At 37.8% G+C, this 128,125-nt stretch overlaps 2 protein-coding genes across 4 annotated transcripts; both read left to right on the forward strand.

The window, feature by feature from the left end:
- Positions 1–16,324: 16,324 nt before the first annotated feature.
- Positions 16,325–87,282, forward strand: RC3H1 (ring finger and CCCH-type domains 1). 3 transcript variants are annotated; one of them, XM_040263942.1, is made up of 20 exons: positions 16,325–16,592; positions 49,765–50,134; positions 52,452–52,572; positions 52,942–53,181; positions 53,619–53,794; positions 54,855–55,055; positions 59,317–59,449; positions 64,098–64,216; positions 65,522–65,634; positions 68,941–69,222; positions 69,566–69,780; positions 71,341–71,711; positions 72,267–72,434; positions 76,732–76,884; positions 78,900–79,113; positions 79,569–79,659; positions 79,787–79,919; positions 81,663–81,839; positions 83,131–83,246; positions 84,445–87,282. In XM_040263942.1, exons 2-20 carry the CDS (start codon positions 49,904–49,906, stop codon positions 84,593–84,595), a joined length of 3,405 nt encoding a protein of 1,134 aa, XP_040119876.1. In that variant the 5' UTR covers positions 16,325–16,592; positions 49,765–49,903; the 3' UTR covers positions 84,596–87,282. The 3 variants fall into 3 exon arrangements, with proteins under 3 accessions (XP_040119876.1, XP_040119875.1, XP_040119877.1); XM_040263941.1 differs by lacking the exon at positions 16,325–16,592 and having other exon boundaries at positions 47,579–50,134; XM_040263943.1 differs by lacking the exon at positions 16,325–16,592 and having other exon boundaries at positions 47,579–50,134; positions 81,690–81,839.
- A 16,029-nt stretch (positions 87,283–103,311) lies between these two features.
- Positions 103,312–118,248, forward strand: SERPINC1 (serpin family C member 1). The gene is made up of 7 exons (XM_040263964.1): positions 103,312–103,435; positions 105,356–105,725; positions 106,358–106,573; positions 107,482–107,619; positions 109,691–110,081; positions 111,016–111,080; positions 113,693–118,248. Exons 1-7 carry the CDS (start codon positions 103,395–103,397, stop codon positions 113,867–113,869), a joined length of 1,398 nt encoding a protein of 465 aa, XP_040119898.1. The 5' UTR covers positions 103,312–103,394; the 3' UTR covers positions 113,870–118,248.
- Positions 118,249–128,125: the final 9,877 nt, after the last annotated feature.

Consider the following 128,125-nt stretch of genomic DNA (forward strand, 5'->3'; position numbering starts at 1 on the left):
TTATATATTCTTTTAAAATATAGAAGCCACGGGCCCCAGGCAGCCACCCTCAAGGCCTCCAGTGTCAGTCTACTTTTGGTTCAAGTTTTAACAAAAATATAACTCTAGTTCCATGGTTAATTGCACTTTGTAATTTAGAGGAGCATTCTTCAATATAAATGTCCAACAACCCAGAGCAGCTTAAACTATGGGGTTTAAGCATTCTTTGACATTGCCTTTCTTTGGGATTGGAATAAAAACTGAACTTCTCCAGTCCTGTGGCCACTATGAAACTATGAGCCATGCAACGTAGGGCCACCAAAGGTGGAGGGGTTATGGTGGAGAGTTCTGACAAAATGTGGTCCACTGGAGAAGAGAATGGCACAGTACTTCAGTATTCTTGCCTTGAGAACCCCATGAACAGTATGAAAAGGCAAAAAGATAGGACACTGAAAGATGAACTCCCCAGGTCACTAAGTGCCGAATATGCTACTGGAGATCAGTGGAGAAATAACTCCAAAAAGAATGAAGAGATGGAGCCAAAGCCAAAACAACACCCAGTTGTGGATGTGACTGGTGATAAAGTTCAATGCAATATTCAAGAGCAATATTGAATAGGAACCTGGAATGTTAGGTCCATGAATCAAGGCAAATTAGAAGTGGTCAAACAGGATATGGCAAGAGTGAACATCGACATTTTAGGAATCATTGAACTAAAATGGTATGACTTAAATCAAATCCCTTACATTTATACAGTGGAAGTGAGAAATAGATTCAAGAGATTAGATCTGATAGAGTGCCTGAAGAAGGAAATGGCAACCCATTCCAGTGGACAACCTATGGACAGAGGTTCGTGACATTGTACAGAAGGTAGGGATCAAGACCATCCACAAGAAAAAGAAATGCAAAAAGGCAAAATGGTTGTCTGAGGAGGTCTTACAAATAGCTGTGAAAAGAAGAGAATCGAAACATGAAGGAGAAAAGCAAAGATACACCCATTTGAATGCAGAGTTCCAAAAAATAGCAAGGAGAGATAAGAAAGCCTTCCTCAGTGATCAATGCAAAGAAATAGAGGAAAACAATACAATGGGAAAGACTAGAGATCTCTTCAAGGACATTAGAGATACCAAGGGAACATTTCATACAAAGATGGGCACAATAAAGGACAGAAATGGTATGGACCAAACAGAAGCAGAAGATAATTAAGAAGAGGTGGCAAGAATACACAGAACTATACAAAAAAGATCTTCATGACCCAGATAATCAAATGTCCTGGATTGCGAAGTCAAGTGGACCTTAGGAAACATCACTACAAACAAAGCTAGTGGAGGTGATGGAATTCCAGTTGAGCTATTTCAAATCCTAAAAGATGATGCTGTGAAAGTGCAGCACTCAATTTACTGAGGTGAGAAATTCTAAAAGTGCAGGTTTGGACAAAGAAGAAGATAAATGTAAGTCTATTTTGAAATGCTGAATTTGAGATGTCTACCAGACATCTAAGTGAGATGTCAGGTAAGAAATATATAGATCAGAGGCTCAGCAGATAGATCTAGGATAATGATACAAGGATGAGGGCACCATCAGTTGGTACTTAAGTCATAGGAGTAGGTAAGATTAGACAGGAAGACAGAACAGAATAAAGAAAACAGGGGAGCCTAAAACTAAGGTTTGAAGAACATAATTTCCTCATCAATGCTTTATGATGAAAAACTTTAAACATAAAGAGTTACACTGTAAGCATCCATATACCCACCACCAAGAATCTATAACTGGCTTTTCACTATATTTGCTTTTTCCCATTTCTATTTATTTGTCTAGTCTTCTATCCATCTATCAAGGTATCTTATTTTTGATGCATTTCAAAGTAAGCTGCCGATATTAGTACATTTCACCCCTAAAAGCATGCACATCAACCAGAGTTCAATATTTATCTATGGACTTTTTAAATTGAAATTTATGTATAATGAAAATGTTAGTGGAAAAAAGCTAGTGGAGGTGATGGAATTCCAGTTGAGCTATTTCAAATCCTGAAAGATGATGTTGTGAAAGTGCAGCACTCAATATGCCAGCACATTTGGAAAACTCAGCAGTGGCCACAGGACTGGAAAAGGTCAGTTTTCATTCCAATCCCAAAGAAAGGCAATGCCAAAGAATGCTCAAACTGCCACACAATTGCACTCATCTCACACACTAGTAAAATAATGCTCAAAATTCTCCAAGCCAGGCTTCAGCAATACGTTAACCGTGAACTTCCAGCTGTTCAAGCTGGTTTTAGAAAAGGCAGAGGAACCAGAGATCAAATTGCCAACATCCGCTGGATCATGGAAAAAGGAAGAGTTCCAGAAAAACATCTATTTCTGATTTATTGACTATGCCAAAGCCTTTGACTGTGTGGATCACAAGAAACTGTGGACAATTCTGAAAGAGATGGGAATATCAGACCACCTGACCTGCCTCTTGAGAAACCTGTATGCAGGTCAGGAAGCAACAGTTAGAACTAGACATGGAACAACAGACTGGTTCCAAATAGGAAAAGGAGTACGTCAAGGCTGTATATTGTCACCCTGCATATTTATCTTATATGCAGAGTACATCATGAGAAATGCTGGGCTGGAAGAAACACAAGCTGGAATCAAGATTGCTAGGAGAAATATCAATAACCTCAGATATGCAGATGACACCACCCTTATGGCAGAAAGTGAAGAGGAACTAAAAAGCCTCTTGATGAAAGTGAAAGAGGAGAGCAAAAAAGTTGGCTTAAAGGACAACATTCAGAAAACAAAGATCTTGGCATCTGGTCCCATCACTTCATGGCAAATAGGTGGGGAAACAGTGGAAACAGTGTCAGACTTTATTTTTTTGGGCTCCAAAATCACTGCAGATGGTGACTGGAGACATGGAATTAAAAGACGCTTACTCCTTGGAAGGAAAGTTATGACCAACCTACATAGTATATTCAAAAGCAGAAACATTACTTTGCCAACAAAGGTCTATCTAGTCAAGGCTATGGTTTTCCCAGTGGTCATGTATGGATGTGAGAGTTGGACTGTGAAGAAAGCTGAGCACCGAAGAATTGATGCTTTTGAACTGTGGTGTTGGAGAAGACTCTTGAGAGTCCCTTGGACTGCAAGGATATCCAACCAGTCCATTCTGAAGGAGATCAGCCCTGGGATTTCTTTGGAAGGAATGATGCTAAAGCTGAAGCTCCAATACTTTGGCCATCTCATGCGAAGGGGTGACTCATTGGAAAAGACTCTGATGCTGGGAGGGATTGGGGGCAGGAGGAGAAGGGGACGAAAGAGGATGAGAAGGCTGGATGGCATCACCTACTCGATGGACATGAGTCTGAGTGAACTCCACGAGTTGGTGATGGACAGGGAGGCCTGGCGTGCTGGGATTCATGGGGTCAGAAAGAATCGTACACAACTGAGCGACTGAACTGAATGACTGAAAATTCTGTTTCTCATGTGAGGTCATCATAAGTGAAGCTGCTACGAACATTTATGTATAAATCTTTGTAGACAAATGTTTTCATTTCTCTTTGAGTAAATATCTAGAAGTGGAATTGCTGATAAGGTCAAAAAGTTGATATATGGCTTGTTTTGTTTGGGGTTTATGTGTGAGTCTGTGACAGAATATTTTACACGTTAGCATCATAGCAAGACAATCCATCCCAGGCATCATCCTGATCTGAACCCCCACCCACAATGTTTACACAAATACTCTTCCATGATCATTTGTGTTAAATATATATAAATATAGAAAACCAATTCTGCATATCAATCTCATCTGAGAAGCAAAATGATGTTTATAGGCATATATAAGAAAGTGAAAATGAAGTCGCTCAGTTGTGTCTGACTCTTTGCCACCCCATGGACGTTGGCCCACCAGGCTGCTCCATCTATGGAGTTTTCCAGGCAAGAGTACTGGGATGGGTTGCCATTTCCTTCTCCAAGGATAGGCATATATAACAGGTTATCAAATATTTGCTGTGATTCCTTGTGATAAGGTCGATGCAAATTAATTTTGTTCTGTGACTTTTATATCATCAGTTGAGAACATGTGATGCTCGGTTCGATGTTGCAGAAACAAGGTTACAAATCTCTGCATAAAAGAACCACAAATGAACACTTCAATTATGAGAGTGGAAATACCTTTGCACAAAATTTTGAAAATAATTCTTTTTCCATGTAATTTTTGCAAAGAAGGTTTTGCCCCAGATGAAATGCTTGATTAGAAAGAATGCCTGTTAGCAAAAGGAATTTGAGAAAAAATAAAAAGCACTTTGCATTTGTCATAATTTTTAGCTAAGAGAAATATTTACATGGAGACTTTTCCCTCAAGAAATCTGTGCAATATTAGTTTTTAATGTAGACACCAAACATTCTTGGCAGAATAAGGAAAACAATCACATCAAAAGCTTAAGAGGACTGCTTATTATTTGAGTATAATCAATGAACTGAGTAACAGAAGGAAACATATAATTTAGGATATCTCCACTTCAGTTTAAGTGAAATGGATGCAGATGTTAAGTTTTGAGATTGTTGTGACTAGGATCATGAAATCAGGGCCCAAAGAAAGAAAAAACATGGTTAATCCCTTAAAGTGAGTAAATGTCAATCATATGAAAAATGGGAAAACGGTTTATTTCTGTGGACCCTTGATTGCTGTACCCTTTCCCTTGTATGTTAAACTATTTTGGTGGTTAACATCAGCAGAGAAGGAATTTTCTGGAAGAACCCTGAGTGGCTTATACCTTTAATAGTAAGGTAGGGAACTGAAGGAAGCTAGATGGCCTGGTAAGGGTACTGTTGACCTGACCAATGGAGGCTGGACCCCATCTCAGGATTGTTGCCACTGTTACATCGGACTCTGGGTATCACAGGTGTGAGCTGGATGAATTCTACTTACTTCTGTGTAACTCAGTTTAGACTCAAAGTTCCAAGTAACAGCATCCAGCCTACCAAGTTTAGATCACTTTCTCTCACTCTAGGATGCTGTGCAGTAGAGGGGGAGAAGGTGGCAGGTAGAGGACAGAAGGCAAATATCTGGATTTTCTGCCTGTAGTGGGAAGAAAGATTCTGCCACCCACAAACATTCCCAATTGGAAAATTCCCTAATAGTATAAGAAGGGAAGGGTAAGATGATAAGCGGTCAAAAAATTATAACTATCCATTAGATATATCTATCTTTCAGGGGTATGAGGCAATATAAGAGAATCTTGCTCTGCCCAACAGCTACTATACATCATTTCTGCAGCTGTAGGCAGTAGGTTAGGGGCTTCCCAGGCAGCTCAGTGGTAAAAAAGAATCTGCCTGCCAGTGCAGGAGGTGTGGGAGGTGTGGGTTCTGTTCCTGGGTTGGGAAGATCCCCTGGAGGACGAAACAGTAACCCACTCCAGTATTCCTGCCTGGAGAACCCCATGAACAGAGGAGCCTGGTGGGCCCTAATCCATAGGGTCTCAAAGAGTCGGACACAACTGAGCACGTATGAGGTGGTAGTTTACTAAATCACCAATTATTGATATAAACATACCCATATATATATGTACACACAAGCACACAAATTGATCCACTGAAGTTTTTTCTTTTTTTCCTAAGTTTACTGTTCCTATTGAGAAAAGGAAACTTCTTTTTTCCCCAGGTCAAACAAAGGTACGGTCACAAGTGTCATTAAACAACAGCTATATCATAGCACCTAACCTCAAAGAATAAATTTGAAAATAATATATTTTGATGAAATGACATTGTGAGAAGGCAATTCAGCCATGTAGAGTCATGAAGTTCTGTTTAAGGGACTCCTTTTAAAAGATGCTCCCTTATACAGCTTACTGATGAGAAGGAGGTTCTAATCAGGGGCATTGTTCTCCTCTTCACGTTGGTTCCTGAATGACCCCTTGTGCTCCTCTGATTTTTTCTGATATTTACAAATCAAAAGTATTAGGAAAATCTGCCCATCTCTGAACTCAGTTTCCCATTTAGTCTTGTAGAGTCATCTGTTTATATGACAATTACTCATACAGGATTATTTGCAAATATTATGTCTGCGCTGTTGTTCTGGTTTACTAATTCCTTGAAAAGGCAGGATCTCTGTCTAATTGTGTTAAACACCAAATATTGGTCATTACATGTAAGGAAGATTTTTAAAGCTGCTGTTGTGCATTGTAGTAATAAATAGCTTGCCTGGCTACAGCAAATAAAATCTCTCTTCAGGGAAGACAGGTATGACAAACAACAGTGTGGGGGCCAAATCCAACCCACCAGCATCCCTTTATGTCTGCTTTTATAAACAAAGTTGTACTGGAATCCAGTCATGTTCATTAGTTTACACATTGTCTAGAGCTGCTCGCATGCTATAATAACAGAGTTGAGTAGTTGTGGCAGAGACCAGTTAGCCTATAAAGCCTAAAATATTTACTATCTGGCCACTTACCAAAAAATTTTGCTGACCATTGTTCTATGTCAGTGGCTATCTCAGATCACAGGATGGGATCTTCTGTAAAATCCCCAAAAAGAAAAACTTCCTGGTCCCACACCAATACCCCAGATGGAAATCTCTGGAGAGCTGGAGATACACAGTTTTTAAAAGTTCACACAAAATTGAGAATCACCAGTCTAATATAATACACAGTACCTAGTAATTTTGGCTTCCTGGATGGCTCAGTGGTAAAGAATCCGCCTGCCAGTGCAGGAGGCCAGGAGACATGGGTTCAGTCCTTGGGTCGGAAAGATTCCCTGGAGAAGGAAATGACAACCCACTCCAGTATTCTTGCCTGGAAAATCCCATGGACAGAGGAGCCTGGCAGGCTACAGTCCACGGTGTCACAAAGAGTCAGACACGGCTAAGGGACTGAACACACACAAGCACAGTATAATTTTAATAATTTTCATTCACTGAGTGTCTCCTACTAATAGATGTCAGGCATTGCACTAGATGCTCAACATGTATTTCCTCATTTACCTACATAAAAACCATCTTAGATACATTTTAATTTAATATATTTAATACATTTAATACATTTAATCCTTATTTTATAGCAAAGGAAATACAGTATTCTAAGGTTAACTTGTACAACACAGCCAGTAAGTAATGGGACAAGGGTTTGCACTAGGTCTTTCTACCTCTCCAAGACTGACAACAGAAGAAAAATATACAGGTGGAAAGAGATACTGATTCTTATTCCCTGAGATGTGCATTTTCTCTGGGGGAGCTGTAGTATTTCCTGTTACTAATGCTACATGGACCTCCATAAGAATGGTTGGCCTAAGTATGACTTATTTAACTTATCTGCAGAGTACATCGTGAGAAACGCTGGGCTGGAAGAAGCACAAGCTGGAATCAAGATTGCTAGGAGGAATATCAATAACCTCGGATATGCAGATGATACCACCCTTATGCCAGAAAATGAAGAGGAACTAAAAAGCCTCTTGATGAAAGTGAAAGAGGAGAGTGAAAAAGTTGGCTTAAAGCTCAACATTCAGAAAATGAAGATCATGGCATCTGGTCCCATCACTTCATGGGAAATAGATGGGGAAACAGTGGAAACAGTGTCAAACTTTATTGTTTTGGGCTCCAAAATCACTGCAGATACTGATTGCAGCCATGAAATTAAAAGACGCTTACTCCTTGGAAGGAAAGTTATGACCAACCTAGATAACATATTCAAAAGCAGAGACATTACTTTGCCAACAAAGGTCCATCTAGTCAAGGCTATGGTTTTTCCAGTGGTCATGTATAGATGTGAGAGTTGGACTGTGAAGAAAGCTGAGCGCCAAAGAATTGATGCTTTTGAACTGTGGTGTTGGAGAAGACTCTTGAGAGTCCCTTGGACTGCAAGTCCCTTGGACTGCAGGGAGATCCAACCAGTCCATTCTAAAGGAGATCAGCCCTGGGTGTTCTTTGGAAGGAATGATGCTAAAGCTGCAACTCCAGTACTTTGGCCACCTCATGCAAAGAGTTGACTCATTAGAAAAGACTCTGATGCTGGGAGAGATTGGGGGCAGGAGGAGAAGGGGACGACAGAGGATGAGATGGCTGGATGGCATCACCTACTCAATGGATGTGAGTCTGAGTGAACTCCGGGAGTTGGTGATGGACAGGGAGGCCTGCTGCTGCTGCTAAGTCACTTCAGTCGTGTCCAACTCTGTGTGACCCCATAGACGGCAGCTTACCAGGATCCCCCGTATCTGGGATTTTCCAGGCAAGAACACTGGAGTGGGTTGCCATTTCCTTCTCCAATGCATGAAAGTGAAAATTTAAAGTGAAGTTGCTCAGTCGTCTGACTCGTAGCGACCCCATGGACTGCAGCCCACCAGGCTCCTCTGTCCATGGGACCTTGCAGGCAAGGGTACTGGAGGGAAGCCTAGCGTGCTGCAATTCATGGGGTCACGAAGAGTCGGACATGACTGAGCAACTGAACTGAACTGAACTGAAGTATGATTTAGGCCTAGGAATAACTGCTGAACTCTCCCGTTAAAAGAAGGTAGCATGCCTGAGAAAACACTGGAACATTCAAATAAGATGTTATTCAAATCTAGAGAATAGCAAAAGGGAAATAAACTTATGGAGTAACATAAGGGTGAAAACCAATCTTCAATGAGGAGTATGCCACAGGGACATCTGGTTCATGACCTGTCTCCCATTGGTAGAGCTCAACTTTAATCCCTAACCTTTTAGAACATCATAAAGAACTCTAAAGACTCACCTAAGTCCAGATCTTAGAAATTAAGGCATGGAGCAAAAGGAAGTTTCCTCTCCATCTTGCTTACAGCACAACTTTCAAATGCTGGTTTCCTGAATGATTTACATATCAATGTCAGACTTTTTCTTAACTGGTTACTTATAACAAGGTAAATCTAATAATGCCTAAGAAATATTGAACATACACCTTTTGCTAGATGATATAATTTGGTTACAGAATGTATTTAACCTCAATATATCAAAGGAACTAAAGAGCCTCTTGATGAAGGTGAAAAAGGAGAATGAAAAGCTGGCTTAAAACTCAGCATTCAAAAAGCTAAGATCACGGCATCTAGTCCCATCAGTTCACGGCAAATAGATGTGGAGAAATGGAAAACAGTGACTGGCTTTATTTTCATAGGTTTCAAAATCACTGCGGATGGTGACTCCAGCCATAAAATTAAAAGACACTTGCTCATTGGAAGAAAAGCTATGACAAACCCAGATGGCATATTAAAAAGCAGAGACATTACTTTGCCAACAAAGGCCCATCTAGTCAAAGCGATGGTTTTTCCAGTAGTTAAGTACGGATGTGAGAGTTGGACCATAAAGAAGGCTGAGCACTGAAGAACTGATGTTTTTCAACTGTGGTACTGGAGAAGACTCTTGAGAGTCCCTTGGACAGCAAGGAGTTCAAACCAATCAATCCTAAAGGAAATCAACCCTGAATATTCATTGGAATGACTGATGCTGAAGCTCCAATACTTTGGCCAACTGATGGGAAGAACGGACTCACTGGAAAAGACCGTGATGCTGGGAAAGATTGAGGCCAGGAGGAGAAGGGGTCAAGGGAGTATGAGATGGTTGGATGGCATTACTGACTCAATGGACATGAGTTTGGAGCAAACTCCAGGAGATAGTGAAGGAGAGGGAATCCTGGCATCTTGCACTCCAGGGGTCACGGAGTTGACTGAGGGACTGAACAACAGCAACGATATCTATAATTACTTATTTAGGCAGAGCTCTAAATGTTGTCCACATCATTAGCTTGATAAAAATGTTTAATCCAGGCATACTAATCTTGGGTCTATTCAATTTCAAGTATCTGTCTTCTCCTAACTCTCATTGTGCTGTGACTTAGATAATTTTGATAATTTAGTTTTTATAATTCTAGTATCCTATTTACTGTTGCTAATTTATGCCTCCCAAAGCATTGATATTTTATAGTGCAAGGAGTAATTAGAAAAAGAAAAGTAGCTTCAGATTTCACTGGGTAGATTTAAAATTGTACTTTCACTAGGGTGCCTTTTACTCATAAGTATGATACTCTAAAAATGAGCACTTATTGTTATGGGCTGAACTGTGTCTATCCACCCCTCTTTCTCCCACCAAAGTCACATGTTACAGCCCTAACTTCGAGTACCTCAGAACATGACTGAATTTGGAGATAGGGCCTTTGGAGAGATAATTAAGGTAAAATAAAGTTATAGGGGTAGGCCTTAATCTAACATACCTAGTGGCCCTATAAGAGGAGATAGTACACAGATAGATATGATGGTGAAGACCATGTGAAGACAGAGGGAGAAGATGGCTTGTCTACCAGCCAAAGAGTGAGGCCTTAGAAAAAACCAAGCCTGCCTACACCTTGATTTTGGACTTCTAGCCTCCAGAATTTTGAGAAAATATCTGTTGTTTAAGCTATCCAATCTGCGGTTATTTGTTACCACAGCCCTAGCAAACTAACACAATAATGAAAACCAACAACATTCCAGTGAGTTTTGCCCAATTTAAAAGTAGAGCTACTTTCTCCTATGACACTGTTTAAAGTATTATAGAACCTTGAATGCACCTCTCTGCCTCAAGTTGTCTGATGTCTCTTTCATAAAGGGGTGCTGTTTACTATCACCCTGGAATAGGTCTCAGGAGATCAGTTGATGTTCAGATATTCTTAATTCATAGGTGGTAGGCCAGTTCAAAAGCAATTACAGGCAGCACTCAGCAACATCATTTTATTTAGCTCTTTTGGAATCAAGTCTATAGGAATCTAGTTCCAGAAATCCCAGAACTAACTTGGCTACATCTTCCATGATCATTTTGGACTGTTACCCTGGATCTAAGGCAACCCTTAGGTTTAGTTTGCAGTTACTACCTCAGGCCTCTTTTGAGATTGGAGTGTAAAGATTAAAGGCAGGTCATAAATTATTGATTTCCTATTTCCTTGGGACATCTTCCTCTATTTTTTACCCCCACAGATTTATCTTAATGAACACTGGTAAAGAAGTGTAGATTGGGGGAAAAGGTAGACTATGGGGAATCTATTTACAAGGAGAGGAGGGTGAGAAAGAGAGGACTAACTTGGTCCTCCCATAGTTAATTTATCTAAAGCAATTCAGAAAATCCAAATGACTCAGCTCCAGTACCCTCTATTTTGTGCATGTGTTCATTTGTGAGGCTGTCATTTCCTCTGTGTACATAAATAATTTACACTGGAGAGGTCTCAGGGCCTAGCTGTACTTTCAGTTCAGTTCAGTCACCCAGTCATGTCTGACTCTTTGAGACCACATGGACTACAGCATGCCAGGCTTCCCTGTCCATCACCAACTCCTGCAGCTTACTCAAACTCATGTCCATCATGTCGGTGATGCCATCCAACCACCTCACCCTCTGTTGTCCCCTTCTCCTCCTGCCTTCAATCTTTCCCCAAATCAGGGTCTTTTCCAACAAGTTGGTTCTTCCCATCAGGTGGCCAAAGGAGTGAAGATTCAGCTTGAGCATCAGTCCTTCCAATGAATATTCAGGACTGATATTCTTTAGGATGGACTGATTGGATCTCCTTGCAGTCCAAGGGACTCTCAAGAGTCTTCTCCAACACCACAGTTCAAAACCATCACTTCTTCGGCGCTCAGCTTTCTTTATGGTCCAAATCTCACATCCATACATGACCACTGGAAAAGCCATAGCTTTGACTAGATGGAACTTTGTTCACAAAGTAATGTCTCTGCTTTTGAATATGCTATCTAGGTTGGTCATAGCTTTTCTTCCAAGGAGTAAGCATCTTTTAATTTCATGGCTGCAATCACCATCTGCAGTGACTTTGGAGCCCCCCAAAATAAAGTCTGTCACTGTTTCCATTGTTTCTCCATCGATTTGCCATGAAATGATGGGACCAGATGCCATGATCTTCGTTTTCTGAATATTGAGTTTTAAGCCAGCTTTTTCACTCTCCTCTTTCACTTTCATCAAGAGGCTCTTTAGTTCTTCTTTGCTTTCTGCCATGAGGGTGGTGTCATTTGCATATCTGAGGTTATTGATATTTCTCCTAGCAATCTTGATTCCAGCTTGTGCTTCATCCAGCCCAGCATGTTGCATGATGTACTCTGCATGTAAGTTAAATAAGCAGGATGACAATATGCAGCCTTGAGGTACTCCTTTCCCGATTTGGAACCAGTCTGTTGTTCCATGTCCAGTTCTAACTGTTGCTTCTTGACCTGCATACAGATGTCTAAGGAGGCAGGTCAGGTGGTCTGGTATTTGTATCTCTTTCATAATTTTCCACAGTTTGCTGTGACCCACATAGTCAAAGGCTTTAGTATAGTCTATAGCAGAAGTAGATGTTTCTCTGGAACTCTCTTACTTTTTCAATGCCCCAGCAGATGCTGGCAATTTGATCTCTGGTTCCTCTGCCTTTTCTAAATCCAGCTTGAACATCTGGAAGTTCACGGTTCATGTACTTTTGAAGCCTGGCTTGGAGAATTTTGAGCATTACTTTACTAGCGTGCGATGTATGGTGAAGTCTCTCAGTCGTGTCCGACTCTTTGCGATCCCATGGACTGTAACCTACCAGGCTCCTCTGTCCATGGGATTTTCCAGGCAATAGTAATGGAGTGGATTGCCACTTCCTTCTCCAGGGAATCTTCCCGACCCAGGGATCGAACCCAGGTCTCCCACATTGTAGACAGACGCTTTACCGTCTGAGCCACCAGGGAAGTCCAAAAGTGAAAGTGTTTGTCAGTGGGACTCTTTCTACCTCAAGGACTGTAGCCCACTGGGCTCCTCTGTCCATGGGATTCTCCAGGTGAGGATACTGAAGTGGATTGTCATTCCCTTCTCCAGGGGATCTTCCTGATCCAGGGATCGAACCCAGGTCTCTTGCACTGCAGGCAGATTCTTTACTGCCTGAGCCACCAGGGAAGCTGATAAGTTCAATTGTGCAGTGGTTTAAGCATTCTTTGGCATTGCCTTTCTTTGGGATTGGAATGAAAACTGACTTTCCCAGTCCTGTGGCCACTGCTGAGTTTTCCAAATTTGCTGGCATATTCAGTGCAGCACTTTGACAGGATCATCTTTTAGGCTTTGAAATAACTCACCTGAAATTCCATCACCTCCACTAGCTTTGTTTGTAGTGATCCTTCCTAAGACCCACTTGATGTCTCTTGTGGAGGTATGAGTCAGCTGTGGCCTGCAGCAGGGGCTCTGGGTGCAGCAGACCCAAAAGAGATGTCCTTTTCATTATAGGGGACTGGAATACAAAAGTAGGAAGTCAAATGATACCTGGAGTAACAGGCAGATTTGGCTTTGGAGTACAAAATGAAGCAGGTCAAAGGCTAACAGAGTTTTGCCAGGAGAATGCACTGGTCACAGCAAACACCCTCTTCCAACAACACAAGAGAAGACTACACATGGACATCACCAGGTGGTCAATACCGAAATCAGCTGTACTTTAATAGATCTAATTCAAACTCCATTCTCATATCCTCCAATCAGCCATCTATTGAAAGCTGATTGTACTTATATGCCTCTATGTATAGATCTAATGCACAGTATTGACATCTGTCAAAAGGTAGGGTCTATGACATTAGAATGACGATTCCCACTAGTTTTTCCTTTTAACTTTCATAGAACTCTATATTTTTATGCAAGAATCATCTATTTTATACTCTAGCTGTGGACAAGTACTTCTCATTGTATTCTTCCCACTAGATTATTACATTTCTTTAAGGCAGGGACACATGATTCATTTATCTTTAAATTTTTTCCTCCTCTTCCAGTCCATCCCACTCTCTTCCCTACTCAATAACATGGCATTTATCTATGACAAAGAGTTGGATATATATGTCACCTTCCTAACTTATAGTAGTCTCTGTTTCAGCTGTTGCAGTAAGTGAGTTGGTTTGCAGTAAGTAAGGTTTTTTCTAGCCCTAATACAATAAGCAATGCTTTAAGTTGACAATTACACATTCCAGATCAATTTTAAAGCATATGGTAACTTAGAAAATCACTTAGCATAAACTAAAAAGCATAGCCTATTCTAAATAAATAATCAAAAGAAAAACATTATATAGGCATATCAGAAAACACATTTAAAAGATTTATAAGGCCTTATTCTAACTGATTTGTGTGTGACATTAAAAAACAACACTAAAATTTTTTTAGGGTTCATGCTAAGAGCAAAATTGTATTTGGTTACTGTCATCCTTATTTGACTGATCAAGAAACTAAAGACTATAATGCTATATATATAAAATGGATTTTAAAAGAACATTTGTATAACTTTTGTGTGCCATGTGCTGTTCCAAGCCCTTTACATGAAAATTTACATATAAATTTCACTGGATTAAAACAAATTATATAATTTAAGTGTTTAGAAGCTTAAATATAATTTAAATTTCAACATAATTATTTAATCTCAACACCCTAAAAATAGTTACTATTATTTAACAATAACATAGCAAAAATTTTAAACAGCAGCATCAGGGGAAAAAAGTGCTGAATTCACTAACTAGAATTCTTACAGAGTTAATTTGGGAATAAAATCCACGATATCTTTTTTTTTTTTCCCACTGAATAGCCATATTACCTGCTAAACAGACTCAGTCTCATGGGATAAATTATTCTCTGCACTTTATACGTCTACCCTATCTGGGGCATTCAAAGCATATAAACTACTTTTTGTAGATTAGTTTTTATTGCAAACATTTGTTTTCTTCAAAGCTGGTCTTTTTTTTTTTTTTGCCAAATGTTTGTTTAATTATTCATTAAAAGGAATTTTGGGAAGCCCCTGCCTTTAAAACTTATTTTTAACCAAAATAAAAATAAATTTAACTTAAAAAATCTTACTTTTTAAGAGAATCTTGAAGTGGGTCTACCTGTTGAGGTGTGACTATTAAGAGTTCAAATAAATTACATTATCTAGGTTGACTGTAATGAAAGTTGGCTTACTTGCTTCACCTAAACAGGGAAGTTGGCATGTTTGCCTAGCAACAGCCGCTGAAACCTTCTGTTGTGGAAGGTTCCCTAGGAGTGAGAAGGGAGGAGGAGGAAAAACTGGAGGAACAGATTAATCTGTTTTTCCCAGCAAGAGACGGGAGGCTTGGCTGAGAAGGGAAATGCTATCCAAAAGATAGCCTTTAGATTAGCACACACCCACCTAATCCCTCCATGGTAGCTAGAAATTTGCCCTTGGCAGGACTAGGGTTACTATTTACTGGGTTGAAGAGATGGTTACTGATTCAGCCCACTTCAAAGAGACTAAATTCCAATCAGTATAAAGACATCAATAGGTCTTCTAGAAAGAAGCTGAAATCTGAGTAGCAGGAGGGTGTTAGCAACTAAAAAGAACTGTTCTCTGCTCAGAATTTAGGAAGGTGTGTGATATATTATTTACAAATAATATAAAAACACTGGCTGTTACAGTAATTGAATTTATCAGTTTAAAAGCAGAAGCTTCTCTAAATATAGTACTTCTCTTGGTGTTGGGGATGTATGCTGGGAAGACAGGACAGGACAGCAAAATCTCTCTTCTCCTGGCCAGACCTGAGGAAAAAACAAAGGGATGATAAAGCAGAGCAGTATTAATTGCGTGCTTATTTGAGGACCGTCTCTCTCTATTCTAGCGGATTTATTTTGAAATTAGGATTGTATGGTATAAGAAGAATCCCCATTTCTCTCCTGTCTTAAAAGCAAATGTTTGGTTAAACTGAATTGTCTTGAAGGGGTCTCCTGTGACCCCAGATGAAAATGACTTCTTTTCCATAAGGGAGAAGAAACTTTCAATAACCACAAGGTTAGCTTTTAGATCCGAGTTTTTTCTTCTAAGAGCCAGTTCTTTTCCTGTCTTCCCTCAGACAGCTGTTAATTGGTCTCATAGGCCTGGAGAGACGTTTTGAGGCAGTCGAGTGTCCAGGCCTTTGGACTGTTCAGCCCTGTTGGGAGGCTGAATTCTTCAGAGACTCTGTAAAAGGAGTGACTAGGACAAAGCTGGTGTGATCAAGAACCAGGATAAAACGAGATAAGAACAAATTCTTCTGATGTGTAAGAGGAGAGACGTGAAAAAGAAACAAGAGGGACGAGTTGAGAAAGCCAAGGGGCTAAAGGTGCGCGCGGGACCGGTTGGAAACGTCAGAAATTTTCCAGTTCACCCTCGCCGTCTGGCCACTTGCCCGCGGGACGCCGAGGCACTGGGGGACCAGTTTTTCGGCTCAGGGCGTGGGTGCGCGCCGGGTCCAGGCGGGGAGCGACGCCGCCCTCCCTCCACGGCGTTGGTGGCGGGTGACTCAGAGCTTTGCTCCCGCGCCCGCCCCGCCCCCTCCGCATGGCCCGCCCCCGGAAGGAGGAGCCTCGCCCTCGTCTCCGCCCCAGTCTCTGGGGCGGGCCGGAGCCCGAGGAAGAGGAAGGGGACGAGGACAACGAGCGACGGGGCGGAGGAGGAGGAGGAAGAGGAGGCAGACCAACAAGATGGCCCCTGCTGCAGGAGCAGCCTCAGCAGCAGGTGGGGGGCCGAAGGCGGCGCTGGTGGTGGCGGCGGCGGCCGTGGCCCGGCGGCCTGGGACAGAGTCAGAGTCGACGGTGGCAGCGGCGGCAGCGGTGGCTGCCCCGGCGGTGGCGACGGCCGCGGGGACTCGGAGCTGAGAGGAGCTACTGCTCGGACCAGCGCGGTGAGCGAGCGGCAGGCGGCGGCGGCGGCGTGGGGAACCGGGCGGCCGCGGCCTGGCCTCCGTCGGGAACAATAGGCGGCCGCGGCGGGGCAGGGGCTGTCCTCGGCCGCCCTCGGCTCCTCAGCGGTAGCGTCCGCCCGCCCGGTCTCGGGCCCCGCCGGTGGTCCAGGGGCTTGTCAGTGGCCGGCGTCCTTTAGGCCTCAGGCCTCCGCATGCCGCCGGGAGGGCCTGCAGGGGTGGGTAGGCCGTGGGGAGGTACAGACGCCGCCCTGGACGAGGGGAGGGCGAGGGAGGCTTCAGCCATAGGGAGGGGGCCACCAGGTTGCCCAGCCCCTCTGTTAGTCCGAGGACCTCGGCGGGAGCAGAGAGCTCCCGGGGGATGCTTTTTGGACCCTCAGGCTGCGGGGGTGGAGGAGGTGAAGGCGTCTGTAAACAGGCGCCGCCTCTGCCTCCCTTCACTTCAAGGCTGCTCCTTCTTCCCTACCCCTTAAGCGCTCCCCTTCCTTGGCCAAGTGGGTTTTACGAAGTCTGTTTGCCTGGAGCTACTGCAGAGCAAGCCCGGTAGTCTTTTTTTCTTCCCGGCGGCGCTAGGGCGGTTATGTTTGCAGGTGTGTTTTTTTAAAAAATTAAGTGCACAACAGCAAGAAATCTACCAGGTAAAATGTGATTATCGACAAAGGATGGAGAGAGAGCGCTAAAGGCTGTTTCTGTTTAAACATCTCTAGGCATCGGTTCTCTGTAAACATCAATTGTGTTCGCGTCCAGGGTGAGAGTGAAACAAGGGCTCTTTTGGAACGGTAAATAATATAACTCTTGACATCCCAGAATAGTCCCAGAAACTGGAAACAAAGCCGCTTACTGGCAACGCGGAGACAAATTGTAATGTTTGAATAGAACTTTTCTTCAAAGGAACCGTTTTAAATTATTAGTGTGCCTCATAAGAAGCAACATTAACTAGATAAAATAGACCGAATGAAGCATTTCTTCAGGAGACAAAAGAGGTTCATCTCCAGGCTAGAACTTGTCTTTTTTTTTTAACAATGTTCAAAAAGTAGAAACAACTGTTCTCTGTTGAATGTTTAGGCTTATCAAGACGCATTATAGTTGCCCTGTGTAGTGATTTCTGAAACGTCAACAATTAACTACTTAATTTCTCAAGGAGGAAATTATCCAAGTTATTTCTACGTTAGTTTCTACGGCGGTATGGAGAAATTTATATTAAAATTGTTTGAATGCGTCCGAAAGACTGCTTTCCACTATTTAACATTCACTCTCATGGTCCAACTCGTTTGCGTTCTTCACAGAACCTGTGCTGTGCAGAGAATATGCCAGTTAATATATTTCACACAATTTTAGGGTGAACTTCTTATTAGAATTGTCCATGTCTGTTGTAATTTAGAGCATTTTCAGGTTATATGAAGTTTAATGAAAGGCACTGGTCCTTGGTTCTTCCACAAGAACTCACAGTAAATAGACTAGCAATTGAATAAACGTGGAGGTTGGACTATTTTATTGTTGTTTAGAATTGAAGTATAATAGATGAATATGAATGACTTTGATTTAATGTCTAGTATAAGTAATGTGGATATTTTGACTTTTTAGGTAGTGGGGAAAGAACAACTTTCACATGGCTCCTGCTGATGTGAATTTTCTGGGAATACATTTCAAAAGGGACATTTTTAAAGTGTTCAAAGTTATAATTTGATCAGTCAGTCTTTTTTGTTGAATTTTGTTAGACTGATACAGAGTGCAAGTAATCTTTATATCATGATACTTAAATTTATCTGTGACTGATACTTAAATTTATCTGTGACTCTTAAACCTATTAGAACAATTGTAGTAACTTATGATTTTGTAAATTTTAAGTGGTCAGTGTGCTTTGTTGTGAAAACAGATCTTGTGTTAAGGACTAATTTGCCTCATCATCTTCCTGAAAACAAAGATTTTTAAGTGTTGATGATTTTGTGTTTGAAATTAGATGCTGACCCAACAAGCATTGAGGCTAGGTCCCAATTTCTATTCGATATTGAAAAAGCTCTTGGAGAATTGTGCTTTTGTTTGTGTCACACTATTTTAAGATGTGATCCCTCAGTTGTCATGTCCTCAATATTAATGTTTATTCCAATTATGTCAGTTCAGATTTTCTGCAGTGATAATTTAAGAATTTCCTCTAGGAAGTTTTGGGACCACAGCTTAAGAATTAGATTTGTATTTTCGAGGTAATATTAAAAGTTACTATATGTTTGATTCATTTGGAGAAATTTGAAAGGCTTTTTTTAATACATTAAAAATCTAAAATTAGAGTTTTTCAAAGCACATTTATAAAATGAATAAAAATATTTGCATTTATTCCTCCTAATTTGTCTGTAGTATTGGTGGTATTCTCATTTTATATAGGAAGAGTCTCAGTCTAAGGAGAAGCTACTATAACTGGCAAAAAGACCACTTAATTAATAGATGAAAAAGTTTACTCAAACCCAAGTCTTGTGACACAACTTATTAATAGATGTTTTACTACTGCTACTCCTGCCATATATCCCAAGGTTAAATTTGCATCTCCTGTATGACGGATTTCATTTTTTTAAACTATGAACTATGTTCTGTAATATTGAGCTTGCCTTTTGTGCTAATATCCTTTCTATTATCATTATTTGTACCCTGCCAGTATTCACTTACAAGTTTGAGAAAGTATTTACTCATGTAAATTACAGAAAAAAACCCTCATTTTTGTTTTATATCTGAATGCCATACATACAGAAACTCATACTGTTTACATAGAACAGATTTGTGGTAATGTTGTAATTGTTTCATGGCTTTAATTGGTTAACTAAATTGTGCCTTTGAAATAAATACGAAGATTTTTAAATGATTTTAGTAACATTCAATGATGTTAAGGTCAGGTCAGCTTACATTTGAAGCTCTTCATTTATAATTTTTTAAAGCCATAGACCATTTAGAATTCTGCAGCATTTTTTATCTCCAGATATTAGAGCTTGAAATGGAGTTTGGTGGGGCCTAATGAGTCTTTTCTTGCGTATATCTTGGATGTGGTTGGTATCCAGTAAAGTGAAGAATAAACTGATAAATGATCCTTGTTTGGTGGACAGTTCGGAGCAGGATGTTCCTTGGCAGGGTATGCTGACCTGGTTTAGCTTTGGCCCTGTACGTGCTCAGGAGTTCAGGTATTCTTTGGGGTTGGATTCAAGTGGATTTAAATTCTCAGGTTGACCTGCATCAAGACAGTCACAGATTTCAAAATCAGCCTATAAGGATCTGCTTTAAGATTACTGTCTCTTTTGTTTAATCCTAAAGTCTAGACTGTATTTGGACTAGCCTCTGAGGGTATAGCATAATATTAATTTTGTCAATCATTTATATAAAGGAATTTTTCTTATTCCAAATTTCTTAATGTTGAGTCTATACATTTTCATGTGTGGAGTTTACTCAATCTAAAGTGATGTTGTGCTACATCCACAAGACAGTTAGCTTTAGCATATTTGTTTATATCCAGTGTTGGTCAGATTTGTGCTTGTTTACTTCTTATATTCTTGTTTACTCTTTACATGTTAATATGAGACATTTCTCATCAGCTCACAGTATTTCTGATTGTTTGAGGTTTGAGAGAAAAATTTTAGTAATAATTTTGAATTCACCTTAACATGCACAGTTGAGCTGACTAAAATTGTGTTCTGTCCTAGAGGATTAAATATCGCAAGATTCATTTATATATTTTTTGAGATTATTTACAAAGTATGTCAGCAATATTTTGATGTTTCTCAGGCATTTTAGCGCTGATATCAATACACACCTATTACTGTACATATATGGTGATAATTTGGCTTGTAATGCTTTTTTTCTAAATATCTCCAAGATCTAAATAGCATTTGAATGTGGTAGCAATGTTTTTGAAGAACTCTAAAATGGTCTATATATTGTAACATAAAATTTTTTAAATGGAGTTTTAAATCACATAATATAAAATTAACTGTATTTAACAGTTCAGTGGCAGTACATTCACAATGTTGTACAACCACCACCTCTAATTCCAAAACATTTTATTACCCCAAAAGGAAGCTTTTGTACGCATTGAGCAGTTACTCCCCATTCCCCCTCCCCCAGTCCCTGGCAACCCACCATACTACTTTCTGTCTCTGTGAATTTAACATAAAATCATTTTGAGCCAAGATTGAGCACAAGTGCTGTGTATAATTGAAATTGCAAGAAAAGATTTTGTGATATGATTGTTAGGAATCAAAAACCACCTCATTCTTTGTGTTCTCTAAGTACAATAGGCATGCTGCCAGGGATTCTTTATGGGAGAAAAGTTGGAAATCACAGCATTTTGAAGTTTTTGTTTTGATCACTCCAGAGAAGTTGTACTTGAACTCTCAGATTCATTAGGGTTGTGAGAATTAACTAAATTTTAATGTTCTCTACAGTTGTGAGCAATGAATACTTAGTCTGTTGTCTGCAACTTGTTTGCCTTTTGTTTTTTTCTTAATATATAGGATAAACTTGGAATATTAATAAACAATAATTTATTTGAAGTTACAGTAGAAAATGTTAGATTGAAGCTCTTTTGTCTTTATGAGTCTAACTTTATGACTTTTATTCAGCTGACATTTGAGGCTGTTTGGAGTTAGGATTTGCTTGTTGACTAAATCTTCAAAACCTTGGTCTTGACTCTATACCTGCTGCTGCTGCTGCTAAGTCGCTTCAGTCGTGTCCGACTCTGTGCGACCCCATAGACGGCAGCCCACCAGGCTCCCCTGTCCCTGGGATTCTCCAGGCAAGAGTACTGGAGTGGGGTGCCATTGCCTTCTCCGGACTCTATACCTAATTCCCTCCAAAAGCATGGACACTGTTAAACAGAAGTAGTTGGTTTGTAAATGTTTGTTGGTCGATTGAGGGAGAAAATAAACAGACTATTTTTTTGTTCTGGAATAAAGTATAATAAAGTTGGACTTTTGTAAATTTAGAATTACTGCTGAATTTGAAGCTTCAATTTTGGGCTTTGAAAATACTCTTTTATTCTTTTCCAAATTTCAAAATTAGGTACTTCCCCTAATTAAATTTAAATTTTAATGTTTATGGTGAGAAGTAAAATACAGATTTTATATTATATGTTAAAGATTTATAATACTTTACAGATACAAAAGCTCTAAGCAGGGAAGAAGAATTTAAATTTTGATGCTAATTTCCTCTTTTAGGGAAAATTTAATTATTAAATGTTTTAAGAGCAACTTTAAAAGTGATTTAAAAAAAGAATTATATAGATATATTTAGAATTTAATGCAGTAAAATTTCTGCTTTCTTTTCTTCTCTTTTTTTAAAAAAAATATTTATTTATTTGGCTGCACCTGGTCTAAGTTGCAGGTCTGGGATATAGTTCCCTGACCAGGGATCAAACTCAGGTCCCCTGCATTGGGAACATGGAGTCTTAGCCACTGGACCACCAGCAAAGTCCCCTTCTTTTTTTTAACTAGTGACTTTTTTCAGGAAAATGTCAACTCTCTTTGTAAGTATTTATGTTTACATATACTTCATTTATGTCTGATAACATAATTATTAGAACATTTAATTATTAGAATTATTAGTAACATTTATTAGAAAGCTAGTGTGCTAAATTAATACATTTAATCATAAAAGAACATTTTTAAATGAGGTTATGTTTAGAGATTATGCTTGAAAATACGGTTTAGTATAAGATTTGTGAATGAAACAGAATCATTATATTCTTAGCTTTATTATAAAACAGTGTATCATCTGGCCAGATCCCAATTTAGAATAAGAAATAGGCAAAAAAACCCTTCATTAAATATTAATGAACTAAATCATCTATATGAAGGCAACTGGCTTAGAACCTCTCTTCCACTGTGTGTAATTCTAAGAAGTTTGATTATCTGCTTTATAATTTCACAGCTGATTAAAAACGCAAATTAGATGTGGGAGTAAAGGCACTGTAGGTAAGATGGACAGCAGGAAGAGTAGTAAGATAAAAAATCACCTTTGTTGTTGTTCAGTCTCTAAATCGTGTCCAACTGTTTGCAATCCCATGGACTACAGCATGCCAGGCTTCCCTGTACTTCACTGTCTCCCAGAGTTTGCTCAAACTCATGTCCATTGCATCAGTGATGCTATCTAACCATCTCATCCTCTGCCACCCTCTTCTCCTTTTGCCTTCAGTCTTTCCCAGCATCAAGGTCTTTTCCAATGAGTCGGCTGTTCCCATTGGAGCTTCAGCATCAGTCCTTCCACTGAATATTCAGGGTTGATTTCCTTTAGGATTGACTGGTTTGATCTCCTGCAGTCCAAAAGACACTCAAGAATCTTCTCTAGCATCATGATTTGAAGGCATCAGTTCTTCGGCGCTCAAGCTTCTTGATGGTCCAACTCTCACATCCATACATGGCTACTGGAAGAACCATAGCTTTGACTGTACAGACCTTTATCAGCAAAGTGATGTCTCTGCTTTTTAGTATGCTGCCTAGGTTGGTCATAACTTGCCTTCCAAGGAGCAAACGTCTCTTAATTTCATGGCTGCAGTCACCGTCTGCAGTAATTTTGGAGCCCACTGTTTCCACTTTTCCCCCTTCTATTTGACATGAAGTGATGGGACTGGGTACCATAATCTCTGTTTTTTTTAATGTTGAGTTTTAAGCCAGCTTTTTCACTCTCCTCTTTCACCCTCATCAAGAGGCTCTTTAGTTCCTCTTCATTTTGCCGTTAGACTGGTATCATCTGCATATCTGAGGGTGTTGATATTTCTCCTAGCAGTATTGATAACAGCTTATATTCATCTAGTCCTGCATTATCACATTAGCTTGGGACAATGAAATACAAAGACACTTTAGACTCCTGAGTATATCATTAATTAATTATTGTATTTTGCTGTATGTTCTTCATGGTAGATTCATTTTGGGAAAATTCACTTATGTGTGTGATTTGGGGGATCATAAAACTATATAGAGTATATTAAAACATTAATTCTTTGTCTCTAAAAACAAATGATAATATCTTAAAGGGTTGTTTCAAAATTTGAGTGAGTTAACTTATATCTTTAGTATAGTATGCATTCAATAAATGTTACTTTCTTAAATTTTGTTTAATAAAAATCACTTTAGAAAGATATTCATCTAGAATATCTGAACATTTTCTGCTGTCAAATATTAGTTTTGAATATAAAAATAAACCTTGTGTACTGGTGGAGTTGGTGGTAAAAAATGAAATACCATTCTCATTCTCTTCCCATATCAGTCTTTCATTAATATGAACCTGTGCTGTTTAATACCAGGCACTAGCTACATGTGATTATTTAAATTGAAAATTTTAATGGACTTTCTTATAGAGCAGTTTTACCCTCTATAGAAAAATTGCAAATGTTTCCATGTATGCATTTCACCACAGTTACTTCTGTTAACATCTTACATTAGTTTGGTGCATTTGTTATAATGGATAAACCAGTATTGACAAATTATTAACTAAAGTCCATAGTTACAGTACAATTTGTATTGTCCATAGTTTACAGTACAATTTGTATTGTACGGTTCTATGGGTGAGACTGTCTTTCACTTAGCAAGGTACGTTTAAGGTTCTTCCCTGTCTCTCCATGACTTGATAGCTCATTTCTTTTTATTGCTAAATAATGCTCTGTTGTATGGATAAATTTAAATTTTAATTAATAAAATCAGAATTTAAAATTTAGTACCTCAGTTGCACCGGCCACATTTCAAGGGTTCAGTAGCCACACGTGGCTCAGTTCAGTTCAGTTGCTCAGTCGTGTCTGACTCTTTGCAACCCCTGGACTGCAGTATGCTAGGCTTCCCTGTCCATCACTACATGTAGCTGCATGTGGCTCAGTTCAGTTCAGTCCAGTCACTCAGTCATGTCCGACTCTTTGCGACCCATGAATCTCAGCATGCCAGGCCTCCCCGTCCATCAATCACCGAATCACAGCATGCCAGGCCTCCCTGTCCTTCACCAACTCTCAGAGTTCACTCAAACTCATGTCCATCAAGTCGGTGATGCCATCCAGCCATCTCATCCTCTGTTGTCCCCTTCTCCTCCTGCCCCCAACCCCTCCCAGCATCAGAGTCTTTTCCAATGAGTCAACTTCTTCGCATGAGGTGGCCTAAATACTGGAGTTTCAGCTTTAGCATCAGTCCTTCCAAAGAACACCCAGGGCCAATCTCCTTTAGAATGGACTGGTTGGATCTCCTTGCAGTCCAAGGGACTCTCAAGAGTCTTCTCCAACACCACAGTTCAAAACCATCAATTCTTTGGTGCTCAGCTTTCTTCACAGTCCAACTCTCACATCCATACATGACCACTGGAAAAACCATAGCCTTGACTAGACGGACCTTTGTTGGCAAAGTAATGTCTCTGCTTTTTAATATGCTATGTAGGTTGGTCATAACTTTGCTTCCAAGGAGTAAGCATCTTTTAATTTCATGGCTGCAATCACCATCCACAGTGATTTTGGAGCCCAAAACAAGTCTGACACTGTTTCCACTGTTTCCCCATCTATTTCCCATGAAGTGATGAAACCAGATGCCATGATCTTCGTTTTCTGAATGTTGAGCTTTAAGCCAACTTTTTCACTCTCCTTTTTCACTTTCATCAAGAGGCTTTTTAACTCCTCTTCACTTTCTGCCATAAGGGTGGTGTCATCTGCATATCTGAGGTTATTGATAGTTATGCTTGCTCAAAAGTTCATTTTTGTGGAGACATTCTGTTAAAGAGTAGTAGTCTTGCATGTTTAAGTACTGTATTAAAAAAAAGCCTGAATTTTAACCTTCATTTTGAAATGCTTTCCCTGTAATTACTGCTCTTAAAACCCATGTTTTATATGTCAGTTTTTACATTAATTACTGTTTTGATTAAAACTGTCACTCTTTGCTTGAATCTAGCATCTCTTTAAATTTATTAAAAACTTTTTAAAAATGTAAGATTCTTCATATATTTAGAAAAGTTGAGTTACAAGTTACCTGAATCACGTTTTTCAGAAATGTCATTTTATGATGTTAGTCTGCAGTTGGTAAAATCTACTCATAAGGGCACAAAAGTTCCTTTCAATTTATTCTCTTTCTCCTGCTTTAGAAAGGAGAGGAGGAAGGAGAGAGGGTTTTTTGAATAAGAAAATCCTTAGGATAGAAAATGTAATATTTAAATCTCTTTAAAAGCATTTAAGAGTAGCTTAGAACAGATAATCTCATGAAAACACCTTTAAATATTGAAGCTGTAGCACCTATTCCCCTAATGATTGACATGCAGTTAATTCACTGAATACAGTTAAAACTTTAAGCATCTTCTCAGCTGTATAGTGACAATGATAAGTGGCAAAGGAGAAGGAAGGGGTGGGGAGCAAAGTTCTATCAATTAAATCTCCATTTTTGAGAGATTTCAAATTCAGTTATTAACTTTTTAAAATATTCTTTTTAGTTTTAAAAGACTTTTTGTTTGCTTTTAGAGTAGTTTTAGGTTCACAGTAAAATTGAGAAGGTACCAAGTTTTCCCACACACATGCATAGCCACCCTTATTATCAACATTCACCACCAGAGTGGTACATTGATTATAATTGATGAACTTAAAGTTGATATTTAAGTCTATAGTTTATATTAAGGTTAGGGTTCATAGTTTATATTAGCGTTAGGGTTCACTCTTGGTATTATACATTCTATGGATCTGTACAATATGCATTCTTCTCTCATTTAGTAATATGCATTTAAGTTTCTTCCATGTCTCTTCATGGCTTAGTAGTTCGTTTTTGTTTTTTTTTTTTAGAACTGAATAATATTCCATTGTCTGATTGGACCACAGTTATTTATCCATTCACTGGTGGATGTCTTGGTTGGTTGCTTCCAAGTTTTGCAATTATGAATAAAGCTGCTGTAAATATCCACATGAAGGTTTTAGTGTGGATACAAATTTTCAGCTCCTTTGGGTAAATATCAAGGAGAGTGATTGCTGGATTGTATGGTAAGAATATGTTTAGTTTTGTAAGAAACTGCCAAATTGTCTTCCAGGTTAACTGGCCCATTTTGCCTTCCTGTACACAATGAATTAGAGTTCCTGTTGGCCCCACATCTTTGTCAACATTTGATGTTGGCTGTGTTCCAGATTTTGGCCATTCTAATAGTGTGTAGTGGTATTTTATTGTTTTAATTTGCATTCTCTGATAACATATGATGTGAAGTATCTTTTCATATGTTTCTGTGGAATCTAATATTGTATAGCTGGAGTCACACAGTATATAGCCTTTTCCGATTAGCTTCTTTATCCTTAACTTTTTAATCTGTTACTTCAGTTTTAGCTTTACCTCATTTATAGATATTTTTAAGAATGTGGTTAATTTTGGAGGTATGAAGTGAAGTGAAGTGAAGTCGCTCAGTCATGTCTGACTCTTTGCGACCCCGTGGACTGTAGCCCACCAGGCTCCTCCGTCCATGGGTTTCTCCAGGCAAGAGTACTGGAGTGGGTTGCCATTCTTCTAAATATTAAGTACAAGCATTAAAAAAAATAGAACCAATGTGATATATTCTGCACTCTTACCTTTCATGTGACTTGTCCAGTACTATCTTTAGAAATATGAAACATGCCACAATCAGGTAGTGATATTTTTCAATCATTTAAAAATTATTGAGCAGATATGTGCCATATAGCAGCTTCCTCAGTGGCTCAATGGTAAAGAATCTGCCTGTCATTCAGAAGACATGGAGATGTGGGTTTAATCCCGGGGTTGGGAAGATCCCCTGGTGGAGGAAATGGCAACCCATTCCAGTATTCTTGCTTGGAAAATTCCGTGGACAGAGAAGTCTGGTGGCCTACAATCCATGGGATCACAAAGAGACACAACTGAGCAACTAAACAACAATGAAATGGCATACTCAGTATACAACAATATGGATTTTCTCTTACAGATAAAGTTTAGAATGTATTGGAGCCATCAGAGGGGCAACCTAATATACACTGGGCTTTAAAGAGATTTCTGGAGATTACTGAATTGAATGAGACTTAAAGGGTAAATAGGGGTTTAACATCCCTGAATTATTTGAGCCAGACAAGACCTAGAGTGAAAAAGCATATGTTGTGTGGGGGGAAATCTTCATACTTTTGTTGCTAAAATATAAAACCTGAGACAGATGGTAATGAAAAGTAAAGCTAGAGAGATAGGTAGGGGCTACAACCCAGAGATCTTGTATGACATGTAACAGCAGTTGGGATCAATTCTACTAAGGCACCATCAAAGACTTGTGTGTTTTTGTTTCTTTTGTTTTATGTTTGAGGTACAAAACATACCCACTAAAGGGTAAAAATCATAGGTGTACATCTTGATGACTTTTTACGTATGTACACTTGTGTAACCACCATCCAGATCAAGATACTCAGTGTTTCTGGCATCTAAGAATTCTTTCTGCTCTTTCCCCTCCCCAGTGTTTCCCAACTTTCCCAAGAGTAACTTCTCACTTCTAGCACCATAGTCTGTTTTGCTTCAAAATTGTACATCATGTATTCTTTTTGCTCCTTCTATAAACTGAATCCTGCAGAAGGTGTTATTTTGTATCTGGCTTTGTGGATTGTAGTATCTCTGAAATTTGGCCAGGTTATATTTAACAGTAGATCAGTTCTATTTTTATTTTTGCTATATAGTATTCCATTGTATGAAATTGTCACAGTTTATCCACTCTACTGTTTATGAACATTTGGATTGTTTACAGTCTGTTTTTGGCATTTTATGAGTAAAGCTGTTAGGAACATTATTGCATACGTTTTTTGGTAACCATATGTAGTCATTCCTCTGGCAGTGAAATTTGGGAGTCATTAGTAGGCTTTTGTTTAGTCTAAGAGGATACTGCCAGTTTTCAAAATGTACCAGTTCACACTGCTAGCAGCATTATATGAGAATTTTGCATGCTCATATGCTGGGAGGGATTGGTGGCAGGAGAAAGGGACGACAGAGGATGAGATGTCTGGATGGCATCGACTGGACGTGAACTCCGGGAGTTCGTGATGGACAGGGAGGCCTGGCGTGCTGCGATTCATGGGGTCGCGGAGTCGGACACGACTGAGCGACTGAACTGAACTGATTATCAGTTAATTTTTTTTTTTTGCCATTCTGCTAAGTATAGTTTCTCATTGCCATTTTACTTTAAACTCCCCTAGTGATGACTCTTTAATAAGTATCTGATACACTTATTAGCCATTTTGATATCCTCTTGTGAAAGAGGCTCTTTCAAGTTATTGTCTTTTTTTATTGCTTTTTTTTGGTCATAGAAGAAAACCATAAGTGAATGGTCAGCTGCTGTGAGGAGGGTGAAGGAAGACAAAGCTGGAGACAGATCACTTAGAAGGTTACTGTGTGATCCACGTGAGAGAGACTGTATATGTCCTGTATGAGAGCAAGGACTTTGTTTCACTAGGAGCTAAATCTTCAGATCCTAAGACACTGTGTGGCACATGGTCAGTGCTCAATAAGTAATTTTTGAATGAATGAATGAATACAGCCTTCAATCATGGAAGGAGAGATAAATAGGAAGATACAGATGTAAGAGATAATATAAAATTTTTGATGAAGGTAGAAGAGGATGGCATCTAGGATGCTTACCAGATTACTAGGTGTATACATTGAGTGTCAAGTTGTGTAGTGAAGTAACTGAAGAAACAAAGGCTACAGAAGGAATTACCAGTTTAAAAACATAGGGACAAGTTAATTACCATGTGACCTTGTGCATATTACCTAACACTTGTGCTGAGTTTCTTCAACTGTAATATTAAGATATAATGATATCTGATATCTAATAAGATCATTGTGAGGACTAGGTGAGATAATGCATGTAAAATTTAGAATATTGCCTGGCACATAAAATATACTCAAAAATGATGAGAGATAGAAACAAACAAATTGCTGTCTTCATGGAACTTAAATTTTACTAGTAGCAGTTCTACACTGTAGCAAAATAAGAGAAACAGCATATTGAATGGTGAGAAGTATTTTGGAGAAAAATTAATCAGGAATGAGATGGGAAGCACAGATTGTGGTGGTAGTATGATTAGGGTTGAGGGGTCCATTTTAAATAAGGTAATCAACTGCAGCCCTCCCTAAGGGAATTCACATAGTAATATGTGTAGGGAAATAGGGAGAAAGTTCAGGATTGGGAGAGGGACAAATTGTTCGTAATTTAAGATAAGAAAGGAGGCCCTCTATTTTATGAAAGAATAGAGTGTAAAATTAGATTTATTTATTGTATAACCCACAGCGGTTTGGCATATCCCATCCTTTTATCCTCTGTTGCCTGTTGCACACACTACATAGACCTAAGCATGTATTTATTCCCTCAGAGATCATTGTTACCTATTTTGGAGGAAATGTTTTGTGTTTAATTCTGGTACAGAAGTAACAAATCAGTAGGTTCTCTAACAGTAGCTACTACTTGGGAACAGCAAAATATCTTTTTACAATTTATATGCCTTTTTCAAACCACTTGATATATGTAAATAAGATACGTTGTAGCTGTAGGCTTCTGGGTTGGACTCCATGTAGCAATTGGTTCATTCTTTTAAACTCTTCAAAATAAAAGTTTGCCTGAGATTAACAGTCTAGCAATAGTTCTACAGTGGAAAATGAATCTATACTTTTTTTTTAAGCATTCTTTTTCAAGTATGTGCAGTTCAATATCCTTGTGACTTTGTGTTCTGGAAATAGTTTGAATTCTTTCAGGCGTATTTCACTAAAATAAACAGTGATAAAAATGTCCTTACGCCTTGGCCAGTAGATTATGGGGACATTTTAATAATACTAATGTTATTGTTATTTTGCTATTATTAAATAGGTTATATCTTTAACAAAGATTCCCTAGGTCAGAGTGTACACTAAGTATCACCCACCCATTGCAAAAGAAGGTCATTGCATTTGAAGCTTACCTATTCTGAATACATCTGCCTGTTTTTTCTTTGCTGCCCAGTTCTAGACTCAGTCAGAGCCCTATGGTAGCTACGAAGTTCCACAGGGAAGTCTAGGACACAAGCTCCCTCAGGAAAAAAAGTAGAAACAAGTAAAAGTAAAGGCCTAGGGCTGTTAGTGTGACACATGTGCTGCTTTGTTTTCTTGAGTAAAGAAGGAGTTCTTTGTTCTCCAGTTTTGTTGTTTGATACCTGGTATTTTCCTTCTAGTTCAGCACTAGAAATTTACTTCATTCAAAATCCAAATATCATCAGTACTCCAAAAATGAGTTCATGAAGGTTTGCTTTCTAATTGTAGTTTAACTGGAATGTTTTGTAACAGTTTAGTAATGTAAATGTAGGAAAAACAATCTTAACAAATAGGTTGAATGAAAGAAGCCAAAATAGAAAACCACATGCTGATGACTTCATTACATAGACTTTTAAAATAGTTAAAATTAATCTACAATATTAGAAGTTAGGATAGCAGTGGCCTCTGACAAGAATAAAGAGATAATGATTGAGAAGGATAGTGAGGGGGCTTTCTGGGAAGGGCGGGGTATACAGGTATGCTTACTTTGATATTCATTGAGCTGAACACTCTATATATATGTATGTTATATTTCAATACATTAAGTATCTTAAAATATTTATAAAATTAAAATTCACTTTGTGTTTTAGTCCCCTGATTATTTCTCAGTGAAATATTCTAATAAAATATGCTTTGTGGTTCTCTTCCAAAGAAATAATAGAAGTTGCTGTAACCTGATCAGAAGGTTGTTGGAGGATTAAATGAGATGGTTTGTAAGTGCTTAGCACCCAGATCCCACCCCCGACACACACAGTTTTGGATATGGGATAGAGGGGGAAAAGATTCAGGGAGTACATAAAGGTAGTTAGAGGTGGGTGAAAGCAAGTATAGCTTGTTGAAGATGACTAAGGTGATGCTGGTAAGGAAGGTTAGGCCTTTAGTTGTACCAGTGAAGACTAATAACACCTAACTTGGGAGTATTTAAATCACTTTCAGTAAGAGTTAATAATACTGCTCTGGCACATCAACATGGAGGACTGTCCCATAGATGACAGTTTAAGTGTATTAAGTTGGAATAGAACACAAAGGTTCAGATAGATTTAAATTAAGACTGCTGCTGCCAAGTTGATTCAGTCGTGTCCAACTTTCTGTGACCCCATAGACAGCAGCCCACGAGGCTCTCCTGTCCCTGGGATTCTCCAGGCAAGAAGACTGGAGTGGGTTGCCATTTCCTTGCATGAAAGTGAAAAGTGAAAGTGAAGACGCTCAGTTGTATCCAGCTCTTAGCGACCCCATGGACCACAGCCTACTAGGCTCCTCCGTCCATGGGATTTTCCAGGCAAGAGTACTGGAGTGGGGTGCCATTGCCTTCTCCAAATTAAGCCTAAGTAGTACATATTGTTAAGTCTAAGGATTTGTTGTTCATGTTGTGCTTTGAAAATATCACCATTTTGGTACACTTGAGTGCTCTTCTCAGTTACTGATAATTTATGCTGCAAGAATAAGAAGCTAAATTTAGGCATGTGGTGTTTGTGAAGGTACTTAAATATATTGGTAATTTTTAGGCCTTATAAAAAGAAGAGATTCACTTTATTAAAAGTCTGTAATTCAGTTGAGGGAACCTTTTAGATTCTAGTATGAATATTATATTCAGTATTACTCTTTTCTCAAAAGGCTGTAGTGAAATTTATAAATGTAAAATTGTGTCTTGACTATATAAGCAATCAGATAATCTATTGCTGAGTAACAAACCACTCCAAAATTTAGATTGGCTTAAAACAGCAACTATTTGCTTATAATTGTGAATTAGTGCTTGGAACTAGGTTAGCTGCAGATGGTTCTGCTGCTGGTCTCAGAGGTTAGTCATGCAGCTTCAGTCATCTGGCAGCTAAAACTGGGGATGATTGTTCTAGGGGGTCTGAGCTGGGACAATTTTTTTCTGTTCTGTTGGTCTCATCTCAGGTCTAGCTCAGATCCCCTCACATAATGGCACCATGTTCCAAGAGAGCAAGAGTGGAAAGTTGCAAAGTTTCTTGAGGCTTTTATGTTCTGTCTGGAGCTCTACAAACATCACTAATGCTATACTCAACTACAGTTTTCAAAGTAAGCCAAGGTCACCCAGATTCAAAGTGGGAGAAAAGATTCTCTTTCTTGACAGAAAGAATAGCAAAGTCAAATTACAAAGGGGTGTAGCTAAAGGGATGGAAGGAACTGTGGCCATCTTTGCACACTGTCACAGTAAATGATTTAAAAACCTAAGGGAATACTTTTTTAAGAGTAAAGTTAGATAAACCAGGTTGGAATCTCAACCCTTGGTGGCTGTGAGATCTTAAGAACATTGCTTAACTTTTCTGAGCCCTGATTTTCTCAAAGTTGTAATAATATTTTGCAAGGTTATTATGAGGATTAAAAAATAAGGCACTTTAAGTTTTTAGAATATTTTGACTCATCATACATTCTGTTATTATTTTAAAACTTGTCATTCCTTTAAATTTCCATTTGCTTATGTTGTTGTTCAGTTGGTAAATCAGGTCCACCTCTTTGCAGCCCCATGAACTGCAGCATGCCAGATTTCCCCATCCTTCACTATCTCCTGGAGTTTGCTCTAATTCATGTCCATTGAGTCGATGATGCTATCTTATCCTCTGCTGCCCTCTTCTTTCGCCTCCAGTCTTTCCAAGCATTACGGTCTTTACCAGTGAATCAGCTCACATGGCCAAAGTACTGGAGCATCAGCTTCAGCATCAGTCCTTCCAATGAATAGTCAAGGTTGATTTCCTTTAGGATTGACTGGTTTGATCTCCAGTCCATGGGACTCTTTAAAGAGTCCAGCACCATAGTTCAAAAGCATCACTTCTTTGGCTGTCAGTCTTCTTTAGGGTCCACCTCTCACATCTGTACATGACTACTGGAAAAGCTGTAGCTTTGACTTTATAGATCTTGTCAGCAAAGAGGTGTCTTTGCTTTTTAGTATGCTGTCTGGGTTTGTCATATTGCTCACTTATTACCTGAACCTGTGATAATCTCCTTCAAAGATAGGAATGCCAGCATAATTTGCTACTAATAAGTGGTGTTCCAGAGGCCCTCTGAAAGATACAGTTGAGAATTTTTTCCTCTGTTATTTCCTAGCTTTGATGTTAAGACTGTCTGATTAAAATAAACAAAAACCTAGATTTTATATTTGGGTACATCAGCCTTGAAGTATCTCTCTACTTCCCTCTTCCAAGTTGAAATGCGTATATTCATTGTAAAAAGGAACTGTCAAGTTTTTTTAAATTGCATTTACACCTCATTAACTAATATTAAACTGTTCGGGATATTAGGATATTTGAGTTTTTAAGTTTTTAATATCTTTTGTTTATAAGTTTCTCTTTTGTAGTATTTAGGGAAGAAATCATCTAAAATTGGCATTACTTAACAATATTAAATTCAGAACTTATAATTTGGCCACAGAGAATTTGTCATCATGTTGCTGGTGTTAGATATCTTTTTTCCCCAATGTCTTAAGGTGGGAAAGTAAGATTATTGATTTGAGACTTTCTTCTTTTTTAATATGGACACTTAAAGCTATTAATATCCATCTAAGCTTTACTTTAGATGCATCCCATGAATTTTGGTATGGTGTGTCTTCATTTTCATTCATTTCAAAATATTTTCTAATTTCCCTTTTGATTTCTTCTTTGACTTAGGTTATTTAGCAGTATGTTGTTTAATTTCCCTATATTTGTGAGTTTAAGTTTTTTTCTGTTGGTAATTTCATTCCATTGTATGCAGAGAGACTATAATGTTTATGATTTCAATCCTTTTAAGCTTACTGAGACTTGTCTTATCATCTAGCATATCGTCTGTCTCGGAGAATGTTTCATAAACATAAACACTTAAAGAGTTCTGTTGTATTGAACATTCTATGGATGTCTTAAGTCTAGTTGATTTATAGTGTTATTCAAGTCTTATCTAACCTTGTTTATCTGTACGTGATACTTTGGATAGCAAAGCCCTAGGTTTCTTCTCTAGCAGCTTTCTATTAATTCATGAAAGCATAACTATTCCAGCTTGATATGTTTGCTATTGTATATTAGCTGGCTTCTTCTGTATTAAAACCATAGGGAAGATATCAAGAAAAGGGACGGAGGAAGCCCAAGACATTCTCTGATTTTAAAGAACCTGCTCTGTTGAGGATACTTTTAACATGGACTTAAGAAATTGTCACAGCAATCCAGGTAAGAGATGTTAGCAGCCTAAAGTAAGGATTTAAGGTTTCAAAAAAACACTGAGGAAATAAAATGAATGGGACATAATGATTGTTAGTTGAGGGGAGAGCAGGTTTGAGGAAAAGTGAATAGTGAAGGATGATTTCTCATGCTTCTCTCAATAGGTAAGTCACTTCATCATTAACATAGGGAACAAAAGGTTTTGTATGGTTGAGATAGTTTGAGACCCCAGTTGGACATGAATGACTAGTAGTCAACTGGTTATATGATGCTGGCACTCAGAAGAGTGGCTTGAAATTTTGGAAGTCCTAAGCATCCAGTTGGTAGTCAAAAGCTGAAAGTAGATGAAATCACTCAGGGAAATTTTGTAGAGAGGAGAATTGAGGAAGGAATTCTGAAGAATCGCATATATGGGTGGAGGGCAAGGATGGGCAGAGAAGGAGAAGCCCTCAAAAGGGACATGTAAGGAGTGGCCTGCTAATTAGTGGAATACCTGGAAAGTATGCCATTATAGAAGCCCAGAAGGGCAGCATTTGCAGGAGAAACTGGTTAACATTACTAAACATTACTAACACCTAGAAAGAAAATAAGGATTGAGATGTGACTTCTGAATTTCATAAGAAGATTGTTGATACCCTAATAGTGGTTGGGATAAAGTGATAATTTGAAAACTCAGAGGTGAGGGAGAAGAAAATAGAGACCAGAAGATAGGCACAGGGATTGAGTTACTTTTTTTTTTTACTTATAACATTGTGGAGATAGAAGTAAATTTTTTTTTTTAGCTCCTTTTCACAAAGATTTAAGCTTAAATGCTTCCATATAAGCAAGGAAAGAACTAATAAATTAGGATACATTAAAGAAACAGTATTCATGTTGTGCCTTAAAATGTCTCAATTTCATTGAATTCCTCAGGAGTTTTATAAATTAGTATTTAACAATCTGGAATATAAATTTATGAGACACAAGTTAATTTTTTTTTATAGTGAACATTTTCCCTTACATTCAAGATTATTGAGGACTTGCCAATCAGATTTGTCATTGTGTCTCAAAATAACTTCTGGGGACAGGAGGAGTAAACTTCCTTTATGAAAAGGAGCCATTATTTTAGCAGGAGGACAGATTTCAAAAGATAAGTGAGTTATCTTTTTGGCTTAAAAAGAGTCTTAATTAAGGAGACTTCAGTTTTTTTTCTGTCTTTAAACTTATTTTCTTATTTTTAAAGGATATTTAATTTGTTTTAATTTTTCTTTTTTTAATATAAATTTATTTTAATTGGAGGTTAATTACAATATTATATTGGGTTTGTCATAATGAATTAATATACAGAAAGGGCTCAAAACAGTCTCTGTGCATTTTTCTTGGTGTTGGTTTTGTTATTATTTTTTCAGTTCAGTTCAGTCGTTCAGTGTGTCCGACACTTTGAGACCCCAAGAATCGCAGCACGCCAGGCCTCCCTGTCCATCACCATCTCCCAGAGTTCACTCAAACTCACATCCATCGAGTCAGTGATGCCATCCAGCCATCCTCTGTCGTCCCCTTCTCCTCCTGCCCCCAATCCCTCCCAGCATCAGAGTCTTTTCCAATGAGTCAACTCTTCACATGAGGTGGCCAAGGTACTGGAGTTTCAGCTTTAGCATCATTCCTTCCAAAGAACACCCAGGGCTGATCTCCTTCAGAATGGACTGGTTGGATCTCCTTGCAGTCCAAGGGACTCTAAGAGTCTTCTCCAACACCACAGGTCAAAACCATCAATTCTTCAGCACTCAGCTTTCTTCACAGTCCAACTCTTACATCCATACATGACCACTGGGAAAACCATAGCCTTGACTAGATGGACCTTTGTTGGCAAAATAATGTCTCTGCTTTTGAATATGCTATCTAGGTTGGTCATAACTTTTCTTCCAAGGAGTAAGTGTCTTTTAATTTCATGGCTGCAGTCACCATCTGCAGTGATTTTGGAGCCCAAAAAAATAAAGTCTGACACTGTTTCCACTGTTTCCCCATCTATTTGCCATGCCATGATCTTCGTTTTCTGAATGTTGAGCTTTAAGCCAACTGTTTCACTCTCCTCTTTCACTTTCATCAAGAGGCGTTTTAGTTCCTCTTCACTTTCTGCCATAAGGGTGGTGTCATCTGCATATCTGAGGTTATTGATATTTCTCCTAGCAATCTTGATTCCAGCTTGTGCTTCTTCCAGCTCAGCGTTTCTCATGATGTACTCTGCGTGTAAGTTAAATAAGCAGGGTGACAGTACACAGCCTTGACATACTCCTTTTCCTATTTGGAACCAGTCTGTTGTTCCAGGTCCAGTTCTAACTGTTGCTTCCTGACCTGCATACAGATTTCTCAAGAGGCAGGTCAGGTGGTCTGGTATTCCCATCTCTTGAAGAATTGTCCACAGTTTATTGTGATCCACACAGTCAAAGGCTTTGGCATAGTCAATAAAGCAGAAATAGATGTTTTTCTCGAACTCTCTTGCTTTTTCCATGATCCAGCAGATGTTGGCAATTTGATCTCTGGTTCCTCTGCCTTTTCTAAAACCAACTTGAACATCTGGAAGTTCACAGTTCACATGTTGCTGAAGCCTGGCTTGGAGAATTTTGAGCATTACTTTACTAGCGTGTGAGATGAGTGCAATTGTGTGGTAGTTTGAGCATTCTTTGGCATTGCCTTTCTTTGGGATTGAAATGAAAACTGACCCCTTTTCCAGTCCTGTGGCCACTGCTGAGTTTTCCAAATGTGCTGGCATATTGAGTGCAGCACTTTCAGAGTATCATCTTTCAGGATTTGAAATAGCTCAATTGGAATTCCATCACCTCCACCAGCTTTGTTTGTAGTGATGGTTTCTAAGACCCACTTAACTTCCCATTCCAGGATGTCTGGCTCTAGGTGAGTGATCATACCATTGTGATTATCTTGGTCATGAAGACCTTTTTTGTACAGTTCTTCTGTGTATTCTTGCCACCTCTTATTAATATCTTCTGCTTCTGTTAGGTCCAGACCATTTCTGTCCTTTATCGAGCCCATCTTTGCATGAAATGTTCCCTTGGTATCTCTAATTTTCTTGAAGAAATCTCTAGTCTTTCCCATTCTGTTGTTTTCCTCTATTTCTCTATTGTTTTTTAGGAAGTGTTATTATTAAGAAGACATCAATTTTCACAAAGAAAACATGTTTCAGACATCTACAATTAAATTGAAAGCAGTTAACATGATAACAGATCATCAAAATGCATTGACATTTTCCAAAATAGATCTGACTTTGGTTATTCTCATTATTCTTTGATGTTTGGGCCACCGTTAAATGGTGAGGACATATGTACACACAGCATATGTAATCTTCAGCAGAATAGTAATGCAAACTAAAAAAAATAACTCTTTGATGTTTTGCTATGACAGATAAGTTTCCCTGCCTACTGCCTCACAGCTCCTTTAAGATGATGCTTTTGATTTTGGCCTGTTTATTTCACCACCTCTTTAATAATTCTAATGACCTCTTGTGGAGCACATTTTACACACAGTGTAGAACTTTGCTATATAGAATAGAAATCTGAAGCTTTAGACTTTATACCCAAAGTTAGTAGCTGTCTTTCACTTGCAGTGTTTCAGCTTGATCAGGCAGCTTCTCTGTGAATGGCTTCACCCTTCCTTACTATTTCTTCATCTAAATTTGACTTTACATTGGAAATAGAAGTGTTTGCTTTTGTCCCTCTGAACACTGGGAAAATAAGCCACCTAAATTAGCCCTTTGCAGCTTTCTCAACCCTTTTAATCAAGTTCTGTTTTCCAGGCCTGCTCCTCCTCTTAAGTCAGAAGCTCTTTTCTTTATACTGGTCCTAAGAATTTGTCTATATTTGCACTAACATTAGCGTATTAAGTTATTTTTATCTAGGATGTTGTGTACAATATAAAGTTACAATTCATTTTGTTTATTTTGGGAAGAAGTATTTTTCCAGTCAGAATTGGGTCTTCACAGGGTGTTATTGCTGGAGAAACCTTGAGCCTTCAGAAATCTCACACTGTTTTATATGTGAATTAATTAATATTCTGAGAATTATAACACTGAGTGGTATTATACTAAACCTTCATTTATTTTTCTTCTTTTTGTTTTTATTTTCTGCTCTTAGCATCACTTTTCAAGATAGTTAAAAATTTTCTCTTCTCTGAAGTTGCCCTGTTTATTGATTGCTATGGAAATGTCCCAGGCAAATGGCAAATTAATGCCAAAAGTAATAATTAAACTCATCTCATGGGGTAGGGTGGGGTGGAAGGAGATCCAGGATTTTCTTCTTACAGACAATAAGATTTTGTTTGTTTGATGTAATATCTTGCTCTAGGTAACTTATGCTGTGAATTCACATAAGAACTGAGTTTTAGTCTCAACTTGACAATTTATTAACTTTGGGTAAGTTATTTAATGCTGCTGAAGATCAAGAGTTACGTATAAAATGGGTATAATAATGCTTCTGAAGAGTGACTAGGCCAGAATAGATACTTCAGGAATTTTAATTTTCTTATTTCTCTCTCTAAATCAGACACACTTAAAATGGACCTTAATGGAGGAAATGGTAATAACTTTTTAACAATTTTTAAAATGTCAGTTTGTAATATATTTAAATGAAATCTTCAAAGCAGTATAATTTAGCTATTTATTTAATTTAGCTATTCCCTTGTAGCTCAGTTGGTAAAGAGTCTGCCTGCAGTGCGGGAGACCTGGGCTCAATTCCCAGGTCAGGAAGATCCCCTGGAGAAGGAAATGGCAACCCACTCCAGTATTCTTGCCTGGACAATCCCATGGACAGAGGGATCTGGCAGGCTACAGTCCATGGCATCGCAAGAGTCAGACACGACTTAGTGACCAAACTACTACAACTAGAATTACTGCTGTGCTCATAGAACAGTCTGGAAGGTGTCTTTATATTTTTAAATTACTACATTAAAATTTAAAACTATGACTTTATAAAAAGCCTTTAATGGCTATTTAAACAGCTTTATTGAAGTATAATTTACATGCTGTAAAATTTATGTAAATGCACAATTCAACATTTTTTATTAAATTTGTAGAATTGTGCAACCATCAGCACATTTTTAGAACATTTCCATCAGCCCTAAAAGCTCCCTTGCCATAATGACTTAATTGCACCTGTTAGTGGCAGAAATTAGAGAATTTTAAAGTACCAGCTTATGGGTTAAGCTTGCCTGAGTTTGAATCATAGTCCAGCCACTCGCTGGTATTTTGGTTTCTTTTATCTTTAAAATGGAAATAACTATATCACAGTGTTGCTGTGAAGATTTAATTAATTAGACACAGTATATGGAGCACTGAAAGTACTGGCACTAGTTGGTGCTGAACAAATCCTGGTTACTGGTGGTAGTTTATATTGCGGTTTAGGTTTGTGGTAGACATTTAAATGAGAGATGCACCTGAAAACTCCTGGCATAAGACATGGCACATGGTTTACTTTTGGAAAGCCAAGCTCTGTTACACATCATGTTATCATAATTTTGTCTATAGTAGCTCTTTGGGAATTGCTTTAATCACCCTTAAACCTTAAGGCTCACAATATGTAGTTGTTTGTTGTTTTGCAGAGGCATGGATTTGAAATGAGTTACTACAAGGCATTTACATGACTTGGAGTTTGATGTCTGCAAACTAGTCACTTACCTGGTGGAATGAGTCAGTGGTTTTATTGTTTACTGTTCACTGAAATAATTTTCTTACTCTGATAAGATTTTATTTCTTTTTAAAAGAAAAAAAAACTCTGGGAAAAGTCTAGTGATAATATTGAAGATTAATTTTATTAATATAGAAGGATAGGGATGAGATGGTTAGATAGCATCATGGACTCAATGGACATGAATCTAAGCAAACTCCGGGAGATAGTGAAGGACAGGTGAGCCTGGCATGCTGCAGTCCGTGGGATCGCAGAGTCAGACACGACTTAGTGACTGAACAACAACAGCGTAAGAGGTATTTTGAGTGATGGTTTTTAATCAGAATTTAGAAGTTGGGAGGAATTAGTAAAATGTTAATGTCACATTCTGTCTAATAACTCCTATCAAGGGTATAGAAGGCGGCACAGAAGACAACCTTCTAAATGCTGTTTAAGCATACTCTTGTGGGTATAAGAATGTATTTTATTGAGGAAGTTATATATGATTTTTTAAAATAAGTTTGGGCTCTCTTCAAGGTCAGACTGAGTGCTGTTTAATTTATATTCTGAATGATCTATTATCAGTTACCAACAGTAAGATGACCAATTGTTGCCATCTACATAGGAGAGTAGGTCTTATTTAAACTGATGGGAAAGTTAACCATTGCTGTCATCATTGAGCAGCAGAGTGACTCTCGTATTTTTTTAGAAATAAGAGGATCCATCATTTATGTTCTGTTTCTGATTAGGAAGGTTCCAGTAGAATTACTCCTAATGAGCTAGATTTATTCTGAGCTCTAACACATAATGATGTTACCTGCAGACTTTGAGCACATTTGCATTAATTAATTAATAGAATTTTTTTTTTCTGACATAGCCTTGCTCTGAGGAAGTTTAAAGAATCTAGATGTTGGTATTTAGTAATTTTATCTTGTGTTTACTCTTTTTAATTTGTTTTTTAATTGAAGGATAATTGCTTTACAGAATTTTGTTGTTTTCTGTCAAACCTCAACATGAATCAGCCATAGGTATTCATATATCCCCTCCCTTTTGAACCTCCCTTCCATCTCCCTCCCAATCCTACCCCTCTAGGTTGACACAGAGCCCCTGTTTCAGTTTCCTGAGACATAGAGCAAATTTCCATTGGCTATCTGTTTTACATATGGTAATGTGAGTTTCCATGTTACTCTCTCCATACGTCTCACCCTCTCCTCCCCTCTCCTCATGTCCATAAATCTATTCTATATGTCTGTTTCTCCATTGCCGCCCTGAAAATAAATTATTCAGTACCATTTTTCTAGATTCCGTATATATACATTAGTATACGATATTTATCTTTCTCTTTCTGACTTACTTCACTCTGTATAATAGGCTCTGGGTTCATCCACCTCATTGGAACTGACTCAAATGTGTTCCTTTTTATGGCTGAGTAATATTCCACTGTGTATATGTACCACAACTTCCTTATCCATTCATCTGTTGGTGGACATCTAGGTTGCTTCCATGCTCTAGCTGTTGTAAATAGTGCTGCAATTAACAATGGGAAATGTGTCTTTTTCAGTTCAGTTTCCTCAGGGTTTATGCCTAGGAGTGGGATTGCTGGGTCATATGGTGGTTATATTCGTAGTTTTTTAAGGACTCTCCATACCATCTTCCATAGTGGCTATATCAATTTACATTCCCACCTACAGTGCATGAGTGTTCCATTTCTCCATACCCTCTCCAGCATTTGTTGTTGTATACTTTTTCAAATGATGACCACTCTGACCCATGTGAAGTGATATCTCATTGTAGTTTTGATTCCCATTTCTCTAATAATGAGCGGTGTTAAGCATCTTTTCATGTGTTTGTTAGCCATCTGTATGTCTTCTTTGAAGAAATGTCTGTTTAAGTCTCTTTCCCACTTTTGATCGGGTTGTGTGCTTTTCTGGCATTGAGTTGTATGAGCTACTTGTATATTTTGGAAATAAATCCTTTGTCAGTTGTTTCATTTGCTATTATTTTTTCCCATTCTGAGGGTTGTCTTTTCACCTTGCTTAGTTTCCTTTGCTGTTCAAAAGCTTGAGTTTAATCAGGTCCCACTTGTTTACTTTTGTTTTTATTTCCATCACTCTGGGAGGTGGGTCATAGAGGATCTTGCTTCGATTTCTGTCATCAAGTGTTCTGCCTACGTTTTCCTCTAACAGTTTTATAGTTTTTGGTCTTACATTTAGGTCTTTAATCCATTTTGAGTTTATCTTTGTGTGTGTTGTTAGGAAGTGATCTAATTTCATTCTTTTACATGTAGCTATCCAATTTCCCCAGCACCATTTATTGAAGAGGCTGTCTTTGCCCCATTGTATATTCTTGCCTCCTTTGTCAAGATAAGATACCTGTAGGTATGTGGGTTTATTTCTGGGCTTTCCACCTTGTTCCATTGGTCTATATTTCTGTTTTTGTGCCGTTACCATACTGTCTTGATGACTGTAGCATTGTAGTATAATCTGAAGTCAGGAAGGTTGATTCCTCCAGCTCCATTGTTCTTTCTCAAGACTGCTTTGGCTAATCAGGGTCCTTTGTGTTTCCACATGAATTGTGAAATTTTTTCTTATAGTTCTGTGAAAACTGCCATTGGTAATTTGATAGGGATCGCATTGAACCTGTAGATTGCATTTCGTAGTATAGTCGTTTTCACAACATTGATTCTTCCTACCCAGGAACATGGAATATCTCTCCATCTGTTTATGTCATCTTTGATTTCTTTCATCAATGTCTTATAATTTTCTGTGTAGAGTTCTTTTGTCTCCTTAGGTAAGTTTATTCCTAGAGATATTTTTATTTTTTGTTGCAATGGTGAATGGGATTGCTTCCTTAATTTCTCTTTCTGATATTTCATTGTTAGTATATAGAAATGCAAGTGATTTCTGTGTATTGATTTTGTATCCTGCAACTTTGCTAAATTCACTGATTAGCTCTAGTAATTTTCTGATACTATCTTTAGGATTTTCTATGTACAGTATCATGTTACCTGCAAACAGTGAGAGCTTTACTTCTTCTTTTCTATCTGGATTCCTTTTATTTCTTTTTCTTCTCTGATTGCTGTAGCTAGGACTTCCAGAAATTTGTTGAATAATAGTGACAAAAGTGGACACCCTTATCTTGTTCCTGATCTTAGGGGGATGCTTTCAGTTTTACACCATTGAGAATAATGTTTGCTGTAGGCTTATCATATATGGCCTTTACTATGTTGAGGTACATTTCTTCTATGCCCATTTTTTAAAGAGTTTTGATCATAAATGGCTGTTGAATTTTGTCAAGGGCTTTTTCTGCATCTGTTGAGATTATCATATGCTTTTTATCTTTCAATTTGTTAATATGGTGTATTACATTGATTGATTTGCATATGTTGAAGAATTCTTGCATCCCTGGAATAAACCCAACTTGATCATGGTGTATGAGGTTTTTGATGTGTTGTTGAATTCTATTTGCTAAAATTTTATTGAGAATTTTTGCATCTATGTTCATCAGTGGTAATTGGCCTATAGTTTTCTTTTTTTTGTGTTGTCTTTGTCTGGTTTTGGTATCAGAGTGATGGTGACCTTGTAGAATGAGATTGGAAGTGTTCCTCCCTTTGCAATGTTTTGAAAGAGTTTTAGAAGGATAGGCATTAGCTCTTCTCTAATTGTTTGATAGAATTCTCCTGTGAAGCCATCTGGTCCTAGGCTTTTGTCTTTTGAGAGATTTTTTATCACAGCTTCAATTTCAGTGCTTGTAATTGGGTTGTTCATAATTTCTGCTGCTTCCTGGTTCAGTCTTAGAAGATTAAAGTTTTCTAAGAATCTGTCCATTTCTTACAGGTTATTCATTTTATTGTTTATAGTTGTTCATAATAGTCTCTTATAATCCTTTGTATTTCTGCATTGTTTGTTGTAACCTCTCCTTTTTCATTTCTAATTCTGTTGATTTGATTCTTCTCTCTTTCTTGATGAGTCTGGCTAAAGGGTTATCAATTTTGTTTATCTTCTCAAAGAACCAACTTTTAGTTTTATTAATCTTTACTGTTGTTTCTTTCATTTCTTTTTCATTTATTTCTGCTCTGATCTTTATGATTTATTTCCTTCTGCTAATTTGTTGTTGTTGTTGTTGTTCTTCTTCTTCTTTTTCTTTTCCAGTTGCTTTAGATGTAAAGTTAGGTTGCCTATTTGATGTTTTTCTTGTTTCTTGAAGTAGGATTGTATTGCTATAAACTTCCCTCTTAGAACTGCTTTTGCTGCATCCCAGAGGTTTTGAGTTGTGTTTTCATTGTCATTTATTTCTAGAAATTTTTTTATTTCCCTTTTGATTTCTTCAGTAACCTGTTGGTTATTTAGAAGTATATTGTTTAATCTCAATGTGTTTGTGTTTTTTACAGTTTTTTTCTTGTAATTGATATCTAGTCTCATAGTGTTGTGTAAGAAAAGATGCTTGATAATGATTTCAGTTTTCTTAAATTGACTGTTCCATGTGCACTTGAGAAGAAGGTGTATTCTTCTGTATTTGGATGGAATGTCCTGAAGATATCAATGAGATCCATCTCATCTAATATATTACTTAATACTTGTGTTTTCCTCACAAGGAATACTTACTGTTTCCTTTGTGGGAGTTCTCACTATTTGATACTCCAGTTCTCTGGTAGTCTAGGGTCTTGGAGTCAGTGCTCCCACTCCAAAAGCTCAGAGCTTGATCTTGGTGATGTTGAAAAGAGCCATTTATTTCATTGGAGTGGTGAGACCAAAACACCAGCACAGTCGCCATAGGTGGGGTGTGGCACTGTCTTCCTGATACTTTTTTATTTTTTTTTCATTTTTATTCCAGGTGGTCACCTGTTGCAGTAATCTCTTTGGACACATCTAGAATTCCAACAAAGTCACTTAATTCCTGTTTCTTTGTCCAGTTACAGCTCCTTTGTCTTCTCAGCCTCCTCATGCTTGTTAGGATTAGTGTCTCATGTTTACTCTTGATTGAAAGAATGTTTATTATATTTGCATAGTCATATGTCCTTTGTGGTTTAGATGTGTTTTGTAGTTGAAGGTGGTGTAAAGAACTGTCTTTGAGAAGCTTGAACAATATTTTTAAAGATGACTTTGGAGAATGATGTTTAAAGAATGAGGAAGTGGAAATTCTTCTTGTATCTACTACAACTTAATGACAGTTTGAGTCTTTAAAAAAGCTTTGGTTTATGATTTTGTTGATTGAAATAGAATCGTCAAAGAGTGACTTACTATTCTTATTCATTAAATTTTCTATCCAAAGTCAAACTTTTAAAATACTGTTTTCTCGTCTCTCAAACCCATCTTTTTGATCAAAAGAATGCTTTTATTTTTAGTGAAGAGCTGGGTGCTGATTCTGAATGATAATTCTATCAACTTTGTTATGCCTTTAAGAACTACTTAACTGGAATGTGTGAGAGGTTAGCAATTATATACTTCATTTTACTAGGTTAATACAGATGGAAATGATATATTTTATTATAAAAGTAATAAATTATACTAGTTCTTTGAAATATAAATTATAGAGAAGTTCTTAAAGGGTTTTTAGTGAATTTAATAAAGGTTTATTATTTATTACTAATAAGTAATTTTGATGATTTGACCATCCAAATATGTATAGTAAAAGAAGATCAGTTTATTAAAGAAAATGTTTTTAATAGTTTTATAGTAATTCTTTGTGTTCTAAATGTGGTCTATCTTCTCTTGTTTTCATTATTTCAGTTTTTTTGTACTTACATAAGTAAATTGTGATTGTATACATTTTGTAAGTTGCCCAACTGTGTAACTGCTGTTAAGTTCATTAGATATTTTCTGTATCTTTTTCTTCTATCCATTTATATTCATTGATACCAAGACTGTAGGATTCCGCCCCCCCGCCCCCAACACAAATGACATCTTATGTATTGGTCTGAAAATTTTGCTTTAACTTAACATTTCTACAGGCTTAATTCTCTTTTTGATTATTCTGCATGTTTTGATAGTATAGGCATACCTTGATTTAAAAAACAATGAAGTGGATCATTTCCTGGCTCTTCAGTGCCTTAAAATTATACCACTTTGATATAGAATTATCATTCAGAATCAGCACCCAGCTCTTCACTAAAAATAAAAGCATTCTTTTGATCAAAAAGATGGGTTTGAGAGACAAGGAGAAAACAGTATTTTAAAAGTTTGATACCACTGTTGTAGTTTAGTCGCAAAGTCACGTTTGTCTCTTTTTTGACTCCATGGACCATAGCCTGCCAAGGCTCCTCTGTACATGGGATTTCCCAGGCAAGAATAGTGGAGTGGGTTCCCATTTCTTTCTCTAGGGGATCTTCCTGACCCGGGAAAATCTCTTGCTTTTTAGGTGGATTCTTTACTATGAGCTACTGGTTATGAGTTAAAAGATCCTATAGTTTTTGGTTCCTTCTAATTCTTTAGTCTCACCTCATATCTTTTTGTCTTGCTCTGTTTTATTTTTTGTTTTGTTTCTGGCTTCCCTGTAGCTTTGATTTTTTTTTTTCAAGCTCCCCAATTGTATTATATTGAATTTAGTCTCAGAATGTGATTATGCTTTTCTTTACCTGTTATAAAATGTATGCACAACGCATATTGGGCTTTCCTGGTGGCTCAAACAGCAAAGAATCTGCCTGCAGTACAGGAGACCTGGGTTCAATCCCTGGGTTGGGAAGATCCCCTGGAGAAGGGAATGGCAACCCACTCCAGTATTCTTGCCTGGGGAATCCCATGGACAGAAGAGTCTGGCGGGCTACAATCCATGGGGTTGCAAAAGAGCAGAACACAATTTAGCAACTAAACAATAACATCTGGGTTATTATTGCAGCTCTTTTTGTTTTTAGCTTATTCAGCCTTGCTAAACCTCCATTTCTCATGGAGTTGACAGTTGAACTCCATTGACCCTCCAATCAGTTGAAAATCTATGTTTAATTTACAGTTAGCTCTCCATATGTATGGTTCCTCCTTATTTGCACCCAAGGATTCAGGCCATTGCAGGTTGTGTGCTGTGCTGTGCTTAGTCACTCAGTTGTGTCCAACTCTTTGCGACCCCATGGACTGTAGTCTGCCAGGCTCCTCTGTTTATGGGATTCTCCAGGCAAGAATACTGGAGGGGGTTGCCGTGCCTTCCTCCAAGGGATTTTCTCAACTCAGGGATTGAACCCAGGTCTCCCACATTGCAGGCAGATTCTTTACCATTTGGGCCACTAGGGAAGCAGTATTCACTATTGAAAAAAATATTCTACGTACAAGTGGACCCTTGGTATTCAAACCTATGATGTTTAAGGGTCAACTATATCTGTAAAATGGGATAACAGTAGTTACCTACTTTTTATCATTTTGTTCTATGTAAAGCATTTAGTGCATTTATAGTATGTGGCAATAACGTATAAATAGTAAAAATTATAGTGATTGTGCAATAAAGCATTTATGTTTTGTGCTCTTTGGGGTTTCTATAGTTTTATAGTGTTAAGGGAATAAAGTGCCCTGTTTTAACTTTGTTTTATGATTAATTAACAAATGTTAAGTTCTCTACACAGCCATACTAGTAAAAAGGAAGGAACCATTTACTCTGTGAAGGTTTAACTTAAGATCAGATTCTTTTAAGGCATTAATTTAAGCTGCATTCTAATTTATAGAAAAGATTGGATGATACTTAATCAACTTCAGCAAACATTTCTGACTAATAACCAGTTCTTATTCTAAATATTAGGTCTTTTAAGCACTTTTCTCCTTTATTTTGGAGAATTCTACCACCCCATGCAAATTGTAGCATTTGACTCTACAATTGAGTAATTAGATACTTCATTTTCTTTTTAGCACTTCGGATGATGGTCTTTTTTTATTAAGTAATAAAGATTTAATGTAAACATGCCTGTAGCTACTCATTCTATTTGTGGGTATATTTTATTTAAAATATTTATAATTAATTATAGAAATAAAAATGTGGGCATTTTCTTTACTCATCCTGTTATTGCATGGGCCATTTGAATATATACACAGATAACTTTAATTTTAGATCTACATATGAAATTAACTTGTTAACTGTCTAGGTTCTTACATTTTTCCCCCATTATCCATTTATTTGATAGCAGAAAAATCCAGACAAAGCTCAGGTTACTTACAAGGCAGATAGATACTACAGAGTTTTTGTTTCCCTAATAATTCAGAGTCTGGATCATAGTACTAGTAGTGCTTAGTAAAATTTTGTTGAATGACTGGATAAAAATTTTTAGCATACTAATGGAAATAGTTCTCTCAATAATGGGCTTACATTTAAGGTTGAATTACTTCAGTAAAACCTAAATTAAATGTAATGCTTGGAAAATAAAATGTGTAGATAATTTACCTTTCTAATTAATTACACCTTAGGTGAGTTTTTCTTTCCTTCCATAAGCAGTCTCTAGGGAGCATAATCAAATCTTTTAAGTACATGTAATACTGTGTTACTTTATTGTTCTGGTCATTAGTTCTCGTTTTTAGAAACTACAGTTTAAGTATAGCAGGTATTGTTTAAGATATGTGAAAGAAATTTCAGATTAGATTTTATATGTAAAGAAAATTTCTGTTAGACACAGGTGATAAGTTTTGTAATTTGATTTTTACCCCCTACCAAAAGGTAGTGGATAGATAGTAAAATTTGACTGTATGTATATATGTTCTGGTTAACTGTATTGTTCTATCATTCTTAAACTTGCTAATTTAAAAAATCTTTTGAAGTAAATCATTTTAACTATGTTATAACACAATATACTATAGCAGCAAATATAAGCCATAACAGGGTTAAAGATCTTTACCAATTAAAAAAAAAAAAAACTCTTAAGATAAACATTAAAAACCCCACAGTCACTTTTTAATCTCATTACCCAAGCTGAATTTGATGATAAAAATATTTTAGGGTAGTTTTTACTTTAAGCCAGTTTTTAAAAAACTCTTTATTAAGGTATAACATAAACTGAAATGTATACATTGTTAAGTGTAGAGCTTCATGAATTTTCACAGATGTACAGATTGTGTGCAGATCAGAGTAGTCTTAGCTATCTTAAGTCTAATTTTAAAATATAAAACAATCATAAACTTAGATAAATTGAGAGACTTAAATCTTGGATCCAGCTTTGTTATTGTCACCTACAGCAAATTACTTCCTTTTTCTGAGGTCTACTCTCCATCTCTAAAATGAAGGGATGAGACTAGTTGTTTTATTATGGCTCTGATTTTGTCAAAATGCAAAAAAGGTGGACTGTGTTGATATAAATGTGGTATAAAATGTTATAGGTAGTGGGGTGAGAATGTACAGTAAAGGAAGACAGTCATTTTCTTTCTTTGTTTTTCAGGTTATATTTCACACTATGTGCTGACTGTATTTACAGAAGATATTTAAAAAAAAAAAAAACTTTTTTCAAAGATTTTGATTCCAGTGGAATCTTTGCTTTAGATTTTGTGTGTGTGTGAGTAAATTGTAACTCCAGAACAATGCCTGTACAAGCTCCACAGTGGACGGATTTCCTCTCCTGCCCAATTTGCACTCAGACTTTTGATGAAACAATTAGAAAGCCCATCAGTTTGGGTTGTGGCCATACTGTCTGCAAGATGTGCCTGAACAAACTCCACCGCAAGGCTTGCCCATTTGACCAGACCACTATCAATACAGACATTGAACTCCTCCCAGTGAACTCAGCATTGTTGCAGCTAGTGGGTGCTCAGGTTAGTTGGGTAACCTATTACATTTTTAAATGTCTGTATATGTGTATTTTCCTTCTGAGAGAAACTGATTAAGATTGCGTAAATATTTCCTTCTATTTAAATGGATAAAATTCTGTTCAGTACTGTTTAGATCCTTTATTTCAGCACCTTTGGTTCTGTTGTGGTAGTGCAGTGTTTCTCATTGCACAGTAACATTCATTCTGGTGGTCAGATTTTCTCAACAGCCTTAGCTCTCAGATCACTAGAGAAACCTTAGAGGTAAGTCACAAGGACTTGTTAATATTGAGGAAGATATTATTTGCTAAACAATTGCATTTTACTTAATAAGGAAAATGAAGCTGCTTCAGACAATTTTACTTAGTAGCTACTAACTGAAATAAAAGATACAGAAAGTAATGAAAACTGTAGAACACTGCCTTTGGAACCTTTTGTCTAGAGTAGGAGCAAATGCTCCTTAAATACATAAAATATAAAAATTAGTGATTCTGAAGGTGTTACTCTGAAAGCTTTGTGTCAGTATTCTCAAGTTAGAGATGAGTAGTATCTTCAGAAGGTTTCACAAAGCCAAGGAAAGCAGGCTTTTCAGAGATAGATGTGATTCACTTAAACAATCCCTCACTGATTTGCATAGTGTGTCTGAAGTGTCATATGTTTACTCTGAATTATTTTCTGAATAAATATACTAGAACTTGGACATTAGTACTTACATTAATATTAGTACCACTAATGTTTACTGGATCAGTCTTCCTATAAGTGGATAAAAAGTAAGAAAGGTTGATACTATGTATGCTGGAGATAAAGAGAGTAATTCTAGAACAGCTTATTCAAAAGAAAAACTTATTGGACTTCCCTGGACCTCCAGTGGCTGGGACTCTGCACTTCCATTGCTGAGGGCCCAGGTTCAGTTCCTCATCAGGGAACTGAGATCTCAATAGCTGCAGCCAAAAAACAAAAACGAAACCAGGAGTGTAGTGCTTCAAACAACACTGTCAAGAGAGTAAGAGAACAGCTCACAGAATGGAAGAAAATAATTGTAAAACATGTATCTGAGAAGAAACATGTATCTAGAACATATAAAGAACTCTTTCAACTCCATTATAAAAAGAACATCATTTTTAAACGGATAGAGATCTGAACACCTCACCAAAGATATGCAGATGGCAAATGAGCAAATAAAAACTTGCTCAGCATTGTTTGTCATTAAAGAATTGGCAAATTAAAATGACAGTCAGAGGTATAACTACTATGTATAAAATAAATAAGCTGCAGAGATTTATTTTACAATAAGGGAAAGATAGCCAACATTTTATAGCAAGTATAAACAAAATATAACCTTTAGAAATTGTGCAATGAGATACCTTTAGAAACAGCAATGAGATACCACTATACATGAATTAAAATAGCTAAAATTCAAAACACAATGCAAAATACTGGTGAGGATATAAAGCAACAGAGACCCTTCATTTATTACTGATGGGAATGCAAGATCATACAGCTGCTTTGGAAGTTATTACATGATTCTGTTTATATGAAATGTTGTAAATAGGCAAATCCAGAGAGACAGAAAATAGATTAGTTTCTTCATGCAGCTGGAGGAGGTTTGAGGGGAAATATGGCAGGTGTGACTATGGGGTTCTTTTAAGGGGCCATGAAAATGTTCTAAAATTTTGATGTTGTATAACTGTGAATATACTTAAAGTCATTGAATATATACCTTAAATGGGTCAATTATATGTTATGCAAATTATGTCTCAATAAAGCTGTTACAGAAATAAAATTTTTTAAATGCTATAATTTTGTATGTATGTATGGAAAAGATCTTTTGAAAAAATTCAGTTAATTTAATGGGAGTTTTGATAGTGACAGTGATAGAGTGCAAATGAAAGTGTTAGTCGCTCACTTGTGTCCAACTCTTTGCGACCCCCTGGACTGTATCTCACCAGGCTCCTTTGTCCATTGGGTTCTCCAGGCAATATATCCTGAAGTGGGTTGCCATTTCTCAGGGGATCTTCCCAACCCAGAGATTGAACCTGGGTCTCCCGCACTACACTACCACTCCTGGGTGAACCGCACTATAGGCTGCTTCTTTACCACCTGAGCCACCAGGGAGAGTACAGTTCAGTCGCTCAGTCATGTCCGATTCTTTGCAACCCCATGAATCACAGCACGCCAGGCCTCCCTGTCCATCACCAACTCCCGGAGTTCACTCAGATTCACATTCATCGAGTCAGTGATAGGAGTGCATAAAATATACTCAACAAAGCATTTGATCATAATTAATTAGTGAGCACTCAAACACCCTTTCTTTGACCTCTAGGTTCCTGAGCAGCAGCCCATTACTTTGTGTAGTGGGGTTGAAGATACAAAGCATTATGAGGAAGCCAAGAAATGTGTAGAAGAATTAGCACTGTACCTGAAACCACTCAGCAGTGCTAGAGGTAAATCGGATGAAATTATTCATGCTAATTAAGCACATGTTCATCAAAGATGCTTTTGTGACCATAAAAATTTCTAAGATTTGAATTTTTAATTATTAATATTGACTAGACTTTTAAAATTATGATTTAAATGAATAGTGATATATTTAATGTCATAGTATTCCATTTGCATGTGGTTAACAGCTCTGTATACTTTTAAACTACAAACTAGGCTTCATTTGTGTGATTTGTATTATTTATTTTAAATATCCTGATAGAACCCAGAACTATTCCGTATACCTATAAGTCCATCAGCCCATTAGAGGAAGTTTTTCTGGACTCCAAAAGTGCATTGGAAACCTAGAAATAACTCTTTCTTCTATTTTAAAGGAGTGGGTCTGAATAGTACTACTCAGAGTGTTCTGAGTCGCCCAATGCAGAGGAAGCTAGTGACGCTGGTCCACTGCCAACTAGTGGAAGAAGAAGGCAGGATTCGTGCCATGAGAGCAGCTCGATCTTTAGGTGAACGAACAGTTACAGAGCTCATTCTCCAACACCAGAATCCTCAGCAACTCTCTTCTAATCTTTGGGCAGCAGTCAGAGCTAGAGGCTGCCAGTTCCTCGGACCAGGTATATAATTAAAATTTGATATTTAAAGTATAGTATAGGCACTATAGGTGATATAAAAAGGCCAGTTCTTTGAAGTATTCGATTGTTATCAAGTAATGTCTCACTTGGTTTCCCATAATCATGGCATGGGTAATTCCAAGTCAGTTTTTCAGTACATTTAAAACTTTTCTCTTAATGCAAAAGTTTATTGATCTTGATAGAGGTTTTCCTTAACTGTATTAACTTGCTTTCTTAAATAAAATATATGGAATGTAATACAAAACTGCCCCTATATGGTTCAAAAAGTGTAGCTGTGAATATTGGTTGTTGTTTTGTTGCCCATTAATTAAGTGGTACCTGTAGAAATTATTAAATATTGCCCTTCTAAGAAATGGATTTATCTAATACCCGTACATGATAAATTTTGTGTTTTTTTTTTTTTTTCCAACTTTTCCTAGCAATGCAGGAGGAAGCCCTAAAGCTGGTTCTCCTGGCCTTAGAAGATGGTTCTGCTTTGTCTAGAAAAGTATTGGTTCTCTTTGTGGTGCAAAGATTGGAACCACGGTTTCCTCAAGCCTCTAAAACTAGCATTGGGCATGTTGTCCAGCTCCTTTATAGAGCCTCCTGCTTCAAGGTATGGTAAATTTCAACTTAAAAGGGAACTTTCTTTCCCCAAACTTAAGTAGTAAAACTTGAGTTTAATAAAGTTGCCTGTATCTTTTCATAAAATTTTAGCAGATTTTCTTTTAAAGAATGTAGATGATGGTCCAGTGGTTAAGACTTCTTCTAATACAGGGGGTGCGGGATGGATCCCTGGTCAGGAAGATAAGATCCCACAGGCCTCCTGGCCAAAAAACCAAAACATAAAACAGAAGCAATATTGTAACAAATTCTACAAAGACTTTAAAAATAGTCCTTGTCAAGAAAAGAAGAAAAAAAAAATCTTAAAAAAAAAAAGAACAAGAATGTAGTCACTTAGCTATGTCTGACTTTGCAACCCTGTGTACAATAGCCCACCAGACTCCTCTGTCTATGGGATTCTCCAGGCAAGAATACTGGAGTGCATTGCCATTCCTTTCTCCAGGGAGATGGTGTCCTATTAAAGTTAAATCTTGTTGCATTGAATTTTTTATAGTAGATATTGAACAGCAAAGATCAAATCAAGGCATATAGATTTTTTTATTTGAAGACACTATAATGCCATGTCAGTTTTCCATCAAGACTACAAACAGAATTGATCTAAAGAGAGAGTTATTAAAGCAGGAGTGCATTTTATGTGGCTATTTGCTCCTGACGTAATTCCACATATACAGCACTGGAGCTTCATTTGCATTTTGATTTTAGTATATGCAGTAACGCAGAACATAGTCCTTTGTATGCCAGATTGAATCAGCACACTTCAAACACTGGTGTCCATTATGTGTCTCTTATTGTTCATTTTGCACAACATAAAACAAGTACTTCATGGGCCAGGGGAGCCTGTCTAAAAAATTGTTAATTGATAACAAGGTATAAGGAGGCCATTGCATCCCCTCATCTGACACTCAAACTAAAAAGGCACAGTGTTTTTCAGAATAGTTGTATGAGAATTTTCTTCTTTTCAAAGTATTTTCATGTCTCTAGGTGGTCTTATAATATATAAACACAGTTTATTTCTTACTTGACTCATTATGAGATTACATATGTCTTTTTAGGTCACCAAACGTGATGAAGACTCTTCTTTGATGCAGCTGAAAGAAGAATTTAGAACCTATGAAGCTCTGCGGCGAGAACATGACTCCCAGATAGTGCAGATTGCTATGGAAGCAGGCTTACGAATTGCACCAGACCAGTGGTCCTCTTTGCTGTATGGGGACCAATCTCACAAATCTCATATGCAGTCCATTATTGACAAGGTAGACTCTTTTTTTGTTCTTTACTTCTTGGACTAATCGTGGAATTTGGTAATTCATTTATTTAACAAATATGTATTAAAATGAATACTATATATCAGGCTCTTGTAAATTATATTCTCTAGCTGAGTGTCATGTCATAACTAGTCACATCATAATGCCAGTTTGTTCATATAAAGGTTTTTAAATTGAGGTGTAGTTGACATTGCTTATATAAGAATTGATTTAATTAATGTTTTACATTTTATCCAGTGCTGCTTTCCATCCCATTGAGAGTCTCCTGTCTATTTTCTCATTGCCTCGCTCCCTTTTATTTTTCTCTGAGTTTTGATCACTATATTCGTTAAACTCATTTTCTAAATGCTTTTATCTTCTTCCTGGAGCACCTATTTAATAGCCTGACAGATGTGTACACTGAGGTTTCTTATGACTCTCAGCCAGGAAAATTTCACATAATAAGTTACCAACCATTCCAAATTTGATCAGATTTTCAGTTTATGTCTACTTTTAATTGTTTGTTATGATGAAAAGATCACTTAAGTACACATGAATTTTAGGTCAGACCCCTAAAATTTCTGGCTCTAAAAGCTATATTTAATTCTCTTAAAGCTATAGAGTAAATATTTAAGCTGGTTTTGTTGTAATTCAACATGAAATTTGTGAAAGAGCTGTATAAAGTCTTTAAGTGCCATTTGTATATATTATGTTCAATGATTTTTTTAAAATTTCTACTATTTTTCTTAATTTTTGCTCTTTTATCTTAAATCCTTATAACCGTAAAATGAGACTGTATGTGAGAGTCCACCCTATATTTAATTTAAAGAAATGTCAGTATGTAAAAGTAGCCTAAATAAAAAATATTTAACACTTACTGAGCACTTACTGTGTGTCTGGTAGTTTTAATTGTTATTATTTTTAATTTTAATGTGTTAATACTTTGCTTAGAATGTTTTACTTTTTGGCTATACCACATGGCTTATGGGATCTTGGTTCCCTGACCAGGGATTAAACCCTGGTCATGGTAGTGAAAGTGCCAAGTCTCAACCACTGGACCACCAGGGAACTCCCTGTCTGGTAGTTTTAAATAATTTATTTAATCTTCTCAACAGCCCTGTAATATTCCTTTTATACAGAAACAGAGGCAGGTTAAGTATATTTCTCCAGGGTCATATTGGTAATAAGTGACAGAGCTGGATTGGAACTTGGACGTTCTGACTCAAGAATCCAGCTCTTAACCACTCAAACCTCTTCCCAGGCTATTGTCTCCACCCCACTTCACCCTTTTTGTTGTTGTTGCTATTTCTAAAGATAAGATTCTTGAAATGAGTAGTAGGTTGATGTCAAAGAATTGGGAAATGTGTTTTATAACTATGTGATGCATAATTTACATTATATATTATTTCTTCTGTCCTGTGGAGAAGGCACTGGCAACCCACTTCAGTACTCTTGCCTGGAAAATCCCAGGGATGGAGGAGCCTGGTGGGCTGCAGTCCATGGGGTCACTAAGAATCGGACATGACTAAGCGACATCACTTTCACTTTTCACTTTCATGCATTGGAGAAGGAAATGACAACCCACTCCAGTATTCTTGCCTGGAGAATCCCAGGGACGGGGGAGCCTGGTGGCCTGCTGTCTCTGGGGTCACACAGAGTCGGACACTACTGAAGTGACTTAGCAGCAGCAGTAGCAGTAGATGCCTTTACCAAAACTTTACCTGCCACTCCTAGGTGTGAAATTGTGTAATGGACTGATTATAACCTTAATCATGATCTTTTAGGGGAGTTCCTTTCTACTTCTGAAGAGAAACTTGACTGACTTTAGTGAAAACTCTAGTAGGAGGTTATTAACCTTCTTATCTGAACTGGACTATATACCTAAATGTATACTCTGTAATAATTTGCTCACATTGTGAGCATTAATTTGAATTTAATGTCCTAAACTTTCATGCAACAAACTGGTAAATGAAGTTTGCAGTGTGATATCTTGTTACTATATAGAGCAATAGAACTTCCTGTGATAATGAAAATCTATATACATGCATTGTCCAATATGGTGATCACGAATCCTAGGGACAGGGGAGCCTGGTGGGCTGCCCTCTATGGGGTCGCACAGAGTCGGACACGACTGAAGCGACTTAGCAGCAGCAGCAGCCATACTTGGCTGTTAAACACTTGACATATATCTTGTGTGACTGATAAACTAAAATTTTTATATTACTTAAAGTTTTTAATAGCCTTACATAGCTAAGGGCTACTGTATTGGATGATGGAAATAGAGAACTTATTAAAAGTGACAAGAAAATCAATAACCATATTAAATTAATAAAGAAATATGAATTTAGAGTTCACAGAGAGGAATTTCATCTAATTGATGGGATAGAATGGGCCCCAATAATAAATATACATCTAAAACAGTAACATGACAAATATTGTCTGTTAAACTATATAAAGAAACATATATTGTCATTCATTGCTGATGGTTTGTAAAATGGATTACCCATTTTGGAGGAACTAACTTGTCAGTGAAGCCTCAAATTTTTCCATTTTTAAATTGAAATATAGTTGATTTACAGTGTTCTATTACTTTCACATGCAGGATCTTAGTTCCCTGCAGCAGAAGAGGAGTCTTAACCACTGGACCACTGGGAAGTCCCCGAACCTCAAAATATTCATGTCCTTTACCAAAGTTACTATTTCCAGGAATTTATTTTAAAGGAATAATCCAAACTTTCAAAAAAGTTACAAACTCAAAAGTGTTAATTTACTAAATTATTTATAAAGGATAAAATAAGAGGATGGTTAAAGAAGTTAATATACATCTACTCAGAACACTGAGTAGTTACATGGCCAATAAAATTGCAGTTATGTCAGGAGAGATAACCTCTTCAGCTATTAAATAGCATTAAATTTCTTTTTAAAAATGTTAGTGAAATATTTTTGTTAAATCTCAGTGATAGATGCACAGGAATTATATTAGACAATACTTTGAAGTATTTTATAATAAAGACTGTTAGATATTTTAAAAATATCTTTGTTATAATGTTAATGGTAAACAAATCCAGAAGTTTATAAATAGCCCATTATAAGTATGTGAAAAACATGCAAAGATGAAAAAATTGAATGAAAGGCATGTCACCATTTTAATGGTTAGTTAGTTGTGTTACTCCATGTTTTTTTTAATCTATGCTATTTAAAATATACCTTTTAAAACGACTGGTAGGGGAGAAAAAGTTTCATACACGTATTTTTTTTTTTAAGTGAAAGTAAGTTTATTTAGAAAGATGCACATGTCATAGGCAGAATGCAGTCAGTTTTATATGGTGAGAGCAGCCCTCTTCTATATTAATAAACCACAGAGCTAAATGTTTTCAAGTAAGAACCCTTAGTTGTGAAAAGTGGAAGTTAGTCGCATAGACATATCCGACTATGCAATCCCATGGACTGTAGCCTGCCCAGTTCCTCTGTCCATGGAATTCTCCAGGCAAGAAAACTGGAGTAGGTTGCCATTTCCTTCTCCAGGGGATCTTCCCAACCCAGGAATCAAACCCGGGTCTCCTGCATTGCAGGCAGGTTCTTTACCAACTGAGCCACTAGGGAAGCATCACCTAATCTTTTTCTTTTCTTTAACGGTCAAATGTATTGGCCACCTTAGGAGAGTTAGGGCAAGTATGTGTGTCCATTAAGCCTTAGGAAAACACGTAGCCTGATAGCTTCCAAGAATCCCAAACCAAATACAGACTTTTTCTGAACTGGAATGAACTCAAATTATGTAGTTTGTGCAACAGATGAGTTCAGATCGAGTCTGTAAATATTGTATATGGTGCCATAACCTTTGGTCTATAACAGAACTTGAATTCAAACTCAGTTTGACTCCAGTTTCATTGCTTTTGTTGTTGTAGAACGTTATCTCTATACTGTACTTCCAAATTTCAATTACTTGAATGGATCCAAGAGACAAACTAATATGGTGCTGTAAGAACCTGAGCTCTAAAGAGTATTTCCAAATTGAGGAATTGAGAAAGATCTCACATTTGAGGAGTGTAATGGCAGAGAAGAGAGTATACAATATACCAACTTGTGGATGCAGAGAAGTGCAAGGCTTCTTCAGGAAGCGAGTGATCCAGTTGGCCAATGCATGGGATGTGGGCGAGGATAAAAATTAAATATAATTAATTGCAAAAAATGATTGTGATCTTGTAAATAATCTTTATTTTGAAAGGATTATCTGGTCTTTGGGGGAAGTTAATATTTATCTTTTTTTAAGTTGCAGACCCCAGCCTCTTTTGCACAAAGTGTTCAGGAACTAACAATTGCTCTTCAGCGGACTGGAGATCCAGCAAACTTGAATCGACTAAGACCCCATTTGGAGCTATTAGCAAACATTGACCCTAGTCCAGGTAAATCCAGGGGGAATTAATGGACTATCCTATATGTACCTTAGTACTATTCAGTGATTCTTTTGTCTTTTGTTACATTTCTCTAGAATTTCCCAGAGTAGTAATTCTGAATCTTTTCTATAGTAGTTAAGTTTCTGGCCCCAATCTTGTGTCTCTGTTTGTTACTTCAACTAATATTTATTTAATACTTTTTACTGTTCTGTTCACTTCACCAGGAAAATAGATTCTTTCTGTGATCCTTTATGTTTCTTCCTTGTCTCATCACAACATTGTGCTATATTTTTACCATTTTCATCTCTTTTGACAAAACTCCAGTTTTTTTTTTCTGTATAATATGTCCTTAATTGCATTTTTTTGATCCTAACTTTCCCTTCTTCACAATAATCTTGTTCTATCACATATCCTCTTTTGCATGTCTAATTTGTCAAGCCATTTCCTGTTCCTTCTCCTTAACCTGAAAATCAACCAACCTTCATTTTTCACCTGATACTTACATCTTAGCTTATATGCTACTGTCCTTGTGTTTATTCCTACTACTGAACTAAAAAGCTCTTAATATTCACCAGTAATTTCTAATTCCAACGGCTTCTTAAATTTCTTGTCTTCAGCATTTGGTAATGTTGTTGACTACTTCCTTGATAAACTGTCTTGATACCTTATCTTTCTGTAGTCTTAGGATTCTCTTCTGGCCTGTCTGAATGCTAGTTTTGTCTTATTTTGTTCACTTTGTCTGCTCTTTCCTCTCTTGCACCCTAAAGAGTAGGCTGCTGTGTTCTTGGAATTTTGCTTTCTCTACACTCCGGTTGAAGATGTTTGTCATTCATTATCAACATCAGGTATTATTCCTTCACAGATAATAGACTCCCAAATACCTTTGTCACTATTATCTGTTCATCACTCCAGACCTACTTTCCCAAATGCTTTCTGAGATTCTACATCCTCTCTGCTCAGTGTTTCAAAGCAAACTCATCTTCACTTGATCCTTGCTTTTCCTCCTGTGTTCCCTTTCTCAATAAATGACCTGATTCTCTGAGGTATGCAAGCTTAAAACCTGAGTCTTTTGTCTTACCTCATATCTTTTCTTTTCACTTGCTCTACACACCATTTCAGACAAGATTTGTCTGTTCTTTCACAATATCTCTCTATCCCGTAGATTAGTACTGTCTCAATGAGTGCCTTATTCCTTTTCCTGAAACTAAATGCCTTCCATTCTCCTCTGCTCTTTTTGATTCTTCTAATCTAATCTGCTTACTGCTGCAAAATAAATCACATCTCTGATTTTGACACTCACACTTTTAGTGACATGCATTGCCTGTAGAATAAGGCTTGGAACACTTGACTATGACATTGCAGAGTAGTAAATTTATTACCAAAGTTGCTTAATCAAATCAGTTAAGATCTATTTTTATTTTTTGGCCATGCTGCACAGCATTCAGGATCTTAGTTCCCTGACTAGAGAGTGAACCTGGGTCCCCTGCAGTGGAAGCCCAGAGTCCTAACCACTGGACTGCCAGGTATTCTAAGATCTATTTTTAGAACACAGAGATTTTATTTTTTCCCCACTGCTGTGCTTTGAACATTCTGAGCAATCAAAAGATCACTTCATAAGCTCACTACTTCTCACCAATCTGTCTCACCAATCTGTCTACATCAGTCTGAGCCAATATATTCTACTCCTTCCTTGTGTGACAATGGATAAACCATACTTCTAGCTAAGGCCACCCTCTTTCCTTATGTATTAATATCATCTTGTCAAGTATATCCTTCCAGTAGCCTCTGTTTCTTTTCTTTTTTTTTTTAGACTAGTCAAGTGCAGTAGTGAGAATAGCCTCTGTTTCTTATGTCATCAGTTTTCCTTCTCCATAGAGTAGCTCTGTCAACATACAAACATTTTATCATTCTTTTCATCAAAACCCACTTTTGATATCATTTGCCATCTACCTACAATTCCAGTTCTATACTTTTTATATAGCACTCTCTTGAACACACTCCAATCAGACATTTATCTCTACCACTCAGTCAAAGTGACTTTTCTCAAGGTCACAAGTGACTTCCATGCAGCTAATTCCAAATATCAATTCTTTATTCTCTTTGTGTTTGACCTGTTAGCATTTAACGTAGTTGTTTACTCTCTACTCCTTGTACCACTCTTTTCACTTTTAGGCCACTGTACTCTCCTAGTTTTCTTCTTACTACATTGAAACCTCCTTCTCAGCCTCTTTTGCTGATTTCTTCTTCTCTCCATAACCTCTAAACTTTTTCTTTTTTCCCCCCATATTTTCTAACCTTTGATGTGCTTCCAGAATTTAATCCTTAGGTCTCTTTTCTTTTCTATTTATACTCATTCCCTAGATAATCTCATCTAGTCTCACAGCTTTAGATTTTATTTGTATGACTCACAAACTTGGTATGTTTCATCAGTCCTGAGGCTCACATTTTTTCAGATTTTAGCATTTCTGAAATTGGGCTGCATTTGTATAATCAGTGACATGTAATAATTAGCAATTTTTTTATTTTGGTAGCGCATAAAATGATGATACATATTACAGTTGATGGTGTTTTAAAATCTGTGTAACTTGGTATTTACAGCCTAGATTTTCTTCTTAGATTCATTTGTGATATCTGCCTGCCTGTTATCCAGTAGTTCTACTTGAAAATCTAATAATTTTAAGTAGTATGTCTAAAAGTGAGTACCAGCCCATATCCTCCACCCACCCATCATTCCCATTAGTGACAACTCCATTCTTCCATTTCCTCAGGCCAAATACCTTGGGGATACCATTAACTCATGTTTCTCTCATAAGGTACATCTGATCTATGAACATACCCCATAGGGTCTACTTTTAAAATCTATTCAGAATCCATCTACTTATCACCTCTCTACTACCTCCCTCTTCTATCTTCATGGATGATGGAATAGCCTCCTGTTGTCTGTCTAGTTTTAACATAGGAGCCAGAGTGATTCTATTACCCCTTTGCTCAAAAACTCCAGTGGTTTCCATCACTCAATACAAGCCAGTCTTTTCTGTGACTTACCAGACCTCACATGATCTGGTCTTCCTTTACCTCTCTCCAACTTCTTGTACTCTTTTCCTACCTCATTCATTCCGGATTTCACCTCCATTAACATGTCAGGCATACTCCCATATTAGGGCTTTTGTACTTATTCTTCCTCTTCTTGGAATGTTTTTCTCCCCATATATCATAATAGATCCACAAGGCACACTCAAACCCTACTTTTGAGTCTCTAATCAAATGTAACCTTCTCAAGGAGCCCTTTACAGGCAACCTTGTCTAAAATTTTACACATACTTGTTCTACTCCCTTTCTTTGCTCTATTTATTCAACTCATCATTCTCTAGATAATTTGTGTTTTGATTATTTATCTTATTTATTGTCTGGCTTTTCTCCTTTAATAGAATAAGGATTTTTGTTTCTACCGCTTCTTGAGCAACTTGAATAATACCTGAAACTTTGTAGGTATTCAGTAAAATACTTTGTGTATTACTGTTCTCTTTACTTTCTCTGTGCCTTTATCCTTTTTTCCTGATTAAGTTCCATGTGTCTTTCAAAGCGTAGTTCAAATGCCATCGCCCAGAAGTTTTTCAGTGTTCGAACAGGAAGTCATTTATACATATGCATTCTTGCTTCATTTTATATTTCTTTTAGAGAACATTTCATATTTAGCTTTGTAGTTAATTTTTCCTTTAGGAAATCACAGCACTTACTAAATGAAGAGTGTGTATAGCACAGCTGCTTTATATAATAGCTCTTCTATTAAACTTTTTAAGCATTCTGTTTACCAATACTTGACTTATACAAAATTAAAAATAGACATTACAATTTGGCTTGACTGTAGGCAGTTCACAATTACATTTGATCCAAAGTGTGTTGGTCTGTACTATACTCTCATTTTTTTAGGTGCAAACATTTAAAAACTAAAACTTTTTACATAAAAATCTCAAATTTCAGTTTTCCCTGGGAAACAGAAGTGTATCTAGAAGTGTCATCCTTGCATCTTCACATAACAACAGTCAGCTAAAGTTGAGTAGTCACCGTAACCTTAGATGGGAGACATACTCTTTAACACAGTCCCTGTCACCCTTTTTTTAAAAATCACTTTATCTCTTAGAAATTTATTTTTTACTCTGTTTTTCAGTGATTCTGATGTGAGTTATTTTTTTTTAATTGGAGAATAATTGCTTTACAGTGTTGTGTGTTTCTGCCATACAACAACGTCAGTCAGCCATAAGTATACATATATCCTGTCTGTCTTGAACCTCCTTCCTATCTCCCACCCCACCCCACCCCACCCCTCTAGGTCATCATGGAGCACCAGGCCTGTCACTCTTTATTGTTATTTCCAACAATAAGGGTCTGATGACAGATGCTGTTTATTATCTGTCATATTTCATTCCTGTATGTTACCTTCACACTCTCTGTAGTTATTTTAGTTATTTGCAACCCCTACTTTAAAAGGATATATTTATTTCTTTAAAATGATGTTTAGGTGAATAAGCTATTTCATGAATAGCTATATGAAACGTAGCTTAATTCCACTGAAGTGCTGATACTCCTTTACTAATTTAGTAGTGGGCAGAACTTTGAATAACATAGTTTGAAAAAAATTTTTTTATTTGTTGTATAGATGCTCCTCCTCCTACTTGGGAACAGCTAGAAAATGGGTTGGTTGCTGTGCGTACAGTGGTACATGGGCTGGTTGATTATATCCAGAATCACAGCAAAAAAGGAACAGATCAACAGCAGGTAAGGGAGGTGTTTGAAATTTAGAAGTAAGCTACTGTGGTTATCCTTACAGATAAAAATTAACCCAATAAGATGACGAGAATATTTTTAGACTCTGTAAAGACTAGAAATTAAACTGAAAATTAAAAATCTATTTTTAACTCCCTATTCGAAGATTTATAGTTTAGAATGGTTAGCAGCCAGTGTACTGGATTAGCCTAGTGATTTTGCCTGACGGCATTGAAGTTAAGTAATCCCTGTTGGCATGATGTCGTGCTGGAGTCACTTTTCACATTGGATATAGCAGCATTTGATTCCGTGTTAAAGGTTATTCCAGTTATATAAACTTATTCTTTTCCCAGCTACTAGTGCTTCTCTGATTATAAGTATTACTTTTTAGTGCTAATGCTGTATTTCTCCAGTACTGTTCATGTGTTTTGTAAATGCTTTTTCTCTATTACTATTTAAATATTTTTCATTCATAATGTCTCATGCCAGTGGGCCAAATTTTCCTGAGATATTTTTTATTGGAATATATGGCAGTACAATATAATAGCCTATGTTGTGGCTGGAATTTAAATTTTTACTCCCAATGATTTCATTTCACCCTCAGAATTTATGTTAAGTTCACTTTATCTTTTATTTTGCCATAGTAAGCTTGAGAAGTTAAAATTTTGTTATTAATTTATCTGGCTCAGATAAATATTAACAATTTCTTTAAAAGTAAGAAATATTAGAAGTGTCCTGCAAAGTCGAATAGTACACATACGCTTTTCCCAATCTAAGATCAGAACTTTATTTTATGACTAAGATATTTAGAAAAGTTAACGTTAAAATTTAGTTAAAATTACTTTTTAACTCCCTATTACAAAAATAATATTAACTTTTAAGTTCTTCCCATGTAGATTTGTAGTATGTTATAAAGGAACATAATTGTAGGCATAGTTACATTGAAAACTATCCAAATCAAGTATTAAAAGACAGGGGTTTGCTTGAACCACTGTAAACTCCAGGAGTTTGCTTGTCCACTGTAAAATGTTGGAAGGAAGGTCATAGAGCCCTCATGAGATTGAATCAAGAATTTATGTGATGTGACATGTTTGATAGTTAATATCAACATAGAAAAATCAGGGCTACATTTTTTAAGTAATTTATTTTTGGACTCTCTAAGACCTCAGACAGGATAATGTTCCAGCACTTTTGCTCTGAGTAGTCTAGATAAGTGTATAAGTTAGTCTGAGTTATTCATCTGGATTATTAAGTTCTTTAAATAGTGACACAAAATTTACATTATTTTAAATAGCTAATGTTTAATTTTGATCTTAGCCTCCACAGCATAGCAAATATAAAACATACATGTGTCGAGACATGAAGCAGAGAGGAGGATGCCCTCGGGGGGCCAGCTGTACATTTGCACACTCACAGGAGGAACTGGAAAAGTAAGTTTGAAAGTCATCAGACTTAACCTTCCAATAATTTGTTAGAGAATAATTTGCTGCCATTGAGAAATAAGAAGAAATGTATTTGCATTCCCTTTGATGAATAGGAAATGTGTAGAAAGTAATACAAAACTTTAAAAAAAGAAAAGCAAATCAGTTTCCTTACCTTTCATTACATTGTGCCTACAAATGGAAAACTACTTATGGTTAACTAGATCTAGAAGTGAGTCATTTTCATTACCCCCTCCCCCAAATTAAAAGTCTCAGAATTTTCATCAGCTTTAACTGATTGAACTTAACTAATTGAAAATTGCATTTCCAGTGGAAAAATTTGCCCTTTTTGTCTGTCAAGAAAATACTTACTGCCAGGCTCATTATTACAGATTCTTTCAAATTTCAAGGACCAGATAACTTCAATGATGTTAAATCTCCAGCACAGAGTAAAAAGAAAGGAAAAACCTCTTAATTGTTTTATAAATCCGTGTAACACTGACACTAAATTTGACAAAGATAGCACAATTAAAGAAAGCTACAGATTCATCTCACATGATATTTTTTAAATCCCAGCTATTATAACTTGGAATTCAATACATTAAAATAGACACCATTACAAAGGTGCAAAGGTAACACAGTATAATTACTGTAGGTTAGAGAAGAAGTGTTTTGTAACCATGTGATCATAGCCAAAGATACCAGAAGGCATTTGAATAATATTTGATGTCCATCAAGTTTCCTTGGTAGAACAAAAATGTCATAGATATTTTCCCAACATGATAATTATATCTCAAATCAAGAGCCAGCATGATAGCCTGATGCTTACTTGGTATTAGTTTATTACATACAGTCCTGTTTCAGACAAGAGTCAGGGAAATTTTTCTGCTAGTAAAAAGTGTTATTTAACATTCTGGAAGTTATAGCTAATGTATGTAAGCAAGAGAATAAAATATGCAAAATCATTAAATGGGAAAATTCAAGAGAAATGCTAGAATCAAAAGAACCAAGAACGGGGGCTTCTCTGGTGGCTCAGAGGATAAAGCGTCTGCCTGCAATGCGGGATACCTGGGTTCAGTCCCTGGGTTGGGAAGATCCCCTGGAGAAGGAAATGGCAACCCACTCCAGTATTCTTGCCTGGAGAGTCCCATGGACTGAGGAGCCTGATGGGCTACAGTCCACAGGGTTGCAAAGAGTTGGACACGACTGAGCGACTTCACTCACTCACTCAGCAAACCAAAAAATTATATGAAAGCAAAAAATGAATTGCTTTCATATAAACTAAAAAGGGAAACATAACCAGTTAAAAAATAAGGTGACATTAAAATCCCTTTTGCATTAACAACAAAAAAAGTTAAACACCAAATAATCTAATAAATACCCAGGATCTATATTGAATTGAATTATAAGTTGACTAGATGAAGCATACTATGTTCTTGGATGAGACTTAGCATTATAGAGGTTTTATTTTCTCTTAAACAGTAAATTCAGTGAAATCTCAGAATCTTAACAGGATGATTTTTTGGCCCTAACAGATTCATTCATTTGGAAGAAAAAATATGCCAATAACCAGGAAATTCTGGGGAAAAAAGTCTTCAGTGGGGACTAGACTAATAACTATTAATATTAACCTGTTTTATGAAGCTAAAGTATAAAAACTGTGGTATTGGCGTAGGAATATATAGACCAATGAAATACAGTTGAAAATCTAGAAAGAATTCCAGATACATATAGGAACTGAGCAATGTGAAAAAAAGTGGCATTTCACATCAATATCAAAAAAATATGATGATGAAACAACTCTATTTGAAAAATAATTAGGGCTGGATTCTTAACCTTTACACCAAAATGAATTATAAATTTCTCAGAGATTTAAATATTTAGGAGAAAACTATAGAGTACTTAGAGATTTTTGTTGTTGTTGTTACATCATCTTATGTAGGAAAGGATTTTTTTTTAATATAATTTTATTTATTTATTTTTGATTGCATGGGTCTTGTTTGCTGCATGGGCTTTTCTTTAGTTGTGGTGAGTGGAGACTACTCTAGTTGCGGTGCACAGGCTTCTCGTTGCTGTGGCTTCTGTTGTTTGCGGAGCATGGGCTCCAGAGCACTCAGGCTTCAGTAGCAGGACACGGGCTCAGTAGTTGCAGCTCCGAGGCTCTAGAGCACAAGCTCAGTAGCTGTGGCACCCAGGTTTTGTTTCCCCGTGGCATGTGGGATCTTCCTGGACAAGGGATCAAACCTGTCTCCTGCATTGGCAGGTGGATTCTTTACCACTAAACTGCCAGGGGAGCCCAGGAAAGGATTTTTGAAGAATGACACCTGCATGCATAAAGAAGATGAATAAATTTGATTAAATGAAAGTTAAAAATTAAGATAATGGCTCAAACACCACAGATATAAAAAAGAAGGAAAAATGGTGGTGAAATGACATGATACCTATAACACAAAATGATCTCCTACAAATCTATAAGAAAGAAAAGAACCAGTAAATACATGGATCAGACATGTAAACAATTCACCGAAGAAACACAAATGGCCAGCAAACATGTGAAACTATGTTCAGTTTCACTAATTGTTAAAGAAATGCAAATTAAAATAAAACTTGATTTTTTTTTAACTGTCAGACACTGAGACTAGTCAATGTTTAGTAAGATATTAAGAAAAAGCCTTTTTTTTTTCTTTTAATCAGTAGGAGTTATAATAGCTTTGGACATTATAACAATTTCTAATGTGCATACATTAAACTTAGTAATTCTGCTTTTGGTTATTACACAGGTGTGAAGTATATGTATATAATTTTCTATTACCACATTGTTTTAATAGCAAAAATTAGGGGCAACCTAGGTATACTGACATAAAGGAATAGTTAAGATTTTGAAGTAGAAGAAAAAATTTACTAAGCAGCCATCAGTTCAATTCAGTTCAATCACCCAGTCATGTCTGACTCTTTGCCATATATAACACTATTTCTGTAAATAATAATCTTACAAACGTAAGAATATTAATCTAGTGCATAGAGTGGAAAAATGTGTATTATATATCAAACTGTTAACAGTAGTTACTGTTGATGGGTGGTCCCCCCCCACCCCCTACTCCAAAGTTTGTGTATGTGTGTCTATATATATATATACAGACACACACATATATATACACAAGTTTCCAAGATGATAGCTAGAGCCAGTGTTTCAAGAGAATTTCTAGAAAGTGATATGCTCAGTATCTTTTCCTTTTGTATCTTAAATACATTTTATTTCTTGATTTTTGCTTGCACAATTTTGGTTTTTGTTGTGCACCTTTGCTTTTTCTATAGATTTCGTAAAATGAACAAACGCCTGGTTCCCAGAAGACCCCTGAGTGCCTCTTTGGGTCAACTTAATGAGGTGGGCCTGCCTTCAACAGCTATCCTTCCGGAAGAAGGGGCAGTGGATCTGCCTAGCAGAAAAACCCCTGCTCTGCCAAATGGGATTGTATCAGCAGGGAATACAGTAACACAACTGATTCCACGAGGGACAGACCCCAGCTACGAGTCCAGTCTGAAACCAGGAAAGATCGATCACCTGAGCAGTAGTGCCCCTGGGTCCCCTCCTGACCTGTACGTTGTTTTTACTAACATTTATTTAAAGTTTCTTTATTGACATAAAGTAGAAGGAAGAAAGAATAATCAGTGTTTTGTTTAGGGGAGGGGAAAAACCCTTAACTGGATGGCTCTATTCTGTTGTTCTTTATTTCTATTTCATGTGCCAGTGATATTTTGAGGAACAGTATTGGTGACATAAGATCAAAGTTTGCAAAATTTGTGGAAAACAATGGTTATTGGAAGAAACCGTTTCCCAAATTTTGGCAGTTTTTTTTTTTTTTAAACATGTAACAGTTTGTATACATTTAGAAATGTTTTCAAGACCTTAAACTTGACATGCAGACTCTTGCTCCTATAGGCTAGAATCAGTCCCTAAGAGTATTTCTGCCTTGCCTGTTAATCCACATCCTGTACCTCCAAGAGGACCAACAGAGCTGCCCCCTATGCCTGTCACTAAACCTCTTCAGATGGTGGCGCGAGGTTCTCAGCTCTATCCAGCACAGCAGGCTGACGTTTATTACCAGGATCCTCGAGGAGCCGCTCCACCGTTTGAACCAGCACCTTATCAGCAGGGTAATGATCTTTCATTTATGTCACTCACTTTTCTTAGGAGTTACAAGAATGATTTCAAGTAAGAGTGACCATATTTTCAGTAACCTCCTCAAAATAAATAAATGCTTTTTCTTAATACTTGGGAAAAAATGAAGTTATATGATCAGCTAAATAATATGAAATAAATGAAGTAGCAAAGCTAGGAAAACCAGTTTACCCTAACTGCTAGAAGCAGTTATATATTAAAAGTGTTTACATATTTATGGAAATAAGTCATTCAAGTAGACAATGGAAATTTGCTGAGGCAATATATATTTTCCTGACAAAAGTTTTCTTCAAGCATGAGAAAAGAATATAATATTATGGTGAATATAAAACACACATGGTACATTTTTTCCTTTCAGTTGTCACGTAATATTTTTTCTAGGTCCTATAATATACATGAAAAAATACAAATATGTACTTCTAGAGAGTTTATAGTATAGAATCAATATTAGAAAGAATAGAAAACTATATGTGTTAGAGTATATCTATATACATGTTTGAAATGAGGTGTTCAGTTGTGGTGGTTAATATTAGTGTGGTAGAAATTAACTGCAAGACTCAAGGAAGATCATTGAGAACTTGAGGACTCAAAAGACTCTGGAAGAATGCCCTAAATAGAGGGTTTGGGAATAGAAAGGAAAATTTACAAATGGATTGTAAAGATGAGAGTCTAGAGTCAAGGAGGAGTAAGACTATTGATAATCCAGGTGTGACTTGAGGTCTGGACTAATGTGGTGAGAACATAGGAAGCAGGTATTTGAGAAAACAGACATAGCCAGTTTTAATGGTAATACTAGGTATGGAGAATGAGTTTTCACATAATGTAATTCATGTTAAAAAAAAAAATGAAGAAAATATGTATAGGAAGCTTCTGTCCTAATTTTCAACAGAGGCGCTCATCAGTTGAGGTAAATGTCTTGAAATTGGGAAGCTACTGCCACAACTGTTGGGTCGGGAACTCTAGGAGACTTCCCTGGCAGTCCAGTGGTTAAGATTCCATGTTTCCACTGCAGGGGGCACAGGTTAGTCCCTGGTTGGGGAACTAAGAGCCTACGTGCCTTTCAGCACGGCCAAAAAAAAAGAACTCTGGAGTTACGCAGTTAGCTACTCTTATCTATCTGTACCAGTAGAATGGATCTTTTGAGGGCCATATCTCTTTGCAGTTAACTCAGTCTCACATTCTAAACTTAGGCAAATGAAAGATTTGTGGAACCTAAGCTTCAGGAAAATAGTTTTTTTGCTTTCCAGTGTTTGCAGTATATTAGGCACACCAGAAAGATGATCAGAGAATTGAGAGAGCCAGTTTACTGTTGTAGACTGTGAGTAGATTGATGTTTTCAATAATTTGGAAGGAGAATTTTTGCTTGATATTTTTCATAAATCTAGCCTGACTACATACCTAAGCAGAGGGGAAAACATCTAAAAAATGAGTGGATTTTTTATTCTTTGCTGTTGAAATATTTTAAAAAGAAAAGTCTTACATAGGAAAATAGATTGGCTGATTGTTGCTTTTGGTTGCTCTTTTGTATTGTACAGGTATGTACTATCCACCACCACCACAGTGTGTGTCCCGCTTTGTCCGACCTCCACCATCTGCTCCTGAACCTGGTGCTCCCTACTTGGATCATTATCCGCCGTACCTCCAAGATCGTGTAGTGAACTCACAGTATGGCACACAGCCACAACAGTACCCACCTATGTACTCACCACACTATGATGGCCGTCGAGTATACCCTGCTCAGTCTTATGCAAGAGAGGATATTTTCCGAGAAAGTCCTATACCCATTGAGATTCCACCTGCAGCAGTGCCACCCTATGTACCAGAACCCAGAGAAAGATACCAACAGATGGAAGGTTACTATCCAGTGGCTCCACACCCAACTCAGATCAGACCTTCATACAACAGAGTATGCTGAGTTCTTTTTATTGTTATTAATGTAGATTTAATTAGACTGTTGCTTACAGTGATTTTTTTGTTTAACCTTTTATCATGGTAATAACGCTTTGATCAGTTAATTCTTTTAAAAGAAAGCATCTTTTGTCACCTTTTCATAATCTTCATAGGTTTAAGTTTTATTTATTTTTTTACTATTAAAAGGGAAATAAATTACTGCCCCACTCCCACTAACCCATCTTCGTTTTTGAAAATGTTAGATGATTTTATTAACATTTCTAGATTCATTTAGAAAGTATGGTCTCTGACCAAGAAAAAGAAACTTACATTTAGGTCTTTGGGAAGTCCTGAGAACTTTTAGGGGTTTTGTTTTGTTTTATTAAGTCTTGCTATTTCCAGATGTTAAGATGAATATCAGTTCAGTTCAATCGCTCAGTTGTGTCCGACTCTTTGCGACCCCATGAATCACAGCAGATGAGTATACGGGCTAGTTATTCAAAATATGTGCTAAGTGAATCAACGTGTCCTGAAATTCTTTTTCAATTTGTACTCATCTTTTCACTTTTAGGAGCCTCCATACAGTCGGCTTCCGCCTCCTCCCCAGCCCCATCCTAGTCTAGATGAGCTACATCGAAGACGAAAGGAAATAATGGCACAGCTAGAAGAAAGGAAGGTTATCTCTCCACCTCCTTTTGCACCTTCACCAACATTGCCTCCTACCTTCCATCAGGAGGAGGTAAGCCTGTGGCTTTTTAGTCTTATTTATCAAATTTTCCTTTATCAGCGGTTTAAGTAATCTTCACCCTTCCCAAGATCATGAAGATATTTTTCTGTTTTCTTTTGCAAGGTTTATTATTTCACATTTTGATCTGTAATCCATCTAGAATTGATTTTTGTATATAATATCATAATCTGGTCACAGTCAGGTGACTGTTTATGTTTCAGTTTCATTGATCTGTTTCTCTGTCCTTCTACCAACACCACACTGTCTTCATGTGGTGATATATGTTTTCCAGTTTTGGTCTTTAGGTTTATCTTTGCTGTTCTTTGTCCTTGGAAATTCCAAACATACTTTAGAATCAGCATGTGGATGTCCACAGAAATATATGCTGCGGTTTTTATTAGGATTACATTGAATCTCTGGATCTGCACAACCCAGTATGCTAACCACTAGCCACATGTGGATGATGATACCTAAAATAAGCCTAATCTGAGTTCCCTGGTGCTATAAGCATAAAACATATATTGGGTTTGAAGATTTAGTACCCCCTTAAAAATATTTCAGTAATACATTTATATTAATTTATATAGTCTATATAATAATTATGATTATAAATAATATATATTAATTACATGTTAAAATTATACTACTTTGGATTATTAAGTTAAACAAAATGTATTGTTAAAATTATTTAACAATTTAACCTCTCCTCCAGGGGATCTTCCCCTCCCAGGGATTGAACCTGGGTCTCCTGTGTTGTAGGCAAATTCTTTACTGTCTGAGCTACCAGAAAAGCTCCCTTTTCATTTTGGATTATTAAATGTATTGTTAAAATTAATTTTATGTTTTTATTTTTTAATGTGCCTATTAAAAAATTTTAGGTTATATGTGGGTCAGTTACATTTTTCACTGGACAGTGTTGCTTTAGATCCATTTGGGGAGAAGTAACATCTTTCCAGTAGTGAGTCTCCAAGAACATGGTATACTCTCCATTTTCTTGAATATTCTTTAATTTCTCTCAATAATGTCCTACCTCGTACTGTTTTCAGTGTCTTTCACATCTTTCATTAAACATATTCCTAGAAAACTAATGTTTTTGAAGATGTTTTAAATGGAATCCTTTTTGAAGTTTCATATTCTCTTTGTTCTTATTACAGAGAAATTAAGTAGATTTTTATGAATTTTGATCCTTGTGTTCAGCAGCTTTGGTAGATTTCCCTATTAATTCTAGTATTTGTTAGTGGATTCTTTTGGATTTTTGTGTTCTCTATGAATGGTGACCATTTTGCTTTCTCCTTTTCTGTTCTTAAGTATTTTCTTTTTCTTATTAGTTATGTAAGCTAGATCCTCCAGTGTTAATATTAGAAAGAGAAATGATGATAGGTTTTCTTATTTCTGGTCTTTGAGCAAATGAAACTTCTAACAGTTTACCATTATGATATTTGCTGTCAGCTTTTTCTAGATAATCTTTATCAGGTTAATAAAGTTTCCCTGTATTCCTAGTTTTAGACTAGTTTTATAACTGAGACATGTCAAAGTTTTGTTAAACTCAATAGCGAGGAAAACAGTAGGATGATAAGGTTGATTCAAGTACAAGAGACAGGCTAATATAAGTAGTGAAAGGCAGAAAAACACTGAAATAGTTGCTAGAATAAATTATTGAATAAATTAGAGAGTAATAAACAATAATTTCAAGACAATGCTAAAAGTTATTATGAGTATTAGCTTACTATCTTTTTAATGTCAATGGCACCCCACTCCATTACTCTTGCCTGGAAAATCCCATGGATGGAGGAGCCTAGTAGGCTGCAGTCCATGGAGTCGCTAAGAGTCGGACACAACTGAGCGACTTCACTTTCAATTTTCACTTTCATGCATTGAAGGAAATGGCAACCCACTCCAGTGTTCTTGCCTAGAGAATCCCAGGGACGGGGGAGCCCAGTGGGCTGCCATCTATGGTGTCACACAGAGTCAGACACAACTGAAGCGACTTAGCAGCAGCAGCAGCAGCAGCATGTTAGTAATAATTTTTTTCCTTCGTTAGTCTTACTAGGGATTTATCATCTTTTCAGAAAGCTATCTTTTTGCTTTGTTGATCTTATGTATTTATTTTGGCTTGTTGTTACTACTGCCTCAGCTCAGTGTATATAGCCATTTTAAGTCAAATAGATTTATTTCGTATGGATGCAGTTTATATTATGTAAGGAAAATGTCTTACATGTTTTATGTGTAGAATTATAATTCTAAACAGTATTTCTAAGCAATGAAAGTTGAAAAGTAAAGTATACCATATTGCATATAATAAACAGTAAACTTTGGGATGTATGAAAGTAAAATTACTAACGATAGTTCACAGTATCTACCTTTCCTATCTAAACACTGGAAGAATTTTCCACAGTAATGTAGGTTAGGTTAATTAGTAAAGATGTAACATCTTCTCTTAATATAATTTTACTTGTAAAGGTTAAACATGACATGATATTTTTTCAAAAACTATTAGAGACATCCCTGAGCTTTGTTATGCCATACCATTTTTTGAGAAATATGGAAAGCAATATGACACCATGAAAAGTGAGCCAGTTTTAGAATGAAATACACTTATCTATCAGGCTCAGTTTTGTGGCTCAGATCTTTTGTAAGTTACTTAGCTTTCCTTAACCTTGAGGCTCAGGTTTCTCTATTTGTAAATCAAGCATAACAAAACCTACCTCATAGTGCTGTGGTGAAAATTAAATGTGACATAAGGCATCTGGCACATAGTAGGCATTCAGTAAATTATAACTATTTGTATTTTTTTATTTCCAAAAAATAATAATGTGTGACTGTTAAGGAACTTTAGAATTTGTCTCATTACTAACATAATAAAGCTATATAATTAAACTTCAGTTCTCATTATTATAACCCAGCATATAGTTATACTAAACTGATACATTATGAAAATAATGTAACATAGAAATTTCTCCAAAATCTCATTTTCTGTATCATTGTCAGTTTATTATATATTTCAACTTTTTAATATGTATTTCAACTTTTCTGTACGTGAACTAACGTATCATTATAATTTTTAATAGGATTATTTAGTAATTACATCTTCAGGTTTTCTGTTTTGCATATTTTTTTTTTTTTTACTTTACTTTACTTTTGTTTTTACTTTACTTTATCCTGCATGTCTTGCTGTTGGAGGCAGAAAATGGTCTTGTTAGTAGGTCATGTCTTTTAAAAAACTAGTTGTTTTATACAAAATTTGTCTGTGGAGGAGACATGTAAAAAAGAGATGGAATTTTTAAAATAGAAGTAGGACAAAAAAAAACGGAAAGAGGTTATACACAATGGAAACAGGGGTTGTGCTTGAAAATGCGTGGTATTTATGAACAGCAGATCCTTCTGCCATTGCAGAAGACCAGAATGATGACTCAGAAAATAGAATTTTTTATTTTATTTTTTTTCAGTATAGGGGAAGCATAGAGTCATTTAAATGTACCAGTATCCCCCTGGAGTGTTAGTATGCCAGTATGTACATCTGTGAGAAAGTGAAGGCAATTTAGTAGTGTTCTAGCACTCCTTATACTGGTATAACCTTGTTCAGATCACCCATGTTGTCTCACCTGGACTTGAAGAACATATGAGATAGTATAAGCACTTAGAAGGCTGTAAAAGTTTACACAAATGTGAATGTAAGTAAAAATACATCAGACTTAGAATACCTATTTGGTTATTATATAACTTCAGAGCTCATCTTAAGAATATTTGGAATCTTCACCTTATTGAATCAACATAAGGACCAGATTTTATTCAAGATACAAGTTGTTGCTATTGAAGAGATTTCAGGGAAAAAGTCATTATGTCATCATGTACTTACTAGAACATTTAAGATTACATTTTAAAGAGTGTTTAGTGCTCTTGCTTACCTGAAATATTATTGAAAGAAACATTAAAAAGATTCTAGCAAAACCAGGGCCTAGTACTCATTTGCTTAAATGTTAACTTAATCTGTTGAGAAAGAGGGTGAGCAAATTGCTTCAAAAATCCTAATTTGATTCTTTGAAAGATTTTGAGATACTTCTTTTTGACCTTGTGTTAACAAAGTGTAATGGCTCAACATCAGTTTTTGTTTGTTTTATATTTTTGTTTTGTTTTGTTTTTTTGTTTTATATTTTTCATAGTCAACAAAAATCTTCTATTGTGACACAAATCAAATTACCATTATTTTGTTGCTTTAGCATGATGTTCTAGAGAAATTCCTGCTTTCTCTGTGTTGTTACTCATAGACCTGTTTCCTATTTTGTTTCCTTTTTCTTTTTTCTATCCCTAGTTTTTGGATGAAGACTTGAAGGTAGCTGGGAAATACAAAGGAAATGATTATAGCCAGTATTCACCTTGGTCATGTGACACTATTGGCTCCTACATTGGAACCAAAGATGCAAAACCTAAAGATGTTGTGGCAGCAGGGAGTGTGGAAATGATGGTATGTGTAACAGCTAAGCCGTAATTCTATACTGTGTGATAGAATTATATTTAAAACTTTTTTTTATTTCTTTTATAATTCTTAACTCTTAAGTTTAAACAATAAAGTTGAATTAGTGAACAACACTAGTTTTTGTGTCACAATTATAGTTACTTAGCTTCAAATAAGCTGTGGTGTACTGAAATGTATTACACTAAAATCATTTTATTTTTTAACAAAAAGTAGTGTAACACCAGTGGATCTCATACTCAAGCTTAAAATATATGACTATTTTATCTTAATTGCTTCTTTATCCTTTAAAGAAATAAAACTTTACCTAAGTAATTAAATCCGACTTTCTATACCTCCCTAATCTCATTTTCTGCTTCTCTCCTTCCCTGGAGTTAAGGTAAATCCTATCCTGAATTGAGAGTTTATTTCATGAATACTTTTATTCGACTTATAAACAATTTTGTTTTTAATATTTATAGACCTTATACATATTATAAATTTCAGCTTATGTTTTCTTTCAGCATTGTTTTTGAGATGTATCCAAATTTATACTAGTCCAAATTCATTCATTTTCACGTCTTTTATCAGATACCATTTATGATAACTGATATACAATAAATAAATATAATTGTTTATTCATTTTCATGTTGATATTTTTAGGCTGTTTTTGATCTTTTATTATTATCTACAGTGCTACAGTAAACATTCTTGCCTATGTTTCCTTGTTTACATGCATGAAATTTATGTTTAGTAGTGTTGATGAGTTAAAGGTATGCCTTGACTTTTTTTTTTTTACTATTATTCTTAAGCCATTTACCTTATTAATTCTAAGAAAGATTCCCTGGGTTGTTAGATGTAGATTTTTAAAGAGAAAGACTTGTCCAGCAGGTTGAGAGAAGACCAGTTCTTGGTAATAGAAAAGCAAGACTTAGATGCCAGTATAACTATAAATGAGTGAAGTGGCATCTATAGCATGAGTATGATTAGATGCCAGGCAATAAAAAAAGAAGAAAAGAAAGAAAGGAATATAGAGGAGAAAAAAGCAGAAAGGAACCTTTTGCTTTTCTGTAGTGGGTTTAGGGCAACATTGTTTTTAGGCCATAAGAAACAGCCTCTCTAAGAACAGGAATGAGATAAGGAGGCAGAGTAGATAGAAACCTTTGTTTCAGAGAGAGTAATTAAAATGAGTTTTATAAATTACTGAAGAATAAAAATGTTGTCCAACCTAACCTACATGTTGTTGAACATTTCCCAAATGGATAAAAATCTCGCCCAGTGTTTCCCAAACATGAATCTGGATGTGAATTCTAATCCTTAGAATTTAACCTAAGGATCTGTTAAAGTTCAAGTTCTAATTCAGTAAGACTGGGATGAGACCTGAAATTCTGCATTTTTAATGAGTTCTACAGTGATGCTGTTGCTTCTGGACTTTGGGCTATACTTTGGGCTTCCCTGGTGGCTCAGCTGGTAAAGAATCCGCCTGCAATGTGGGAGACCTGGGTTCGATACCTGGGTTGAGAAGATCCCCTGGAGAAGGGAATGGCTACCTACTCCAGTAATGTGGCCTGGAGAATTCTGTGGAGTATGAAGTCCTTGGGATCACAAAGAGTCAGACAGGACTAAGTGACTTTCACTTCACTTTAAGTAGCAAGGGTCGGACAATTCAGTTTCCATTTATCTTTCTGACCAAAATTCCTTTTAAAAGCCTATGTTGGCACATATTTTTAAAGAATGTTTATATATATCTATTTGAATGTGTACATATATATATTTGTATTTGTGTATATATATGTATACTGGATAATGATGTAGAAAATATTTCTGATGATGTAGAAAAAAATACCATTATAAAGAGTAATCAGAGATTCAAAAGGTAGTGTTTTATATGACAACTAAAAGCAACCAATGATTTTAGTTTTTACCAGTAAAAACATTATGCTGTATTTTAACCTTATTACAGAGCTAGAGGAAATTATGTTAGAGATCTAAGTGAGGGGTGGATTTCTCATTTCATTTTTTCTCAGAATGTGGAGAGTAAAGGAATGAGAGACCAGCGATTGGACCTTCAGAGAAGAGCAGCAGAAACCAGTGATGATGATCTCATCCCATTTGGAGACCGACCAACAGTATCTCGGTTTGGTGCCATTTCTCGATTTTCCAAAACGATATATCAGGGTGCTGGCCCAGTGCAGGCTATGGCACCTCAGGGAGCTCCGACAAAATCTATTAACATTTCAGGTAATCAGAGGTAACCAGATTTTAGAGGGTTCATATTCACAAAGCCAACACTACCTTCTCCCTATTTACGATCAGTGCTCTTCATAATCTTCAGGGCAGTAGTCTTCAAAGTATTCTGTGGAATTAGCCCTGCAGAAAAGTAATTATAACCTGAGGAATTGTAGGGGTACAAACTAAAATGTCTGTATATGAGGATAAGCTATGTGTTTTTTAATAGTTTCATTGTTTTTGTTAAAATAACACATCTTATTTTTTTAAAATTCATACCAGAGGAAAAATTACAAAGACTGATATTTTAGAGGGGGAAAAAACAAACATCAATACCCTATTACCATTTTGGTAGCCATCTTTGAAGATAACTGTACAGAATATAGCTTTGACTTTTAGACTGTGACTATCTGAAAAGAATCAAATCCATGAATTGCATCATTTCACTGTAAATTACTCTCTTACAGATTATGGTCCATATGGAACCCATGGTGGCTGGGGAGGTTCTCCATATTCACCTCATCAAAACATACCTTCTCAGGGGCACTTCAGTGAGAGGTATTACATCATTCTTATTACTTTTACAAACCTTTAAAATTACTCAACTTGCTTTGTTTTTCTGATCAATAGTATTTTTTTTTAAATAAAATTTAAAATTTATTCCACATTTTCCTTCCCACCAAAGGGAGAGAATATCTATATCAGAAGTGGCTAGTCATGGAAAACCTCTTCCGTCTGCTGAGAGGGAACAGCTACGACTAGAATTACAGCAGCTAAACCATCAAATTAGCCAACAGACCCAGCTACGTGGACTAGAGGTACAAGCTTAGAGATATTCCAGTTTTTAAAGTGTTCTCAAAGACATTTTAAAAGGAGGAGCTTTTGAGGTTCAATGAACCTCAAACTTTAAAGTCTTTTTCTTAATAGTATAGGTGTCCATTTTTCAAAGAATTTTAATACTTTGAAGTTTTCAGACTTCAGGAAATTTAGAATTTCTACTATCTGAGAATAGAAAACATATATGTTTTATATGTTATTATATATAAACTCTTTTAATATTTTTATACTCTATAATATTTTAGATAATCTAAATTTCCTAGATTATCTAAAAAATAAAATAAAATATATAAAAGGAGCTTATATTCCCTGATAACACATTTAAGTTGAGGGTATATGATATAGTTTTTTAATCAACAGATGGTTTTAACTTAATTTTGTTTTTAACTTCTCACATTTTCTTTAATTTTTAAAAATTTCTCTTACTTCTTTTATTCCTCAGTATCTTTAGTAAAAGCTCACAACTTTAACCTAAAAAAAAAAATCCTCTACATAATAACAACACCTTTCATTAATATAGTTTTTTCACTTTATAAGTTATTATTACATATCTTATTTGACCCATATGGGTTCCTGACATGTAGATTGAGCAAGTGGTATTTTCCTCCGTTTTTGGTTGAAGGATATGAATTTCACAGAGATTGAACATGAACCCAAGTCTTCATACTCCAAGTTCAGTGTTCTTGCCACCATGCTGTCTAGTACTTAAGAGAAACAGAATGTCAGAAGACAAAAAATTCTTGAAATTCTTTAAGTGCCACATCAGAAGACTAGGTTTTGTTTATATTATCCTTTGGATTGGAACATAGACTTTGAATATGAAAAGCTAAAGACATTCTGGTGATAAATGCATTGCTCTCTTCTGAAGAAAAAGATACTCTTAGAATGTTAGTCTTTATCTTTCTACCAAGATCTTTAATAATATGTAAGGCATTGCTTTGGAAATAAATTTCTAACTGATTCTGTCTTAGACTTTCTTATTAGCAAGACCAATAGGTAGGATGTTTTGTGTGTTTGCTTGCTTGTTTTTGAGCATGTTTCTGGCTTATACTCTTATGTAAGCGATAGTTTAGAAATATAAACCTGTATAGTATTCATGTTTGTCTCCTTTTTCCATTGCTTTATTTACATTGGTCCAAAACTTCTTGCTAATTCCTATTGTAAGAAAAAAGAATGCTATGTTTATTATGTTCATCTTCAGGTAACTAGTTATTAAAGATTTAGACCTTTAACTTCATAAAATATAATTCTTTACCTTGCTATTTCATGGCTTTTTATCTTAGTTGAAATTTCCTAGACTGATTTTCTGTTCCAAAAAGTTTCAGCACTGTTTAACTCACTGTGGTTAAAAGTCCTTGTCATTACTGAAGTTTCATTGAAAGAAATTATAGAATTTATTTCAGAAAAAATTCAGTTAAAAAGAAAAAAAAAGCACATTTATAATTTTCCCCCCACATTTATAGTTGACTTCTCTCTTAAATAAGAAAAGAAGAGTGATTTAAACCAAAGATTAAATTACTGTTCACCAAGTTTAAATCCCCCATCTTTTTCCTTTTTTATTCAAATGGTATTCAAAGAAACAGTGCCTTATAGTTGGATCATTTTTATTGCAAATATATGTGAGTAATAAGCTACTTAAGGCTGTGGTCTGGAATCGGGCCTGGTCATTCTGTGCTTGGTGTGAAATGTGTTGAGCTGTGTATGTGCTTGGCTTTATGCACTAGGCTGTTAGTAACAGACTGGTGTTGCAGAGGGAGGCGAACACCTTGGCAGGCCAGTCACAGCCACCACCACCACCACCACCTCCAAAATGGCCTGGAATGATCTCAAGTGAGCAGTTGAGCTTGGAACTGCACCAGGTGGAAAGGGAAATTGGGAAGAGAACCCGGGAACTGAATATGGTAAGTGTTACTGTGGAAAGAGAGAGGGAGGGTGAAAGGAAACCTGTGTGTAGTTGTGTCACTGAACTTGTGGCTCTAGAGTTCTAGAATCATCTAGAGCTATAGAATCATTACCCCAAGGCTAAAATGAGTGATTAGTACTTAGAAAGAGTGTCATGAAAATTGACTGCTTTCTTATTTTATCACTTTTCTCCTCATTTATCTATTGGTTTGAGTGTGTTTTTTTGTCTTAGTTTTCTGTATTTATAATAAAGTTTTGAGGAAAACAGGGTGCTTATCTGAAAGTTACTAAATTTCTGTTAAACATGTTGGTTAAGGAAGCAGAGGGGATGGCATTTTTTGCAGTGCTATGTTATCCAAGGGCTTCCTTGAAGCTCAGTTGGTAAAGAATCTGCCTGCAGTGGCAGGAGACTCCGGTTAGATTCCTGAGTCAGGAAGATCTGCTCGAGAAGGGATAGGCTCCCCTCCAGTATTCTTGGGCTTCCCTTGTGGCTCAGGTGGTAAAGAATCTACCTGCAATGTGGGAGACCTGGGTTCAATCCCTGGGTTGGGAAGATCCCCTGGAGAAGGGAAAGGCTACCCACTCCAGTGTTCTGGCCTGGAGAATTCCATGGCCTATGTAGGCTATGGGATTGCAAAGATTCGGACACGACTGAGTGACTTTCACATCACATGTTATACAAAGGTATATTACCAAGTAACATTTCTAGGTTTCACAGCCCTTAAGTTATTGATGACCTGTTTTTTGTCATGAATGAAATGCTATCAGCATATTCTCTCGTGTGGAATTGAATCCACAGATATGCTTAGGATTTATGTTACGGTACACGAACACTCATTTCAGTAAATTTTGAATCTTAGGTGATTGAAACATTCCTTCAGATTGCATGGTAATTGATATTTCTTTTTGTTGTTGTTGCATAGTTTTCACATTGTTTTAAAGGAAATACATGGGGCTTACTTGTTTTTCAGTTTTCAATAAATGTGTTATAGATACATTTGACTTGATTTTACTTTGACTTGATTTTTCTGAATCATCAGTTTTCCTATGAGATTTTCCAGTGTTAACATGAGACATTGCCCCCTTATTGCCCATCTTGGATGATGAGCAAGTGGACCATACTCCACTATATTTTTGTGTTGCTGTTCTTTAAATCTGCCTGTTTCTTTGGTCATTTTACAGAACTACGTATGATTTCTGTTCATCACTTCGTATTACTTGTAGCTGGTTTCTCCTCCATCAGCACTATTAAATAGAAGATAATCAAATTTATTTCCTTTTCTTTCAAAGGAGAACCAGTGTTCTCTGGACATGAAAAGCAAATTGAATACAAGTAAGCAAGCAGAAAATGGACAACCAGAACCACAAAATAAGGTTCCAGCTGAGGACCTTACGTTGACATTTAGGTAAGGAAAGGGACACTTCCATATAGTCTCATACAGTCATGATAGAAGCACTCTTATAAATATAATTTGATTTTTACAATATCATTATTTTGTATACCTTGAGAAAAGAATATTTTTAAATTTGAGAGTTAATAAAGGGGCTTCCTTAGTGGCTGAGTGGTAAAGAACCTCCCTGTCAGTGGAGGAGAAACAGGTTCGATCCCTGGGTTGGAAGATCCCCTGGAGAAGGAAATGACACACCACTCCCGCTACAATCCATGTGGTCACAAAGAGTTGGACACAACCTAACAACTAAACAACAAAAAGGAGTTAATAAAACTTATTTTAGAATAGAGTCAAGGTTGAATTATCTGTTATATCCTGAATAGATATATCCTGAATTATCTATCCAGGAAATGAAAATTTCTCCTTCGATCTCCTTCTTCCCCTTAAAACCATTGTTAACATTTTGATGTATATATACCCTTAAGTGTGCAGGCATTTAGCCTCTTTCACCCACATATCCCCTGTTCTATCCCGCCTGGTTTGTAATTTGGTCTATCCATATCACCCATTAGTCTTCTACAGGTACAGAAGAATACATATCAACTATTATGAACAACCCTGCAAAAAATATATTGTAGTTAATTCTTTGTACATCTTGCACCTTAGGATATTTTGCAGCTAGGGCACTTTGAGGCTTTTAATGCATAGTCCTGAGTTGCCTTCCTGATGATATACAACAATTTCTAATGCTCTGTTGCTTCCAGGCTTAAGTTTTTATCTGTTTAAATCCATGTGTTATCTTGTCCTAGTAAACCTGCTAAAGCAGGGGTCAGCATTTTTCCTAAAGGCCAAATAGTGAATATTTAAAATTATTAGTCTTACTATCCATGTCAGAACTCTCAGTTCTGCTGTTGTAATGTGAAAGCAGTCATAGACAATATGTAAACAGATGGGCAGGCTGTGTTCCAATAAAACATTTTTACAGAAACAGGTAAACAAAACAAAAACCAGTCACCTAGCTTGTCTTAGTTTACCAACCCATATGCTAAAATAAAGCATGGATATAGAGCTGTAAATTAAAGTTTGAAAGCCATTCATGTATTTTCCATAGTGCTATATAGAAAGGCCCTGTTGATTTTATTCTACTAATAATCAGTTTTCTCTCCTCTTTCAAAATTCCAACTCTTTTTTTTTTTTTTTTTTATGTTAACAGTGACGTGCCTAATGGATCAGCATTGACACAAGAGAATATCAGCCTCCTGTCCAACAAGACCAGCTCTCTGAACCTGTCAGAGGACCCTGAGGGAGGAGGGGACAGTAATGACTCCCAGAGATCAGGAGTTACATCCAGTTCTACTCCCTAAAATGAGGAGTCCTACCTTTATCTTCTGCTCCTAACCAATCTGTGGGGCATAGGGGTAGGAGAACAGATAACTTCTTAAACTTTCTCTGAGAGTGGTCAGAGAAATCCAGGAAAAGCACCGGAGGCAATGTGCACAAACACCACTACTAAAAACAAACTCTGCACATAGTTCACATTAATGCATTTTTTAATTTAAAGAAAAAGAAAATTAGCAGTATCTGCAAGCAATTCAGATTAAATTTGTTTTTGTTCTGTGAATGAACTTTATTTTAATAACTTTGGACGCCTTGGATCCAGGGCTTTAAAAAAAAAAGAAGATATTATATATACACTCTGTTTGATTAATTGTATGATCTTAATGAAGTAGATTTTTCTTGTATTTTGGTATTATTACATACCCAGTGTATAATTCCGTACCCCCAGTCCTCTCACAACCCCATAAATTACCACAGACTAAAAGACCCGGCCATTCTGAGAATTCTGTGGTGCTTGAGAAATAGTAATAGACTTGTTATTAGAAAATGTGCAGCAAAGCAACTTTTCCAAGAGCCATTATTTGGAAGCCATAATTTACTTTCTTTGCGGGTCACAAGCTTCATGTGTAGGGAGGTTTTTCATATGGCATTAAAACTTTTTGTTGTTGCTCAGGAGGCCTTTATTTCTTGTTTTTGTGTTTATTTCAGCTTTTCAGAGAAATAATTACCAATTAATTTTTGAAGACCTCATTTTCATATCATGAACCGCTTTCATTCTCTCAATGTAATCAGAAATCCAAGTCAATTTTAGAGTGCTTGATTAGATTTAAATGGAAATTATCTTAAGGATGAACTATAATTTTATTAGCACTGAATATACATATTTAGTTTATTACCTATTTGAGCTAATGACTGGAAATTCAAGAGCAATGCTTTTCCAAGTTGAATTTCTGAAATCATAGAATGTTCAAAAACCAGGACAATCCACCATATTTTAAAACTGCTCAACACTTGATTGAACTTAAAATGAGCAGAGCCACATTATTTCAATGAATGTTTTGTTTTACTCTCAAAAACCGAAAGTACAAAATTCCTATATACTGGAACCCCTGGCTTTCAAGATTTGGCAAATGAGAACTGCCTAAATCTTAACGATAGTTTACGAATTGATCAGTAGTTGCCTTTTGGAATCATTAGCACAAGTAGGTAGGTAGTAAGTACCTAGAAGTCAATTTTGTAGACTTGGCTTCACTATACTGAAAAGACTCTTCATGAAAATGTTGAAGAGAATAAGGAATAATTTTTCTCATTTAATTCTGCTGCACATGTTCTGATGCCACATGTCTATACTGAACTAAGACCATATAAAATGTGTTGAGTGGGGATTATTTGACATAGTCACCCACCGTATATGTTTGCCTGATTTTCTAGAAATTTCCTTTTCTGGATTATACTGCTAAAACAGAAAGCACTGGTTATGTAATAAGTTACTGCATTGCTTTGGTTGGGTAAAAGCAAGAGTTTGTATTTTTCTTGTTTCTTATTTTCTTAACCCATAACTCCTGCTGAGGTCATAACCACCTCAGTCTAAGCTCTGTGTCTATCATACTATTAAATGAAACAATTGGGGGGTAAGGGAGGGGGGAGGGTAATACAGTCCTGCCATTGCCTACCAGTAGGAGAGTCCAAACAGAACACTCTTTTGAGTAGCAATTATTTAATTTGCCCAGTCAAGGCACCGTGTTTATATACTATTTCACATTGAATTTGATTATGCCCTACAGACCTGGCTGGTCAAGGATTTGATATACACATATTGGCTTGGGATTCGAGCTTTCTTTTTTATTTAAATAAAAATTTATATATATATATTATATATATACATATATACATAGCTATATCTGTATATATATTGGGTATGTTTTATGGATTTTTTCGCATGAGCGCAGCTGTTGCGATAAAATGACTGATTGGGAGGTAGAAGCACTGAATGAAGATGAGGCATTTTATCAGTTGATATCCATATTTTCCTATTTTTTAAAAATACATTTGCTTTTTTGCCTTTGTTTATTTTGCTTAAAACCCTCTTACATTTACTATTTAAGTACTTATTGTTTTTGGGAGGAGAAGGAGAGAAATTTTATGTCTGACAGAGTCCTGAGATCTTTAATTTCTCTTCTCTAACCATAAAAGGCAACATTCTTGGCCTCTAACCTTCTGTAGGCAGATTTGGGCAGATCTTATTTCTCCTTTGGACATGTTAGATAATTCCTAAATTTTAGGAGCAGTTGGTTCAGTTTGGAATTCAGAATGATTCTGTTATTAAAAAGAAATTTATGGGTGTTGATTTTGTTGAAATATGGAGTAAAAGTAAAATTCCATTTTGGGTATCTGTTGAAACCCCTAGTAACTTAAGTTCTGTTTTCTTGTTTATTTCCTTTGAATACACTCATTCTTTCACCATTTTGATTTTCTAAGCTAGGTAGAAAGAGAGATTAATTTATGTTTTCCTATTCTGAATAAAACCAGAAAGCCACTGTTTTAAACTGACTTAAAATAGTCTCTCTTTTTAAGGTATTTTCATGGAGTAAGGATGGGGGATCTCTTAAATTAGCCTTAATTCCATCTATACCTCTCTAATACTCCACCCTTGAGAGGAAATCTGGGTGGGTAGAACAGCAAGAGGAAGGTATACTGTCCCACTGTGCCTGTAACTCACCTATTTAAGATTAGTTATTTTGCCTTACCTCATGGAAATTCTTACAACTTTTCCAGTGCTCATAAGCAGTTTTAGAAATTCAATAAAACCTCCAAAAATTTTGTTTTTCTCTTACTTTGTTTTCCTTTGCCCCATGATATTTTTTGTCATATGATGAACCTATAGTGGTAAATGGCCTGTTTTGGCAAAACCGTTTGACTTTTTAACTGCTTTTTTCTTAAAATCTGTGAGAGATACTGACTTTTCTGGCTTCTTAGATTTATTCCCAGAGACAGTTAAAACGATGAAGCCAGTCAGATAGGAAATTCCATCTTTAGGCTTTTTACTTATTCAAATGTTAATTTCTTCTGAATTAAAAGGCAATACTCAGACATCTGATGAAAGTGAACACTTTGAAGGGTTAAGGTAGGAGTAATAAGCATTGCTTTCAGTTCTGTTTGGATAACACCATAATTTTATTATAACCAGAGTATAAAAGTACTTTGACCTTTTCTTTATTCAGTGGGTCTTAGGAAAAGGGTAGAAGAACTGAGGATAAGATATCTAGACTCAATTTTCTGACCTATGTGTAGTTTTTTCTCCTTACTTACAGATACTGTCATAAGTTCAGTAGCTGCCGTGTCTTGGGTAATTTACAGAGGCTGACGTGACCAAAGATCCATTCCTTGTTACTTTTCTAATCAAAAGAAAAATTAGTTATAGGTTTCTAGTAATATTCAAATAGTAAGACACTATTTTTAATACCAGCTACAAAATACTTAACTACTCAGAAAGTATAAAAATATATTTCATACAGCATTAATATGGCTAATTTCCTTTTCCCGTTTTATTTCCCTTTCCTTCTCCTAGTCGTTCCCTTTTTTTTTTTCGGTCTGAAAGACCTAAAATTGGTATGATCCTCATTTGCTATCTTGAATATGTAACTCCATCAGATTTTCCATAGGTCTTCAAAGTTGGAGCTTAAAGTTTGCTTTTGTTTTTCTTTTTTCTCTGGCCCTTCTCTATCTTGCAAATTCCCCTTGATTTACCCACTGCCCTCCCCAATCTGCAACAGTGACAGTTTGCTGCCTCAAAACAGAGCATTCAAATGAATTCGCTTAGCCAATAACTTCTGTGAAGTTGCCTTTTCTAATGGTGTTATTACTCAGTGATGCACAAATGTGGTATTTGCCCTACTGGTAGGCAAACAAAGGTCTGGTTAGGAATGGTAACCTGCTGTTTTCTTTAAAGGAGAGCCAAAGACTTGTGCTTTACTCTGTTTTGGTTTGGGAGGAAATAGTAGCCATTTTGATTGTGAAACCTCTTAGTATTCGTGAGTTGATTATACTGTGTAGGGAGATATATCTAAAGTTAACTGTTAAAGTTAGCTGGCCTTATAAAATATAAGAGTAATGAAAATCCATTAGTTTTTCTAAAACCATGAATGTCATCTTTTATAGTATTGTGTGTAAGCAGGTCCTCCCCCATATACTGAGATTGTTATGATAGCTTGTTATATTTCTGTTATTTTACTTGTGCCTATAGGACAGTCTACTGTCAGTATGATCAAGTCTTGGGACTGAGTAAAAGAATCCATGAACATGTGATTGGTGAAAAATAATTAACTGTAGTTAGTACCTGTTAGATTATATTCAGATTCAGAGAAAAAGATTCTTTTCACTAAAGATAAAGAGTACTCGGTTGCTATTGCTTATATATAAATGGTGATAGGTGGAGATCTAACCATCTCTTTTCTGCTTTCTTTTTGCTCATTTTAAAGAGGTGAGTAAAGGTTTCATGTATAAACTGTGTCTGTGAAAAGCACTTGTAATGTTTTATATGTCATTAAAAGGCCCAGTTACTTTTTAGGGGAAATTAAGAACCTGTCTGCAAATTAACTGCAGTGTTTACTTAGGTTTTTACCCTAAAAGTCCAATTGTGTTTTGTTGTTATTGATGATAGATGATTATTGTGTTTGCAAGGTGATATCTTCCCTGAAAAATCTGCCTATCCTTTTAAGTAAAAATTAGGGCATATTTTACATTCTACCTTAGGGATTGAAAAAGTAAGCAGTCTATTGCTGTCGTCATTTTACCTGACCACGCATTTTGCTGGCCTATATGCACACTTTTCTGCCTTGGACAACTATGGTTTTTATATTTATTTGTGGCTTCAACTCAGCTTTATGAAATGTTCCTGCTGAAATTACTTATTGGGAATTACAGGTGGATTGCAGTTAATATATTTTTTAAAATTCTTATTTCAACTTTCCTGAACCACTTGGAAAAAGAAAGATGTTTTTGTCAAAAGACACTATTAATTAGAGTAAATGCCAGCTACAATTTGATTCTTAAGATTTTCTTTGCTAAAGATGTTTCCACATGTTTTAGATTCTAACTGATAGTAACACTAGCAGCAACCTTACTTAATAAAAAAACTGCCACCACCAAGAAGTAACACCTTTTAATAATAAATATGTTCCCAATGGGTGAGTTTTCAATACTGCACTGAACAAAGTGGGTAAAGATCCCTTTGAAATCCTATTGTGATAAAGGGACTAACCTCACCACTGGAATTACAGAGCTTGTGAGTTTTCAAAAACACTGAACTTCCCCTAAACTTTATTCCTGAGCAGAACATCCTGAGATTAATAACTTTTATTTTCTAAAGAAAATAAGGCGCAATAACCCAAGAGAGAGAGAACTTAAAATAAGCCTCACGACAAAATATTGTGTCCCAAATATGTATTTAGAAAAATAAAATCCTGTGGAGTTTGTTATCCTAAACTAGATAAGGTGATTTGTTTTCTTGTATTGAGGTCTCATTGTTTCTAGTTGGGGTTTTTTGTGTGTTTTTTTTTTGTTTGTTTTTTTTTTTTTTTTGGTTTTGTTTTTAATTTAAACTCTTAAGTAGACAGAGCTCACAAGTCTTTGGCATCCATTCTAGGTTGTACACTCAAGAGTCATCTTATAACTGGAAACTGTCAGGTGGCCCCCTACTTCAATTCCAGCTGATGTATGAAAGGATCAAGAAAAGAATGGAAGCAAACTATTGGGTGGATAATCGGTAGCCTTCTTTTTTTTTTTAAAAATCACCATTTATTAGCATAATCTTTCTCCACTAATTGACTGCCATTCTCACAATAATATTTGAGCCACCCTGTAATATGTTCCTCTGATTTCAAGGCATTTTAAGCTTTTGCTTATCATGTTTACATCCTCTGTTCAACTAAGACACTGTTCTGAGAGCTACTTTTTCCAAGTATATTGTTGCCTAAATTTCCTTTATTTCTTCTTCATCCTTTCTTTTCTTCCTACATTCTGGGAATGAAAGGAACTTAGAGGAGAAAATTTGATTTTTTTTTCCCCCCTCATTGATACATAGGCTTCATTATTTTACTTTATAATAAATCTATGAATTTTTAGAACAACAGAAATGGAAAAAGTGAATTAAGATAATGAACAAAACCTTTCACCCACTTAAACATTTTCCAGTTGTGAGATTCCTCTTCTTGTGTGTGGTCTCTTCCCCTTGTTACCCCTCTTCCCCTTTTCCCTTGACTATAGTCAATTTGGTCTTTAGGCTCATACCAGTCTCCCCGAGACATTCTGCAGTCATTATCACCTTTTTGGGTGGATTTTATTTTGTGTTTTTTTTTTTTTAATAACTTTTTAATATTGATGCATATTTGCTTGGGATAGAGCTTGTGTAATTTACCAATCGTATTGATTGTATGTGATTGTGCCCTGCAGAGGTATATTTAACAAGACAAAAATAATGTAGGTTAATAAAGGAGCCCATGATATTTGAGTCAGGTTATAAATGACCATGAAATCACTTACAGTTTGAATAGTGAAAATTTATGTCTCCTATTCTTAAATTAGTGCTAGACAGAGTATCATTTTTAAAAGTTTTTGTGCATATCTGTTATTTTCCCCTTACCTTAGCTCCATGTTCTTTCTCACCTGCCTCACCCACCTGTTAAGAATTAAAAATATTGAGCCTTAAAGGGACAGCTCATTTTTAAATTGCTAAAGTTTGTGAAATTGTACTTTTTCCAAGTGTTTCCAACTTTTCTTTAAAAAGTGAAGACAGATAATGAGTTGGAATTTCACAAGCTGTGAAATCTTATTATTTGAAGACGTTACCTCCTGGAAATTCTTTGGGAATAGGAAAGAAGAGCCCTGTTTTTGAAGTAGACCATTTTTCTCTCTTCAAAAATGTGTTTATATGTTCAATTTTTAAATGGCCTTTAAAAAAGTGAGGTGGGGAAAAGTAATAGATGTTTAGGACAGCTAAATGCTGGGTCTGAGTAAGTATATAGTCTACTTGTTGCAGGGTTTTGAGAGGATGAGGCCATCTTGTTAAACCTGTGTGCATGCTATTTATATCAAAGTTGCCACTTTTGTTAAAATGGTGTTATTTTCTTTATTATCTTGGAAACTGACTCAGCCTCATGTTGCTCCAAATTAGTGTTTAAGGCTCCCACAAGTTGCAGATAAAAGGATTATTTTAACAAGTAGAAGGAGGTGATTCGCCTTTTGGTTTGTAAATATGTGAAAGTGTCTACAAGGTCTTTATCTGCTTTCTGTCAGCATTTATATTAAATGATAAATTAATGAGGAAAAACGCGTAGTCTTTTTTGTAAATGAGCCTGTGCCATCTTATTCTAACCCCTGGGATTGTGTACTTGTTTGTACCTTTTTTATGGAGTTGTGTTTGTTCTTTAGGTGAAATATAGAGAAGTAGATAATATACACAAACACGTACTCATAGTGCCAGTTTTATAGATTTCACAGGAATTAATCCAGCACCACAGTCCAGAATCCTTCATTTGTTATACAGTGACTGCACATTAGGAAAAAAGGTAATGGTTCTCAGATCCTAGAGTCAGGATTTAGTGAGACTCCATGGTTAACATGCAAAGTTCTGGTTTTTATGCCTTCTCTTAAAAGCAGGACCTTTTTATGCTGAAGCAACATGGCCTTACTCTGAATACCTTCCTGATGCAAATATTTTTTGTCTTTCTTACTCACTTTTCCTAATTGTCCTGCAATCCCCACCAATTAATCAGTCCTGACATTTAGAGAGTTTTTAGAGACTACTGTAAAATATACCCTCTTCAAGAACTCAGTGGCTTAAAGAAAAAAGCGGGGGAGGGGAGGGGACTACTTTAGATTAAAAGGAATTTAAGAGATACAAAAGTCACATGCAGTGTGTGGACTTTGGATCCTAATTGCAACAAACCAAAAATTGAAAGATTTTTATATATATATATATATATATATATATATATATATAGTTAGGGGAATTTGACTTACACATTGAATATTAGAAAAAACAAAGGAATAATATTTTGTTCAGAGTGATAATAGCACATTGTTATAGAATAAAATGTCCATATTTTTAGAAGACACATAACTGACAGTGGATAGAGTTTCCTTTAAAATAACTAAATATTTTTAAAAGAAAAATGATGTATATTACCAGTGAACAAACATCACGCCTTCTACCATCAATTAGCATTAGGTATCCATTGGTACCATTTTGGACCTCAGGAGAAGTGGCCACAGTCAAAAAAAAAAGCTCAGGGGGTATGAGGGATGGTAACTATTGCCTAAAATAAAATTGAGAATGGGAATTCCAAAACCAGACCTACCGTCTTAACCACTTACCCAGGCCCACCGTGCTTACAAGCAACAGGTTACTTTCTGATCCTTTACACTTATTGATTAATAAGAGTTTGTGCCTTTGTGTATATTAGCATTTCACTCCCAATAACCAGCTAGTCTGAATGATCAGTTTGTAAACTCTGCTTTCCAACATGGTAGCTCAGTTAGAATGACTTGCCACATTTACTGGGACCAGCCAGCACATCAGAACTTGCAACTACTCACTGAATACTTACTACAGTATTTACTAAAGTAATTTACTGAGTATACCCCATATGGCACAATACTGTATAGAACAAAGAATATTCTCTACCCTCAAGGAGCTCAAACTCCAGTTTTGGAACTTGATGTGTACATTTAAGGATAGGTAACAATCATCTACAAAACACCACAGACAGAATTACCAAAGGATCATTGTTGTGTTAGTGGCTCAGTCATGCCTGATTCTGCAACTCCATGGACAGTAGCGCATCAGGCGGATTCTCCAGGAAGGAATACTGGAGTAGGTTGCCATTTCCTTCTCCACCCAAAAGATTATTCATCCATGATTATCTTCAGTAGAAAAAGAGCAAGGAGCTGTGAGACTATACTCAAGGAAGATTTTACCTTGCCTGGCTGGGCAGCAAAGGCTTTCCTGGGACAGTGGCCTTGAAGGTAAGAAATGGCTTGGGGCAGGGTGGGGAGGCGGGGGTAAGGAGACCGCTAGTCAGAGAAGAAAAGACGCGTGAACTCCACAAAAAAAGAAAGACTGTTACGGAAACTGAAAGAAGGTCATTGAAGTGATAAGAGAGAGTAAGATGGCTTCAGATGCAGAGCCAGGTCACAAAGCTGGGTTTTATTCTGAAAGTTAAAGCTGTCCAAGGAAGGGTCATAAGTTGGGGACTAAAGCAATCAGATTTGTGCCTCTTTAGTCATGTTTATTGAATAGGCTCTGTGTCAGCGTGCTTCTCAATCCTAAGGTGAATACAGTTCACCCGGGGCTCTGGTTAAAGTGCAGCTCCTGTTTCAACAGGTCTGTAGTGGGTCTGAGATTGTCCAACAGGCTCCCATATGATGCCGGTGCTGTCTGTCCAAAAACCAACCCCGAAGACCAAACTTTGGAGTACTGGGGTTTTCTTGATAGGCAATTTTAGAAGCAGAGAGATCCAGTTTCTGCCTGTTTTAGTGAAGTGAATAAGATGTGAGGCATAACGAGGACAACTCGGAGACCACCTAAAGACAAATGTAAGGCTGGAGAAGCACAGTGACCCAGCAGAGTTTTTACATTTCAAGAGTTGGTCCTGAAAGGCAAGCGTTTGTATGGTGAACAGAGCAGAAGTAGAAGTTCTAAGCCTGGGAGTACATAGTATATGGCCTGGAACAGAACTTCAAGGAGTTGGGGATACAGAAAAGTTTGGTTGAGGGCAGGTCTTGGAAAGCTTTATGTACCCCTTGTGAGTTGTTGTGATTTTTTCCCTTAGCAGTTAAACACTAGTAGAGATTTTCAACCTGACAGTGACGTGATGATTGTGATTTGAAGTGAAGCAGGGCCTAAGGCATGGCTTCCTTGGCTCAGTGGTAAAGAATCTTACCTGCAGTGCAGGAGATGCAGGTTTGATCCCTGAATCAGGAAGATCCCCTGAGTGGAATGACAGTTCACTCCAGTATTCTTGCCTGGGAAATCCCATGGACAGAAGAGCCTAGTGGGCTACGGTCCCTGGAGTCGCAAAGAGTAGGACACAGCTAAGTGACTAAACAACAACAAAGGGCCTAAGGCAGAGAGCTACACATCTGTTGAACAGACTTAGAGGAAGTGATGAGGGCTTGCAGCAGGACAAAGAAAATGAAAAGGAGGGGAGGAATTTCTGAGACAGTATTTAGCCCATACTTGAGAACAGCACGAGTATGACTGGCATTTCTTAATACCCAAGTGGGTGCCGCCAAAGTCAGCTTCCCATAATTCCCTTGACCAAGTGCACACCCTGATCCAATATTATCAGGTCAAAGGGAAAAAAATTACAGTATCAAAGCCCTTAAAAAATTTAAGGAAAACGTACAGTGACCTTAGTTTGTCATCATCTTGTTATCCTCTCAAGTCCAAAAATGTTCAGGTTATTAGGATCTAAAGCATGCCCTCTAATTTTCCTCAGTCCCTATGCTTACCATTATCATCTCACTGGACATTTTGTTAACCTGACAACAAGCTAGACAACCGGATGAACTCCTGGCCTTAGGGCATGATGCAGGCTGTCCATAGTGAACTGGCCCACTTCTCTCTGAGCAGCTGGAGGGTTTTGTATCCAGCACCATTCCCTGGTAAGCTGAACCTGTGAAGCCACATGAGATGTGGTTCCTAGAACTTGTTTAGAACTTGTTTCTGTTCAAAGTGAGAAGCCTGCACCTGTACAGTATCTGTTGATTTTTAGCACTGGCTGTTTGGGAAGGACCTGAAACCAACTGTGTCTTGATGAGATAAAAGCTGCCAAGCTACATTCATTTCTACCCCCTCATTTCCTCCTCCACCCTCAAGTGCACTTAAATTTGCTAAAGCAGCCCTTGGCAGAAGTAGCTAAAAGACACCAGTCACACAATTGACCTGTACTTGTCAAAACATACACTCTTGACTTCAGCTTTACTGCGAGTTTCTGCCTGTTGCTTCTTGGTCTGTCTAACCCACCCTCTCTTTCTCCAGGGAACTTTCTCCCACTACCTCCAACCTCTGCCTCTGCTGCCTTCTCAATTTCTCTCTTACCACCTACAAGTTCCTAAACTAAGCAATGAACTTTGACCCTGTGCAGCCCTCTCTTGCTCAACCTTGCAAGAGTTGTTTCTATTCATACAAAGTCTCAATTCCTCTGGATAAGTAATCTTTTTTACTTTACTTAATAATCTTAACCTTCCATTTGGGAGAAATTTAAAGTACTTCCTTCTTAATAAGTCAGCCAGACTACTCTGAACCTGGGTTTCTTCAAACAAATATTTATTGAGTACCTGGTACATTCAAGACCCAGTGTCATGCGCACTGGACATGCTCAATAAGTATTTGTTTTTATTTTATTTCCATGAAACTGAAACTGAGCTTTCCCACATTTGTGAGAATTTGGACAAATACTAGTGAGATGCTTTGAGATTAGCTGCCAAATGATAATGCAGGATTTAGTTTGATAAACTTTCTTTCACCTTAATTACTAGATGGTTGTAGCCACCTATTAAACTAGAAACCCTAGAAAGTTGGAGACAACTCTGTTTTTGTGTGTTTGTGTGCTAGATGTTTTGCCGAATTTCTGTGGAAGAATTAAGCTTTGAGTTACTCAGTAACCACAGCAGGAGCTCAGTTCTACTGTTTGTTCTCTGCCAAGGTCTTACTCTTGGATCCAAAGACAAGAATAAAAAGAAAAGCCCAGGATATGGGGTAATGGTGAGGACCAGCTCGATTTCCTGCTCACAGGAGTTACTACTGAGACCAGAGGGCTAGGGAAAGAGGAGTTTTATGTTTTATTACTGGCCTTGAAGGAAGCATTAAAGAGAGGATGATGCAATATTACATTCTTTCCTCTCCATGGCTCCTCAAACCTACACACAGCGCAACGCATAGAGAGGGCCTCTGAGCTCCTTCCAGCCTTGTTTATGCTCAGCATAGAAGTAGTGCTAATTTTTATCTAATAAAAGTTCCAAAAGTCTGCCTCCACTTCCAGAAACAGTTAGATGTTTCCATGCAGAATTTGATTTTAAGGTACACAATTGTTAAAATACCTCACAGGGCTTTCCTGGTGGATCAGTGGTAAATAATTGGCCTGCCAATGCAGGAGACAAGGGATTGATCTCTGATACGGGAAGATCTCACATGCCACAAAGCAACTAAGTCCATGTTCCACAACTATTGAGCCTGTGCTCTAGAGCCCACATGCTGTACCCACTGAAGCTGGTATACCTTAAAGCCCGAGCTCCACCGCAATAAAGCCACCACAATGAGAAGCCCACGCATTGCAACTAGAGAGTAACCCCTGCTCACCACAAGTAGAGAAAGCCTGCATGCAGTAATGAAGACCCAGCACAGCCAAAAATAAGTAAAGTTATTTAAAAAAACACTTTACAAAATACTAATGACTCTGTGTGTGATAGAGACCCAAATTAGTTCACCCAACATACCAGCTGCTTTTTCCTTTGCTCATCAAAACAGTCTAAGATGTACCAAGAGGAAAGAGACTTGGGGTCATCAAAATCTTCACAATGAAAGCTAAGCGGAGTTGTGTGCAAGAGAATTAAAGACTGGGCTGGTATTAAAGACTCCAAAGGACTGCCTGGAAAAATCACATTTGGAATGTGCCTCAAAGACAAATGCTCTGTGATAAAATTTGGGTAGACAAAGGAAATAGTGGCAGCCCCTGAGTTTGCTTCTGGGCCCTGGATTTCGAGGGACTCCTGGACAAACTTGATAGAGACTACTCAGAGGAGGGGCTTCCCTTGTGGTTCAGACAGTAAAGAATCTGCCTGCAATACAGGTTCCATCCCTGTATTGTATTGTTCATCCCAAGGGTCAGGAAGATACCCTGAAGAAGGGAATGGCATCCCACTCCAGTATTCTTGCCTGGGAAATTCCACGGACAGAGGAGCCTGAAGGGCTACAGTCCATAGGGTCGCAGAGTCAGACACGACTGAGCGACTAGATAGTGACTTAAACCCTGCCTCAAGAAAAACAATTGGACACTGTAAGTTTTAACCTGGGAAGACAGACATTTTCTTTTTGTGTGTGTGTGAATTTTTATTTGATTCTAGGTAACTTTGGTTTGTTTAGGTTTTTTTTTTTTGACACGGAACTTAAAAAAATTTTTTTTAATTTAGATATTTATTGGCTTTGCTCGGTCTTCACTGCTGCTCAGGCTTTTCTCTAGTTGTGGAGAGCGGGAGCTACTCTCTAGTTGTGGTGCAGAAGCTTCTCATTGCTGGGGCTTCTTCTGTTGTGGAGCATGGGCTGTAGGCAGTGGGGCTTCAGTAGTTGTGGTTCTCAGGCTCTAGGGCACAGGCTCAGTAGTTGTGGCACACGGGCTCAGTTGCTCCAAGGCATGTGGAATCCTGCAGGATCAGGGATAGAACCTGTGTCTCCTACATTGGCAGGTAGATTCCTATCCACTGTGCCACCAGGGAAGTCCCTGGACATTTTCTTGATAGCTGTCCTGTAGGAGCCCAAGACCTGTGAGGCAGGCAGACAAGGGTTTGAATCTGCTTTGCCAGCTTTGTAATTTGGGGCAAGTCTTTAACCCTTGTAAATAGTAGTTGCTTTATCTGTAAACTGGGCATAATATATTCCTGGTAGAGCTGACAAGAGAATTGTAGAAGCAAATGCCTATAAAGCACTCAGCATAGATCCTGGTATGTAGTAAATGGCACATAGTATTATTATCTCATTTAAAGATTTTGACTTAAGCCACTGTGAAGCAATGGTTAAAATTCTAGACAATGAAATATGATACAGTCATTAGAAATTATCTTCCAGGCAGAGCACACCTAAACACCTCAGTTCCACCTGTAGACACTGACCTTGGCTACTCTCATTCTCTTTTCTCTGTCACCAGCCAGGGGCTCAAGCTGCTTCTAGTTTCTCTTTGGTGCTGCCACCACTTTCACGTCATGCCCTTATACCCCTGTCTCCCCAAGCCTCTGTGGAATACAACACTGACGCCCTGTTGCTCACAAAGTCCATACTGTCTTGACTAAATGATGCATTGACATGTTCAAAAATAGAAAATTAATTAAGATTCATATTGACAAATCTCACTACCACCCTTGTCTGTTGACACCTACCCCTATCAACCCCAAGTTGTGATATGAAAGGTAGCACACTCTAAGCACTGCTCTAAGCACTGCTCTTTCTACTTAGTGGTCCTAGAAACCCTTGCGTATCAGCACATAGAAAAGAGCCTCCTTTTTGACAGTGGCATAGTTTTCCATTGTGGAGATGTATGTTGGTTTAACTAGTTTGCTATAGGTGGAAGTTGTTTCTAATCTTTTGCTATTGCAAATCAAGTTATAACTGGTAACCTTACTTATACCCATGCAGATATATCTGTAGGATACACTTCCTGAGGTAGAATTTCCAGCTCAAAGGGTAAACTCATTTGTAATGTTAGTATTGCCAAATTTTCCTTCAAAGGGTTATAGCAGTCTGCATTGCCACCAGCAGTGAGTGACAGTGCATTTTCCTCACACCCTAGCAAGAGAATGTATTGTCTAACTTTAGTTGATGTCTGAATTCTAATGGTTTCAATGATATTTCTTTTTAGGGAATCAGATGGGAATTAGGAAAAGTGCTTTAAAAGTTTTACAGAAGAACCACTGAGGAATGCTAAAATTAGCATGTGACAGTTTGATGAAAAATAATGTGTCATGTCCTCAAGGTATCTTCTTACAGGATACTTACTTAATCAAAAGGGAAATGTTATAATTTTACAGTCCTGATCTTATTTAAGTGATCAAAACTGACATGAATTATCCCAATTAATGGGATCAATTGATACCTCGTGCCTCCTGAAAGATGCACTGAGAATGACACAATATTATTTCTTTAGTATTCCTACCAAAAAAAAAAAGTGTAACTTGAATCAAATCCTGAAGAAACCTCAGTTCAGTTCAGTCGCTCAGTCATGTCCGACTCTTTGCGACCCCATGAATTGCAGCACGCCAGGCCTCCCTGTCCATCACCAACTCCCGGAGTTCACTCAAACTTACATCCATCGAGTCGGTGATGCCATCCAGCCATCTCATCCTCTGTTGTCCCCTTTTCCTCAGATATACTCAAATTGAAAGACATTCTTCAAAAATAACTGGCCTGTACTCTAAAAAATTCCACAGTCATGAAAGAAGGAAAAGAGAGCAACTGTTTCAAACTAGAGGAGACCAAAGAAGCATGACAATTAAATGCAGTGTGTGACCCTGGACCTGGACGGGTGGTGGTGGGGCAGGGACTTTCAGCACCTGAAAAGTAACGTTTCCCAAAGTGTGATCCTGGGAGTTTCCCCATGCAAACCTTTCAATGTATGCATGAAATTAAAATTATTTTATGTATGTATTATTTAAATAATTATGTTTAAATGTAATTTAGCAAAACTAAAAAGAGATCCTAAGACCCCAAATTTTGAGAACCACTTGCTATAAAGAATATAGAATATTAGTGGGACATTTGGCAAATTTAGAATAAGATTTATGGATTTGAAAATGGTACTATATTACTGTCAATCTTGTGTCTTTTATACTGTGATCATATAAAGAGATGTTCTTGTTTTTAGGAACCTCACTCTATATAAGGGTAAAAGGGCATTTATATCTGCAAATTATTCTAAAACAATACAGAAAATATAATATAGAGATGGGGAGTCAGAGAGAGTGAGGAAGAGAGGGGTATGAAACAACAGAAAGCAAATGTAAGATGAGAACAGTGTGAATATTTGGGGAATCTGGGTAAAGGATGTACAAGAATATTTTGTATTACTTTTGCAACTATTTTGTTACTTTAGAATTATTTTAAAATAAAAAGACTTTGTATCTTAGTCTTGGAAATTTCTTACACTATTATCACCTCCTGATCTTCTCCTCTCCTGCCCCAGCTTTAGTCAGATGACCAGTAGCATTGATGGGCATGTTTATCTTCATGTCTGGGGTCTACTGTGAAGCATGGAGCTCCTGGAGAGCAAAGTCATCTTCATATCCCCAGGCCCAGCACCAACCATGCCTGGTACCTATAGCCATTTATTAAACACATGTTAGTTAAATGAGCATATGACTCAATGAATGAATGAACATATTAAACCCAGTTGCTGATGTATAGTTCTTCATTACCTGATCAAATGGTATCTGCATCCTCATCTCTTTTCCCATAGATGTTCACCAGACCCCCTTCACCCCTTGTGCTCCATCTCTTCGTCTGCCTTCCTCCAAGGCATAAGTCTCACAACTTCTACAAGCTGGAACAATAGGTCTGAATTGCATATTCCATGTCAGGATGTTTGTTATCTCCTGTTTCTTCTATGTGGAAAGCTCTTCCTAAAAGTACTGTGTGGTTCCTCCTCCCCCCACCCCAACTTCATTCTGTTTCCTTAATGTTAGTTCATTAGGGAGGACTTTCCTACCACCCGTTCTACAATAAGGTCCCTATCTCCTCTCATCACTTTCTACTCCCTTGCCCTGTTGTATTTTCCTCTGTAACCCTTATTATGGACTTCCCTGGTGGCTCAGACAGTAAAGCGTCTGCCTACAATGCGGGAGACCTGGGTTCAGTTCCTGGGTCGGGAAGATCTCCTGGAGAAGGAAATGGCAACTCACTCCAGTATTCTTGCCTGGAAAATCCCATGGACAGAAGCCTTGTAGGCTACAGTCCATGAGGTTGAAAAGAGTCGGACATGACATGGGCTTCCCTGGTAGCTCAGATGGTAAAGAATCTGCCAGCAATGTGGAAGACCTGCCAGCAGTGTGGGAGACCTGGGTTTGATCCCTGGGTTGGGAAGATCCCCTGTAGGAGGGCATGGCAACCCAATCCAGTATTCTTTCCTGGGGAATCCCCATGGACAGAGTAGCCTGGCAGGCTACAGTCAATGGGGTTGCAAAGAGTGGGACATGACTGAGCAACTAAGCACACACAACATGTTACAGATTTTATTTTTTTTTTAAGTTTATTTTATTTTATTTGGCAGTGTGGGGTCTTTGTTGCAGCATGCTAAATCTTTAGTTGCGGCATGTGAGATCTATTTCCCTGACCAGGGATTGAACCCAGGCCCCCTGCATTTGGAACACGGAATCTTAGCCACCGGAAGGAAAGTCCCAGGTTTATTTTTTATATATTTGTTCTTTCTGTGATCGCTGCATGTCTTCCTGGCTGGAGCTCCCAGCCTCTACAACAGTGCCTGCTATCTAGGTAGTGCTCCTATGTTCGCTGAGGACAAGTGGTTGAACGGGAGACTTTCCAATTGCCTTTAATCTGTAGTGACAAGAAACTCTGACCGTTCTGGGCTTTTTAGGACTGTTCCTTGTAACCGTTCATACCATACACAGAGGCCCTCATCGTGTCCAGAGTCTAAGTCAGCCAAGACTTAGACATAGGGACTTCCCCAGTGGTCTAGGGAATAGACTCTGCCTTCCAATGCGAGGAGTGCAAGTTCAATCCCGAGTCCTGAACTAAGATCCCACATGCCACAGGGTGTGGCCAAAAAAGTTTAAAAATAAATTAGACACAACTGCAGTCTAGGTAGAGGTTTCTCCTGTCTAATGAATAGAGAACTCTTTAGAATGCCTGACAATACCAACTTAATACCTGTCTTCAATCACACAGAAGGTGGCTTATATCCTGTGAATACAGTTGTAGCAATCCTTGTGATACTGTTTTTGGTTTATTTAGGAAGAGGGAAATAAATATAAACCTTGCCCTTTACCTCCACTAATTTGACTTCATCTCCCCAGTTACTAAACTAAGTAAAATTAACAGTATACATAAATATAATTCATTCTGTTTGCTTTTTAGAAGTATTTCAGCAGTTGCAAGCTTGTTTTTCACCTGCCCCACACTGTCTCCCAATCCCCCAATAGAATTTTTCTAAGTATTCCTCACTCAGCTCCTCCACCTTAAGAAATGTCTGCGGCAGCACCCTGAGGCCCCTGCTATTGTGTCCCTCTCGAAGCACTTCAAGGCTGAATGGGGAATGAGGCCATTTTACACAAAGGTGTAGCCTGTCTGGGTCACAGGCACATGGTCTCTCAGAGGCCTGAAGGTAGCGCCTGTTTCAAAATATTTCTCTTCTCTCCCCTCTGATTAGATAACATCAGCTCTCTTTTATTCTGTCTCCTTAAAAAGCTATGAGAAAGAGGGGATTGCACTCAGAGGTAGAAAGCTAGAATTTTCTGGACATTCAACTTGGCTAGTTATATACTGGGCTTCCCTGGTGGCTCAGATGGTAAAGAATCTGCCTCCAGTGCCAGAGACCTGGGTTCAATCCCTGGGTCAGGAAGATCCCCTGGAGAAGGGAATGGCAACCAGTATTCTTGGGACTTCTCTGGTGGCTCATACAGTAATACTATTTTATTTATATAGAATATGTACTATTTTCTACTTCCCAGTTTGGTTAACCAGGAAAAAAAAAAAATTCCTGCAGACAGAGTTCTCATCTGTCAGGTATTTTCTGATAAAGTTTTATGAACGTGTCCTTTTCCTTTTCTGTAAAGATGAAAAGAGTAAGAAAGGTGGGCCTTTTTCTCTGGATCTGACTGAACTTTAAAACTTCTCTACTAATTAACCAACACTAGGCTCCACACTTTGCTTAACCTTGGGAGCTGGTCATCAGCCTTTGACCTCGGGCCTCCCCTCCTCACCAGCTCCATCCCCCACCCTAGCCTCTGGAACCCCAGTCAGATGTAGAGGAAAGAACCAGTCCAGAGGGATTGCCTCAGACCACACTATCTCCACTCGCTCAGACCTGTGGAAGATTAGCGACCATGATTTCCAATGGGATAGGAACCGTCACCACTGGGAAAAGGTAAGAGGGGGGGGGCTTTCCCTCCGCATTCCCTCACTGGGTTTCCTGACCTCTGAGGGACTCGCTGAGGTGACCTGGACACCTTCAAGTAGACCGGGCCCTCTCTCCCTGGTAGTTATAATGAATGACTTGTTTGGAAGACGTCATCCTGAGTACCCTCCCTCCCGCTTGGTTCTTGGGATAAGGTCTTTCTCTAAGCCACACCTTGGATTCCCAACCCAAGAAACGGGGATGTGTTCCCTCAGAAGAGACGCTGCTCTGTGGCAGCCCTCACAGCAGCCCAGGAGACACTCCAAGGGGAGGCGCTGGGCCTGCCGTATTATCTGGAAAGAGGGAAAATGTAATGCCTGAGGACCTCCTAACTCGCTTTGTGCTCCTCCTTCCACCCAATTCCGCCCTGCCCCCCACTTTCCTGTCACAACCCCCATTCCCTCCCAAGGTCTCAGTGACCTTTGACAAAGGATCACATCTCTTAACATCATACACATTCCTTCCTTTTTTTTTTTTTTAACAGGAAGCTAAAAGTGAGGCTCTGGCTTGATCACCTTGGTTTTTCTTTGTGCTTAACAGAGCTCCCAGGGCCCCCTAAGCCTCCGCTTGTATTTCTAAAGGTAGCTGAGGGACAATACGGGAAATAGAGGCAAGCCAGCTGGGGAGATGATGAATGGCAAGTTTCTCCCCGCTTCCTCACCCTGTCTTCCACAGCTCCCTCAGCACCTCCGCTCCCCACTCAGTGCCTCTGTTCTTAAAAAGACTTCAGGGTTGACTTCAGATCATGCAAAAAACCAAGTACCCCTCAGCTGCCCCCAGCTTCCAGCCAGCCCCACACTTGTCTGGAAGACTACTCTGGCGAGTCCTTTCTACACTACCTACATGTCTTGTCTTTTTCTGCTGCGGGAAGATTGTGAAGAGTCAGTACGTGTGTACAGACTCCCTTCTGTAGGCCAAGGGCCCCAAGTCAACCAGAGGAAGTGTCTGGCCCCTCATGTCTTATCTATAAAAACACTATAATAGAGTTTATCACTTTGTTTACTTAATTGGGTGTCCCGATTTTCCTAGTTTGTCAATTTCATGATATCTTTTTTTTTTAAAGACTGGTTTTATTTACTTTAGTGAACACACTTTGGAAGTTACTTAAATTTCCAGGCAACAGAAAATGATGAAGACCTGCTCTAAGGCAGTGAGAGAACAAGAAAACAGAATGCATAGAATCTAGGGTCTGACTATTGAGAAGGGAGAGAGGGAGAAATCCTCGATGGCTCTCAGGTCCCTAGATTGGATGAGAGGGTACCTGAAGGTCCCATTTGCTGAGCTGGGGGACATAGGAGAAGCAGGTGTATGGGTGAGAGACAAGTTCAGTTTATTTGTATTTCACTAAGGGATCAAGAGGACATCCTCAGTGGAAAGATTAGGACTGGAGCTAGAGATTTCAGAGTTTTCAGCACAGACATTGTAGTTTTGCCCCAGGCATTCCTTCTTAGCCCTCTGGTGTTGCTGTAAATCAAAGTCTTCCCAGTCCTTTAACATCCAGGTTAAAATCCCTTCCCTAAATAGCTTCTGTTAACTGACTTGGGTCGGTTGGCACTGGGCACTAAAATTCCCTGCCATTTTTCATGTATGCATGGTCCAGTTCACCAGTTCGAAGCTTCCCATTCCTTATTTCTTCCAGCATGAGGCCTTGAGCACACAAGACTTCTAATAACATCGTTATTCCAACAGTTGACTCTAATTTCAACAGGACTGTGCCCAGGGTAAGGAGTCCAGGACTGAACTTGTCCTGGGCCCTTGTACTTTTCAAAGGTGTTGGTCCTCCTTCTGGCCACACAGTGTGGGCTAGTGATCTACCAGGGTAAATCTGTGGTGGACAGTGGGGAGGGGATTTCTCAGCCTAGCTTAACTCGGCTTTCTGCCCCCCTATAGGAGCATACGTCTTCTCCCTTTGCTGCTTATTGGCCTCTGGGGCTGTGTGACCTGTCATCGGGGCCCTGTGGAGGACATCTGCACAGCCAAACCTCGGGACGTTCCTGTGAATCCCATGTGTATTTACCGTTCCCCAGAGAAGAAGGCAACTGAGGGAGAGGGCTCAGAGCAGAAGATCCCTGGGGCCACCAACCGGCGGGTCTGGGAACTGTCCAAGGCCAATTCCCACTTTGCCACGGCCTTCTATCAGCATCTGGCAGACTCCAAGAATGACAATGACAACATTTTCCTGTCACCCCTGAGTATCTCCACAGCTTTTGCTATGACCAAGCTGGGTGCCTGTAACAACACACTCAAGCAGTTGATGGAGGTACAACTCAAAGCCCTTCTGCCCAACTTCTTGCTGGAACTCCCAAGAGAACATCCATGTGCTTAAGCACCCTTTAGAGACTTTGGGTAGTATCCCCAGCTCTTTGTGTTTCTTTTTCTCTCTCTCCTTCCTAACCGCCCCCCCCCCCCGCCCTTTTTTTTTTTTTATGGCTGTGCTGGGTCTTTGTCGCTGCATGGGTTTTTCTCTAGCTGCCCAGAGAGGGTGATACTCTTCCGTTGTGGAGCTCGGGCTTTTCACTGTGGCAACTTCTCTTGTTGCAGTGCATGGGCTCTGGGGCTCACTGGCTTCAGCAGCTGCAGTACACAGGCTCAGTAGTTGTGGCTCATGGGCTTAGCTAACCCACAGCCTGTGGAATCTTCCTAGACCAGGGATCAAACACACGTCCCCTGCATTGGTGGGCAGATTCTTAACCACTAGACCATCAGGGAAGCCCCCCCTTTCTTCTTCTTTTTTCCATTTATTCCTTTAGAAAGCATGAGTTGAATGTTTATGCTGTGCCAGGCACTGTGCTTGATGACTGCTGGTCAGGGGCTGACTGGCACGATGCTCACTGACCGTGTGAGCCAGGCTGTCCCACCAGACCCACCACTATTTTCTTTTGGCTTCTACAGGTTTTTAAGTTTGATACCATCTCTGAGAAAACTTCTGATCAGATCCACTTTTTCTTTGCCAAACTGAACTGCCGACTCTATCGAAAAGCCAATAAATCCTCTGAGTTGGTATCGGCCAACCGTCTTTTTGGAGACAAATCCATTACCTTCAATGAGACCTACCAGGACATCAGTGAGGTGGTATATGGGGCCAAGCTCCAGCCCCTGGACTTCAAGGTGAGTTCCAGATGTCATCCCAGACCTCAGAGTTCTTCCTCTCCACTCAGAAGTTAAAGAGACAAGGAAGCAGGATCCTAATGAACACTGCTATGCTAATTGAAGGCAGGAAGAGGTGTTTTAAGTCAGAGCCCATGGGATATGTATTCTTATTTGAAACCTGAGAAATCAGTGCTATCTATGGATTGCAGAGGCTCCTCTGAAAAAGTTATAAAAATCCTGTAACAGTGTGGCGTTCAGAACGTGGTCACTCGTTCACACAACAGAGCAATTGTAGACCAATTTCTCCTAAAGCATGACAGGGAATGACCTAGGAAAGTTGGGGTTTTTGAAGTAAATTTTTAATGTCTCATCTTACTACTACCTTGAAAGTTTGTTAAATGTTGAAAGCGTTATTACTATTTTCAGATCCTTTCAATAAACAGACTTACTTAAAAAAAAAAAAAAAGTCCTGCAACAAAGAAGTCTACTGATTTTATTCAAAAGGTATTTCTCAAACTTTTTGGATCACACGGGCATCTCTCCTGGGCCCTCTGCACCACCTGCATCACTCCTTGGCTTCCCAGAGAACACATCTCATGAATACTCATAACAGTTCAGGTTTCCAAAGTCATGAAGATAATATTTTGTTTTCTTTTTCCAGATGATTTTTCTCTTCTTCTGTTTCTTTATTTCTGCCTCTTTTTCTTTCCTTTCTCTCTTTCTTCTGTTAATATTTATTAACTCTATGGAAAATCCACAACAGTATGCTAGATATGTGTGGTTTCTCCAATCTGGGTTAGAGTGATGATTTAACAAAATGGTGGGAAAGAGTGGAGGGATGATAGACTAAATAAAATTCTGCATGGGGAGACGGAGAAGCCAATTGAATAGCACAGATGGGTAGGTTTGTTTCCTGTTCTCCTCAGGGAAATGCAGAGCAGTCCAGATTGACTATCAACCAATGGATATCCAATAAGACTGAAGGGCGTATCACTGATGTCATTCCCCCACAAGGCATCGATGAGTTCACTGTCCTGGTGCTAGTCAACACCATTTACTTCAAGGTACTCAAAAATGGCACTGGAGGGAGGCTCAAGAGGGAGGGGACATATGTATACTTACGGCTGATTCGTGTTGATGTATGGCAGAAACTAACACAATATTGTAAAGCAATTATCCTCCAATTAAAAATAAATATATTTTTAAAAAATAAATGCAAAAGAATAAAATAAAATGACCCTGGAGAGACCTCAGGGATGACGTATTTCCCTCCAGCTCACTCTCCTTCATACCATTGGGCATGTGTAGGCAGATCATTTTGAGAAATAGTACATGCGTGGTCTGGGCATAAATACAAATCTGGTGAGTCTAGAGTCATGTCTAGGGCTGTGGTTGCTGAACTGAGGTTCAAAGGGGGCCTGGTAATGTCTCTGGGCCGAAGGCAGAGTGTACACATTCATAGACCAGCATGCTCAACAGCAAGGTGTGCATGGTAATAAATTCTCATAAGTACGTGATGATTTCTTCTGTCCAATTAACTTCATTTTGAAATCTGGAACAAAATGGCAGAGTCTGTAGACAGTCCTCAGTGATGAGGCTTTCTCCATCATCCAGAGCAGCTTCTGTAGCACCTCAAAATTCCTCTTGCCTGAAGCTTCTGAACCTCCTTTTACCAGACTAATCGCAAATTTTGCAGAGGCCTTATGACATGATCATGCAGATGGCTTTGTCTTTCTCAGAGAGTCAAGTTCTGAAGATTGTTCCAACTTGATTACCTTTAGGAAAAAGGATGAGGGGAGAGGGTGGTGGGAATACACAGAGCACTGACACTCAGGAGGCCCACCGGCTTAACGCAGCTTGAACTGTGCCCTCACGGGTCACGCTCTAGATGTGTCCTTCTCCCCGACTGGGCCGGGGGGTTCGCCTGTCACTGCTGTTGCCAATTGCTTTGTTGCTTGGGGGTTCCCTCATGCCAAGAATGCAGTAGGTTGCATTTCTACAATGTGTACTGACTGCCCTTTGCAGTTTATGAAACACTTTGCCTCCTGATTCTCATGACATCACAAATAAGAACTTGAGCTGCTCAGACAGATTACTTAGTTTAAATTCTGACTCTTCCACTTCTGGCTGCAAACTTGAGCGAGTTACTTAAGACCTTTCTGTGTCCCAGTTTCTGCATCTATAAAGTGGTAACAGTGATACATCTGCCTCACAGGGTTACTGAGGGGATTAAGTCAATGCATACAAAATGCCTGGAGCTGTGACTGGCACACAATAAGCATCCCACAAATATTAGGGATAACCAGCTCCTAATTTTACAAGCAAAGTGAAAGAGTTAAGTGACTTGTCTCCAAATCAAAGAGCCAGAAGATGACAAGGAATGCTAACTACAACTTGGAAATGTCAAAGCAGTATCTTGTATCCCTTCCTTCTTTGAACAGGAAGTTGGCCAGGCCTCACTCTCTGCCTGGCAGGACTCCCAGATGACCCCCTGGAGTTACTACCTTTGTCTGGCTTTATTCATCAGGGAGAAAGCCCAGCATTTTGGAGGATGGTCTTTGGGAAGGAGGCTGGTGGGAGGCAGAAGGCAAAAGGCAATTAGATTTAAACTCCCGAAGAGATTTGCCAAGAGGCCAGTAGGTTATTTTTGTTTTTATGTTTTTCTTGTTATAAAAGCAAATAGTCATTGCTGAAAATCTAGAAAATACAGAAAATTCATTGAAAAAAAAAACCCCACTCATGATTCTGTCACTCTGACACAATCAGTATTAAAAAGCCTTTTTATGCACATCCCTCCAGGTCTTTGTTCTTAAAAATTGCACTTCCATGGTCGTCCCTGGTGGCTCAGATGATAAAGTGTCTGCAGTGAGGGAGACCTGGGTTCAATCCCTGAATCAGGAAGATACCCTGGAGAAGGAAATGGCAACCCACTCCAGTACTTTTGCCTGAAAAATTCCATGGATGGAGGAGTCTGGTAGGCTATAGTCCATGGGGTCACAAAGAGTCAGACACGACTGAGCGACTTCACTTTTATAATGTAACAAAATATTGTGACTGTTTTTCATGTCAGCATTCTCCTACGGATGTTTCTGGTCTTCTTGCTTTGTGATTCTCCCACCTGGTGTCTTCCTCCAGGGCCTGTGGAAGTCAAAGTTCAGTCCCGAGAACACAAAGAAGGAGCTGTTCTACAAGGCTGACGGGGAGTCATGTTCAGTACCCATGATGTACCAGGAAGGCAAGTTCCGCTATCGGAGAGTGGCAGAAAGCACCCAGGTGCTCGAGTTGCCCTTCAAGGGTGATGACATCACCATGGTGCTCATCCTGCCCAAGCTGGAGAAGCCCCTGGCCAAGGTGGAACAGGAGCTCACCCCAGACATGCTGCAGGAGTGGCTGGAGGAGCTGACAGAGACACTGCTGGTGGTCCACATGCCCCACTTCCGCATCGAGGACAGCTTCAGCGTGAAGGAGCAGCTGCAAGACATGGGCCTCGAAGACCTGTTCAGTCCTGAGAAGTCCCGGCTCCCAGGTGAGGGCAGGAAGGGCTTTCCTCTTCTCTCTGCCCTCAGAGTCGTCTGACCAAAGGTGGAAGAGATGGCGAAGGAGTAGACGAGAGGGAGTCCAGACACCTGGATTCTAATCCCAGTCCTACTGCCAACTCAGGGGAATCCCTTCCCTCTCAAGGGATCAGTTCTCTCCTGTGTACAAGGGGAAGCTGGCTCTTGGATTTCCGTGGGCCCAGCTGGCACTGGAACCTTTGGAGTCTGTAACTCATAGAAGAGGTGGGACCAGGTAGAGAGGAACTTGAAAACCACCAGAGTTCAGAGCAAAGAGACAGTTAGGATTAAGAGCCAAGGACATCCGAGTCCCACCAAAGAGGTGTAGCTGACATATAATAGCCCTTCCTGATATTCTAAAGGGCTTCTGTGTTTTCTAAGGTAACATGGACAGATGCAGTCAAGCCTTCCCAGCTGTGATTCTCTGATAATAGTGTTAAGTTGGTTTGGTTCTTCCAACACACCATCCTTGAAAAATATGCATTAAAATATCTCATTTTTAAAAAGAAGTTTACAACATTAGTTAAGTGGATTCATGTGTAATGGGCTGTCTTTAAACTAGGTCTCAGAACCACACCCTTTCTTCAAGGTGTTGTCACCCTGGAAGGAAAGACAATTCTACTAGATAGAGTGAGCATTTCTTTAAGAACAGAGTCCTCAGCCTCAACCCCCAACCCCCCATAAGCTAAAGCACCAGATTAACTTCACAGGAACCAGGCTGAATAAACCCAAAGTATTTTATTATTTTTAACGTGTATTTATTTTGAGGGTATCATTAGGTGAGGGTCCAGGATTTCTATTTTTCTAAAAGTCCCAAAGGACCTCTTAATCCAAACTGAATTTCTCTCTGTGGATTGAAGCCAACTTTCTCCCATTTCACAGATCTTTCTCTGGTCTTCCTTCTAGGTATTGTTGCAGAAGGTCGAAACGACCTCTATGTCTCAGATGCATTCCACAAGGCATTTCTTGAGGTAAGTACAACTCTCTCCGCTCTCTCTTCTTATGCTTGCTTTTTTGTTACCATGCTGCTTTATTATTCGGTACATCAGTATCTCATATGATGAGTAACTTTGGAGTCATTCCTTCATTGGCTCTTACGTGTAGACAGCAGATGTTTGCACAGTAGGTGACAACTGTGATAAAAGGCATGTTTCCAGTTCCCTCAAACCCCAAGTCTATAGTGCCCTCCTCTACAACGTAACTCAAACTTGAAGCCCTCGTGGTCTAATTGTTCTACCCTCCATCTGCTCCCTCTCCTGGGAACACAGACATTAAGGTGAAGGTGATACCGGAAAAGCAGCCAGCAAAGTCTTTCAAAGGAGAAATGAGAGAGGATGAGCTCATGGAAACCCAGGAAGGAGTTTTAAGAAAATGGAAAGCATCTAGTAAGAAGACTGAAAAGTGATCGTCGGTGACTTTTCCCTGAGGCATCTGGACAGTGTAGTGGGGGCACATCCTAATTGTAATGATTGAAGAGCAAATGGAAAGTAAGAAAGGAGTCCTACAATGTGTTCCAGAAAACTGGAACTCTAGACTATACTGCAGATAATAAAAAGTTAGGTGGTCAAATAAATGTATATCCTCTTCTAGGGAAATTAACAGAAAATCAATGCACATTGGAGTGTTGATGTCTGAGCAGTTCCACAGTGAAGAAAATGGTTCAATATTGTTCAACCCAGTGTTGCCCCAACTAAGATGCCCATGGAAACCTTTACTGGAGTAAGAGCTGTGTAAAGCCTATAGAACTTCTGGCTCTCAAACAAATACTGAACTATGGATCAATAGCATTAGTTATCTAGAGAGCTTGACTCAAGGTCTGAGTATCTGTATATTTACAAAGCTCCTCAAGGAATTCTGATGCGCATCCAGGTTTTCGAACCACTTATGTAGACCATTCTTTGGGGGACCCAGGCTATGAGGGAAATGTGATAGGCCAATGTTAGAGGTCATAAAATTTAGGAATCTCAAAGAGGAGATTGTGGTTGAAGAGAAAGATTTCAGAGCATGGAGCTAGTAAATATAGTTGCAAAGTCCAAGCTCAGTGGGAAATATGTCATTAGGAGGAAAGTGGAAGGATCAAGGGACAGGAAAAAGCCAGGGTAATTGTAATGGGAGTGAGCAAATGTGATAGTTTGAAAAAAACAGAAGGTTACAGACTGAGAGGATAATGTAATTATAATTTCAAAGGTCGAGATGTTCTGAGAGATGGCAAGTTCAAAGTGCAGCCATGGACTGGTTTGCTGAAGTGAAGGCAATGCTCATTGGGTTCAATAAGATGAAAGAAATGGAAGTTTAGAGTATTGAATGGGTTTCCTACCAAGATATTTTAATTGTCTAGGTCACACGATAGCAGGAGTTAGGTTAGAAAGGCAATGGGCTAGGCAATAAAATCCTCAATGCGGGACTATATTCTGTAGAGCAATAGACACCTGTAGGACCAAAGCAAGAGTAGAAAGATATATATCTTAAAAGATACTGAGGTCAGAACAGAAGATTTTACATGAATACTGGATTAATGATTTTGGAAGTGAAAACAACACTGAAGCCGTATTGATTATGGAAGAAATAACATTTAGACTGCAAGAGAAGATGAGTCCTCAGGATTTTAACTATGACTGAGAATCTTCTTCCACGGACCCCATAATGGAAGAGTTACAATCAAGAAGCAGCAAAAGTTCAGTTTCATTTTGTCTACCTGAGCCCACTAAACAATGATGCAAGGTTCCTCCATGGCTCTTGGGAACCCTATACACAAGGACCCTAATTGATTGTCTCCTGAGAAGCCACTGAAAACCAGAATCTGATTTGAGTAAAAGGGCCCTGGGCTTACAAAAGCTCGTCTGCTCTTAGTGCTAAAACGACCGTGAATTAGATAGCATGTGTAGAAGGGAGAGGTGGTAAGGAATGAGGAAGGGGAAATCATCTACCAGGTCCTCTCAAAGCTCAGGGGTCTGAAATGCTTTCCTTAGAGGCAGGGACAGAGTTTTAGTAACATTCTAGGTGCCCAAGCAAAATTTCTAAAGGTATCTCCCATCTCCCTCCAGATCTGCGGCAGTTCTACTTACCAGTAAGTTCCAACACCATCCTTTCAATCTGTTACTCCGAGAAATATTCATCTCATCCAGCCAGAGGACTCTCCTCTTTTCACAGGCCCTAACTCCTGAGTGGCTGTTTACAGTAGTTCTATCTAGGATCTTGATGATCCAGAGTGGAACTGTCTCAACTATCATGCTCTGATTTTGAGTCAATAGTCTTTTAGTATAGAGTTCAGTATCATGTACAACATTGCCAGCCAGAAATGTGACAACTTTGTGTACATCCAGATTTCTGGTTCAGAGAGTATCTGAATGGACCCTGGCACTTACTTTCAGCACAAGGCTTGGATGAACACAAGTCTTACATCAGTATTCAGTGGATGAAAGAAAGACTAAAAGTAAGGTTCCAGAGGGGATCCAACCTAACTCGTATCAACTGAAAAATAAATGGCATTTTTGAGGAATTGCTGAGTCCATGGATGATGTACCTGCTTGTAATGAGCTGCAGAGTAGCTAACGTGGCAGTGTGTTTCCCATTTGACCTTCAGGTAAATGAGGAAGGCAGTGAAGCTGCAGCAAGTACCGCCATTAGCATCGCTGGTCGTTCGCTGAACCTGAACAGGGTGACCTTCCACGCCAACAGGCCCTTCCTGGTTCTCATCAGGGAAGTTGCTCTGAACACTATTATATTCATGGGCAGAGTAGCCAACCCTTGTGTTAATTAAAATGCTATCCTTTGTATTTCTTCCTATTTTGGTTTGTGAATACAAGTAAAAATAAATACAACTATTCCCATATCTGACAATTATGAATGGATTTTGCAATCTGAAATGAAGGCAAGAAAAGGAGAAATGGATAGAGATGCTGCTGGGCATTTGGTATAACGAGGTTTTCAACATTTCTCTACTGGTGAACACATCTGGGTCAAGAAAAGTGAAGGAGGGAGTTATGTTACTACTTAATCTTGAAAGATAGTAGGCATCTTGAGAGGGCAGGGCGAGCTTGAAATCTAGATAATCCCTTAATACTAAAAAAAAAAAATCCAAAAATTTAAAAAGAATTAATCTCTATACAGAAGAGACAAGAGATGCAAATATGAATATTAAATCATTTAATTTTCAAACCACTCACATGCATAATGTTCTTTTACACAGTGTTAAAATAAAGAGGAAAATGTATTTTTATACAAACAGAATTTCAAGTATACATTAATAGACTTTTCAAATTACTAACCAAGTTGCTAAATTTCATTCACATTGTTCTTAAAGCTGTTCAACGAGAAAGCTTTTGCTAAACTGCTTTAAATATGTTTATATAAACCCATATATCTTCACTCTTTCTCTGAATCTCCCTCCCCCAATCCCAGTCTCTGCCCACCCTCCTGCCCTCCCCCCTCCCCCGACACAACAGGGCTCCTGGGGCTCTAGGAGGCATGCAACCCCACCAAGAACTATTGGCTTGTCATCAGGGGAAGGACAGAATCTACAGGAGGAGAGACTTGAGAACACCTGTCAAATTAAGGGAGAGAACGAATCTGATACTTAGAAATGACACAAATCAGGATCATATTTTATAGCCTGTGTGATTCACTTGGCCTTTTCATTTAAACAAAAAAGTCTCAGCCTCCCACAAAATCACCTTCAAGTTTCTGATAATTTGGTAACTGAGAAAATATTGGGTATATCCCCTAGTGAAACATCTCAAATTAAGGTAAGCATTTTGAACTTTTCCATTTGGTTGTTTCTTTTGCCCTCTGGCTGGAGGTGGGGGGGCAGCTTAAAAATGGTTGACTTGTGTGTTTACATTAAGGGATTTGGTTAATTTCACAGGGTTTGCCTAGGGTTCTCCCTCCTCAACTCTCCTCCTGAAGTAATCTGGCTTCGGGGCCAGGAACAGCCACTCTCCTTAGGAATTAAAGTGCATTTTTTTCAGTAAAAGTTGGGGTAGGGGGAGGTGCGGTTTACACTTAAGTGATAATGATTACAAGAGGCTGGGGTGAAAATCCTATTCCTATATATAGGTATTTATAGTTAAGGGCATAATAAAAACAAATATTCTCTAAGGAAATAAGATGTACAAACCCAGTCCAGCACCCTCAGGGGCGTGAGAGTGCTAGCCTTGGCTCACTGACTGTTCTGAGACATCTTTATGGAGTAATCATTGCAGACGAAAGACACAAACCTCAAGTGTTAGTTTTTTCAAAGGGAAAAAAAAACCCCAGGTTCTTCTAGTTAAAAACTCTATCTCATTCCCTTTCAGGGATAACATTTTAGAAACTGATTGTCGGTTTTAATATGAATCCTTGATTAACGAGTTGTGAAAAAAATGTTAGATAACTTTGTTGCTTAGAAATATTATGCTATCCTTAGAAACTGAGGATGAGGAGGCATAGTTGGTCCTTGCTATCAATAAATATCATCCAAGGGGAAGCTAAAATGTTCCTGTCATCTCTGATAGCTACCACCAGAATCTTACTTTTCCTTTAAATGCTTTACTATTTCTTGGGGGGTCAAACCCAAGAATTTTCCAAAGAGAAGTATATGCTACATTATTAGCTGTATGAAGAAGTGATGAGAAGGGGGAAATCGTCCTGGATTCTGGCCTCTGAGTCCAGTGTGATCTGCTTTTCACAGTGACCAGTGGGAAGGCACAGTGCCAGGGACGGGAAGATGGGAGACAGCTGTCACCCATCGTGTAAGCACCATTGAGAACAGCTGGACAGATTCTTTGAGACTATGTCCATCTGAAGGAAACCACATTTTGACTACATTGACTTTTCTATCTTTGAACCCTCTGTCTTTTCTTCTCAGACACAGAGCGTAAGTGGGTCCCACCTGAAATTATGAGACGCCAGGAAGTCTAAGTGGCTTGCAGGATCCTATCAGTTTCTCAACCAGGGATTGAACCCCGGCCCTCAGCGGTGAAAGCATGAAGTTCTAACCACTGGTCGGCCAGGGAATTCCCTAAGTGTTCTTTCAACGTACTTCTCCCTTTACTCACTTGTGCTGACAAGCCAAAAATTGAGAGTTCTGATGTTAAGATTTCTTAAAGGAGAAGCCAATGGTTCCTGACTTATGTGGCAGATCTATTTAAGTTCTGCCATTATATTGCAAAACAATGCAATAGGCTACAACAGTGAACACAGACCATAGAGGATGAAAAGTTAACGTACTGAGACTTTTTTTTTTGGCCTATAGTTTGGGTATGTTTTCTTTTGTTGTGAGTAAGGGAATGGGGCAGGGTGGTGAAACTGCAGTCAGACCAGTTTCTGTTTAGCTCTTTCAGAAAGGATTTCTTAGAGGTTTAAGAGGAATCAGCAAGCCAATCAGTAGGACAGAAGAATTTGGCTGCTTAGTCCTGACAGAGAATTCCTGATAGGGAATTTGTTTCATTACTTGTGTAAAATATAGTATAAGTTCATATATATACACTTTACTGTTAATTACTTCCCCTTTTCCTCCTCTACTCTCCTTCCTCTAAATCTTAAAATCCAGTGCGATGTGATCTGCATAAAGTTCAACAACATTTCACAGTACTCTACAAGGTTTCTCAGTATGAGAACCCTAACGGGCTTCTCTCTGGATGCAGACAAGTCTCAAAGGCTACTACTGCTCTTCTATTCCACCCAACGAAAGGAAGCCTTCTCAGATCTTCTAAGGCATAGGAGGCATTTCTGACATTGCAGCATATACATGCTAAGCAAATAAGTCAGGAGGCCTAAATGTTATTTTAATGAAATGTCAGAGTCTGATGCTAATTCAGTCCTCTGCACTTACAATCTTTCCTTCCACCCACTTGTTTCTTCTCAAACACACCACCTATTTGAAATTTAAATAATCGATTATTTGCAGGCAGTATACAAATGAAAGTTTCCACAGTGCCAGCAGTCTCTCAGATGAGACCGTCACATTTGAACTTGCTCTTGAACACAAATCTCTTTCATGAATTAGAAATCACTTGGTAGTTTATTAGTTTGAATGGTGGCTCTCATTTTTTAAAGGATAATCAAACAGTCCTCCTCTCCTCATTACCACACTGAGGCTGCCATGGGCAGGTATTTTACACCTGGGTGGGTGAATGAATTGACAATATGAAAACTTGTTTGGGAATTACTGGGTTAAGTCTTTGACATCCTGGAACAAAGCTGCTAAAAGGACTCATTTCACATTTCATGTAAAACTCAGAAATATTTAAGCCTTAGCTAGTGCATTTAATTCACAAAGGAACATGGAAAAGTGAAAGTCACCGTACATTGAAATCCCACTTAGAAGATAGGCTAAGGGACAAATAATCAACTACATCACCATCACACCAGGAAGAACCCTTCTATTTCTTCATTAACAATGCTACCTGATTATTTTACAAATAAAAATCACCCTAGGTGGCTTGGGCCTGGCTCTTTTAATAAGTTCAAGTGCTCTATTTTAGCTAGCAGAGTTTTAAAAATCTCCACTTAAATCACATATGAAAGGGAAAGAGGATTTTAGGGAGCAGACTCAGAAAATGTCTTTTGCTGACTTGTGCAGGCTTTGGTACAGAGAGAAAACTGGGTGCATGGCAACAGCTCTCTGCCGAACGACTCTGAGGACAAATGGATGGTCTATTTTACCACCTGAGCCGTGGCCCGTGCCAAGTTTTAACCGCCAAGCCATGCCTGTGATACTAATAAATGTACCTATGACAAAAGACAACCGGGTCGAGGTTATCCTGCCACAGACCATTCAGGACTACCCAGAAAATGATTCTCAACCTTGGCTGCCCATTAAAATCACCTGAGGAGCTTTTAAAGCCCAGGCTGCACAGCCAGCCAATTAAACGTGCATGTCCGGAGGGGGCCCTAGGTGGCAGTCATTTTGTAAAAGCCCCAGGTGATTCTAATGTGCAGCCAAAATTGGGAACTACTTGCCGAGGTCAACTAGCTCTGTAGTATTTTAATAGAAAGCATTAAAGTCACTCTTCACCCAAGCCAGATAGAAGGTAAGACTCTATGCTTCCTCCCAGATTCATAGGTTGATTTCAACATGCCTCCAAGAAATGATCTAGGCATCTCTCACTTTTTTTGTTTGTTTTGTATTTCAATAAATCACTTTGGCTATAAAACAGACTGCATGGCTGACAGTGTATTATTGACTTAGGTAAGATTGCACCTTAAGTATGCGTTTGTAGCAAAACAGCTGGGGACAGGTCTAGGCCAAGACTCTGGGCACAAACAAAAGATAAGCCAGAAGGAAGAATTTTCCTAAGCAGGAGTTAATTCCTGAGTCTAAGTTTTTAGTAGCATGGCTTATTGGCTGACAATTATTCTATAGTTAGAAAAAAAATAGCTGTGGTGAATAGATTCACATGATTTTAGTATCTCATCTCCTTACAGAATTCATACTGTTACACGGATGAAGTTACTACTGGGCTGGCCAACCCAATACATCAGTTGTCACCAATGAGTACTGCTTATTGAATCTGGAATTTCACACGGTCAGTACTGTCACTTGCCCTATCCCGTCAACAGGAAAAGTGAACACTTATCAGTTAGTACCTAAAACATAGATGTGAAACTCTAAGTCTGCAAATGGATCACTTTCGTTTTCACTCCTAACCAGCGAGTCCCTGTTTGGACATTACAACCAGCTATTCTAACCAGTGCATTTGAATGAAAAGGGAAAGCATTCTGGGATATTTCTGAAAGGCCCAAAGTCCCTTCTCAGCTGTAACAAATGTTCAAAAGGTAGGTAACCTGATTTGTGTCAGCAGACTAGTGTGCCCCCAACAGCAAATCAGCTGAGTGCTCCAACTGCATTTGAAGATTAGGTGGTCTGACTAGTGGCATTTACTACCAAAACTGATATTTCCTGACACCCACAATAGGCCATCCTAACTATTATAACATTCTTGGCACCATAAAGAGAAGAATTTCAGAGTGTCTAAAAGCAAAATAGGTCATCCAAAAATCCAGGTCATGCAAAACTGCGTGTCAAGATACTGGCAGAAGGCTCAACATCAGGAAAATATGGTTGATATTCTAGTCCCCAAAATGGGCTGCAAATGGCAATTAAAAAATAAAAAAAGCTCAGGATTCAAACAAAATTTTCACATCATTAAAAGGAATTGAGTGCATCTTTAAAAACAGCAGAAAGACTCCACTTCCAAGGGCTACTCTTGCCAAACAGAGGCCAGTGGATAAAAGCACTAAACCCAAGTGTTCTGACACTGATTTGGGCAACACAACCAAACATTAACATGTGAAGATGACAAGGAGATGTGAGATACTGCAACCTCTATATTCAGGTCTGGCTTCCTTTGCTTGCTACAGAAAGCTATACTTTCTTTAGCCAAGTGCTCAGAGGTAGAGGAGCTAAAGCGAGTACAAAAGAGAATGAGGTGGACAGTGGCTGAGGAATCCAGCCTCCTGTGTAAGGGGCTACAGGGCAAACTTGGAATATTCTGTCTTTAATGGGAGGTAGAATTTTCTATACCGACTTATCTGCCTTCATCAGACATTTTTTTTTCTCACACACATACATACAATCACATACATATAGCGGGCAATTCATAATGATATTGCAACTTGCAGTGACTGCACACCTATTCCAACAGATATTTTCAACCTAAATTTTGTATGAACCCCCAGCTTTTCTCTGGTAGATGCAAGCCAAATTTGTTCTTTTGAGAGCCCTCCTTTTGCCGGGCTTCTAAACATACATTTCACTTTAACGCCTACATCTTTTGTCGCTAAAGAACAGCTGCACTAAGTGGGTGCAAAGTGTTATAACATCTTTATAAATACAAAGTGCAAGAAATAATTTTCTTAGCCAAAATACAAAGCAACTAAAAGCTCTCATAGCCTACTATGCCAAGAAATTGATTTTTATAATCAATGATACAGCTAACAAAATGCTTCTAAAGCTACCAAGGTTATAGTGGATGAGTAAATATATTTATAAACATACATTTATGAAAAAAAAAGATATTAAGAAAATAGCCAAACTTCCCACAAAAGTTATTTGCATGAACTATCTTTAGTATACCACTCTGTGTTCAATGCACATGCATATACAATTGAATTATATTAGTGTTATTTTTATTGGCCCACTTTTCCAAAAAGAAAACAGGCTCACTTTTCAAGTTACATGATTTAAAATCATTTTTGTAAAAATAGCAAATACCATATAAATTTTACATATCTTTGCTATCTGACTGATAGCCATTCTCGAAGTGGATTTCAGCCACACTCTTAGTGACCCCTGCGTTAGCATCTTGGCTTCCAGAAGAAACACATTTTAAGCTTTGTTCCCTGTGTTGTAATTTGGTTTTTGCAATAGCTCTTTTAAGAACCACCAGAGTTAGGATTCTGTTAATTTACAGGAAACTCAGTAGATCATCTTCAAATATGTCAAGAACATCTGCTTTAAGATATGCTAAATGCAGAAATCTAAACCATAGTAATTTTTCAGGTAGTTGTTATTAGCTTTAATGGTTTAGACTTATGATGCTGAAAAGAAAAAATAAGTATTCTGTCAATCTACAGGTTCCCTTTCTTCTTTGTCCTCTTTTTCAATTTGAGACCATAGTATAGTTGACCCTTGACCAATATAGGTTTGAACTGCATGAGTCCACTTATACCCATGTTTTTTTCAATAGTAAATGCTACATTACTACACCTCCAGCCGTTGGCTGAATCCCTAGATACAGAGGAACCTCAGAAACGGAGGCCCAACTATTAAGATATAGGTGGATTTTCCACTTGCAGAGGGTTGCACCCTAACTCTCACATTGTTCAAGAGTCAACTGTACCTAAGTTTTTGTGCAACCACCAGATGATTTCAAATTTAAGAGTCAGAGAATCTAGAGGAGGGCCCAAAGGGCTATAAGACACCGAACGAGAGGCATCTTCATAGATTATCAAAGATTTTTCAAGTAACCAGTATTTTTGCTATGAGCTTCTTTGCTGCAAACATTTTTGCACCATGACAATTGGCCATAAGACAATTTTGCCACAAAAGATAAAATAACTGGGTGACAGGTTTTGCTTTGACAGTTTGGTTTTGACAGGCATGTCTCCCAGTTAGTGACATTACTGATGGTTTTACTGAGCTGACAGATGATGACGATTGGCCCCATAAGTTGGTGTCTTATTTTGAAACACTACACTGGAGGATAAACAGGCCAAAAGTCTCAAAGGTGCAGAGCTGAACCCACATTTCCTATACAACTATGGAAAGTATGAACAGACATATGACAAGATGCCAAGAACAAACAATAGTGCAGAGGCTTTCATGACACAATACAAAGCATGGTTACGAATATGCATCCGGGTTATTTGGAAACGGACACCTCTCTCAATGAAAGAAGTTTAAGAAAAAAGAAAATGCACAATGCTGATGAGGAGATGATCAAAATACTCAATACTAAGAATGAAAGACTTGGAAGACAAGTACTTAGGTACAACACACAAAATATGAAAATCAAGTTATTTGTGCAGGATTGCCATGAACTACACACATTTTAGATGTATTCAAATATTTTGTAATTTGCTTTCAAGTTTTTTAAAAACACTGTCATTCATTCATCATGTTTCATTCTGTCCTCTTTAATATCCCTCTTTTATTTTTTACTATTTTATCTTTTATGGGAAAATTGCCTTGCAGTGAATTAGTAATTATGGTGAAAATGCTTGCAGCAGAGATGTCTAGGCGAAGATGCTTAGAGCAAAAGTACCTAGAACCAATTTTCCATTCCCTGGGAATATATTTTCAAAGGTTTTCTCTGTCACAATGGGCAGACTTTGAGGTACAGCAGAGTGGAAAATGTTAAGGCTCACTGATTTTTATTAATCAAAATTTGCCCCAATCATTATATGATAAAATCTAATTAATCCCGATGCCTAAATGACTCAAACATACCATACCTGGTTATTCAACCACAAATGCCAAAGTCCTGTTTTCCTGTCCCAGGATTTCTAGAGTCCTAAATTAAGTTTTCAGCCCTGAGTACCCTTTTTATTTCCTGTATTTGTGATTCCTGAGGCCTGACCCGAGAACAGAGATCCCTTCAACTATATGATCTAATTGGGATTGACCAACAAGAAGCCCTCACAACTAAATCTCTAAGAAACCACTGCAGATGGAATGGATAGATAACATCAAACCTTTCTTCTCTTAGAAAGTTGATTTGGGGATGATCATTTTTCCAACAGAATTTATTCTTTGCCGTTATTTCTTCTGAAAGCAATAAAAGTCCTTTTATAAGCCAGCAGGAGTTAAAGCATCCTAAACTTGACAAATCTAACCCCAAATCATAACACTTCAATGATCTGTCATTTCAGACAACAAAAGCCAGTAGCAACTGATAATTTTTAAAGGATTAACAACTATAAAATGGAGCAACAGTGTCCAAAATGGAAGGTAATATAAATGGAATGAACCTCTTCTCCAGCACAAATTTGTGCCAGAGGTGGCAGTAAAGATAGGTAAGGGGCTTCCCCAGTGGCTCAGTGGTAAAGAATCTGCCTCCCAATGCAGGAGACACAGGAGATGAGGGTTCAGTCCCTGGGTCGGGAAGATCCCCGGGAGGAGGAAATGGCAACCCACTCCAGTATTCTTGCCATGGACAGAGGAGCCTAGTGGGCTACAGTCCAAAGGGTTGTTGCGAAAACTTGGACATGACTGAGAGACTGAGCACAGAACAAAGATATGTAGTATATGTAGGCAAAATTTTCAATTATGTCAAAAATATAATCCATCTAGCCACTTAATAGAAATTCCTGTTGAAACAGATTTAGCAGCCATATGAATTTTCCATACCACAGGAGTTTTTGCCTATTTGAAAACGAACTACAGCTGACATCTCTAATAAATCAAGGTCTGTAACAGCAAGGTTTTTACTCCCTCTATAGATTATTTCTGGTTTAGCATGGATAATTACTGTTGCTTCACAGGAAAAAAAAAAAAAGGGCAAATGCAATAATTTGGAACTTGTACAAAAGAAAACATGGAAATTTTGCTGTAAGTGAAACTTGGGGGTGGGAAGCTAATGAAATTTGTTCCAGGTATTTGTTTCATTCTCTTTCTAGCTTCTAACCCATGGTAAGTAGAAGAAATGGTTTCTTACGGCACAAATTGACCTAAATGAACACACAAGAGTTGAGACAAATCCAAAACACCTACTGCTGCCTGTAACAGATTAAAGATGGTCTCAATCCTTGACACATCTTCCATCAAGTGGTAAGGTATCTCCTCTCCCTTCGAATCTGGGCTGACCAGTGACTTCTTTGACCAATAATAGTGTGTGGTGATGACTCTTATGAAAGCTCTGGGCCTGGCCTTGAAGAGGACTTGGAGGCCTGAGCTGCCATCTCCTGAATTTGACTACTCTGACAGAGAGATCAGATGGAGGGTCCCCAAGGCTCCAGAGATGGGGAGGAGGCCTGCTGGGCCAAGTTTTCTGGCCAACCAAGGTGTCAGGACCGTGAGCTCACCCTGGACACCCTGACCAGTCCAACCACCTGCTGAATACTATCAGATGACCTGAATCATCACCACAGGGAACATGAAACTGCCTAGACAAGCCTTTCCTGAATTTCTGATTTGCAACATCATGAAATATATAAAGTAGTTGCTGTTTTAAGTCACTGAGGTTTAGAGAGTTTGTTAAATAGCAACAGGTAACTGGAATGCGATCTTTCAATTTCCACCTTGGTAGTAGTAACTCAAGCAGTTGTTCACAATTAGAACCACCAAATGGGTGACTCCTCTAAATTGGTGGGCAATATCCCCAGAAAATGTTCACCATGCAATATCTGCTCAAAATCAACTGCATTATCTCTTGGGGAAACCTTCCGATCACTTATTCCTGAATTTAAAGTTCACTAAAAACAGTGCTGTTACTGGCTACGGTATAGTCTAGTTCACTCCAACTCTGTTAAGTAAACAGAGTTAACATGTACTGGAGATAGTCTGGGCTGTGGAATTAGATTGGTAAATACTGGCTCTGCAATTTATCGATCGTGTCATCTTGGGCTCAACAGTTTCCTCATCTATAAAATATGGTATAATTATACCTGTTAAAGGCAACATAGTCATTAAGAGTGTCGAGTCTAGTGAAAGACTGCCTAGGTCAACCTCTCTGAGTCTGTTTCTTTCTAAAGTGAGGACAGTAACAGCATCTACTCTAATGGGTTTGTCCTAAGGAGTAGCAGAGCTAATTAATGTGAGGAACATTAAACTGTGCTTAACACATAGTTAAAGTCAGTGATTTTTAGCTACTTCTGTTACTACCTCAGAGAGTTATTTTGAGAATTTATTGCAGTTATGTCTCTGAAGCACTTAGTATGGTTAATTCCGTCCCCTTCTTTTTGACCCTCATGGCTTTTAAATGCATATACCAGCCTCTAACCAAGTGGGTTTAGGACTCTCAAGTACAGGAAGCCACATCTAAATTATGTATAAAATCAGTTTTGCTATACAAATTCCAAGCACACTATCTGGTACCAAAAATTACTTAATGGAACAAAAATGTACTTAATAGAACAGATTCTCCTCTTGCTACCTACTATATAAGATAAGTGATTTCACAGGGTAGGAAACATTTCCCCATAAGATACATACTTTGACTTCTGGCATTATGGATTAATTCAGATTCTAAGATTCACAGTATATTAGATTGTGCTGTTGGTCATATGAGATGCTGAACAAATATCTTAAGTGGGTGGTGAATTCTAGTTTCCTTAAAAGGACTTACTGAGTTGACATAAAAAAAGCAAGCATTAGAAAAGTGGTTTTTCCCCCCTTAACTGCTCTGCCTTTGTAACTAAGCTTTGTGTTTAAAGCTCCCACTATTTGAGCTAATGGACCTTTCTTAATGAGAGGTATTATACAGATAATGGGGAAGGTGTAAGATAAGACATTTATTTATATGTGTACCCTCTGTGAATGTAATGCATATTTCAGGCAATGCTTGGCTTCTAAGCCACTGCTGTTCTTCACAACTGAGGGAAAAGATAGTCTGCCTACACAAAACCAAATAGTCTGTACAGATATCTTGCAGGTTTGGAATGTAATTAAGTCAGGTTTGAAAGTATGAAACTATCCAACTTTGGCTTGTCCTGAGCAAGAAAAGTTACTTAATGCAAAGTAAAAAGACTGGTCCTGGGAAAAGCACCACTTAATAAGAAGAGTGAAAAACAGAAAGACACTAGAAAGCAAAGGAGGCAAAACCACATTAAGACTGATAGTTATCAAACAAGTTATAATGCTTGGCAAACTCCATTATTTTCAACAGATTCTTATTTACATGACATCTGTTACCAAGACCTCAAATGGAGGTGTATGCAAATTATTCACTGGACTACCTAAATACAGTTTCTTTCAAAGTCGTATACCCTAAATTAACTGGAATCGCAAATTAACCAGGAAAACAGCACTCTAAAATCTCAATAACTCATTACTAATATAATCGCTCCAAGACAAAGCAGATCTGACCTATGCAAATATACTGGAACCTTCTAGATAAAGATTATCTATTACTCTGAGGGTGTAACATATAAAACCTAATTTCCAACTTAGAAAAAGGCAACTTTAAAAATAAAATGTATAGTGAAGAGGTGCCGTATATGCGGCTAGGCAACTCATCCAAACTTTGCATGTGTTGGTAGAACTCACAACAAAGAAAGAATCAAACTCACTGTATTGTATGAGCATGGTCTAGAACACTCTGCCTAGATAAATTTAACTCAGAAGTCCATGCACTGTTTACAAATGGGGAGCCATTATATTTTCCTCTTGTAGGGAATTATGTTTATTATCATCCTAACATTTTCCATTTATGTTTCCACATCTAGCATAAATAAACTAATTGAACAGTAAGAATGAACATTCACAAAGCAAATACATAATGTCCCAATATATATTGAGAATTATAAACAATAACAGAAATTGGAAGATAGTTCTAAAAAGAACTTTCAATCTTCAGATGTTTAAGTTTTAAAATATTTTTTCTTTTTTTAAAAAAGGAAGATTTTGGCTTTTTACTACTCCACATAGAACAGAGGTGAGTTTACTTGAGTAAATTAAAATGAAGATTTATAGTAAAGAAATGGATAGTTTCTAATCTAGAAAAACAGACTTTGGATAGGAATCAAACCACTTATTCTTAAGAGAAATTAATTTTAATACTAGAGAGAATAAACCCATTCTTGCCATCATCATCTGTTAACTTAGAGAAATGGCAAAATTTACTTATAAAAACATTACTTCTCTTCCCCACTATTTTCTCTAAACATGATATTCATTTAATCTTACATTATCATGCATGGGAGTCATTTTTAAAAATTACTGTCTTAAATCTGTAATTACCATCCTCAACTAAATCTACCTTAAAGGCAAGGACAAATCATAGGCCTGCTCTAAATGCTTTAAACCAATGGGATTCAAGAAGAAGCACAAATGAGACAAGCATCTAGAAAAAGATGGCAACTTCTTTCAAGAAACTGATGTATACATGGCAGTACAAACTTAAAACCTCAACCAACCTGTTAAAAAGGCAAAATGGCAAGAGTGACAAATTGAGGGGGATGGTATAATTCTTTCAAATCTATTAATAATTCTGGACTTGGCAACCTTTTCTGTCAAGAGCCAGACAGCAGGCCATGTGTTCTCTGTCAACTTTGCCATGACTGTATAAAGTAGCCATAATACCTAAATGAATAGGTGTGGCTCTCTTCCACTACCACTTTCTTTATACATAAAGGTGACCTAAGGATTTGGCTTGGGGACTGTGGTTTGCTGAATCTTGATCTAATTCCTAAATCCTAGAGATACACTTTGCCCCCTTAGGGCATCCTCTCAAATGGAGGGATTTATCTGGCTTAATTGCTACTTGTTCTTTTTCTAAATCTCAGCAACCAAAATACTGAATGAATGAATACACACATAAGGAGAACATCTGAGGAAGAGAAAAAACAAAACAAAAAAAATCCACATGCCTGTTACAGCTGAAAAAATAAAAACTTCCAAGATTCCGACTCCTCCCTGATTAAATGCCTTTCCACTATGACTAAGACTTTTTATCTTTGCTCAAATTTAATTTCCTTTCTATTCCTCATTGCTTTCATTTCTTTAAATTAGATCTTTTAGTCAAACAAAATGTTGTTTTTACCAGTTAAAATAAAATTAATGTTAAGAAACAGTTAACTTTTGAAAGTTATTTCCTGACCAAAGACTATTCAGCTATTAAGGATGAAGTTCGCTATTTCACTCTTCTATCAAACCACTTCCAACCAAGGTCAGATTTCAACTATGAAGTTAGTAGGAAAATGGTTTATTTCTATTGTCATGCCATCTTTGGAAAACCCTGTTTCAATGATATAGGAATTGGAAACACTAAAAAAAAAAAACACCCCAAAACTTCCTTTAACTGCTATCTCCCTTGTTTACCAATCTTAATCCTTCAGGAACTAATTTATGCTTACATAGTCAAGACTAGCTTTGACCCTCTGGTATAATGAATAACTAGGGGGTAGTTTGCAACTCACAGAAAACGCAACTCTGTTCAGAGGTAAATACGGTTCTGAGTAAAGAGAGAACAAGTCATTAGAAAGAGCCTTCTGCCTAAAGTACAGTATTACTGTTTATGCCAATGCGATATTTTAAACTGGTATCAGAATTCTGAGAGAGAAAATAAAAGGTACCTTTTAGAATGAAAGTAGATTAATGTCCTCTCTCTTCTTTTGCTGAGAATATTAGGTAGCTCCTTTGCTATTAAGGGCTACTCAACAAATGAACAGTCCCAGTGTTTGCTATTTCACGGCATTAGAGTATTTAACGATGATTTAGCTCTCACTGCTAATGCTGTTCCCTTCACAAGGTGACACGTGCAAGTTAAAATTTGGTAATGAGTGTTCAGCATTAGCTAAAAGTCCATGCAGTACATCCTTAAGAGAGGTATCCTCTGTGCACATACCTATAGAGCTATTCATTAATGTAGACAGA

This window comes from Oryx dammah, unplaced genomic scaffold (genome assembly GCF_014754425.2).
Source record: "Oryx dammah isolate SB20612 unplaced genomic scaffold, SCBI_Odam_1.1 HiC_scaffold_21, whole genome shotgun sequence".
Taxonomy (NCBI): Eukaryota; Metazoa; Chordata; class Mammalia; order Artiodactyla; family Bovidae; genus Oryx; species Oryx dammah.

Bases quoted from the DNA above. Each gene is read 5' to 3' on its own strand.
- RC3H1 (XM_040263942.1), top strand. From the start codon at position 49,904: ATGCCTGTACAAGCTCCACAGTGGACGGATTTCCTCTCCTGCCCAATT. The intron at 72,435-76,731 runs GTAAGCCTGTGG...TTCTATCCCTAG, and splicing joins CTACCTTCCATCAGGAGGAG to TTTTTGGATGAAGACTTGAA. The intron at 81,840-83,130 runs GTAAGTGTTACT...TTTCTTTCAAAG, and splicing joins GAACCCGGGAACTGAATATG to GAGAACCAGTGTTCTCTGGA.
- SERPINC1 (XM_040263964.1), top strand. From the start codon at position 103,395: ATGATTTCCAATGGGATAGGAACCGTCACCACTGGGAAAAG. The intron at 103,436-105,355 runs GTAAGAGGGGGG...GCCCCCCTATAG, and splicing joins ACCGTCACCACTGGGAAAAG to GAGCATACGTCTTCTCCCTT. The intron at 110,082-111,015 runs GTGAGGGCAGGA...TCTTCCTTCTAG, and splicing joins TGAGAAGTCCCGGCTCCCAG to GTATTGTTGCAGAAGGTCGA.